General features: G+C 40.5%; 7 protein-coding genes across 8 annotated transcripts; 3 read left to right on the forward strand and 4 right to left on the reverse strand.

Moving 5' to 3' along the window:
• Positions 1 to 3,205: 3,205 nt before the first annotated feature.
• On the forward strand, positions 3,206 to 8,228 carry LOC134647076 (E3 ubiquitin-protein ligase RNF14-like). The gene is made up of 7 exons (XM_063501226.1): positions 3,206 to 3,529; positions 3,972 to 4,102; positions 4,224 to 5,159; positions 5,504 to 5,582; positions 5,723 to 5,932; positions 6,413 to 6,579; positions 6,669 to 8,228. Exons 1-7 carry the CDS (start codon positions 3,376 to 3,378, stop codon positions 6,801 to 6,803), a joined length of 1,812 nt encoding a protein of 603 aa, XP_063357296.1. The 5' UTR covers positions 3,206 to 3,375; the 3' UTR covers positions 6,804 to 8,228.
• A 1,483-nt stretch (positions 8,229 to 9,711) lies between these two features.
• zmat3 (zinc finger, matrin-type 3) lies at positions 9,712 to 32,494 on the reverse strand. The gene is made up of 6 exons (XM_063500520.1): positions 32,304 to 32,494; positions 24,958 to 25,700; positions 24,725 to 24,865; positions 23,945 to 24,111; positions 21,931 to 22,034; positions 9,712 to 18,877 (listed from the first exon to the last, which is right to left on the reverse strand). The coding sequence occupies exons 1-6, from the start codon at positions 32,425 to 32,427 to the stop codon at positions 18,669 to 18,671; spliced, it is 1,488 nt and encodes a 495-aa protein (XP_063356590.1). The 5' UTR covers positions 32,428 to 32,494; the 3' UTR covers positions 9,712 to 18,668.
• Positions 32,495 to 33,420: 926 nt separating this feature from the next.
• pik3ca (phosphatidylinositol-4,5-bisphosphate 3-kinase, catalytic subunit alpha) lies at positions 33,421 to 59,096 on the forward strand. Its single transcript, XM_063500736.1, has 26 exons — positions 33,421 to 33,771; positions 34,176 to 34,250; positions 40,705 to 40,811; positions 41,046 to 41,214; positions 41,502 to 41,628; positions 41,973 to 42,182; positions 42,552 to 42,646; positions 42,743 to 42,898; positions 43,841 to 44,086; positions 44,438 to 44,523; positions 45,095 to 45,200; positions 47,118 to 47,270; positions 47,404 to 47,538; positions 49,644 to 49,768; positions 50,393 to 50,474; positions 50,721 to 50,885; positions 51,163 to 51,266; positions 51,400 to 51,571; positions 51,717 to 51,823; positions 51,904 to 52,025; positions 52,421 to 52,499; positions 52,673 to 52,843; positions 53,018 to 53,135; positions 53,815 to 53,966; positions 54,074 to 54,236; positions 54,381 to 59,096. The coding sequence occupies exons 3-26, from the start codon at positions 40,756 to 40,758 to the stop codon at positions 54,486 to 54,488; spliced, it is 3,207 nt and encodes a 1,068-aa protein (XP_063356806.1). The 5' UTR covers positions 33,421 to 33,771; positions 34,176 to 34,250; positions 40,705 to 40,755; the 3' UTR covers positions 54,489 to 59,096.
• A 108-nt stretch (positions 59,097 to 59,204) lies between these two features.
• Positions 59,205 to 64,880, reverse strand: kng1 (kininogen 1). Of its 2 annotated transcripts, none has more exons than XM_063460204.1 (9): positions 64,711 to 64,880; positions 64,399 to 64,495; positions 63,321 to 63,467; positions 62,937 to 63,053; positions 62,745 to 62,820; positions 61,243 to 61,412; positions 61,028 to 61,138; positions 60,854 to 60,952; positions 59,205 to 59,877 (listed from the first exon to the last, which is right to left on the reverse strand). In XM_063460204.1, the coding sequence occupies exons 2-9, from the start codon at positions 64,462 to 64,464 to the stop codon at positions 59,548 to 59,550; spliced, it is 1,116 nt and encodes a 371-aa protein (XP_063316274.1). In that variant the 5' UTR covers positions 64,465 to 64,495; positions 64,711 to 64,880; the 3' UTR covers positions 59,205 to 59,547. The 2 variants fall into 2 exon arrangements, with proteins under 2 accessions (XP_063316274.1, XP_063316273.1); XM_063460203.1 differs by having other exon boundaries at positions 64,399 to 64,498.
• Positions 64,881 to 67,488: 2,608 nt separating this feature from the next.
• On the reverse strand, positions 67,489 to 72,362 carry LOC134647092 (E3 ubiquitin-protein ligase RNF14-like). Its single transcript, XM_063501245.1, has 7 exons — positions 71,865 to 72,362; positions 71,282 to 71,412; positions 70,225 to 71,160; positions 69,922 to 70,000; positions 69,567 to 69,758; positions 69,186 to 69,358; positions 67,489 to 69,079 (listed from the first exon to the last, which is right to left on the reverse strand). Exons 1-7 carry the CDS (start codon positions 72,016 to 72,018, stop codon positions 68,960 to 68,962), a joined length of 1,785 nt encoding a protein of 594 aa, XP_063357315.1. The 5' UTR covers positions 72,019 to 72,362; the 3' UTR covers positions 67,489 to 68,959.
• Positions 72,363 to 74,353: 1,991 nt separating this feature from the next.
• On the reverse strand, positions 74,354 to 84,387 carry stxbp3 (syntaxin binding protein 3). Its single transcript, XM_063501332.1, has 19 exons — positions 84,308 to 84,387; positions 82,834 to 82,883; positions 82,538 to 82,619; positions 82,348 to 82,424; positions 82,190 to 82,262; positions 81,987 to 82,087; positions 80,910 to 81,055; positions 80,354 to 80,447; positions 79,950 to 80,074; positions 79,729 to 79,827; positions 79,588 to 79,645; positions 79,399 to 79,464; positions 78,744 to 78,824; positions 78,453 to 78,588; positions 77,971 to 78,077; positions 77,787 to 77,885; positions 75,728 to 75,813; positions 75,287 to 75,435; positions 74,354 to 74,994 (listed from the first exon to the last, which is right to left on the reverse strand). The coding sequence occupies exons 1-19, from the start codon at positions 84,351 to 84,353 to the stop codon at positions 74,891 to 74,893; spliced, it is 1,779 nt and encodes a 592-aa protein (XP_063357402.1). The 5' UTR covers positions 84,354 to 84,387; the 3' UTR covers positions 74,354 to 74,890.
• A 191-nt stretch (positions 84,388 to 84,578) lies between these two features.
• Positions 84,579 to 94,716, forward strand: LOC134646699 (fibronectin type III domain-containing protein 7-like). Its single transcript, XM_063500556.1, has 13 exons — positions 84,579 to 84,636; positions 85,147 to 85,395; positions 86,381 to 86,641; positions 89,411 to 89,671; positions 90,143 to 90,406; positions 90,916 to 91,170; positions 91,254 to 91,511; positions 91,664 to 91,918; positions 92,205 to 92,459; positions 93,185 to 93,445; positions 93,649 to 93,678; positions 93,807 to 93,856; positions 94,624 to 94,716. Exons 1-12 carry the CDS (start codon positions 84,579 to 84,581, stop codon positions 93,836 to 93,838), a joined length of 2,439 nt encoding a protein of 812 aa, XP_063356626.1. The 3' UTR covers positions 93,839 to 93,856; positions 94,624 to 94,716.
• Positions 94,717 to 141,432: the final 46,716 nt, after the last annotated feature.

Genomic DNA, 141,432 nt, shown 5'->3' on the forward strand with positions numbered 1-141,432 from the left:
CACTATGCCGGCCACTTGGTTATGGCGTTCCATGTATGCCTTGCCTGCTAGCATCTTGCACCCTGCTGTTATGTGCTGGATTGTCTCTGGGGCATCTTTACACAGCCTGCACCTGGGGTCTTGCCTGGTGTGATAGACCCCAGCCTCTATGGATCTTGTACTCAGAGCTTGTTCTTGTGCTGCCATGATTAGTGCCTCTGTGCTGTCTTTCAGTCCAGCTTTGTCCAGCCACTGGTAGGATTTCTGGATATCAGCCACCTCCTCTATCTGCCGGTGGTACATACCGTGCAGGGGCCTGTCCTTCCATGATGGTTCCTCGCCTTCCTCCTCTTTCTGCTGCCTGAGGTATTCACTGAGCACGCTGTCAGTTGGGGCCATCTTCGTGATGTATTCATGGATGTTTCTTGTCTCATCCTGGACTGTGGTGCTGACACTCACCAGTCCCTGGCCTCCTTCCTTCCGCTTAGCGTACAGCCTCAGGGTGAAACCCTCCATGCATGGTCAGGAGCTTTCTTGTCTTTAACATCATCTAGCAGACCTTCTGAGGGTACTTCACGTAATCTTGGTAACCGGCTACGGGGGATCCAGGTTTCAAGCTTGGCCATGATCCTATCTTTCAGGTCAGTTCCTCTCGCACTCAACGATCCTTCTCCTATCGCACTTGGGGCTATGTACCCCATCTCGGGTGGGGGTGATGACATCGCCCACCTGACCTGGCGTCCTGACTCCTCCTTGCCGTAGCATTTATGTTGTACCTCGTCAATCTCTAGCTGTGAGAGCAGTCCTTTCTTTCGAATGTTGGAACACTCAGCTACTAGTTGTTTCGCCGTCATTGTGGATGTTGGGTATCGAAGAATCCATAGGTCCCTCATCCTATTCATGTAACCCCTTCCGCCAGGGTTACTTGCGTAGTAGCATTCCAACAACGCCCTGTTTTCGTCTCTTGCCCACCGATGCCTTCTTGTTCCAGTAGCCCACTTGTCGTCAGGTTGCCCTGGTTTCTCAACACCTGACGCGGACCTTGTTGATCCGGTCGACGTCCGAGCCAGCATGCCTTCATATTTATCTGTCTCGCTCATGTCTGCGGTAGGCTTGCTTAGCATAGGGGGTCTAGCCTTAGGACCCTTACTGGATACAGACGCCCCAGGTAGGAATCGAACTTGCGATCCTCTGCTCCAAAGGCGTGTAGTCTAACCACTACGCTATCCAGCTGCGATATATATATATATATATACTTTTTTTTTTTTTTTTTTTTTTACAAAGAATGAGGTCACTGTGATGTCAAAATAAATGTTCTTGCTTATGTTCTTCATTCCCATGATAATCTCTGGCTGAGTGTTTCATGAGAAAGGTAAAGTATGACAATTATGCCACATGTGGTCTATCAAAGTTCAGTCTATGAAGAGGAACAAGGGTATAGATGAGAGTTTAAAAAACAGCAAATAGACCTTAGGTTAAATTTTTATAGTTAACGTCATTCTGATTGTATACTGATTATGCAGGCATGCTCTGTGGAGGTTTTTAAAACTAAGTTGAAGACACATTTGTTCACCCTATCCTACATGTCTTAATTCTATGGCTTTTAGTTTTTAAATTCGTACTGTTTTTAACTTGTATTCTGTTTTTTACTTGTATTGCTGTGTATCGCTTTTATTAATTTATTTTTTTAGTTTCAAATAGTTGTACAGCACTGTTGAAATTGTTTGAAATTGCTTTATAAATAAATGTATTATTATTATTATTATTATTATTAATAATAATAATAATAATAATAATAATAATAATAGTAGTACCTACTGTTTTTCCCTTAGCGCAGTTCTTGTTACTTATACATTCATGAAGTATTAAAGGCTCGCCTTACTGTCAGTGAAAGTAGCATCACAAATAATTTGTGTCTCATTAGTATCTCATTAGATTTGTGTCTTTTCCTGGTTTCAAAATGGGGATCTTTCACATATTAGCCTGAAGTGTGAACCATGACACTATGAAGCAAGTTTCTAAAGAAAAAAATCAAACCCTGAATATTTCATTATAGTTAGCTTTTCTTTAGCACCTCCCTCAGGACAACTGTAATATATGCCTACTGACTGGGGAGTTAAACGTCAGGTCTTCCTCACTTTAGAGTCTGACTCAGTTTTATTTTTAGTGATTGAATGAGTCTTCTTCTTCTTTCAGATGGTTCCTTTAGGTGTTGCCATCACAAATCATCATGAGCCTGAGGGTCTCTCAAGACCATCCAGTGTGTCACGAATAGGACAGAAACTGTTACCCCTAAATCTGAGATCCAAGTAATGGACAGAGTCTTCAGCATCTGAAGATAGACCTTTACAGAGAGAGTGAAGAGTGTGACCCTCCTCTTTTTTTATAAAGGGAAACTACCACCCCATCTACCAGTCCACAAGCACTGTCACCAACTTACATGCAATGTTGCTGCAGCTCCGTACATCTGTCTCTGCAATGATGGTGCTGAGCATAACTCCACTTTCAATGCTGTTGGAGTTTTGTTTGAGGTGAAGGTTAAAGGTCTTGGCCGGACAGTCCCAGTGCAGCCTCACTGCATATTATACTACATAACTATTCAGCATCCTCCACCACCACCCTGATCCAACTCACCAGCAGGTGGTGATCAGTTGACAGCTCAGCTCCTCTTATTGTGATGATTCAGCTGTGACCTGTGGTTTCCTGATATCAAGTGCAGGTTTGGGCAAACGTAGTGTTTGTTATGGACAAACTGATTAGCACAAATGTCCAAAATGAGGACACTACCCTTGCCTTTCCTCTTAAACACGTCCCTCAGGTCTCAGTGTCATTGCCCACTTGAACAATGAACTCACAAAGGAGGACAGTGGAGCCACCAGATGCTTCCAACAGCCCACGCACCCCCAATGGCTACTCTGAAATACATGGCCAATGTTTCTGTATGATTTTCTGCCTGTGTGTGGGTTTTTTTTTTTAATTTTATGTCACATCTCAATCACAAAATAACTCTCCCTGTCGGTTATGTTGCATTTGATACATCAGATAAATAGACTCAAAAAATCATTTTGTAAAATTCCTGTTTGGATGCATCATTCAGACATTCCCAGTAACATCATAACACAGACTATTTGTGCAAAGAAAGGCTCATTATAGGCTCGTAATGGCACATGCTGAATGGCCTGTTAGACTGGTTTGCATTAGCAGCAGGTCTACAGTAGGCTGAGGTTGCTGCCTGTACTTTGTTTCTTACATCATACGCTGATGAGTCAGAGGGACGGACAAACAAGGACCAGGAACAGGCTGGTGTAACCCAGAGTCACCTCAGCCTCAGCAAGAAGCAGGAAAACATATTCAGAGAAGGAAGGCTTCTCACAAAACCAGACCGAGGAGAAAGAGATGACTGAGGACTTGGAGGAGCAGGAAGACGAGCTGCTTGCTCTCCAGAGTATCTTTGACACGGACAAGTTTGTTTGGGACGAGTCGAAGTCTGCCGGAGAAATCCGAGTATGTGTCGAGCTTCCTGTCGGCTTCAGCGTGGCTCTCAGAGAGGGTAAATCAGAGGCGCCGGGGTTGTCAAACACGCGACTGTTGGACCGAAAAGATCCGATCTGGATGTTTTTGGAAAATGTTGGTTTGGAATATTAGGCACTACCTTTACTGGTACAGCCCTAATCATCTACTTAAGATAAAAATGGGTTTTATGTAGCCAATGATGTAAAATGAGTTAAACTCATTAGGCTAGCCCGTAACAATGTAATGAGCATGTTTTTGTTGGCATTAAATGGAAAGTATGATGTATGAATTAAATCTATCTAGATCTTTGAACAGCTTAATGTCATCAAGCATCATTTATAGCTTTTGCTATTTGAGTTCATGTGACAGAATATATCAAATATTTTCTATTGAATACACCCAAATAATTTAAAAACAAATAAACAAACATTACAGAAAGAGAATAGTTCATCTGATGATCTCGTATTTTTCTTTCTAAGGTGAAAGTCTGCGTCAGTATGATATTTCCTTCCTTCCACCGCTGCTTTTGAACTTTGGACTTCCTGAGGACTACCCGTCCTCCTCCCCTCCCTCCTTCAGCCTCACCTGCAGCTGGCTGACTCACACACAGGTAATCAGCAGTCAAATAATTGTTGGTCACATGTTCAGCCTGCCAGTGTGTGAGAGGTTCACAGGACATTGTAGATGCTCAGTAAAGATGACAACAATATATTTTCCCTCTCCCTCCACAGTTGGCTGCACTGCGTGCCCATCTCGCTGATCTCTATGAGGCCACTGGGGGCGCTGTGGTGCTCTTCTCCTGGGTGCAGTTTCTCAGAGAAGACGCTCTGAGGTTCCTGAACATCCACAGTAAGCTGGATCTTCCTCCTGATGAACGCAGCACCCTGCATTATAACCAGGACCAACACGATGCTGAACTCTCAGAACCAAAGAACAATTCAGAGCCAGAGTTCTCTGTACCATCCTCGGAAGTTCAGGAGAATCCTTCTGACGGGAGCCGCACAGACTCTCAGGGAGCTTCGGCTTTAGACTCCTGCAAGCATGACCAGAATGATTTGAACTCTCACACGAGCCAGAGTGATGTAACTTCAGATTATCAAAGAGCTCTTTCTCCAGAGCTTGCACTCCAAAACCAAACTGCACACACTCCAGATGTGACAATCCTCCAAGCCTCAGAGTTTAAGGTTGGTCCCCAGGATGATCTTTCTTCATCTGCAGAGAAATCCAAGCATCATCAAAGTGTCCGGGAAGATTTCTTAAATGAAGGAGATGCTTCTCTCTCATCGCTGCTTCCCTCTGCCTCCTCAGGCACGTTAGATCCAAGTGAACTTGGAGCTGCTTCTCTGCCGGTCCACCCCACAGATTCTCCTCAGAGTGAAGAGCAAACCCTCTCTGGTGTCTTTTTAACTCCATCACAGACTCTGCTGTCCCACATTTTGATCTATGATGCGGCCCAGAAACACAAAGTGTTTGCCACCACCGTCTTTGACTGCGGGGTTTGTTTTATGTACCGGCTCGGGTCCGAGTGCGTGAAGCTGTCACCGTGTGGCCACGTCTTCTGCCGGGCCTGTCTCTGCGAGTTCTGCACGGTTCAGATCACAGAGGGGAACGTCCAGGGTGTCACCTGTCCTCAGGCAGACTGTGCTGGTGCCCCTACACCTGCACAGGTAGAAGCTACACGCAGTCTTCAACCTGCAGAATGGTTTCAACAACTGTAGTGTTTGGTCCTTTCATCTAATATCAAAACACATTTTAAAAGCTGTTAAAAAGAGCTACAATTGTAGTGATGTCAGTTAGAGCCTTCTTCTGCCCAGGTTGGTATATTTCAGCTGTGCTCCATACATTCTTTGTATTGGCTTTATGTTTCCTCTATAATGGCTCCTCCTCCTCTGAGCGTTTTCTCTCATCTGTCCTAAGAATGTGGTTTTTGAAACCTCTGTGTTTAAATTTTGATCAGCTGACCTCGGCCTCACTTTGTGTCTTTGCTCTTTCGTCTCTGTTGTGTTTGTAGGTGCAGAGTCTGGTAGGGGAGAAGCTGTTCAGCCGCTATGACCGTCTCCTGCTGCAGAACACTCTGGACAGCATGTCTGGTCCGTTTCTGTTGCTGTTAAACTGAGTGTGTCGTAAAGGTTTTCATACACTGATTGGAATGTATTTATTACATTTCTGTATTAGACCAGGCAGAAAGAACATCTTTAGCTCTTTTTCAATAAATGTTTTTGTCTCGCAGATGTGACGTACTGTCCTCGAACATCCTGTGGCTCTGCTGTGATTTTGGAGAAGTCCACCAAGGCAGCGCTTTGCTCTGAGTGCGGCTTTGCCTTCTGCGTCGCGTGCAAAAGGACCTACCATGGATTAGAAGAGTGTGAAACCAAGAAAAAACAAGCAAGAGATGCATTGCAAACCATTTTAAAAAGCCTAGACTTGCCACAGTCACAAGGTACACAAAGGCACACTATTTCAATGTCTATGTGGATATCTCTTATGTTTACTAAAAATCCAAGTATGTTTTTTAAACTGATAAATTTTTTGGTGTACTGGTTATTAATGTTAAAGTGGCAATATTCAGTCACAGGAAGAGTGGTGTGAATGTTGTCCTGTTTCAAAGAAAATCATAAAGTCAGTCATCGGCATTTCAAAGCAGGAAGTACAAGAGTCAACATAGAGATGTCCCAGTTGTGTCTCGTGTCAGTGCAGGACTCAACAGCATCAATCCAAGTGCAGCAGCCTCTGTAGAGGTGTAAGATTACTTTACAGCACTTACAAGTCACGAATGTGACTGCAAAAAAAAAAAAAAGTATTTATTTGATCCGATTCTAATGGTAGCACATTGTTTGATTAATCTTTAGCCCTACACTGAAGGCCTTTTGTGTGTTGATGCAAATGCTGTTTGGTGCTCTGTGCTATCTGTGTCTCTCAGAGGGGGTGAGTGCTCTCTTGAATGACTATAAACATGGCAGTAAGGAGAGGAAACGCCTGCTGGTGAACAGATATGGCGACATGCTGGTAACGCTGGAAAGTAATCTGAATGACACCTGGTTGGCCAACAACAGCAGATGCTGTCCTCACTGCTTCAGCAGAATCGAGGTATTTAGTCATGTGCGCACAGAGAGAGTTTCTGGCTGTTTTGAAGTCACGTGACTTTGCTTGCTCACATGTTGTGTTTCATGTTGCAGAAGAATGGAGGATGTAACCACATGTTATGCAGTCAGTGTGGACAGGACTTCAATTGGTGCTGTGCTGTCAGACTGACAACAAAAAATGGAAAAACGCACTTACAAGAATATGTCTGTGAGAACCACCGAAAATAGCCTCCCAGTGCTTCCGCTACTTTCACCAGCAGCCCATCAACAAGCCGTGTGCGTGTTTTGTCACATTAAAATCAGTTTTATTTAAAAAGATTAAAAGAGAAATTAGATCTGATTGAAACAAAAAACAGAAATTTACATCCTGTGAAGTGTTTTGACCCAGACATGTCATACTGTACCATGGTCAGCAGAGGGCGCTAAACAACAAGAATGACAAAGCAGTAACATGACAAGTTCCTTTTGGTAACTTTAGAAAAGCTAATACGTAAAAGAAAATCTGTTTGTTTGTTATTTTCAATAAATTGATACATGAATTTAGCAAATGGTGATACTGACTTATTTAACCTGGATGCTATAAAAAACACTTCAGGAAAATATCCTCTGTAAAACTATACAATAGCACACCTCTAAGGTATAATATCTCACATCTTGATGCATTCTCAATCATCTAGGGAAGTAAATCTCCAAAAAGTTGATTCTGTTCATCTGGACGTAACGTTTTGTGGGAGAAACGTTTCGTCACTCATCCAAGTGACTTCTTCAGTCTCAGCTGACTGCAGGTTTCCCCAATCTTACAAACAGTACATTTGCATAATGACTGAAACCAGTCCACTGAAGGAACAATGGGCTGGGAGGTCAGTTCCTTAATCTTAATTATGCAGATTCTCATGACCATTGATCAACAACCACTGACCAAAACCCACTGATCAAAGACCACTGATCAATGGCCATGAGTACCATTCACAGAGAGTTGGGGAATGGCTGCAATCACAGCATTGTAAGATGGCGAAAGATGTACCCTTAGGCCCCCTCCTCGATTCAGAGATGGTCTTTCCCTTTTCACGTAAATGGCCTCCTTGACTCCCCGTTCAAACCAGCGTTCCTCCCTGTCCAGGATGTGTACATCCTCATCATGGAAAAATCGTCCACCGGCCTGTAGGTGTAAATAGACTGCAGAGTCCTGGCCTGACGAGGTGGCTCTTCTGTGTTGTGCCATCCGCTTCGCCAGAGGTTGTTTGGTTTGGTTGTTTGGTATAATATCTTACACACATATTTCTATATGAAACGTTCTTGCAGCTGTTTCTTAGATTCTCTGAGATCTACAGTGTACATATTAATTAATAGTCTTACCTTTTACTCTTCTTTGACTTAACCTCAGATTTTATCAATGTTGCATATGTAAAATCACAGCATCAAGATCCTCACTATGTGCCTGTAAAACATGTTCTCCCTAGTTATAATTGTAGCTCATTGTTGTCTTCACTGTCAGTAAACCCACTGTTTGTTTTTTTTCAAGTAATGTATAAAGCGTGTGGTTGCAATTACTACCTATAGCCACATTTCCAGCAGTCTTATTTTGTCGAACCAAAAGTCTGGAAAAAGCCTCTTTTACTCCAAAAGATTAAGTTAAGATTCATTAAATAATTAAATAAATGTGTAATTCATTCATTAAAATGATAAATGAAATAAATATATGAATACACAATTAAATGTCAATTCATTTCATTTAAAAGATAATTGTTTATTTCAAATTTTAATAAATTAAAGACACTACTTTCTTTACTTACTTTTTGATTCATGTATTTGTTTAATTCACTTTGGCACATGTGGGTCTCCAGACTCATGCACACATTTTCTTTTATTATTAAATCATCCAGTTCATACCAGACCATTAGAATATTGTGTATGACACCTCCAATTTCTGTGTTCAGTAATATCAAGGCTACACTAATAGAGATTGGTTGATATGTGTTTACAATCATTACAGCGTGCCATGATGATCTGGTTTAATCTCTAATGGTGCCTTAGGACCAAACAGGTTGAGAACAGTATGAGTCTGTAAGCAGGTTAAAAGGCTCATAGTGGTCCTGTAATACTTCATTTCTGCAGAGGTCAGTCTGTGTAGCAGATAGTGGGGAAGAAGAGAAAAGCTTATAACCCTTGAACTGCTTGTCTCATTTCCCTTGCAGCAGCAGCCTACAGGTAGATCCTGAACATTTGGCTTCTTCACACTCACCAACTTCCTGTTTTGAAACGTCTCCCTCCATTCTAGCACTGTTCTGTCACAACACTGGAACAAAGACCACTGCTGCACGTCCCCAGGTTGCCTGAGGCACAACTGGAAATCTACAGATGTCTCGTATATGAGGCCAGCATGTTTGACTTTCTGTGTCTCTTCCAGGAAAATCCCGTTTCCACCCCAGGGGGAGGTCATCACTTCCTCATAAATGTCTAAACAACACTTTGCTTTTCTAAGGCAAACTGTTGCAGCAGGAGCCCTGGTGGCCTCGAACTCCTGCTGCACTTGTACTTGACAAGCCTCTTGGTGGTTCTTCTGAGAGAAAAACAGCAAATGAAGAGGCACTCAGAAAATAATCATGTCAAGGACTATAAAAGACAAGTTATATGTTTCTACTGAACTATAGAGAGCAGTCATTTAACAAAACAATCTCAAATAAAATGAGGAGAAGGACTGCATGGTGAGTAAATAATATAGAAATCTTCTTTCCTGGAACTGAACAGGTGAAAAAACAAAAACAGGTGAGGACAATGGAGGCAACACAGACCTCATAATTACACCCTGGACAGGTCACCAGCTAACACAAAGAGACAGACTAACCGCATGTCTGCATGAAGCCAGAGTACCCAGGGAGAACCCACACAAGCACAGGAGAACATGCAAATCCATACAAAAAGGCCCCGGTGAGATGGTGGAGTCTAACCCCTTCTTGCTGTGAGGCAACGGCTCATTTCATTTTTTAATCTTGTTCATATAGAACAATTAGCAGATGTTATAACTGACATGTATTACAATTCCGGGACAATGCGAGATCAAGGAAGAAGCTGCCAGTTGACTTTATGTATTTGCAAACAAAGAAGAAATTGTCACTGTGATAACTTTAACCCCTTGCATTGGGGATTTTATATATTATTTATTTATTTATAGTTTTATTATTACATAAAAATATAATATAAAGCATCATGAATTCATACCGACAATGACTCCTCTGTGTCTTTCGTAAACTTCATTAGTCCTGCCTGCATTCAGTTCCAGTAATTCTGCAGATACCTACCTTTAGTCGCACCAGATTTGTGTTACTTCCTTTATAATTACAGACCTTCTACTGTTATTCGTGCAGAAAAGGTAAAAAGGTAAAAAGAAATGCATATACAGTGCAGCACAAGTCTTGAGTCACGCCTCATTTCTTAATATTTTGCTAGAAATATGGGACACAGGTGCGCTGATTCATTAAAACACCTGCAAATATGTTGTGTATTTTAATCATGCTTCAATAATATTGAGGTCTGTCAACTGGTGAGGCCAGTTCATTGAATTTAATTACTGATGAGGCTTTCATGGATCATCTGCAGCCCCAGATATATCTCTCAGGTCTTTGCTGGATTTATTTTATGCTGTGGACATGACTTTCAGGTAATGATCATCTGCTGTAGACAGTTTTTAGGCTTCCTGCATCTTCTTTTGTCCTCCATTAGCCCAGTTTCCTCAATTTCTTTGAGAACACACTGCACACCATGCTGTGATTAGTCAGGTTTTCAGTAGTAGTAGTTTCAAAGTTGTCCAAAGGATAACTTTGAAAAAAAAAAAAAAAAAGCCTGGAGAACTGTTGCTGGAGACCACTTTAAAACTGACATGAAAGGCTGGCTCCTTGGAAGCAAAACATAAAAAAGAGGGGTTGCTAAAGACTTTTGCACAGTACTGCACGCACACATCAGAACCAAAGACCAATAACAGCCCTGAGTGATGGTTGTTGTTTCAGTCAGATTCATACTGATGTCTCACTGAGCTGACTGTCAGACGTGTGCTGAGCTGTCAGTTTGAAGCAAATCCCTCTTGAGTCTTCTAGGACCACTGATGCAATGATGTGAAGTAGCACTGCATAGCCTAGCATTTATCATAATGAATTGTAAATATCGCTGTTTTAATGCAGAGTAAAACTTTTTTTTAAAAAACGCTATTTTATAAAACATTATCACAGTTTAAAAAAAAGAAAAAACAAAAAGAACGAACAGATGAAAGAGCCATCCCATCCTTGATGAAAGCTAATGACTTGTGCTAACGGCCTGTGCACCACATTTCCGGCAATCTGCTCATACTTTTTTTGTGATATCCCGCTGACAGATAAACAATACCAGGGGCACAGAAACAGCTTTCCTGGCAGAAGTAATATCAAGAATAATGAGTAAGGCCTGGTTATCAGTGCAGTGGAAACTAGGCTATGGAGGAGCGTCTTCTCCCTGTGAGTCAATAACAGCATCAACTAACAGAACATTTATTTCCCCAGGAGCGGTAGGAGCTGGGTCGTGAAAGAGAAAGCTTGAGACACGAATTCACTGTAATAACTATTAGCTTAGATCCATTATAGTGATCGCCACATTTATTCAGAACTCTCCCCCACCCCCCCAACACACACACACACACACACACACACACACACACACACACACACACACACACACACACACACACACACAAGGTGTTCAGGCATCCATTTAGTCAGTCAGTCAGTCAGTGGTATATTGGCAACACTGTTCAGAGGCACTAAAAGTATGCTGAGGTTTTCAAGGAGATTACAGGAGCATTATGGGAGGTTTGGGGGACCCCACACTGTAAATGAAGGTGGGGGGGGGGGGTCCTGGATTTTGCCAGTGCATGAGACTGAATCAGTCAGGATACATAAACTTATGACTGAGGCAAGCCTAACCTATTTTAATTATTAAAAAACTAATATGGTAATGGAAGGGAACATACAAGACATCTGGGCAATGCTAGGATTTGGGGAAATATGATTTCTCGCTTTCTGGCTGAGAGTTTCATCAGAACATTTAAAAAACTCGCACATCTGAGTGACAGAATTGAAGCTGAGACCAGGAGCTTATCTTAAAGGGTTGAAAACACAGCCAAATGGTTATCCTGTCTCTAAAACCTCTAACATCTACCTAGCAGTAACTTTAAACTTTATTGGTTAACAGATGTCACCTTTTCTGGCAACTTCTAGAGTTTGGATATTGTCCCAGTGCTTAAACGTAAGTAAGCTGAGGTTTATTCTGTGGTAACAGATTGCTTGTGAAAAATCTGTGAAAGATCTTCTTTCACAGATTTTCCCCAAAGTTTTCCCCAAAGCTTATAACAGCTAAAGGTCAAGAAAGACCCTTAACTGTGTGTGGTTTCATTGGGAGTTATGGGCTGTAACCACAGTCTGGAACTGGTGTGTGGTCAGAGTGCTGTCAGCGTGAGCTGTTAGGCAGCTGTCAGTGCAGAGAGCTGCAGAAAACTGTGATTAAAAGTAGTTTGGCAAAAATGTAGTTCCACTACACAATCAGTCTAAAATCACAAAAAACATGAAGGAGACTGTGTGCACAGCAGCGTGTGTATGCAGTAATTAGTGAGTTTTAGAGGGTTGGGTTACAGAGCTTTGAACAGAGCCTGGGGAGCTGTTTGTATGTTGGGCTAATTTAATTACCTCTTGGATCTATAGCACAGACCCAAGAGTTGAATCAAAGTTTCAGAATGAAAGTTAAAAAAAAAAAAAAAAAAAAAAAAAAAGCACTCACAAAACTTTTACTTTCTCTGGAAATCCAGCTGTAAAAACAAGTAGAAATGTCTCTCATGTTTTGTGAAGAATCCTTATTATGTATTTGTTGCCCTCATTTGAAAAACAATGGCGTAGTACCACTGGTGAGCATGGCTAACTAATCCCGACTGTGTGCCTGTATGTGTAGCCTAACTGAAAAAGTGTTTCAGATAATGGTAAGCCAACGATTTGGATCTAGTTCTATCCAGACACCAGACACCGACCTGGCCTGACCTGAGCAAACCTTTTAGTGTTCTTGATGATATCCTTCACATTTTGTGCCCATTAACATGGTGTCTTTAAAATGAGACACTCCAGTTCACCTAATTCTGCAGTGGCATCAGTAAAAACAAAGAAAACACTATGGAAATAGAAAAAAACGCAGCAAAACCTTAACAAAAAAGGGGAATCAGTTTGAAGGGGTTTTGAGGAGACAATAACGTGATGGACCAACTGCAGAAGTGACGAGCTAACAATAAAAGCTAATAGCAAACATGCAGCTCAGTATTGTATGAGTCACTCAGTTCAAACGCACATTACCTTGGATCTTTTTCTCCCTCATAAGAATCCTTCACTTCTTTTAAACAGGTCTCAGTGCAGTCTTTCACATGTTTTTGATTTCTGCCACTTCTTCAGATCTTCGGTCAAGTTCTTGTCTTCCCAAAAACACTTCTGTTGTGAATTGTTACGTTTTTTTTTCTATTGGTGTTTTATTCAACATTTGTTGTGTTTTGTGTGCTTTTGCATCATTTTGTTTTCCTATTAGCCGGTGTTTTCCTAACTTGCAGGGCATTTGACCTTTATATGGGCCACCATATAATTCAGCATGAAAAGCAGAATTTGTGTCAAGGATTTTCTACCTAACCGCACAGTGTTGCCCATCTACCCTCAGTCCAACAGTCCAGTGTATGGATAAAACACACAGAAATGACAAATATCACACACATTTGCAACAGCTTCGGCTTCTCACCTCATAAATTTTAGCATAGGAGTTCATTAGAGGCAAATAATGACAACAAAGTCTTCACTTGAACTAAACAACATATGGTAGAACACATTTTCTAAATAAACATCAGTGTATTTTTATATTCAGTGCAAACGTGGGATTTTTTTCCAGTACCATTTTGCAGATTCGTCACAGCACACAGACATTTCCAAACAACCAGCTGTGTAAACTTCATTAAATACTCCTGAACAGCAGCCTTATAGTCTCAGCCTGTGGTAGAAAGATCTTAACAGTTATTAGGTATGACTGTACTCATGCACAAAATAAACCAGATACATTTTATATAGTGTGATACGTAACACACTCTGTCATTTACTGCGAAGCACTGAAGTTTAACTTATTAACCTGTGCTGCTGAAGTAGAGCCACAAATAGATAAGTGAAACCAATAATTATTAAGTATATTGTACGCACATTCTCTATAGTTTCTAACAAGTAAACATAGAATAAAAATGGATACAGTGTCCCAGATATTTGAACTGTTTCAGCACATTAACATACCAAATAATAACTAAACAGACCAATTTAAATCATTTGTACCAGTTAATGGACATATGTTGATGTAAATACATTTATTTCCCACAGTGCTTTTATTTATTTACGTTTTTGGCCTTTGACTGTGTGAAACATTTGTCCAATTAATAGAAATCCTCTGATGCAAAAAACCCCAAAAGACAAACAACAAAAAACAACATAAAAACGTTTCAGTGCTACAATATCCTTCCAAAAATAGTCTTGTGTAAAAGGAGCACTTAACTGGTGGGCTGCTGTGTTTCAGCTCATTAAGTGCAAATTGTGTTTGCCATGTTTTTTCAGGCTTAATCGTTTCTTTTCAGCTTGACCCTTCTGTTTCAGAGATTTTCCTGCTAAACAATAATTTTGCCATTTTTTAAGCTCTTGAAAAGAAAACAGACGTTTTAGAATCAAATGTTGATTACAAACACTTGTAAGTCCTTGTAAATCCTCTTGAGGCCCGACTCGTGTGACATATCAATCGGTGCGTGCACACTGACACAGATTGTTTCCTATTATTTCCTGTGCACGCTGCCCTTTGAACCAGAGGTTCAGGCCCTGGAGCTAACGCCAACCTTTCTACAACACTAGATAATTAGAATTCTAGATAATTAGCGTGGCATCACCTACGACGTGTGCTTATGCAAATTAGTCTGTTTCAATGCTCCTGGATGCAATTAGACCTGTAAACACTCAGAGCAACGTGTGGCGTCATGTTGAGGGAAAAATGTAAAGTGATTACAGCGTTCAGAGGGGTGAGTCACTGCATCAAACTCGCCCTGTATTTGATAACCGGCTGTAATTGGACTGGCACAGACAAGATCAGGTGGAAATCTATTTGAAAGTTGGGGGATGGCAGACGCATTCTACCAGAGCAAATTAAACATTAGCTCCAAGATTTAAATTCAATTTAGTTCAGTTTAGGTTTGTTTATATAGCGGCGAATCACAACTGTTGCGACATTTTATTTATCCCTTAGAAGCCTACCTGAAGCTCTTTCTGTCAAATTTCAGGATTGTTTATAGAACAAAATGACTGGGTGTGCATCAGAGGTTAGTGATGGTGGTCTCTGCCTGTGCAGCTACCTTTGGAAAAACCTGCAAACTGTTCTAATGGTCATCAACCACGTCTTTCCTGATGTACACTGAGGTGTCAAAACTCAACATGAAGGGAAGGGAAGGTCATCAAATGTCATCTTTGTGGGGGGAAAACGACAGAGATCTCGCACACGCTGGCAGGAATATGCAGTTTTCCACATGTTCACCTGCCACTGAGCCACGTGTGTCACGTATGCTGGCAGCCTACAGCCCACATGAAATTAACTTGATTGTGTGACCATGGGTTAATGTAAAGTTAATAATAAGATGAATAAGATGCAGAATAACAACAGTATGTGTAAGCATAATAGCGCCATGATACCGATCTCTACCCATCAAAGAATTCACCTCTACATCCCTGTGACAGTCACATGATTCACCCAGAAACAACCAGTACTTCACTTTGTGTTGGTTTTGACACAGACCAGGGATTTCTGGGGCATCTTGATGGCAGTGGATACTTTGCTGGTGTGTGGCACAAAGACAGGTTGCGTTTAATGTTTTTTAATGTCATCAAAAGGCTATGTGAGTTACAAATAATGCTGCCCATTTGCCATCTAAATTTATGGTAAATGGGCAGCATTTATACAGAAGTTACCCGACAAACTTACTATCAAACAAGAAAATATCAAATATCAGTGCCTCATGTTAAGTGGTAAAAAGCCACAAAACAGGTGGAATTATCACAGAAAGGGGTCCAAACGCTCCACTATGAACATTTCTGTCTGGATCTTTAGGCTTTATTTGTAGAAGCCCACTAGCTTCCTGTGATCTCCTCGTTTTCTTCGTTCCTCTGCAGCTTATCATTTCCTGCACTTGCAGAAGGTGTTCAATAGCTGCACTGGAGTGTGACTCTCATTTTGAGTCCAAGAGCCTGTCAGCGTAATAAAAGGTAATGCTCCCAGCGCTTTCATGTAAGACAAAGCGTGTTATTTCTAGGAGGAGGAGAGCTATTAACAGACTGCAACTCTGCCTCAACGCGCAAGACTAGCTCACCCACGGCTTTTTGTTCCTGTTTCATTAAACTGTGCGGCAAGGTGGGCTAATAAACAGGCGAGCACTTTATTTTGAACGCCTTCTGCTTGTGCGTCCCTCTAGCTCTGCCTTGCTGTTGTGTTTTAATCCCCCAAAATGCCACAGCGCTTTGTCCTCACAGTGCTATTCTCCCGAGCATCCTAGTGTGTGGTCAAGTGTGTGTATTTGTGCTCTGGAGACAAATATAAGATGTGAGCAGCTGCCTCTCCCTGCAGCAAACAAAGCCGAGCAAAGAGAAGGCCAGGATGCTGCTTTCAAGTCCGCTTTCCAGCTCATCTAATTATATGAACTGATCAGACTGATTTAATTACTGGGGAATTTTTTTTTTGTTTCCTCTGCATAAAAGGTCGCAAAAGCAGATTTAAAGGGAAGGTTTTTCTTCTCTTTTCAATAACAAATTATTGATTTTTGAACACTGAAAAAAACAGGTGTATGCTGATAATCTTTTCACTGTTACAATGGGAAAAAAACCCACTGTTCTATTTTAAAGGATTAAAGGATCAGCAGTGTGTAAGGAGAGCTTTGAATGACAAGCTTTTCTGTTTGAATATGTACATTTTGTGACCCCTTCACTATCATTGATATCTGTAGCGCAGATCAGTATAAAAGACTTTTATTTTATTATTACTTTTTTTTTTTTTTTTAGCAATTTTAAATGTGACTATAGACTTTGAATGCATTGTGACAACTTGCTGTGTTCAGCTCAGGACCATTAAACTGGAACAGTTAATCCAATTTAACTTCAATTATATAACTTTTTTTTTTTTTCCAGAATGGGCTAAACACAGGAACACAGCTGGATCTCCTCATATGTGGAAAAAACAACACAAACAGGCCAAAGCAAAGAAAAAAAACATTGCGGCACAATCCATGTTACTATTTAGCAGTCGTTGCACACACTGCAGTAAAACCTGCTTACATCCCCTCTGGGAATCAAGACTGGGAGCATTAAATGACATGTCTCACAAGCAGAAACATCCAGGAGCGCTGCAATTTGCGAGTCAATTAGAAGTTTAGAGTTAAGTGCGTTCGGTTTGAAAGCGTCTTGAGTGAATGAGTTTGCGCGTTTGAACTTTTTTCAAGAGGAAAATTTTGTCTTGTTCTCGTCATCAAAGCATGTTTCGCCCTTAGAGGCAGCCTCTGCTGGCACTCTGTTCTCCTTCCTTCCAAAGTAAAAATGATGAGACTAGCAGCTTTTTAACCAGAACTGACGGTACCAGAGTTACTTACAAAGGCGCCATCCAAAGTGGTACGGAGGGCCCACAGTGAAATCCACACACAAACATACAGTGCTCATAAAGAAGACATTCACTCAGTGCACACTTACAAGATTCCTGATAGTTGTTAAATAGATTATGAGAATTTACAAGAGATGGTGAGCTAACACTGATCAAATAATCAATAGGATTCATGTCTACTATAGTCTATTTACATCTATAATGCAATATTAAGAATATTTACATAACATTTGTGAATACAGAAAAATCCAATCAATGTGACAGATTGGTTTTTTACTATATTGCCAAAATGGCTAGCCAAAGCTTACTCTTTAGCCTAACTTCCTCCAAAGGCACCAGCAAGGCTTGCAAGAGCCTTCAGCCTGATACACACCTCAGGACAAGTAAGAAGTCAGCTAAGGCTCACAGTTTCATATAACACTGTTTCATTAGGTGAAGTTCATTGTGCTTTTTTTTTTAATTAGCAAGTAGTACTTTGGATTTTATTACATCTGTTTGGTTGTAAAGATGTTGAATTTGTGTCCCGTGTGGCTCTGTGGTTGTAAGTTTTCCCCTGCAGTCCCTGCTGCAGGGCCTATAAAAAATACCTGTAGGGCTAAATTACTCGTAAGAGTTTAAAAAAATCATCTCAAACTAAAACTCAGTAGTTGTTTTCCCAAGTTTATGTAACATAAAGTAATTGCCCCCTCACTCAACCTTGTCTGCATTTTTGTACTTTTCAAACTTTCTGCGTATCTTTGTCTTTGCTGAGGCTTCTTGAGCCTCCTCTCATGTCCACCTGACTTTCTGCCAAAAAAACAAAACCCTGATTTCCCCTCTTTCAGATTTCTTTGCATTTCTTTTGCGTTTACCGGTGCCCTGAGTCAGAATGTAACCCACTTAAAGCTTTGGAGGAACTGGAGCAAAAAGTATAAGAAAGGGTAATGGCTTAAAAATGTAGTCTGATTCTGCGGCTAGAAAACAGATTTCTTCTTTTTTGTTCAAAGTTTTAAGATTAAAAATCTACTATTTCCTCTGCATGTTATGAGCTGATTAAATACACACTTTCTAGAGCAATACAAGGATTAATGGAATCCAATTTTAGCCTCCTGTATCAGAGCAGATGTGACATGAAAAGCTATCAGGAAATAGGGATCAAACTGTCAACCCTGCACTTTGTGGACAATCTGATCTACCACCTGAGCCACAACCAGCCACCTCTATTTATATATTTCCTATCAAATTGAAAGATTATGTGTTTAATCCATACATCAAATTAAGTGCAAAGAGAAGTTGATGTAATCACTCCACTAAATATAATCTTCAAAAGTATGGCAGTATTTTCAGTTTCCTGCCCTGCGTTCTTGTACTCTTTACATGTTCTCTTCCCTTCCCCTCTTGTGTCTCTTAGCTGTAGCCGAGGTTCTCCATCTCATGGCGGTATCTTAGCTCCGACACTTTTGCTTTGTGCTGCTTGCTCTCCAAATGCTGCCTGAAGTCCGTCTCCTGTTCGGCTCCGCAGTTGCACATGGAGCAGTAGAACTGTCCGCTGGGAGTCACGCACATGGCCAAGTCCCGGGGGATGCGCTGCCTCGGTCTGGGGTTGTAGTACGGCCCTGAGGGAGAGAAAGAGAGATTGCAGAGATGAGATGGATGGCTGCTAACTGTTATTTTTAAGAGATGTTTGCCTTCTGTAGGCTCTCTCACTTAATCTAGTCTAAGCATTAGGAAGGAAGTCACAATACAGTGCCAAGGGTCCAACTTTAGGTTTCAACTAGTGCCTTATTCAGTGGCAAAATGAGATGAGAATCAACCTAGAACATCGTTAATGGCGGGAAAATAAAGCTCCCAGAAGAAACCCATCCTAGCACTAGAATAACATGGACAAAGGTGGTTTACATCTCGCTGGCATGCACCAGCATGGTAACTTATGCTTTCAGCCTAACCTGCTCCAGCGAAGGTTACAGTATGTTTCATACTAGAGCTCACTGGGTAAGAAACCACTGCGCACTTACAAATCAGTTCTCTGTAAGACAGCCTCATCATTCCTGGAACTAAAATGTTTTAATGTCTCTACATTACCCCGATGAGCAGTAATGAAAACACATTCTTAGATGCAACTTTTCCCATTGATGCAAACAATTTTGCGTTTTTATTTTGTAAGCAGTAACATATGACCCTGAAACAGGGCACCTATTTGTACCTGCACATAGACTAAGCCTACATTTGAATTCTGTTGATTATTTCTTTAATCAGATCCTCCTGTTTCTTAATGACAGGGCTGTGATATTAAAAGGTACACAGTAAGCATTTGTGTTGGTTTTCTCACCGGACTTCAGATAAGCTAAACTTTATTAATACTGTAGCTTTTCTCAGAGTATTGTTTCTTTGTAAAATATCTCCCTCTGTTGACAGTACACTTACCTATAATTGTGACTGGTTAGATGCACCACAATATAGTTTACATTTTTGATTCAGGTTAAAGGATGGACTGAACATAGGACATCTCACAATTCCTTCACTTTTTTTGTTTTGTTTTGCTCATTTCTAACCAAAAAACCCAGCAGAACTATTGGATTCCCATCCCTCATTATTAAGAAATGCTAGCATTTCTTGACTATGACTCTTATCTTTTTATAAAATGCTACTGGTAAGAGTAGATGCTGCCAGAAGTACAAATACTTTATTACTGTACTTCTGTAGAATTTTCAGGTATCCATACTTGAGTATTTATTTATAAGACCATTTTTTTCTTTTATGCCCTTTTTAAACAAATATCTGTACTTTCTGCTGCTTACATTTTCAAAACAGGCTCATTGCTCATTGCTGACAGATTTGGGTGGAGTTATTATATCACACTGCGGACCTTCAAACATCAAGCCGATTTGAGCCTAAACCGAAACACATGAAAGATAATCCTGTTCGTTCAACTTTTACTGGAGTATTTTTAACACTAATATCTGTACTTCTACTTAAGTGCAGAACATGTGTAGCTTTGCCACCTCTGGATGCTGCTATAATTATGCATTGAAAATATGAAATGGGCATAGGAAAACGCCAGCATTTTACTGTCTTAAATTTATCTGTTAAATCTTCGACTTTTAACTTCGTATAAAATGCTACTGATATTGTAGTTGAATGAATTCATCTGCAGTGTTTGTTTTTTTTCTGTTGTTCAGTGATAAAAATGCATCCCAGACCCATGTGTGTATGAGTGCTGTGTGTGTGATAAAGGTACACAAATGTGTACAGAAAGAAAAGCTGAAAGGTGTCTGTGATTACATGATGTGAGTGTTGCTTGTGTATGTGTGTGTTTTAACAACACAGAAAAAGGAGAAGAAAATAGAGAGATAGAGAGAGAGATAAAAAAGACAGAACGAGAGAGAGAAGCTATTTTAGGGATTGTCCATCAAGAAAACTGATTAAATCAGCAGATTTTTTTTTTTTTTTGCCTGTGGAAGAGTGTGTCAGCGGGAGACTAAGAGGGATTTGCTTTACTGTATGACTTATGATTTATCTTGTTTTATCTCGAGCTGAAGTGCAGGTGCTTATGTGTGTGGAAAGACAGAATAGGAAACAGACACGTGCAGAAAGAGATGGTAGCTTGACGTCAGCAGAAAGTCTGACATTACCTTACTCTGTATCTGTTTTCACACATGCACACGATGGTGAAAGCAGACACTCACACAAACACAAAGAAAAATACAGTTAAATAATAATTATAGAAGACCGTTCAGCCTTAAAAAAAGAAAGAAAACACCGGCCGGTAAAACATGTGTGACCATGTAAGGGTCATGCACTGGACATAAGTAGGTGGGTGCACCAAAAAGGGTAGAAAATCCAATGACATGAGAGAGCTTTAGGAGAATAACTCCTATCTGTGACATCATTTAGTTTTTTTTGACAGTTTCCACACTGACTCAGCAAACAGACACTGCCCTCAAAGGCTGCTGAAAATGACTACGGGTCATGAAAGCTGCTGTAACATGAATTATCAGTATATGGAACAGGTCTAGACCTAAGAAAAGGATTTTACAGCATTCGCTATATCTCTTTAGAAAGACTGTTGGGGTTTTTGCAAGTACAAAATCAGCTTTTAGAAGAGAAATTGGCATTTTGAACAGTGGCCTCTCGGGGTAGGTACCATACACAGACAAGATTATGTGTTTATCACATTTTATGCCGCATAAAAAGACCAATTTCAAAGGCTAGTGTGCATCAAATAGAGTTGTTTGAAGACACAACCAATAACTCCAATAAAAGAATATAAGATCATTAAAGAAACAGCCAAGTTTACTGCTGATTGGTCCTCAAACCTCAAACCACTGTGTATGAACAGGTGACATTTATTCTAGGACTGCTGAATATAGCTTGTTTGTAGTGACGTATTTTCCAACCACCGCTTAAGATAACACAGTAACAGACATGACCCTCAATAGCCAGACATATTATTGGTCAATTCATTAAATAACTTCAGAATTTGCTTTGCTAGTTTGCAGCCTTTGAATAGACGTGGAATAGGACAAAATCTCCATATCTTTGCATTTTACTGACCGAGATAGCTACAACAATGCCACTTAAATGTAGAGTTTATCAGATGACTTTTGATAGTTATCTTTAAATTATGCTGATGTCACTTTTTAATTAGCATTTAATTTTCTTATCTTACCTGGCATGGAAGCGGGTACTTGTGGGCTGCGACGGTTTTTCACTAGCCGGTACTCACTGCCATCTTTCCTGTTCCTTCTTGGAGTTGTCTCATTGCTGCTTTCCCTGTAACAGGCAAAGCTAGAGTCAACAATTGTTGGTCCCATATCACATGTAAAGTTAACATGGCTAGCTTGAAACATGGAATATTTTGCCAAAGCCCTGAGTCACCCCTCATTTCTCTAAGACTTTCATGTTATTTTCAAAGATGGTCTTGAGCAGTAGTTCTATAGCAGGGGTGTCAAACTCCAGTCCTCTAGGGCCAGCATCCTGCTTGTTTTTTAAATATCCCTGCCCTACCTGCTGCTGAATACCTGGATCAGGTGTGTTTTGCCAATAAGAAGCTACAAGGGCAGGTTAGTTGGAAAACTAGTAGGACAGCGGCCCTCGAGGCCTGGAGTTCCATACCTGAGTTCTACAGGCTTGGTCTTGCAAAGTTTTTCTTTGGACATAGACTGCTTTTTCACTCATTTTCAGTCCAATTCTTGTACCTGACCATTTCCAGAGGAATGATTTTTGTTTGTTTGTTTGGTAAGCGACTTAACACTGACCTATGAATCATTCAAGCATAAAAAGGGACCTAACTCTAGGGACAAACCAGTGTTATGTCCATAAATAACAACTTACCAAATTTGTCTTTGGTAAGTTATACCTTTAGGGACTTTGGTCTAGCTGCCTGTTGTAAAAACACATGATTTGTTCTTATCTCTTTGGTTGAATCTATTAAAACTGCCAAAGATAACACAGTTTGAAATAACAAAATAGTAATTTTGTAGCAACACAGTGATTCCAAAAGTGCGATCAGCAGAAAGCAGTTAAGGAAACTGAACAAGTGGAAGACTAAAAAAAAAATGCGCAGGCATAAAAAAGAGCTATCAACAGCAGATGAACAGTATGTCCTGTCCACAACAGAAAAAATATCCAGCAAACACTGACAGAGAACCTGAGAGATGCATTTGGTCCTTCAGTTGATCCATTTAGGCCTCATCTGAAATTATCTCAGTGGAAGGGTGGCTGAAGTTGTTTTAAAGAAGGGAAACAGGGAGAAAAGACTGAGGTATACCAAATTACACAAGAACTGGACTTAAAGTAATTATCAACAGGCCTGTTGGAGTTATGATTCCAGATGTGAAATGTTTGGTTCAAATGTTGATAATATCTACAGCCAAGGTGAGGAAAGAGGTACAACAACGAGTGTCTACATCCATCTGTAAAACACAGTGGAGGTTCTGTCATGTTTTGGGGCTGAAATTCAGCCAGTGGTGCAGGATCTTGTCAAAATGGATGTTTTCATCCATCAGTGTGATGACCACAGAAAAGTTTGGTCAGACTTTGATCCACCACACAGCCCCATTTGGAAAGCATCTGATTGGCACTGGCTTCATTTTTAAGCATGACAATGATCCCAAGCACACTGCTAATGCAGTAAAGGCACACCTTTGAAAAGAAACTCACAATGGAAGACTATCAATCATAGACTAGTTTACCCAGAGCCTCAACATTAGTGAACAGTGTGGGATGATGTTGACAGAGAGCAGACTAAAAGGCAGTCAACATCCAAAGAAGAGCTTTGAATGTCCTTTAAGAAGCCCAGAGAACTATTCCTGATGTTTGAGAGAAAGAGAGTTCAGACTGTGTTGCAAAATAAAGGTGGTCATACGAAATATTCAGCTGCATGCTTTTTTAAGATAATAGAAACTGCTTTTGCTTATATACTGTTTTATTATACTATTTTTCTAGCAAATTGTAAAGAAACGACGGATGGTTCAAGATATTTGCGCAATGCACTGTATATCTGATTGCAATTGCTACATTTCTTTTTCAGTTAATGCTGAACAAGGTATTGTCTGTAGTGGGCCTCCACTTGTGCAGTTAGAACATTTGCAAAACAAAATATACAGTATTATGCCTGCATAAAACACAGTGAGGATGAAATCTCTGTCCAATAAAGCAAACATGTCTTCACCAAAACCTACATGGTACTCGAGTTCTGTTGGGCCTCAGCCAGCCGTAGTTTCTTGGCATGGTTCTTGCCCTGGTAGTGGGCCTGCGCAACTGCTGGTGAACTGAAGGAAGCGTCGCACAATTTACAATAGTCATTCTCTGTGGCCAAGATGACCCGGGGCGCCCCCTTATACAGCGCCTGCAGAGACAGGACAAAGCAGCACAGTGTTTGTGGTGAGAGGAGATTTGGAGTAAACACTGTGAAAACAAGGAAAGAAATGTTCCATTTCAGCAGGAGGAAGAACTCATTGCCTTTAAGATGAAAGTAAAGCCTAATGGAAGCTATTAGTTAGTAAGAGGAATTAAACTCTACAATTGTCTGAATATTACATTGACATATTACAAAGATTTTGAAAACAGGAGATAAAGATGTTCCAGAGAGTAATATTATATTAAAGTAAATTAAAGATATAATATTTAATATGTAATATTAAAGGTGAAATATTTTGATGATGCTATTTTTGTCAGAAAGATTGTTATTTTATTAGCAAACATAATAAAACAAATATTTCACTGGTTACTTAGAATAAATAGACTTTTAAAAAGCAGGGATTGAGTGTACAGTGGTGAGTGTATGCTGTGAGTGTCTGCTGTTTAAATGAAACAGAGTGACTATGCAGTTCTCTACCACCTCCTCAGAGCAAGTGACCGCCATCATCCGAGAGGCCACTTCAGCAACAGCACACCCACTTCCTAAGCTAACACTGTAGCATTAAGGTAGGCTGGTGCTAGTTCTTAAATACGGGCCTTACCTGCCTGCCTGCGTCACTGTCGGTGGACCCTGAGCTCAGGGCTGTCTGGCCCACAGTCTCAAGGGCTTCTGGGATCCTGATGGCCGGTGGCTGCTGACTGCCAGCATAGAAATTTCGTAGCTTTTTACTGTGGTTCTTTCCCTTCAAAGAAAGATACAAGATGTAGATTTTATTTGATTCTTCACATGTTTTTCTGTGCTATTCTGCATGTCTGAATTTGGCTGTCAGCTGACCTGGTAGTGAGCCTGTGCCTGCTGAGCAGAGTTGAGGGTAACGTTGCAGAGTTTACAGTACAGCGGTTTACACAGTTCTTCTAGTCCCAGAGAGTCCTCCTGCTCCTCTGTCCCCAGCGAGGAGCCCTCATCCTGGGGCTGCTCACTGGTTGGGGCTGCCTGGCCTGGGAGTGGACCGCAGATGAGGCTGGACACTGGAGCTGGGATGAGGGCTGGTCCTAGGGGCCTTGGGGGCATCTGTGAAGGGTCAGGGCCGGGAGCAGGAGGTGAGGACAAGGGGCTGGGAGGGAGGGGAAATCGACCTGCTGTTGGTGCCACTACAGGTGGAGGCACCAGTGCTTGTGCAGGGTTCATATGTGGAGGCCCCAGCTGCTGTGTAAGGTCCATGGTTGGAGGCACTATTGCTTGTGTGTGATCTACTGGTGGGGGCCCCAGGGTGTGTGCCATTGGTGGAGGCCCCAATGACTGAGCTGGAGGCATTGGAGGGGGGCCTAAAGTGTGTGGCGGGGTAATGGGAGGAGGCCTTAATGTATGAGGTGCATTTATGGGAGGCGGGCCTAGACTCTGGCCATGAGCCATAGTTGGAGGTCCAATAGATTGAGCGGGGGCAATGGGTGGTGGACCAAGAGGGTGTGCAGGTGCCATTGGCGGAGGTCCCAACTGATGTAGAGAGTCCATGTGTTGGAAAGGCTGCTGGGGATGGCTGAAGAGACTCAGGGGAGGCTTCAACATGGTTTCTGGACCTGGGGACATTAGAAGCAATACACTCAGGTCTGCATTACACACATAAACACAGATATTAGAAAACAAAAACACCTCCTATAAGCAAATTCAGTGACCTTGATGAGGATATCAGCGATGACGAAGGCAGACATTAATGAAAAATATACAGTCACTTACACGCACTCTATATTTTATGCAATTTCTTTCCATTAATGTTTATTAGCCTTGTTGGCTTTTAGGCACTTGTCTGTTTTACTATATTCAAGCAGGAATTCAGATTTTTTTTTTAGTCATTCTGACTGACCATTGTGTTTGAGACTGAATGGATGACTCGTGTCTCCATATGTGATAGACTGGTGACTTGTCTCCGCTGTGCTCCGTCTCCGTGGGATTGGCTCTAGCCCCGAGACCCCAAGTTAGACAAGTTGTGATGGATGAATGGATGGATGGACTCTCATCACAACTTTCTATTCAGTTATCAGCTAACGTATCCCACTGACTGACTAATGGTAATTTGCTCTCTTTTCTTTGAGCAACACCATGACATTTTCTTGTGAGTAAAGCGTATGAAAAAACTACAAAAGGCTTTCCACAAAACTAGGTTCAGATAATCATGTTCCTCTTTGTGTGAACTGTAAACCAGTTTATGATTCTACTGGCTTTTTACCATTATTATATTGAGCTTTCTGTTTGTCCAGTTCTTTAGTTTATGACCAAATGCAGCTATAAACAAACACCGTAAACGCAGGGAAAACTGTACTTGCTATACATCCGCATTTTAACAATTCCATTGTGAGCATGTTGGCCTGCTGATGGTATCATTTTGCTCAAAAGGCTGCTGTGCCTTAGTACAGCCTCAAAGACCGACTGTGCTGGCTGTGATCTTGTTCTGCATCAAAATACACTCTGAAGAATGTTACTGCTTATATTTCAGAAAAGCATTTTGGGGTTTTTTTTTTTTCTGTCGCACGTGGTAAAAAGGAGACAGAATTTGCAGGAGCTGTAGTGGAAAGCTTTTACACCTGGTATGATCTCTTCTGGGAGTTCTACCGTGAAGCAGGAGATTTGGGAATACAGATTTTGATCTAGTTGTATAAAAAGAAAATTCTTTGTAAATGACAAAACATATGGAAAATCATCGAAACTTATTTGGAAATATGATCTCCATTTTATTTAAGTAAATGAATGTGGAAGAGTCATGATGCAGATTTAAGGAGATACTGTTGACTGACCGATCATCAAACATACACTGTGAGGGAACTCAGTGACTACAGTACATACGTCTAATAGCCCTAAGGCTGGAGAGAAATTATCAAACAGAAACACATTCTCGGACAGAAGAGCTTCACACTCCAGTGGGCACCAGAAAGATTAGTCTGAGTTGCAGTGCCTGCGGTCATGCAAACAGGACATTACATACACATCTGTTTGCACACACACAAACAGAGGCAGCGACAGTAAAATACAGTCTGAAGTGTGACTACTTGGATAAGCTGATACAGTGTGAGTGTGTGTGTGAAGGCTAGGCACAACTATGTGTGTGCTGCATGAAAAAAAATAATAAAAAAGGGATGATGTTAGTAATGGCGCTGCACTAATTTCAGTTTGTTCTCTTTTGATGCTCCAGTATCATAATATTAGTAATATAATATATCCGTGTGTGTTTGCATGTGTGTGTGTCAGTGCATTTCCCCATATTGTCAGGTCAGTAATAGGCCAACAGCTGTGTCAAAATTCACTGTGCTGGAAGCTTTCATCATCCAATCGGACGCCCGATAGAAGTGAATCATGCACCCAAAATAACATCCCTGGCTGTTTGTGTTTCCGACTGCTGCTCACTGTCAGTCTGTCTGTCCAATATGTCTAGCTGCCCATCTGTCACCTGGCCTGGCTGACCTCAGGAGAAAGGTATGCCAGACAAGTCACTGACCTTACTATAGTGCTGTCAACTGCAAGATGAGACTCTGGAAGAGCGAGCAGAACTGGGTGTTGTGCCCCACACATTAAGATGGAAACCTAGACCATGCAGTTTCTGGAAAAAGTGCGGTGGGACTGTTGGTGGGACTGGCCAAAAGATTTGAAGGGAGATGGCTCATGAGCACATTGGCAGCTACTTTAATAATTCAATTCAATTTAAATTTATTTATATAGCGCCAAATCACAACAACAGTCGCCTCAAGGCGCTTTATATTGTACAGTAGATCCTACAATAATAGATACAGAGAAAAACCCAACAATTATATGACCCCCTATCAGCAAGCACTTTGGCAACAGCGGGAAGGAAAAACTCCCTTTTAACAGGAAGAAACCTCCGGCACAACCAGGCTCAGGGAGGGGCGAGCCTGGTTCAGGTGCTGCAACCACCTGGCCATAAGTGTGTTGTACCTGTGATAGCAGCTAGTTTGTAACAGGTTTTTATATTCAAAACGCAGTCAGCCTGTTCAGGGACATTTAACTTGTTGCAGTAATGCTGTCCCTCTGCAATGTGGAATAATTTTGTAAACAGGAAAATGTTTACAGTTTTCCATCTGAGATTGTGAGGATTTGCTGTATTTGAACTCACCATCTTCACAATGCAAAGGAGAGGCGAGCAAGCTCGCAAGCAAAATGCCAGAGGACAGTAACATACAGTAAGTTCATTTTGCAGCTGTGTGTAATTAAGCTTTGTATACAGTCACAACATATTGACCATACATGTTTTCACCTCATGAAAGGTTCACGGTGCTGTTTTTGGAGCACCCTGCAGAGGTATTCCCAGGCATCCATTGAGACTATCAACATTAATTTATTTGTAGTAAACAGGAGTAGAGGTGGTTAACACAAATGTGAGTCAGTAAATAGACAGCTAACAGAACAATAATGCCTCACTGCCAGAAAAATCTAACTCATACTCAAAGTGCATTGCAAACATCAACACAGCAAATGGAGCCTTGAGAGCAAAGACGGAGAAATACAACAGGAAAATGTGTTATTAATGTTACAAGGATAATAAAATTTTAGCAATTAAAAGATTAAAAGTGGTCCCAAAACCCTTCACATAGAAAAACAAAAACATTCTTGATAGTTTATGCTTCAGATGACCATATTTTCACTGGTGATATTTGATGAGAGCAGTATAGTATATTAAACTACACGAAACACCAATGCTCAGCAATGTTCATTAATCGCACCAATTGCATATGACAGCATCGGCCTTGTTGGCAGCAGCCTCAAGAGAACCCCGGATCGCTGAGTGAAACAGCAGCAACTCAGAAACCCCCACCACAGGACGGCTGACCTTTTTTCTTGGGTCATTAAACAATTCAGGGAACACAGCGTGCCACCACACAGTAGTTTGAGCATTTAACCGCATGCTTTGCATTTACTGTATACCAGTTAAAAATATAAGATAAGCCTGAAGATGTTGCAGCTCTACCATCACTGCCTCCAAGAATGACACGATAACTTGCAAAATAACTTTACAAGGAGGTCAGCTTTTTAAGGAAAAACTGTTTTGGTCTCCTCTGTGGATCTCTGCAAATTATAACTATTTACTAAAGTTTTTTAATTAATATAATAACATGCACTAAAAGTTATTGTGCTAATTATATATTGGTACACATTTTTTTTTAAATGACCTCACTCTTATATGCTTCACAGTAATTTAGTCTACTGCCTATAATTCCCCGACTCCTTTATATTGCAAATAACTAAAACAAGCAAACAAGCAGTGTGAGAGACATTATACTTTATCTAAGTCATTCAGTAGAATAAACCATTTTTAGGGTTTTAACCAGATTGCACTGCAGGAGGTGTGCTCACAATTAAAATCATTAAAAGATCCCAAATTTTTAAAACAGTTTTCCGATGGTTTGGTCTGATATCTCATGCCCCCCCAAAGCGCACGCAAAGAAACTATTTTTGGCACGACAGTTTTGTGTAAGATCTCATTATGCGGCATATTCTTCTAGATTAATGTAACTGGGCTATGTGCTTGTTGGTGAATCTCTATCTGTTTGCTATAGAGCAGTGTCTAAACAGTCTTTTTACACCATCACCATAAGTGCAAGTCTTTTCTTTGTCTGCACTTCAGTCCCTCTGCTAGTCAGAGAGACCTTTAACACCTCTGTACATTTGTAACTTGAAGCCTCTCACTCCTCAGGCTCCATCATTAAAATCTTAAAACACGGTCACATTTCGAAGCCCTTACAGTCAATCTGTTCTTGAACTCGAGAAATAAAAACATCAAACAGCTTTATTTTTGTATTTTTTCCACACACTCCTTGCGCTTGTTGGCATTTTCAGCTCAATTAATGCGTCCTTCTCTGAAAGTACAGAGAACATAATGACCAACAGAGGCATCTACAACTGCTGTGTATGTCACACACTAACATTAAATCCATTTGTTCATATTTTGCCTTAATCTTTGTTGTTGTTGTTTTTTTTCGTTTTCGTTTTTGCTTGATCTCTTGTTTTTGTTCCAAAGTGTGAAGCCAAAATCAGCATCTACTTAGTTTAATGTCCTATTATGATCCTAGGCAGATGGACTGTAGGCAATGATTGATTGGTTTGAAGGAAACTGAGCACAGTTATGATGCTCAAGCAAGGAAGATGATCACACAAAGATGGCATAAAAAGCAACCTGCATTTCAAGTGTTGTTTTTTGCTCCTCATTTAGCACACATGAACAGAGTTATAAGGAAAAAAAACCAAAAACCCAAACATTGTCCAACTGTGCTTTTATTTTGGCTCTTTTGTCTTTCTGTAGTTTTCCTGTGAGCTAGATAGGTCAAGGTGAGCTTGCTTCTTTCCTTAGACCCAGATCTGCACCCACATAGTGCAGTCCTCAGAGCCGCGGACCATATTCAAACGTCTACAGCAGTGGACCTTGCTGCAAAGTCAAAAAACATTTGTGGTTTTGCATTTGAGGCTTTTTAGATGACACATTCAAAACCAAGCTTATATAGCATTACTCTAAAGGCCAAAATACAAGGTGAAAGTGCAGTAATCCTCACAATTTTCTAACAATGTTGTTCTCAAAGTCTGAAAAGTAATTTTCAAAAATTACTTAAAACTAAATCGGAAGTTACTCACTAATCAGTCACTTACGATTTTTTTTGAGCTCGACTCAAAAGTTCTTGGTTTAGAAGCAAGAAACAAAAAAATCTCCTGTCTTAGAGCCTGAGAATCTGATGGCCTCCACCGAGAATCTCTAAATAGGCCAAGTGTTCATTTTCTCTAGAGTTTCTCTTGTCGTTCTGTGATGTGTCACATCAATTATAGAGCAATGAGAAGCGCATGCCTCCTGCACTTATTCCATCTGCTTCACTGGGCACTGGACAAGCAAGAGTATATGCAGCAAAGACCAGATACGTCTTACTGTACTTTGCAATTTACCCACTGTACCATTACAATAAAGCCTCAGGTCCATTTTTATATATCAGCCGCAGTCACAATTTGAATATCATTCAGCTGTCACTACTACTAGAGAAGACTTTATGTTAATAGAATGATCCAGTGGTCCAATATCTAACATGTCAGTGCTATTTGCCTTTAAAGACTCCCTGTCACATGGCCAATCCATTAAGCTGCTACTACTATATTGATTAGTGTCCATTCTATCTCATAGAAGATAACTATCATAATTTCAAAACATCTTGCTGGGAAGTATGTGCATATTTCTGGCTGCAAGTGTTATTATTGGCTTTGGTAACTGATAAAACATTTAGTCAGCAACATAGAAACGTTGACAATAATAACAGTACCAAAGTTAAAAGTGGCAGCATTATTAAACTGAAAAACCATTCACAGAGAAAGGCACACAAAAGGTCTATCTCTTTATTTATTCTTATTTTTCATCACTTAGCGGGCTGATGCATGAAAATGGTACTTATTCTTCTTTTTTTTCTGTGGCTGTCCCATTGATGGGGTACTTTTACACCCCCAGATCCACCTACATTCATGCATTACTGCAACGTGAATTCACTGTGACATTTTCATCATGACTGAGAACCTTAACTGAATATGACAACTCACTGTTTGATGACACGGATATTACCAAGTGGGTTGATCATTCTCATGCGGTAATCTTCATCATCTATGACAGACACTGACCTCGAGTCCCCTAAAACCAGCCAGCAAAGCCCGCTATTACAGCGACTTTGCAGGTCCAGGGAAGAAACACTTTCCGTATAATTGCCACATGTCACCATCAGCTGTGCAGCGACTCAAGTAAAGGAGACCACAACGATTATTTCGCTTGTTCTCACAAACAGCGGTGCTCGAGATAGAAAACTAAGCATTACATTAAGGTTTCGCATATTTCAAACCTGGAGTGTTCGTGGATGAAGCGATTCGGAGCTCTCCTGTAGTGCGAGAGACTACAAGAGTATCGACAACCTCAGATTTTGCATCGCAGCATCCATGCTCTATAACCTGAACAGAATGGTGGCTCGTGTACCCCCTCCTCACACCCGCCGGCATGACATTAGGATGATGACAGCAGCACCAGGGCAACCGGCTTAAACATCCTCGCTATCATATGCAAATGTCTCCGATTAGATTTTTCTCCATCCTCGCACATATGCGCATGAGAACTGCTGACAGTCAGAGGGCAGGTCCTGTCTGGACCAGCCTCTCCTTACCTGGCAATCGTGCGAGATAATGGCTGCTGTCACCGTAGCTGACAGGCGGCGAAGTGTAGTTTCTGCAGTATTCTGCACTCTGGTAGTACGCGGCATCCCCGCTCTTAAGCTGCAGCGCCATCATCGCAGGAACATCCCTCTGCCAACTTCTCCTCTCCAAAAAACCGGGCAGCCAGGCAGGATGACAGTCCCTACCAACGCTCAGACGCCGCGGCTCTCACCGGAGGGGTGCCCTAGAGAGGAGAGTGGAAATTCAGAAGGCGACACCAAGCAAGAAAAAGTGCTAATCCTTGACTTACATGCCAGATGTGCGGGTGTTTTCACATTAAACATCAGCAACGATGTTCTTATTCTCTAAACTAGATTTTAATGACATAAACCCAGCCTGGATCCCCCTAACCTCCCCTCTCCTTCTTGGTACAGTCCATTTCCGATGCCACTGCTGCTTCTCTGCTCCTTAACATGGGTGGCAATCAAGACACATTGTATAACTATGTTACACCTCTGTGATACAATCAGATCACCCCTGCTGGCAGAGAAAACAGCCACACTAACTCTGGCATTAAAAATACGAATAAGATGAACAAATAAAACATAAAGAATCATTAGTTTTATTAATAATAACTATAATGGCAATAATAGTGTTTTGCTTGTTTGTTTTATGTCAACAATCATACTATCATCTCTCTCTCTCTCTCTCTCTCTCTCTCTCTCTCTCTCTCTCTATATATATATATATATATATAGTTTTGTTTTTAGATTTTTTTTCTAGCTGTTTTTCTTATAGCTATTTTTTTCTAGCTATTTTTCAGTGCTCTGACTTCCGCTCCCTGTAGACGAAAATTATGCCTATGGTCCACTTTGTAAAAACAAAACAAAAAAGTGTGAGGCATGCCCACAAACACACTAATGTGTCCTATTTTTGTAACTCACTGCGACAATGTAGTGCGATTCTCTAATAGGATCTGTTTTGCTGTTTGAAATGTAAGTGAGTCACACGCCTCATACCACAAATATATGACACCGATAAATCCCACGCAGTTTCACTCTCGGTGCGTGTTTGTGTGTATGCGTGTTTGTGTGTGTTTCATGGGAAGGGAGGAGGGCCCTAGACAGACAGCGTGGCTGCATTGTCGCAGCAGCAAGACAACTTGTCCAGTCGACCAGCAGTTTAGCTGGTCATAACATCCTCAGGTGGAGTCCCCCTGACCGGACAGGCAGGTCTGTCTTTATGTACTGTGTGGCTTATAATTCAAAACAAAAGCGAGCTGATTGTCAGTGCGCGGCTGCTGTCACGGATAGCTGGCGCAGAAGCTGACAGACGGATAACAGCCTGCTTTGACCGGCGCCGGGAGCCACCGTTGGGAACCGGAGGGGTTGGCTAGCAGGAAGGCTGGCTAACTGGTATTAGCCGGGGGAAGCCTTTTAGCGCACGAACACGTCGCTGTGTTGACACCAAGCTATATGGGTAGGTTCTTCCATTAAATTAGCTATATCTGCACCCCTCATTAGACACACGACCCGTTCTTTATATTGGGAATATATTTTTTCCCCAACACGGCTCACTATTAGCTATTAGCTAACGTTAGAAGAAGGGGGCTAACGTTAACCATTTCCAGTCTGGTGTACATTAGTCGAATGGTAATGTTTGTAGTTCCTCAGAGGCGGAATGGTTATAAACGCTGTTATCGAGACTGTGTAATTGTTTTATTTATAGCGTGAAACGTTGTAAAGTAGTTGTCATCTCTGAGCTGTCATTCCCAAACACCGTGTTAGCTAACCTGCTGCTAGGCAGTGTGAATCACTCGAATTGCTGCTGATGCAGGCTGTGTGTTGTTGTTTGTGTTATGATTTTCTCCTCAAACATTTCAGTGACAACGTGAAGATGGATTGAAACATGAAGGGTGGAACTGCCCCATCGTCCAAATAGGAGGGCGTTTTTCTAAGGTATGTTTCACATTCATCTCCCCGTGTCTCAGTCTTCTGTTCACTGTCCAGCAAAGACGCTTTATATGTAATATAGTCATGTCTCCGGTAACTGATAGTTGAATCGGTAAAGCTCACTCTGTAGACTGAGGAAACTAGATGTCAATCACTATTTACCAATAGCTTCCTTTGTTTTGCAGTGTGGTGCAACTGGCCAAACCTAGTGTTAACCACAGAGCTATTGAGCTGATTGTTGTAAAGACCGAGCATATGTTTGATCTTGCCAGCCTGCTGTGGCTAGCCCACACATCTATTGTATAGTTGTGACAGTATTCAAAGCAAGCTTGTGTCTAGGCCAATGTTTCCCCTTGCCCCACATCCTGTGTTGTGAAGAAGCTTCCTCTTTTGTCCTGAAGTGCTTAGCTGCATCCTGATCAGGGTTACAGATCGCAGAACTGCTCAATGGGTGGTTTGTTCTTACTGAGGGTTTTCTATTTTAGCTTGTTTTTGTACATATTCGTGGTGCAGTTCTTTGTAAACAGAGTTTGCCGTTTTCCTTTCTCGTAAACTAGCAGGCATTTTTTTCTCTCTGTCACAAACCTTAAGTTGGGCAGAGAACTTCGAGCAGCTGTAGCATTACTCCATTCAGGGGGTTTCCCCTGTTTCTACTCTTGCTCCTCTTATTTTATAACTTTGATCATTTCGTCCCTTGAATAAACTAGGGCAAAAGCCGACTGGGTGTTTGCAGTTAGGGCTTCTCAAGTGTCGAATTGCCTGCCTGTGGAACTCCAGCTTGCTTCATCAGTATAGTGTTGTTATAAATTTACTTGTATGTTTTCAGTTTTTAAGTTAATTAAAAAATTTGTTCTTAATAATTGAATCACACTGGAATTTATTTATTATACTGCATTTGGGACATGCATGGCTCTATTTTAAATTGATATGAGAATTATCTTGTCTTCCTCCACTCACCGGTCATGGCAGATGCCTGCCCCTGGTTCTGCTGGAGGTTTCTTCCTGTTATAAGGGAGTTTTTCCTTCCAACCATTGCCAATTGTCAATGTATTATTGTAGGATTCTTTATCTTACAAGACCCTGCAGTTTGAATTGAATTGAATTTAGTCATAGAATTTGGATTTTTTTTTTAATTTTATTGTGTGACTTATGTGTTTTGTTTTGTTTTTTTTTACAGCAGTGCTGGTTTGCAATAGGTGCAAAAACATTAACCTGCCATTTAGCTCTCCAAATTTCCAATTGGTATCATACATTGAAAAAGACAAGGGGGTAGGGGGTGAATGTGGCGATAAAGACCTCCCCAATTAAACTCTACCTGCATGTTATGGATATTTCCTGTGGTGTCCTCCCAACAAGTCAGACCCTCAGTACATTTCCAAAGTTGGGCACCAAAAGGCATCTTGCCAGATGCCTCACTCACTCACACCATGTGATCTAGACCCCAAGAGAAATGCTGCAGGCCCAGGCGCCTATTGGGTAGGGCAGTGGGATGTAATGGCAATATTGGTATTGTAAAATTAGATCAAAGTATTGCCTGATAACTCCAGTCTGATGCTCTTTGTAGCTATCACAGGCTCTATTAGCGTTTAGTGCCATCACATTCCTTAACTAACTGTTCTTTTAGAATAAAATGAGCAGTAACAGCTGCTACCTGCTTGACCAATATATATATTTTTTTCTCAGTGAAAAAATTTACTCTTACTACTTTTTCTAAACACTAACTTAACGTTTTAATAAAATCTTTTCATAAAATATAATTTTTTTTCCATGTAGATAGGTTTTTTTTATTTGGGTTTTTTTTTTACTCTCTTCTTCTACTTTCTTTCCTGGCTCAGAATGGCTCTGTCTATGCCTGATGTAGTATTTGTGTTGGCTGACGTAAGTGGTACTTGTCTACAGTTCACAATGGGTCTCATTCACTAATATGTGCATGGAAATGTTCTTACCCTGCACAAAAAATTAGGTGCATGCAAAATCACCATCAGATTCATGACACGTGTGCACCGCCAGCTTTGTTCTTAAAACTCTGTTTGTGTTAGTGAATCAGAGTCATTCCAAATCCACAGGCTTATGCTGCTGCCTGCAATTTGCATACTATCTACATGCTGCTGTATTTCTCTGTTTATATAGAATTAAGTTTACATTTAAGTGAAGTGGAGAGCAGTGGCAGGGGCAGTGTTGTGCAGTAATAGAGAAACCAAGAAAGGAGATGAAAATCTACTGGATATATATATATATATATATATATATATATATATATATATATATATATATATTAGAGCTGGGCCATATAAGATTTTTTCATATCACGATGTTTTTTTCATTTCAGGCGATAACGATATATATCACGATATAAGCCAAATAACTATATTTGTAAGATTTAAATGTGCCGTTGCTCACAAGTAACATGTGAAATAATCACCAGCTTGTCTTGATTTTAATATTTATTTCCCATAATAAGTTCAACAGGGTAGATGTACTTAAGGAACATGAGACTTTTTCAGATAAATAAAGGCAAATATTGCAAACTACACAAAAGGCAGCCACTAAAGCGTTTAAGTTTCAAAATAGAACAAACTAAACGGACTACTAAATTGTCAATTCCACTTAGAAACAAAATATTAATTCTAAAAATAAATCTTAGTTTGTTTTCAGAAGAACAGACAAAATTGACTAACTTTTGTCAATATCAAATAAACTGAGAACTAAAAGGAAATGTTCAATCTCTCCTTGTTGTATAGCTTTCTGAACTTTCTGAATCCTTTATCATCTGCAACTGAAAATAGTTGTGGCTCTCTTTCTCTCTCTCCCTCCCGCTCTGTTCCTGTGCTACTGCGAGTGTACCTACCGCCCCTCCCCCCTCTTCCCAGCGCAAAGCACAAGGCTCGCGTGCGGAGTGACGCGGAAAAAAAGTGCGGGTGAGAGAAAGAAAGAAAAAAAAACCCCACGGCTCGCTATAAGGAGCCGGCTCGCGACGTTTACGTCAAAGATTCGGCTCTAGAGCCATTTCGTTCGCCACCGACACGGGGGGCTGGCTGCTTCCCAAACAACTACACATCATGTGTTGCCAACTCAGTAAGGAAAATCGCTATTGGCTGTCCTAAAAGTCGCTAAATGACGTCATCGCCTAATTTGCATAATTGGTCAGTCTAATGTAATTGTAACGGAGAGAAAAATAACATCGTGGAAGAGACATAAAGTGAGTAAAAAAACATCCTAAATGCATTTAGAGTTTATTTACAAATACAAATTAAATTTCTTTTAGCAATTATTGTTTTTTTTTAATGTCACAATTCCAGTCCTGCTCCTTTACCCGGGCTTGGACCAGCAAAAGTGACCCGAAATAGGCACTCTGGTGGAGTTACTTTGTGTGTGTGTGTTTATTAGTAGTTTTAAACCTTGTGATCCACAAAACAGCATAAGAGTAAAAGAAGAACTGACTGCGTTACAGTGAGTGAGGGAGCAGCGGCTTCGCTCATGCGCGATTCATTTGCAGTTTGGACGCATAGGTGTGAACGTCTCCTGCCCTGATAGCAGTGGGGGGGAGGACTATCCTCCGCCCGTGAGCGCTTTGGCACGGGCGAGGTGCCCACGGCAGCACCGCTGCTTGTTGAGAGTAAGAGCGATACGCGCTTTCACATCAAAAAGTCGTCATAAATAAGTCTACAATAACACCAGAAAAAGTCGCCAGATTTGTCGCTAGTCGCTTTTTAGAAAAAAAGTCGCTAAATATAGCGACAAAGTCGCTAAGTTGGCAACACACATGTGCGGCTTGGCACTTGTGCTGTACGTAACAAGTCACGTGACGTGACGCTGCGGCTGTGATTGGTTCGGCTCTGCGTTACTTAATTTGGATTGGCTGTTCTTCTTTTCTTTTCTTTTTTTTAAGAGAGCAAGAGAGAGACGAGGTCTATTGCAATAGTTAAATTTTTCTATCGAGAAAAAGTTATTTCGCAATACATATCGTTATCGTTCTATCGCCCAGCTCTAATATATATATAATTTTTTTTTTTTAATGCCACACCCAGGGTGAACTAATAGGGATGCTGAATATCCTTTCCCTTGAGACACTCCCTGTGGCTCAGGAAATTAAGAAATGTTTGGACATCAGTGTTGATATTAGAAAAAATAAACTTAAAAAAAATAAGAAACTGATGTAGGACTTGAGTAGCTGATCCGTTGGCCCAAAATGAAAATCTCACTGCAATGCTTAAAATAAAAAATCCAGATTTCCCCGTGTCTGTGGGATGGTAAGAAGAAATTAGACTGTTAGTGGTGACACTCAGCAAATACAGTAATTTTGAATGAGTTGTTTGTAATTCTTAATTCTGATTTTTTGTAAAAGTGTGTAAATAATGCTATTTTTATCATTATTATTTTAAAGATGAGTTTTTACTTGTTCTAAGACAGCAGATCTTCTAATCAAAGTCTGGCGCAGTTCTATTTTTTTTTATTCTTTATGAATAAATTCAGGTATGAAAATATTGATGAATCTGCATGGATCAATTTGCATGAAACATTTATGCAGACAGTTTAGAATTAAAATTTGAACAGCATCCAACTTGTATCTGCCAAGGGAAGGAAGACCCTTTGCATAGAGGCGTCTCAAACACTGACAATGATGTCAAACTGTTTTTGGTAGCTTTAACTGAATCTGAATGAATAGGTCAGCACTGGGTCACCTGGCTTTCCTTAGCCATTGACTGAAGAAAACGAAGAGTTTTAAGCACAGATTGACCATTCTAATCTTAAGCTGACCATGGTGAATGTGTGTCTGAGTGGCTTGGGTGCAGTTACTATGCGGTCATCAGATTTCTGATCTTATAGCAAGTATTGATGTGGATGTGTTGAAATGCAGGGTATAGGCATCTTGTTACAGGGTGCTACAATTTGATGATTTGTGAAAGTGGGATAGAAGACATAGGCATTGTTATTTCTAGGGTTGTGGTGAAAGTCTTTGGCTGGATTTGATCTCTGCCTTAGAGAATCAAATAGACGCTCAACCTTCCTGGATTCCCAGAAGGATATGGTTGATTTTTGCCTAAAACATATTTTAGCAACTTCCAAAAAACCTAAAATCAGTCAGTCAGTATAATTTCAAGTGTGCTCTGGATTTGGAATGTTTTCACAGATTAAACATGCTCTCACACAGCAATTTCCCATGGTTCTTCATGTTTTAGAGTGTTAATTCAAATCTGAATAACTTTGTTAGAACAGGATAGTCAAACAAGAACTTAAAAAAACCCGAACTCATCAAGAAGGTTATATACCTTTTAAATATAATATAAATAACTTTTTGTCAATGAAGTCTGATGGCTTTGAAGAAGCTGTTATATTGTAACAGGTATCACAAAGGACTGGTAAGGTTATTGTTGCTGATCCCTTCCATAGTAGTACATTACTTGGTGTCTGTGCTTGTAGTTCTGTCTATTACGTACCCTTTATAGTCTTAATATACTGACTATAGGGGTATCTCATATAACTCCACTTCAAAACATCTCTACTAACCCTTTCAGGATAGCAAATGGTAACCCAGGCAGAAGTTTGACTTGCTAACAAATGGACTGGAAATTTTACAAGGTGATGCTCTAAATATAGGAGAGTGCAAGACTGGAACAGTGATCAGGAAATGTGACTGAATCCAAACAAAGGTTGTCTCCATGACATTGCTAAACCAAACAGACAGTAATTGAGTAAAAATGTATTTTCTTGTGAGGGCAGGGTGAAAAACCAATGTGACAGGAATGTTACTCCAAATTAGCTTCCTGTATAACAACATAGATGTTTAAAGCTGAATAATTTAATATTTTAGATTACTCTTGCTTTGGGTAAAGGCTATATAGAAATGCATTTTTGATAATATGCTTTATGGGTCTTTGTGATCAACTAGTAAACATTGGTCTATAGTAATGTTGTCTGTAAGGTAAATCTCTATTTTTAAAAAAACAACAAAAAAACAGTTATGCCGGTAATATACTCTCGACTGACAAACTCTTCCAGTTTTTGCACATGCTGTGTGTGCTGCGCTCACAGAACTAGTTTCAGCCCTGCTTTAATGTGGTTGATCGAACATGTTTGTTCTCTTTAACTCACTGAGCACAGCTGAGCCTAAACCACAGTGACTTGGAAGTAAAGCAGATTGAGCAAGCAGTGCTGGCAACCATTCAAGCAGATGTAGCTCCTGTTGGGCCATAACTCATCAAATTTCATGCATTAAGGTGCTTAATGGAGTGTTTAAAGTCACAATGAACGTGCCATGGGTTACCTTGTGTATGTTGCTTATACGCATTTGAACAAGATTTGCCAGTTGGTCATGTTTTTGACTTGATATATTTCATGAACAAATACATCATATAAACTGTATTGAAGCACTCTAGTTGTTTTGATTGGTGTCACCATTGCAACTTGAGCTGAACAGAATTTCCTGTTATTTGCACTAATGAGTGTTGCTCTTTTTCAGGTTGCGCTCTGCAGCTTATCTGTGTAACTGAGCTGGGAGACAGAGAGAAGGATGCCTCCCAGGCCATCCTCAGGGGAGCTATGGGGCATCCACCTGATGCCCCCCAGGTATGACATGCTGGATTGTTCTGTGAAAAGAAATGAAGTTGCTATCACTGTTGTGCACAGAAGGACTTTATTAGCTCTTTAATTTTCTTTATTGGAAATAAAAAAAAATTGTATTAGTATGTATTTCTTTTGTAAATGCCATATCCAATTCCCAAAGAAAGCGTAAGTTGCGCAAAGTAAATAGTACATGAACATTTTGTAATGATGATGTAATGATGATGGGCTCTTCTGCAGGATTCTGGTGGACTGTCTGCTGCCCAATGGGATGATTCTGACCCTGGAGTGTCTCCGTGAGGCCACGCTCATCACCATCAAACATGAGCTGTTTAAGGAGGCCCGAAAATATCCTCTCCATCACCTCTTACAGGAAGAGACATCCTACATCTTCGTCAGCGTTACACAGGTGAGAACTCTCACTCAGTTGAATATCTAAACTCTCTAAATCTGTGTTCCAGTTTTGTGAAAATTACAGGGGTAACCCACTTTGTTTTAATTGGATGGTTTTACAAAAAAAATAAACGTTCATCTTTGTTCAAGACCTTTAAACACATTTGTGCTTTTCTGAAACATCCATTTTACACCTATAGAGAGACTGCTGGCTACCACAACAGTTCATTGTTGGCTTTCATGAAAAACAATAAACGAAAATGGCATATTGAACGCAACCTCTTGTTTTTTCCGTTCCTACAGGAAGCAGAGCGGGAGGAGTTCTATGATGAAACCCGGAGGCTGTGCGACCTCCGACTCTTTCAGCCTTTCCTCAAGGTCATTGAACCAGTTGGCAACAGAGAGGAAAAGATCCTCAACAGAGAGATTGGTGAGAGTTTCATTTTATTCGTTAAGTAGTGACTGTGCTCCAACATTGTTATTAAAAAATAAATAAATAAATGATAAGTCAATTATATTATAATATAATATATCATATCATAGAATATCTTTATATGTGTCTGTTAAGTTAAAAGAAATCTAAGTGTAGCAAAACAGTCAATTTTAAGTGAGTATTTTTTTTCCATTTTACTACTGATTGTTGATAAACCAAAAAGAGTGTGAAGATGCAACAATCTGTGAATTACTCAGAATTTTGTTAGGAGGCAAGCTAAAAAGATTGTCTGATGACTTTTGCTAAAACTTTTAAGCCATTTCTTGTTTCTGTTCTGTTAGGTTTCGCGATTGGTATGCCTGTGTGTGAGTTTGACCTTGTGAAGGACTCTGAGGTTCAGGACTTCAGGAGAAACATCCTGAATGTTTGTAAAGACTCTGTGGAGCTGAGAGATGCCAGTGGGCCCCACAGCAGAGCGCTGTACGTTTACCCACCTAATGTAGAGTCAACACAGGAACTTCCCAAACACATCTATAGCAAACTGGACAAAGGTAGGCAAGAACTTGTGATCCATATTTTTTTCTTTTATTTTCTCTAGGGAAAAACATCTTGAAAATGCAGGGCTCATATGTGTTTTTTTTAAAGAACATTATACATAAAGAAAGCTTTTACATGTGAAATCAAAAAAACAGGAATCTAGTGAGCATTTTAATTTTCTTCATGGTTAATGTAAACTATCCAGTCTAATGATTTATCTATAGCAGTCATCAGGTTTATGTAAGTGGTGTAATGCTATTATATTAGTCATAGTACTCAGATGAATATCCTAACCCTTACGATAGTTAATTTTGTTTTGTTTTTTTTGTCAGTGCAATGGAAAGGTGTTTTATTGATCTATTTTTGTGTCTCTTTTTTGGTAGGTCAAATTATTGTTGTAATATGGGTGATTGTTTCTCCAAATAATGACAAACAAAAGTACACACTGAAGATCAACCACGACTGTGTGCCCGAACAGGTAAGATACCTGAGCGGTGTGTATACCAGCCATACATAAGTCCAGTAATAAATAATACTCACCACCTTTAATATCTGCATGTATGGTGCTCTGCAGGTGATTGCAGAGGCCATTCGTAAGAAGACACGAAGCATGCTGCTGTCCCCAGAGCAGCTAAAGATGTGTGTTCAGGAATATCAGGGTAAATACATCCTCAAAGTCTGCGGCTGTGACGAGTACCTGCTGGAAAAGTACCCCATCAGCCAGTACAAGGTAAAGAGGCATACTGCACAGATAAATTTGACACAACACTGAGGATCCCAGCTGTGCACACAAACAGCCATGCAATTACGTAATCATGAACAGCTGGACTTTCTGATATGTCCAATATTTTTTTTATCTTAACTCACTGTTTGCTGTGTCTCTCATAGCTATGTCCACAAAATACAGTTTATTGAACAGTTTCTGATGCAAAAACTGCACTTCTTTTTTTTCCTGCCCAAATCCTCAATCAGCAAACTTCTATGGGGGAAAAATCCTGGCTGATTGCAGCCACACACACCTAGAGGTGCAACCTGGGCTTTCAGTCAGTGAAATTTGCCCCTATAGGGATGCTGGCAACTTTATCCTGCAGCGATAACACTGTGTGGACTGTGATCGTTCGACAGTTTCTTGTAAACCTAGAGTAGTTTTTATCAAAAGTTTAATCATTTAGAAACATGCTACAAGTGAGTATTGATCTACTTGCATCGTAACTAAGCCACAATAGAATACAGTGATTGACAGACCCATACTGAAACCCTAACACTGAATCAGCCCTGCTGCCTTAAAGGAATAAAAGTCATTTTAATTAAAGAAAAAAAAGGTCACGCAGTCTTTTGGGTCAGTATTTATCAGTAAATCCATTAAAGATCTTTTTATTCTAAGTATTGTAGATATGTAAAATATGTCCATTACTTGTAAGAATTATATTTTATGTCATTTTGCGAGAACACTCTCATAAAAACATGTTTCAGAAACATTCCTTCAGAGAAAAGGTGAAAAATCCAGAAACGTGCCATTTTCTTTTTTCCTTTGCAGTTCCTGGAAAATGACCAGTTGACATCATAGGTTACACCTTGACACTGTGACACTCTATCTGCTCAGGAGCTCTGTGTAGACTTTCTACTAACTGTCCTTCTCTGCGTCATTCCCCGTCTCTGTCTCTCCCTCTAGTATATCCGTAGTTGCATCATGCTGGGCAGGATGCCTAACCTGATGCTAATGGCTAAGGACAGCCTGTACACCCAATTGCCTACAGATAACTTTGTCATGCCGTCATATTCCCGACGCATCTCCACGGCAACATCGTATATGAATGGGGAGGCAGCTGCCAAGTCTCTGTGGACCATCAACGGGACTCTACGAATACGAATCCTGTGTGCCACCTATGTTAACGTCAATATACGGGACATAGACAAGGTGGGGCCAGCTCAAGTGTGAGGGCTGACCTTTTTGTTACCAGACAAACCACCAAAGAACAGAAGTTACATTTTTGCAGTTGACTTAGCAATTGTTACATAAGTACATGAACTGAAACTAAGAATTGCTTTTGAGTAGTTTCTTATGACAGTTTGCAACATCTTACCATTACTTACATCCTGTTAGCAGTCATTGCTGAGATCTGGTGTGAACAGTGGTTCTCAATAAGGGGGAAAGCAGCTCTCATGTGGATTTGTGGAATCCCATTTGTGAATCTGTTTAAACTGCCAGATTATTTTTCTTCTTTAACTTTCCTCTTTGATGTATTTTGCTTTCCCTCTCTATTTATAGATATATGTGAGGACAGGCATTTACCATGGAGGTGAACAGATGTGTGACAATGTAAATACACAGAGGGTACCCTGCTCTAATCCCAGGTAATTGACCAGCCTCTCAGTTCACTATATTGAATGGAAAACCTCAGCAGTCGATGGTGACAGTCAATTTTTGTGCCAGATAAGGAAAATGAATCCTGCTTTAATTCACTTTTGTGTTTTACCGAAGTTTCCCTGTAGACAGTCTACACTACTCATTTACATTAAGCAGTTGGAGGCAGGAGGGTAAGTTAACAGTTTAGCGCAGGATAGTAACATTAAACTGCCAGATTATATTACTGTGAATGCTGTGTTGGTCCTCACTCGCTCTCAAAGTAAAGAAAATTATTTAGATGAATGTATATTGGAGCCTTTGTGTGTTAAAACAAAGACATCTGACATTTGTTTGTGTAATTACATTTTGTTGCTTAAAGTATACTGTGACCTCAGAGAGAGGTGTGCCATTGTAATGTGTGTGAGCATTCATTTTTCTCTGAGATAGAACCTGGAAATAGTTTGGTAGATCTTAGAGATTTTTTTTAAGAACCTTTTTGGAATATAGCTTAAGATGCACCTGAGACTTTATTGTTCTTATATATCTGGACTTTTCTAATTGCTTTCATTCTTGCTACAGGTGGAATGAGTGGCTTACGTATGATATGTACATCCCAGACATCCCCCGTGCTGCCAGACTCTGCCTTTCCATCTGCTCTGTCAAGGGCAGAAAGGGAGCCAAGGAGGTAGGAAAGAACTCCAAAGCTCTGCTTGAGTTCATCATTGAAAGGAAATTGGCTTGCAAAAATAGAAAGTGTCAGTTGGTTGTCATTGTTACGCCTTTTAGTTGGTATTGGTAAAACTGTAAAATTCGATTTTTTTGGGAAACATTAATAACCTGGGTAGTTTAAGGTATTTCTGATGATTACAAATGATTTAAAATAGACAGCGAATCTCTTGCAAGCCCCAAATAAAGGATTTGTGTATTCTTTTTATAATGGTAAATGTCAATAGGCACCTATGTAAATGTATTGGTGGCGTGTGTGTGTGTGTGTGTGTGTGTGTGTGTGTGTGTGTGTTCGTTCATATCTTTGTGGGGACCAAAAATTGGAAGTTTACTATATTTGTGGGGACCAAAGTCCCAGTCCCCACAAGTTTGAAGGCATTTTTGAGACTCAAAATTTGGTTTTACTGTCAGGGTTACAATATGGTTAGGGTAAGTGGCTAAAGAGAGCATTATGTCAATTAGATGTCCCCACAAGATATGAATACCCGACGTGTGTGTGCTTGTGCATTTGTGTGCTTGTGCATCATGAATGAACCTGCTGTGCCCTGTGTGTCAGTTTGTCTGAGTATATGTGTCCACAGTAAATGGAAGCTGTGGTATCATCTTTGGCTCTGTTTAATTACTAATCAGCCGTGGGCACTGTGGTGGCAAAAAACATCAACAGAAACACAATCGGCTGGAGGGACTTTTCCATTCATATAATAGGTGTAGGCATGTGGTGAAAAGTGCTAGTTATTCTCACATCACTCGCATCAGAGTAACATAATAACAGGAAGTGGTGGATTCCAAATTTGTTTTTTCAAATTTTTGTTCAGAAAATCATTTGTGGTGTTTTTCCAAGCTGCAGAATGACCTCTTCTTGATACTTGCAAAGTGGCATTAAAAGTGTTTGTACATGTTGTTTACACCACATGGTGTCTGTGTTTACCGTGTGGTGTAAAACTGGCATGGGTCTGTTTTTGTGCATGTGGCCAATATACCATACTTGCTGATTTTTCTTTCATCTTTCCATCTCCTTCTGATGGAAAAATTGAGGGAAGAGATAGATGTGTGTATGAGTGTTTTTGAAGTGTGTCCCAATGGTGGATAATGTAACACACGCCTGGGGTGAGTCCCGTCTCTTGTTGTGCCAAGTTAAGTTGGGGTCAGGTTAGCGGATGCTTTTTCATGCCCCACCTGAATTAAAGATAAACACTCCTTTTACAGCAGCCCATTGTTCCACAGCTTACTATAAATAGGTGCATTTTGACTGGCTGTTTGCATGTTGTAACTCTATCTGTCACTCTCTCTGTCATCTGGCTCAAATGCTGCCCTGTAGTGAAAATTCACTGTGAAGATCAAGATGTTATCAGAAACGTTTTACTAGCCTTTGTCAGGCATTTAAAAGGCAGCTTTGATGGGAATGATATGGTTAAATACATTGTTACTGAATAACAAAGATAATTTAACCACAGTTGCATTAAAATAAGTATCAACCACATTCACTTACATGTACTTAACCTTTCAGAGTTAGCAACTGTGGCCATTATTTCATTATAGTTATGAAGGCAATTTAAGAGCATCCACCAAAGAGCATCACTTTTGTCTCTCTAACCAAGAATGAAACCTAACCTTTGGTCTGGGTGCCAAGGAGCCCGCCCAGCCCGTACAGAGTTTCAGCAGCATGGATGATAAATTACCAGTTTTAAGGCTCACTGGACCAAGTGTCTTAGTATCCTGTCTCTTGTCTGAACCCCTTTAAGGGCCAAGTTTTCTCACTGTATCATAATTGTATTTAGTTTTATGTGACGTAAACTTTAGTCAGAGTTGTCGTGTGTTAAATATCTCTGTGATTTGAAATAATATACATGCTATTTGTGTTTGTCTTGTTCCCCAGGAGCATTGTCCACTAGCATGGGGTAATGTCAACTTGTTTGATTATACCCACACGCTGGTGGCCAACAAGATGGCTCTGAATCTCTGGCCTGTCCCCCATGGTCTTGAAGACCTCCTGAACCCCATCGGAGTCACTGGGTCGAACCCAAATAAGGTATTTGCATATAACATCTTGTCAATAAATGTAACAAACGAAATAAATAACCAAACTGTAACCACAAAATGAGGAATACGAAAGTATTTCGTTTTATAAAAAAATTTTTTTTTTTAAATCTTTATTTTTCCAGGAAACACCATGTCTAGAGCTGGAGTTTGACCACTTTAGTAGTCCTGTCAAATACCCAGACATGAATGCAGTGGAAGATCACGCAAACTGGACCATCTCAAGGGAACTAGGGTTCAACTACAACCTCTCAGGGCAGGTAATATAAGACTGTAAAAAATGTGTTTAGCTAACTTTAAGCCAACACACTTGGTTGCACATAGGAGCCTTTATATAAGAAAATGTCTTCCAAACTTATCTCTGTGACCAGCATGAGTCTTGCAGGTGTGAACTCTGTAAAGCAGGTCAGGAATATAAGAACTATTAACCCCATTGTACTGGTTAATGGCAGTTGTGAGTTTGCAAAGCAGACATATACTTTAGTTACATGAATATTAAATACAATAAAATATTCACTTTCAGATACACACTGGCAAAACATTTATTTTGCAGTTGGCAGAGTTCAAATATTTGCTTTCTTTTCATATGGCTTATACATAATACTTGTATGTAGATTGAGATATTGAGTCATTTGTTTAAAAGGTCAAAGGTGTGTGCTTTATTGTACTGAGATCGAATTTCTCAGGCCACATTTGGAGGTTGGCTGGGCCACAAATGACTGCAGTGTTGTAGCACAGTATATCCAAATGTGTCTTAGGTTAAAATGGAGTGACGCCCGCTCAGCAGACCAGGCATGGATAGACCAAAGCTGCCTCATACAGGCCTGACTTTAGCATGTGCCTTTTAAATGTTCAAGTCAAAATTTTGAAATGAGATCCAATAACATGGATGTGGACATTTTTTCTAATACTGGGTGTGAATTGACGCTCCAGGAGGTGTCTGTTTCTGATTGGCTCTCCAAAGATCCCTGTTAATTCCAGGTATGAACAGAGCCTTTGTTGTGATCACATGATCCTCACACCATGTAGTATGAGTTGAGCATTCCTCACATTTGATACACACATCATGAATAACTTAGCACATCACCTCACACTATTCACTTCTGCTCACATGCCACAGTGCAAGCACAGATATGTGCGTTGTGCAAGGTCAGCTCTAAATATAGCTGGGCGTTATTCATGTCTATGTTATGTTGGTGTGCAAAAATGCAGTTTAGCTCCACAAAATAGTGCTGCCTTTAGCAAAACATTTGCATGCATTTAACATTATTGGCAGCACAGACACAATTAGGACAAATTATTTTGACGTCAGTTAGGGTTTTCCACTGTGTGAGGGGTTGGTCATGTCGAGCTGTGCTGTGAACAGCTGTAGTCACAAAGTGCTAATGAAGCCCCACTAAACTGTAAACCCACTGAACTCCAAACACACACAGAAACATGCGACAAAAAACCCACAGTCCCCTCCCCCCCTTCAGTTTATTTTGGACATTTATGGAAAAAATATCACTGCTGACTAGATTAAACTTAATTAATTCAGTTATTTCCAATACTTTGCAAGGCGCAGTGTAAGTTAATGTCTTTATTTATTATGACGGTGAACATGATGGCTTGTCTTATTTGATTTCTATGTGAGAGAAAACCATGACTGATGTGTTAAAGTGACAGGTTATTGGAGTTACTGTGCCATGTGAGAGGATGTGAACAGTGTGAGCTCATGTTTTATTCATGATATGCGTGTCAAGTGTAATAGCGCCCGTCTTGTGCTATGTGATGTGACGTTAATATCGCTCATCCAGAAAAAGAATGAGTTGTCTGCAGTATTTATTAAGGATATTTGTTGATGACTGGACGAAGGGCAAAGCCAGTTTCCAACAGATTTTATGCTTGTCTTATGAATGTGATGAAGGAACGAAGGGAAAGCTTTAATTCAGGATTAGAGTTCATTGTTGGGGTCGTATAAAAGTCTGAGTCTCAAGATGAATTTACACTGTATGTGGTTGTGCTGTGTTCCAGCTGCACTCCAGCTCTGTCTCAGTGTTTAGTAGAAACATTTCACAACTAATCTGTCATTTTGCAGCTGTGCCTCTAAAATATTCTGTTACTTTTCAGACTTTTTCTTGTTTTACAAGCATAAAAACACAATCAGTTCATTTACACATGGAGCCACAGTGAATATGATACATTTTTGTTGCTTTCTAAATTTTATGTGATGACTCATTTTAAATCTCAAAGCTTTATCGTGTTTGCTGGTGTTGTAGTGAAGGTATTTTATAACTGCGTTAATAGCTTGTTAATTGCTGCTACCGTGTTGAGTCTAATGTAAAAATGTAGTGTTTGAATGTGTTTTATTTCTGGTATGTTTTAGAGCAATCGAGTGGCCAGAGATCACGCCCTCACAGAGAGTGACACCGAGCAGTTGAGACAGCTGAGTAACAGAGACCCTCTGTCAGAAATCACTGAGCAGGAGAAGGACTTTCTCTGGAGACACAGGTACCCTCTCAACCAGCAAATATGGCATTACGCTGTGTTACTGCATACTTTATTTAGGGCCAATGCATCCATTGCTACAATTAAATGTAGAGTACTCTAAAACCCCAACTGGGATCGACTCACCATGGTTTGCCACAATTTTTATGGATTTTCCATTAGGTCAGTTGGTACCAGGTACTAAAATGTGTTGTCATCACACTGCATGCAACCAATTAGCTGGTCAGTGGTGTCACTCGATGAGTCATGAGAGTGTCTCATTCATGAAAATCAAAACGGTCATTTTTGAAACCCAGCAACGAGGGAAATGGCTACAAAAAACAACGCTGTGGTCCCCGAGTCTGAGAAAAAACCACAGACCAAGCAGCAGGTATATTTTTGCCTCGATGTCCACCTTTGTTGTAGCATTCGTCACAGGACTCTCTTCCATGTTGCTATAACGACAACCACACACATTAGGTGGTACTCAATTGTATTGGAAAACAAGTTGATCCAAGGCGAGTTGTCGCAGCCATGGTGAGTTGTTCTGAGCAGGTTCTAATGGAAAAGGGGCTTAAATGGAAAACAAAGCTGGTTATGAATGAAACTCCAGTCCAATGCACAATGTCAATCCTTTTTTTTAAACAGGCACTACTGCATGAACATCCCAGAGATCCTTCCCAAGATCCTTCTCGCGGTCAAGTGGAACTCCAGAGATGAAGTAGCACAGGTAATTTCCTGCCACTTTCTCCTGCCACATAATTGTCTATTTCATCTCAGACAAAGAATATTCAAGGATGTTTAGTTTATGTACACAGTTAGACTGAAACTGCTTTTGAAAATTGTCAGTTACTTTGTACAAAGCATTTCTTTGCATAATCACCAACTTGTAAAAAAAAAAAAAAAAAGCTTTTCACTTAAGTAAGTGTGTTACTAATGAACACAGCTTCATCATTCTTGGTTTGCCTGTCTCCAGATGTACTGCCTGTTGAAGGAGTGGCCGTCTATCCGTCCTGAGCAGGCCATGGAGTTGCTGGACTGTAACTATCCAGACCCCATGGTCAGGCACTTTGCTGTACGTTGCCTTGACAAATACCTGACTGATGACAAATTGTCCCAGTACTTGATCCAGCTTGTGCAGGTAGGTCCAGTCAAGTGTTGGATCTGTTGAATTTTAAGAACTGATAAATGGAAAAACTGGGGTAAAAAGGAAGACACCAAGTATGTCTGGAATCTCATTACTGGAGTTCCTCCTTTCAGCCTGTGTATTTTTTATTCGTCCTGTTCTTCTTTGCTAAAGACTTTCTGGTCTGTAATGCCTCGGGTTGTATTTGGTGTTCAGTGTACAGAGACCCCGTGGTGGGAATGCATCAAGGACTGCTTCTTATTCTTTTCTTTCAATCTTTCCTCTCTTCTAGGTCTTAAAATACGAGCAGTATCTTGACAATCCCCTAGCTCGTTTTCTCCTCAAAAAGGCCCTGACCAATCAGAGAATAGGACATTTCTTCTTCTGGCATCTCAAGTGAGTCAGCATTCAGACTACTGTTTGTTTTTGTTACATGTACCTTCCTTTCACTGTATCCCTCCAGAAGGCTTAAAAACTTATCTTTCCTCTCTGCTTCTCTCTCATTTTTCTCGATGTGGCTTTGTTGCAGGTCAGAAATGCACAATAAAACAGTGAGCCAGAGGTTTGGGCTGCTGTTAGAGGCTTACTGCCGTGCTTGTGGCATGTACCTAAAACACCTCAGCAGGCAAGTAGAGGCCATGGAGAAGCTCATAAACCTCACCGACATCCTCAAACAGGAGAAGAAGGATGAGACGCAGAAGGTAATGATTAGGACAACACATGGATACTTGTTTTCTTTTACATGTCAGAACTGCTGCTTACAGTATAAGGAACATGCTGTGGAACTGGTTCCTCATCTGTGTACATTTTGGCTTTTTTGTGGTTGTGCATGTGTCTCTCATGCAGGTCCAGATGCGGTTTCTTGTGGAACAGATGAAGAGGCCAGACTACATGGATGCCCTGCAGAACTTTACGTCTCCTCTAAACCCCGCGCATCAACTTGGAAACTTGAGGTCAGAAGCAAGAGATTATTTTGTGTGTGTCTGTGTGTGTGTCTGTTCAGTAACTTGAATCTTTTTGAATTTGTTTACAGGTTAGATGAATGCAGGATTATGTCGTCAGCAAAGAGGCCTTTGTGGCTGAACTGGGAAAATCCCGACATCATGTCTGAGATGCTCTTTCAGAACAATGAAATCATCTTCAAAAATGGAGATGGTAATGCTAACACACAGAAAAAGTCATTTACACTGACGACACTTTGAGCAACACTACCAAATTTCCATTAATATATTTTGAGAAAATTAGTGGAAAGTTTTTAACGACTGCCTACATTTTTAGCTGTCTCTCGGTCCTCCTCCTTTTGTGATAGCTTTGTGAGAACTGCTCACACTTTCTGGTTTGTTATATGAAGGCTGCAGCATGTTTGGATAACCCTGTCCTTAATGTTGCTGATTAGAGCATGCAGAGTTTCTTGGCGAGCTTTGTCTATTATAATTGGAATAATTGATCCTTATATTGTGTACTTGTTTCATTTGTAGGTATCCAAGGATGCAATTAATTGTCTCTATTGGGTGTGTGTGTGTGCGCGCGTGTGTGCATGTGTATTGTAGACTTGCGCCAGGACATGCTGACATTGCAGATTATTAAGATCATGGAGAACATTTGGCAGAATCAGGGACTGGACCTACGGTACTACTTTATTTCTCTCCTGTTATTGCTTTGTGTGTGTGTGTGTGTGTGTGTGTGTGTGTGTGTGTGTGTGTGTGTGTGTGTGTGTGTGTGTGTGTGTGTGTGTGTGTGTGTGTGTGTGTTATCCTTGTGACCGTGCATTTGGCTAAGAAGAAAATGTGTTTTGTCTTCAGGATGTTGCCCTATGGCTGCTTGTCATTAGGAGATTGCGTGGGTCTCATTGAGGTGGTTCGTAACTCCCACACCATCATGCAGATTCAGTGTAAAGGAGGCTTGAAAGGGGCACTGCAGTTCAACTCGAATACTCTGCATCAATGGCTCAAGGACAAGAACAAGGGCGAGATGTGAGTTTTGTCCTGATACTTTGTGCAATGTCTCCATTTGGCACTAGTGAGCAGTGTCCGATAGAGAACTTTTAGTTTGTGGATAGACATTATTTGATTTGATTTTAGCCATGTACTCATTTGTAATTTCTCTTTAAAAATCCAAGTTAATTGTGTGTTTGTGTGCTTTTGCAGGTATGACATGGCTGTAGATCTGTTCACAAGGTCTTGTGCTGGCTACTGTGTAGCTACATTTATCCTTGGGATAGGAGACAGGCACAACAGCAACATTATGGTCAAAGATGATGGACAGGTGACTTGAATTTGCACACATACGCAGCAGGGCTGGACGAAATATTTTAATATATATGTCAAGAGAGACAAATATGTCAGGAAAGGCATCCCTGTACGTTTTAATATCCATATTAAGCGGGTCTTGTCTAGCATTCCTTGTCTGGAGGGGAAGAGAGACGTGGTTTTAATGTTATTTGAACTAGGTCTTTCTTTCCTTTTCTGGGACACAATATTTGGTATAAGTGTTAAATCTTAGGCCTATTGGGACACTTTAAGTCTGATTTCAGTAACTTGGCATCCGTTTTAACAGTGGCTGCAGCTTTGTGCAGCTGCTGTGTGGCTCTGTGTGATGGCAACTCTCACAAACTCAACAAAGAGTTCCTCATTTTCCAGAACAGGGGCTGGCATGGCCACTTTCCTTAATGCTAGAGTTACACTGGAGACAAACAGTTGTTGGAAACAGTGGAACAATCAGAGTTATTGGTCTGTGAGCAATGAACTTGCCACTGTCAGTCAAAGCGACTTTGGTGCATCAAGCTGGTCATAAACCAGCAATATGATGGTATCAGACCATTAACAGTTAATACAGCCTGTGATAAATCGTAAAAATCGTTAACTTGGTGCTGGATTTGACCTCAGAGGAAGTTTACTTGTTAATTACTGACTTTCTCTGTTGGTCTTTATTTGTTCTTCTTCAGTTATTTCATATAGATTTTGGCCATTTCCTGGATCATAAGAAAAAGAAGTTTGGCTACAAAAGAGAGCGAGTGCCCTTTGTTCTGACGCAAGACTTTCTCATCGTCATCAGCAAAGGATCCCAGGAGTGCGCAAAGACCAAAGAGTTTGAAAGGTACTCCAGTAATGTGTTTGTGTGTTTGTTGTCTGGTCACTTCCTCAATACCATACGAATGTATAAGAAGATTCACTTTTGTTAATCAAAGTCTACAATCACTTTAGGTTTCAGGAGATGTGTTATAAAGCCTACCTAGCCATCAGGCAGCACGCCAACCTCTTCATCAACCTGTTCTCCATGATGCTCGGCTCTGGCATGCCTGAGCTGCAGTCATTTGACGACATTGCCTACATTAGAAAGACGCTGGCACTGGAGAAAACCGAGCAGGTAAACGTGGCCATTCTCTAACCATGTTTTGTTCTTTTAAAATCTTTTCAGCCCCACATTTGGCTTTCTTAAACTTCTGAATATGTGTTTTGGATGGTTTATTTTCTAATCTTTTATCTTGTATTGTTTTTTTTCACGCTGCAGGAGGCGCTGGACTATTTCATGAAGCAGATGAATGATGCTCACCATGGAGGGTGGACCACCAAGATGGACTGGATATTCCACACAATTAGACAGCATGCACTAAACTGATGCTGCAGACAAACCCAATCCACCAGTCCCAGCATGGAGTACTTCACTCAGACGCAGCAGAGTCTTTCTAGGCTCTTCTCGTTTACAGCAGACATCACAAATGGCTCCCCGAGGATGGATGCTTGCAGCTTGATCTGTTTTTTCTTTTTCTAAACGAGGTTCTTGTGTTTCTGTGTTTTTTGGGTTTTTGTTTTTTGTTTGGTCTTGATGATGCCGTCCGAGTATCCGCTGCCTGTTTCAGGGTCTACATGGGAGCATTTTCCTGTTGCTGTGGAGGTGTACCCACCATGGCTATTATGCTTCCTCTGTATTTTTTTTGAAACCACAACAGGAACAAACTGGGCAACCAAGGAAAGTCTTATCCTTTTACTCCATTGCTCAGTGATAAAAAACAAAACCCGGAAAACTCAGTGTAAAGATGACATTTTTGCCAAGGTATAAATGTAGCCACACAGTTCAACCTGCTGCCCCCTCTGCTGTATTAGTGCTGCACACTCTTCACCTAGAATGGAGGTTGTTTTTTTAAATCTTGTCACCCCTGAGGAGCTAGTTGGCACAAGAAATAGTCTAAATTAGCTGCGGTTTGTTGTACAGTACGGGATAACTGGTGCACGGGAGCCTTTATGATGTCTTCCCCCATCTTTGTGGTGAAGTCGCCCCTTCGCAGATGATTTGGAGTTGTCTCTCCTTCCTTTGAACTCCTTGTGTGGAAATGTCAAGGTTGCAAATCTGCAGGAGAGTCTTTGAGTTGTTTTGCACGGATCTGCGGGCCTCCACCCTCCACCCCAAACAGCCTCATTGAGTCAGCACTTCACCCCAGAGATGGTGGTGCAGCTTTAGACTCTTGCATAAACTTCAGGGTGATGATGCCTCTCCATCAAAAAAACAGCACTTAGAGAATAATATACAGATTTATTATGACTTTTTAAATTTATTTATGTATCTAGTTTCTTTCAGTTTCAGCAAAAGGCAAAACCTGAACTTGACTCTTCAGAAACACGGTATTTTTTTTTTCCATTGTGCGTGTGTGTGTGTGGCCGTGTGTGTGTAAATATAATTGAGGTTGAAGCATCTGTGTTACATGTTTGCAGCTTCACACTACCACCAGTGCTACCGCTTACCTCTGTTACTTTACCCCTCAATTTTCAATTTTGTTATATTCACAAAGTAAGACTGATGTTGTTGTTTTGGGGGGGGGTTAAGCTTTTTTTCCTTATATTTAACATCTAATTTGGCCTTACCCATTTCGTTGTGGCTAGTTTACAGCCCTACTTGGGATAATTTGTTAAATGATGCAAAATGGAAAGCGTTAAAGTGCCAATCTCACATTTGAATAATGGGACCTCTGGCTGTTTTTTTTTTTTTTTTTTTTTTTGGCAAGCAGAGGCCCTGGGGAATGTCAAGTCTTCCTCTTGATTAAATGCCTTGGCATCACAGCACAACACTGCACACTGTTGAGCCCTACAAACTCTGCCTAAGCAAACCCTGACAGCACTAAGTCAAAAAGCATGGCAGGCTTAGAGAATGATTTGACCGCGGTCCTTTTGACCTTGTTAGACTGGCGGGTCTTGACACATCTCTCATTAGAAAGTTGCTAAAATGTTGAAGTATATTTTAAATTGTGCTTTTGAAACGTTTGATTCGAGGCTTGCAGTCTTTTGCCAAGTGGAGACACTGAATTATGTTGGTTTTGTGTTTTTGTTTTTTGGTTGTTTGGGTTTTTTTTTTATTTTTTTACATTTGAAAATCACATTGAAATAGTAGCATGAGCCTCTCGAGGGGGAAGTTAGTTATGAGATGAAGTCCTCAGAAATTCAGCTGGAAGCCTCTGAAAGTGGGCGCTGGCTCAGCAGATATCGGATCGACTCCTTCAGTTGTGTCGTTTATCCAGGTGGCAGAAAATGTATTGAAAGATGAAAAATTTAAACAGATTGTTTGCACTTTGGGGCAGCTTGGGGTCATGTGATTGGCACAATGAATATTCATATTAATGCTCAGTTTGTGTGTACAACCCAAGACGTGAAAAAAAGGTATAAAACCGTTTTGGGTTGGGGGTTTTTTTTGGGTGGGGGGCCTATGAGATAAGAAGAAGAAGTGTTAGCAGTGTTACGTGAAGCAGCTTGGAAACTCTTGTTCCGTAGTGTCTTTTGGGCAGGCCGTAGTTGGTGGAACTCACGGTGTGCTCTGCTAAGGAGAGAATGTATTATTTTACAAGAAATGGAGCCTCTCACGGTGCATGTAGGAAAGACACTTGGACACTACAGTATGAGACCCGGCGTGTCCGTGGGGAAACAGTCTGCACTTTGCCGCTTCAACTGCTGATTGTATAGAAAAGCCAAAGTTGTGTTCTGTCGCGATGCGGCGCGCGCACGTGCGTCACATCATTGCAGCATTAATGGCTAGAATGTATTCAGTCGCTAACATTGATGACTCATCTTTTTGCATCAGTAACGTGTTTCTATCCCTACACAGCAGGTGATCAGCACAGAACGCATTCCTTTGTTTTCTCTACGTGCCAAATCAGACAGCATCGCTGATGTCTGCAAAAGCTAATGCTTGAACAGCGTCATGCAGTGAGGCATATTACAGACTTTTACAATTTAAAAAAGCAAACAAACAAAAAAAAAAGACAAAAAAATTGGGGTATGCACTTAAAGAAAAACTCTAGTTCTCAATGCCTTTTTGTCCAGAAGGACTCTATACGAAGAAAGTTAGCCTAGTATGCATGCAGCATAACCAGTATGTATGTATGTAAGATGTACATTTTGAAGCAGCATTAAGCAGTATGTATGTACAGTTACAGTCTAGCCTTTTTTCTATGGTAGGCTTCATGTGTAGTGTTCTCTTTAATATCCATGTACTCTCCAAACAAAGTGTGCGAGCGTGTGCGTGCTCCGTTCTGTACAGGTTGCAGAGCTTCATTGGCGGGCTCCAATGAAAACCCTACACACTGTATGTATGTACATGTTCCGTGTGTCTGTGTGTGATGACACTAGCAGCGAAGGTGTCTTTAAATGTTTTATAAATCATTTTCTCTCTCCTGGCTGGTTGGTGCCAGAGAAGAAAAACAAACAGACACACACAAAATGCTGTTTTTTGCATCGTTTGCAAGGAAACATAAATGAGGGTAAACTTAGGAGCTTTTTTTTTTCTTTTTCATAAATCAGTCGTTTTACTTGAAGCACCATGAATCGAAACCACAGCTGTATTTTGTCAGTTTAGATTTGAGGTGTAGGGGTCTGTGTGTGTTGTACCGATGGCTGAAGCATTGTGTACAGGTTGCCTGTTTGACACCCTCAGTAAATGTTAGTGATGCCGCAGAAATGCATTTTCAGCTAATGAAGAACTAAAGCTGCGCTTGAGTTCAACTTTTCTGAGATCAGGTGGCAGCTTTGACGTCACAGGGGAAAATGTAGGAGGAAATGTGGGCGTCTCCTTTAGACCATGCTCGTTTAAAACGTCTTCTAATCCTTCAGCTTTGGTGCTGAAGTGGTGCAGTACCTCTGCAGTAACTGTTGCACTACCATTTTCTCCCTGAACCGATTTTTTTTTTCTTTCCTTTTAACCATCACATGGCTCAGCACAGGTTCAGATTTACAAATCATGCCATCACAGGATCTGATTTCTCTCCATTTGTTGCAGTTTAACTGTATGATTGGGTAATCTGCAGGGGACAGAGTATCACAAAGATACATCGCTGTTGTTTTGCAATCTTGCCCAATCAGCTGACGTCAGAGATGACTGTTGGTTGTCTTTAAACCCCCTATGTGTCCAAAGAACCGAGAGCGGAGGGAAAATGGTTCACTGTGGCCATAACAACACAAACACCAAGCAAATGTAAAAGTCTGCAGCCTCTGTGAAGACTATAGTGTACTGCTTCTAATCTGAGGTGTCTCTGTTACTGTTCCTATTTGTTTACTTGGTGTTCATGTTATTGTGTCCACCATCTCTATAAATGTATGGATCCCGATATTTAGAAATGAAGCAACGGCGGTCCCTCTCTCTCTCAGTGAATTGAACAGATGTGGAGGAGTTTGAACCCTTAGACTTGCAGGGAATAAAAATATGGACAAAATATGTGAAATATTGATCATTTATATTCAATTTGGAGGTTCAGAAGTGTCTCAGACTCTCACACATATTGGTTACATGCTCTGTGGTTTCATGTTAATACTTTTTTCTTTGTTTTTTGGTATGCAGTACTAATATATTTCCATAACATACCATGTTGTCAGAACTCTAGCCTATACTATGAATGAATGTACGCTGGGCCAATGTATTGTTACTCACAGCCTACCTGCATGATATTGGGTGAAGCTGAATACTCTTCCTGCTGCATTTTTTTTCCTTTTTTTTATATTGTAGTCTAATAGGCAGCCATACAGACATTTATAAATGAATGCCTTAAGTTTGCTAGTTTCTAGGACAAGTTTTCCCTCACAGTAACCTGCGTTTTTATTTATAAATGTATGTTGTGTTTTGTTTTTGGGTCACTGGTCAAAGAGTAAAGGTTTGTACCCCGACTGACTGACTTACTGACTGACCGACTGACTGACTCATCATCTGAGTGTTCTGTGAAGATGTACAAATAAATTTGTTAAAGATCGACCCAGCTGTTTTTGCTCTCACACTACAAATCTTGCAAAACATGAAAATTTTCCACCAAACTTTAATTTTATTTTAAGCTTCAATGTGTAAGCATTTTATATTCACACATAAACCAGCACACAAACTGCTCTATCCTTTGATGAACTCAACTCTTTGATTCCAAACAGACATCACTTTCTTGAGAGCTGTAAAATTAGAGTTCTGTCTTAATTTCAGTTTCTTTTCCTCTTTCCTCAGTTTTCTTAAGACTTACAAGACCTTAAAAAAATATTAACTGAACCCATCTGTTGTATCATTTGAAACCTGGCATCTTACAAGACGATCATCATCTCCCAAAACTCCCTGCAGCAACTAGAGAACTAGTCTGCAACAAAAACACAAAACAATCTGCTGGAAGAGCGCAACAAGTGGAAATTTTCTGTTATGAATCTGGCTCCCTTGAGGAAAGAAATTATGACAGCAGGTCTTTATCGATGAAGGTTCCCTCTGCTGGGGGCTGTGGAGAAGCCGCTTCTACGGTAGCCTTGGTAGGAGCTGCAGAGTGGTGAGGCTTCAAAGCTTTCCAGGGCTTGGATGGGCAGTGGAAGAGGTGGTCTTTCGCAGCTGCGTCACGCGAAACTGACGGTGTGGCAGATGTGGTGTCCTCCTCAGATGATTCTTCTTTGGTTTTAGCTGTGGTGGGGGGTTGTGAGGGTGAAGATGTAGCTGTGGCTTGGGGTTTTACTTCATACAGGAAGTGCCTGAGAGGAGACCAACCAGGAGGACGACGCCTGGTGAATGTCTGAAGAAAAAGCAAAGGATTTATAAGAAGATGGACTCGCTAATGGACCTTCCTGATCAGTGACCTCTGTGCAGAAGTCTCAAGCCATACCTCATTTGTTTATCATTTAATTCCAAGTATCCTAAATTTCTTGTAAATTGTCGAAATGCTCTTGAACTGCAAGTATTTCTCCAGGCTTTCTTAAGGTCAAATATTTACTTTGGACACTGGCTGCTTTTTCACTCATATTCAGTCCAGTCCTTCTACCTGATCATTTCAGAAAAATATTTTTTCATTTGTTAAGCCACTTCACACTAACCTAACATAAAAAGGGATGAGCGAGTGTTAACACATAACAAAGAACTTAGCAAAGAACCCATTTTAAATTCTATCCTGGCTTTAAAGACTGAGTTCTCAAAGTAAGAGCCACAAATCTTCACCATTTCCATCCACGAAACCAAGATGATTTTCTTCATTTATCCGTACTTTGCAATAATTTGGGATCAACTGTAATGTGACAAAAAATTCTGTTTTCTTTTTAAAAATTATTTATTTTCTGTACGTTGACAGTGATTTCTGCAGAGTGATTAAAACAGAGCGTCTAATACGACAACCGAATGAAACGAGAATTCTGAACCTGGTTAAACTTTTCCATTAAAGAAATGTGCTCACATTTCTTTTCATGCAAATTGGTGCGTTTCTTTTAGATGGATAACACTTAATTTTCATAATTAGAAAATGAATTTCCGATAACTTAGATGAAAGACTAAGATGGAATAATTTGAGGTGCACGAATTGGAAGGTTGGTGGTTAGATTCCCAGCCCTTCCAGTTCAAAATATCCCAAAGCAACCCAGATTGTAAGTCCGCTGGTACATCCAGTGGAGTGGGAGAGTGAATATTAGCCAGTGCAGTTACTATGTGAATGGTTTTCATTTATTTCCTGCATTCTTGTCTACTCGCTCATGTTTGATCATCCTGTGAAAAGAGGGACTTACAGTGTGTGGCAATGGACCCGGTGCACACTCTATGTGGGCCTGTGGTGGCTCAAGTCTCCAAGGTGCTACATCCACTGTAGAGTTGCAGTTGGCAAATTCCTGCAGATGCACAGAACACACAGTGAGAAGCACATCATCGTGGATGGGGTGATTTGTGCATTAGTTTTGGTTTACCAGATTCTTTTCATCTGGGATGCATATCTCCTTCAGGTCTGTGTGTTCAGCCTTGGAACAGATGGTCTTCTTCATGTCAAAAATCAGCTTGAATCTGAAGCCGGCAACCACCTACAGAAATACACGGAATGCGTAAAGACAAAAAAGGAAAGAAAAAGAGATCTTTCTAGCCTGTCCTCCCCATTTTCCCTTCACTTCCATGCCACCTGCTGTACCTGTCTGGTGGCGTGGCCAATATTGTGCAGACTGAACAGGTGAGTAGAGTCAGACATGGAGTTGTACTTGGAGATGGAGACAGAAAGGGGAACCTTAAGGTCCTCTGAGTCTTCAGTGATGAGCTCTGGGCAGCCCAAGCAAGTTGCTTTCTCGGGAACGATGTGCCCTTCTACAGTGGAGAAAAATCAGAGTCATGGAAAAGCATAAGCTCATATTCCAATAACTGCTCAAGGTTCAGGCAAACAGAGTTGGTTAAAGCTTTTCAAAAAGTGTCTAATGTTATTTATTTATGATGTTTTTAATCTAGTTAATTATTTAAAGAAAGCCCCGGATTCAGGCTCCCTCTGGATGTGTTTAGATCAACACGACATGATCTCAGTGTGTATGATGGAACACAAAACAGTCCCAAATAGTCTGTAATACAAACAGGCCAGTGAGAGAAAATATACTTTTTGTTTGTTTTTGGAATCTGGCGGTCATGGTGCATTCGGAGGAAAGCAAAGCCTCTAGAAAGCAACCCAGCTGCCTAATGGTTAAGACACCAGTGGGTATCTCCTAAAACCCAGTCCTGAGATCCCTTCCCAGGTGCTTTATCCCCCATACACACCTTGACACATGTGACCTTATACTTCACATAATGGTGGGTGGGGCAGTGCCTCACAAAGGATCTGTGACAGAAATGACCGCATGCCTTGATTCACACCTCGGTTCATATGACCTTCATTGACTCACATCAGCACCAGGTGGGTCAACAATGATTAGGACCACCTCCAAGGAGACACTCCCACCAGGGGTTAAATACCAGGGACTGTCCTTGGGTGATTAAACTGAAGAAGAACTGAATCAAAAAGAAGTCCACCAGCCTTCATTTCAAGCCCTTCTCATTTATCATTAAAAACTAGTAAATGTGCTGATGCCACCTATTTATTTAACCTAGCTTACTTTATTTCTTTACAGCCAAATCGCACATGAAACAATCAAATGCTACTTTAATGTACAAATACAGTTTGCAAGCTGAGCCTTAAAAACCTGCAAAATATCCTGTGAGTGGGACAGAGAAACACAGGATCGATATACCGAACGCCTATATTTGACTGATTAAAGTCTAGACTGCGTCACTGCCTTTTATGGTGTTATAAGTTAATATTGTGCTTGCAGATAGTGTTGGTATGTTACCCAATCAGCCCCCTTCTGTTTCCCCAGCAGCCCGCCAGTGCCCATTTCCCTCAGTGACTCACTGTTAGGTGGCTGTACTCTGGTAAACACATTCATGGTGTAAGAATTGTGGATATTTTTGGTTTCGATAATGATTTAAGTTCCTTATGTGGGAATTTTGTCTCTAAAAGCAACTGGTTTTGTGTTAAAATGAGGTCCCAGTCAGAATGGATTCAATAGACCATGTTCTGCAGCAAGACAACAAAAAAACCCAAAGAAAAAAATAAGCTTTGAAAGGACTGTTAAAAACTTTAATCTGATGCTGAGGTTATCCACCCTCACTCACCAATCTGGCAGTCCACCTGCTTTGTCTCAGCCTCTGTCTCTGACATGAGGACCGTGGCGTTGCAAGAAATCGGCCCCTGGAGGGACACGACAGACCGTGTGATGGCTTTGTTTTTACTAAAGCATTTAACAAGAACTTTAATATTTTCATACCACGAGTTGTTAAATGGGAGGAGGAGCTGATTATTGTTACCTTGCTTCCAGACTGCAAATAGTCACAGTCTGTCCAGGGTTTGCTGCTGTCAGCTGTGCACTCGCTCTTCCAGGTAGTGAACTTCAGTGAGTACACTGAGTCTGAGCCATTCTCTGACTGGACACACACACACACAAATATATGTAATCAGTGTGCACCAGAAGTCAAAGTGTCACAGCATGTTTTCTTTGAATTTCTTGGTAATCGTCCCAGAGCATTGAATCCTCTTGTTTTTTAGCTTTGTAAGGAAAAACAGCCACAAGCTCAGTTTTAGTTGAATCCAACAAACTTGATTCCCACTTATGTAACTTATGTAACAAAAAAGCTCATAAAATCTCACAGTATTGTTCTTCATGGTAACACATGTGTCTGCAGTCACTGTACCTTGCTGGCTTTCAGTATCTGAAAGAGGGCCAGCTTATGGCCGGTGCTCAGCCTCTCGTTGAATTTGTCCACAGCGCTGTGGACAGCCTTCTCCACAGACGGGTCATCACAAAAGATCAGGACACCAGACTGGACCTCCGCTGCCTCCTGGATGAAAAGAAGGAAGATGATGCACAGAATGTTTCTTTTAGAATAAATCTCAAATACCAATAGGCTCATTTCTTTTAAAATTGACAACAATTCAGTGTTTACCAAAAGTGCTGTGATTTGTCTGATTTATTTTTAGCTTCTTTTTTTCTGTTTCTACGTTTTTCTGCAATTTACTCAGAAGTAAATAAGGCTGTAAAACTTCATGTGTTCAGCTTTCAAAAACTTTGAGGTGACTTACTTTCCTTATTTGCGTATATTTGCAAGTTATCCTTTAACTAATACTCTGCATGCAGGACTTTTCAGGTCAATACCCCGATATCAGAAAACAGCAGTGCGCTTAAAAAGGTGCTGCACCACATCTGAAAGGCTTCTAAATTGTGGCATTGCGCTGCAGCTTGTGCTAAAGTAAAAGATGTGAATGTCTCTTCATCCTCAGATTATCTGCAAAATTAAATTGCGTCATTTCAAAGGGTCACAAGGACTGAAATAAAGTACAATACAAACAAGGCAAAGTCAGTGACCCTGCAGGTTTGTACTGTAGTGGATTTGCACTCCAGGATCGGAATAAGGGAGTAAGAGTTGATCGTTATTTGATTTTTGTGGTTTTAAGACATCCTACTTATGAACTGAGTGTCCAGATTACCAAACTAGTAAGGGAATCTACCAGAAACTATAAAAATATGAAGCACATATCCTCCAATTCCCAAAGGAAGTGACACTCTTGCTTTGACATGAGGCATTCGACAAACTTAGCAGTTCTGTTTTTAATACTTTTAGCTTATATTTATTAAAAGTACTTAAAGATTTTAATGTCGTGTGGTGTTTAAAAATATCCTCTTTTATTTGACAAAATGATCTGATCACCCCCGAGCAGCCTTATTCATATATTCTAGGTTTAAGAGCCGGAAATCTGGTGTTCCCTCCTTACCTGCCCAAAAACTGAGCACAGCAGGCCCAGCAGGCCCAGCACACACAGCCCCACTCCACTCCTCATCTTCAGATCCTGCTGGATGTTTGACTCTGTTCTGCTATGAGACACAGAAGAGACAAATATAACACACCACCAAACACTGTAAGCCTCAGGTAACCACAGCGAGGCTGAAATGACCTCCAAATAACCTCCGAACACTGATAACTTTCACCGGATCAATCTAAAAATGCACCATTGGTAGATGAGAAATGCAGTCCTGTGCACAATTTGCTCACTTCAAATTATTTGCTATAAAAAATGTCCTCTTACAGTTTCTGAAATTGTAGGCCTGCTGTCGATCCCGCTGAGCTCGTAGAGGAAAAATTCCACTCCTCTCCACACTGGGATGGACGGCTGAGTGAAGTTCTCCTGAAACTGTGGGTGGGAATCTTCAGAAAGACATTGACACACACATGGACACATGCACAGGGGACAGGAGGGCACAGCGGACAGGAGGGACACACACACACACACACACACACACACACACACACACACACACACACGCACGCACACACACACACACACACACAGAATAATGCTCAGAAAGCTCAGTCAGTAAAAGGAAAGTAAATGTTTGCTCATTTGTTTGCCCTCCTACCTATCGAGCAAATGTAACAGTCACTGTCTGAGAGATAAAGGCAGAAAGAAAACTGATGATATAACTCCTCACATTAGGCTTAGTGACTGTGACATTGCAACCATTAACACACATTAAGCCACATAAAGTAGAAGGGACTGGCACTGACTGTGGGGAGATGGAAATTTTAGTGTTTAGGGACCCCTTTGTGTGCGGTCAGTACTTTGTGAGTGTGTGTGTGTTGTGTGTGTTTTTAACTGGTACTTTGCCCCCGTCGACCTTTATCCTCAGCCGCACCGATTTCCCCACTGCTCATCTGTGAAACAGGCTGAGATGTGTGCACTCTGTATCCTACAGTCAGTGTTTCATTTCTCTTTGGGAGATTTGCAGGGGCATAATAAGTTCACCAAGTGCATTAAGAATCAGCTTACCTGACGACAGATGACAGCATCCGAGAGTTCATGTCCTCTCTCCGGCTGCTCATCTGCTCTGCATGAACCACTCATGTAAGGATACCAAGTAACATATTATAGTGTCACAGATTTTAAAGACTGCTAAAAACATGGAAATTAATTAATAGTGTAAAAGTGTACAGCAGATTTATAAGAGCGCAAACCTGCCCTCTTGTGGTTATGAGTCAAAATTGCAGCTGCACGCATCCTGGAGACAGAATATCAAAGTACTTAGAAAATAGCCTGACCACAAGGTGTCTTAGCTTAGTAGCCACATAAAATCAGGGGGAAATACTACATAGACTGTACATTAAAGATGACACATGGTTGAGGCCCTCTGTCTGTGGACTTTGCAAGACACGCACACACCTGCTAATTAGTGCTAAGCTATAACAGCTATTAGAACTGAAAATGATGCTTCTTGGATGGTCTGTGCCATCATGTGATGGGTTTAGTAGACTGGCCTAATCACCATAAGCAAGGCCTACCAAATAATTGGCAACACATCCCTGTGTTTGTGCATCTGTCAATTAAAGTGACCAGATCTTAGAAAATACATCACTTAAAAAAATGAAACAAGCATTAACAGCTGAGTTATAAATAAATTAAGCAGATATCCAGCTGTCTTACAAATAAAAGACTGGCTACAGAGAGTAACATTTTTTGTAAATGTTAAGTTTGTTTGTTTTGCTTTGGGGTTTTGTTTTTTTTAAGTTGGACATTTTTAATGTCAGTGTCTGTGAGGACCAGTGTTGGTCAAGTTACTTGAAAAAAGTAATCAGTAACTAATTACTGATTACTTCCCCCAAAAAGTAATCCCGTTACTTTACTGATTACTTATTTTCAAAAGTAATTAATTACTTAGTTACTTAGTTACTTTTTAAAAACACGATTTACAACCTGAATATGTAACAAAGTGATAGATCTTTCAGCCCACTTATACTTTTTCTGCATAATCCATCATACAAAATGTAATCAAATGGAAAAGTCTCTTTTTAAAACTTCTTTTATTAGTTTTAATCTTTTAACTTTATGCATCAAGCAAAAATTTAATTATATGCAACATTCTCTGACTGGAAGAAATTTGCCCTGGTGCAGGTGTGCTGCAGCGGTCAGTTGAAGAATCCGCGAGTTTCTCTGTGAATTTCCCATTACGTCGTAGCGCACTGGGTGCTTGCTTGGAAGTTTAGGGGTTTTTTTCACTATAAAAAGAAGTTTTCTTCCCACGCAGTGAGCAGCGGACACTAATGTTTTTGTCACTTTTTATGGAATCAAACTTAAAGTAAGGTCAATACTTCCACGCTTTAAACGCTGCACGGCCATACTCTCTCCCGCACTCAATATATTATCCATTGTTGATCTGCACACAGCTGTTGCCACGAACGTCGCACTCGCTTACGTCATTGTGAGCCATGAGACATTCTCGCAAAAAAATCACGGTTTTAGTAACGCAGTAACGCAGCGTTCTTACGGGAAAGTAACGGTAATCTATTACCGTTTTTGCAAGAGTAATCCCTTACTTTACTCGTTACTTGAAAAAAGTAATCGGATTACAGTAACGCATTACAAGGCCCATCTCTGGTGAGGACTGACTCGCTTTTGGGACCAGCCTCAAGTGATCATTAGAGGAACTGCAGTTTTTGCCTTTTCATAGGTTACCACCTGGTCCACTGTTGCGATCTACTTTCTAAAGGTCACCCTGAAACACTTATGAAATTAAATATCTGGTTTGTTTAATTGTGAATGTGTTTGTGAAATACACAATCAAGTGATTGTGTATTTCACATTTTAGGTACCAAGCAAAGCAAATCTGTGCAAGCCTTGAGAGCAAAGTAAAAAATCTGTGTTTTTGACTTGAGAACCAGTATAAAGGAAAGGTTTTGCCAACAAAACCTGCCAACACCTTTAGAAAATGCATTGCAGGTGTTTTCTTCAGTCAAATCTTGCAGTGAAAACCTATAAAAAATATATTAAGTATAGCCAAGAAGTCAGTTTGACGGTTATCACTACCATTATCAGTTGCTTTAGTTTTCTGTGAATTCATGCTTCTTTATCTAAGATTTCCTTCCAATACACACTGTATGTGTCAGTATAAATTTTCTAGAAATTTCAAACTGATTTCCAATTTACTCAGTTTTATTTATGTGGTGCCAAACCCCTGCAACAGTCACTTCAAAGTATATTATACCATAAGTTAAAGATCCTACAGAGAATATCCCAACAATCAGATGAACGCCCATGAGCATGCACTTGGCAACAGTGGGAAGGAAGAACTCCCTTTTGACAGGAAGAATCCTCCAGCAGAACCAAGTTCGGAAGAATAAGTCATCTGCTGTGACCAGTTGGGGTTGAGGGGGAGGTGATGGAGCCATGTTTCAAGGTGTTCTAACTAAAGGATGAGCCTGCATTTTTGGAGCTACAGTGGTTCCAGTCTGGAGAGTTAGTAAATGTGTCTTTTTTTAATGAAGCATGTATTTTGTTTGTGCTAGCAGGAAAAATAAAGGTGTAACTGATACAATTAAAAACTATTCTTGCATTGTGCAGTCTCCTTCAGTGGGTTATAAAGGCAAACTGCTGTTTAGACATTTATGAGGAAGTGATGAGGAAGTAGGATTTTTCCTGGACAGACAGGAAAATCAAACATGCTGGCATCTTTGTTCCACTGTCATCACAGGGCAGCGGAGGAAGGGGAAAGAAGCCAAATGTTCAGGATCTACCTGTAGGCTGCTGCTGGAATTGAAATGAAACATGCACGTCAAGGTCAGAAGCTTTACCTGTAGTTGTTGCAGCTGCATATATCTGTGGCAGTGTGAACCTGTCTTTTCCCTCAGAGTTCAAACGTTACAGTGATAATGACTGCACAGAGCATTTTTGTGCCATAGCAGTACTTAACAGCAGCACACATCTAAAAGCAGAGGAATTCATCAGTTTGGGAAATACTTGCTCAGTTAATTTGGTTCATCAGTAGAAAAAGAAACTTGTGTTTTTGAACTGCTGGTTTAAAAAAACAGGGTTCTGGAAAATGTGTCTGTTTTCTGACCACATACTTTGTCCATTAACTGAAAGAATAACTGATCAGTATGTTGACAGTAAAGGCCACAAATTATAATGAGTTAGAACATACACCTTTGGTATAAATGCTTCATTGCGGCCTAAGGCAAATAAAACAGCCAAAGAGGGCAATCTCTGTGTTTTCTAAGGAACCAAAAGTTTGGTTTTTGTGCCTGTTTTTAGTGCCCCCTGCTGACTATGAGACAGTATGACATACGGTATCATTTGGGAATGACTTTTAAGGCAAGAGTAGAAACCCGTGGTAACAGGATGTAAAATATCAATTTTTCCATTTTCTGACAAAGAAAAACATTTTAAAATAACTGCTGTCTTGTGTGCTTTTATACAGGTTTTCTTTAAAGATGTAGACAGTAAATATTTAAAAATGCAAAAAAAAAAACAACATTCAAGTAGCTGATAGCAGGGGAGGTTAGAATTAGGAAGAACATTGACCCCCATAAAAGTGTTCGGTTTCTGGAGTCAGTCTGGTGAGGCAGTTCCAGCAGAAAATCTTCTTACAGCGAGTGCACATCATCCGGTCACACCCTCCATCCTTCTGTAACGTAAAGCACAACACACATATGAGCAAATTCAATCAGAAACTCTCTCTGAACTGCTCTGTGCTCTCAAGTTTGTACGAATGTGCTCAGGTGAGTGCAAACCTCTATTCTAGTGAAGCATTCAGGACAACTCTTGCTATTGTTGGCAATCCAGTTGTCACTTAGGCTTTTTTCCATAATGGACACCAGTAAATTGCGGCCATATCTGTTTTCCAGCAGGCGCTTCCTCTCCCTGCTGCCACTGACATAGTCCTCCCAGAGAGCCTTCATCCCCTCTAAGAGACACATACAGGACACCAGCATATACATTTAGACTAAACACACATCTGCATCGACTCAAAGCAATCATCCAGTTACCTCCTGTACTCTCAAACCACCTATCTCATTTGTGAAGCAGTTTTATATTTACTGTGACTGGATGTTGTCATTTTCATTATTCTTTGAAACTTTTTTCTTGTGGTCACACAGCATATATCTGTGTACCTTGTGACTGTGGCAGGTCTATTATATATCTTTCAGCATATTTTTTCTTGGTCTCACACTTCCCCGTTCCATGGTAGGTTTTTCTGCATATGACGCAGAAGGCAAAGCCGCACTCAGAGCAAAGCGCTGCCTTGCTGGACTTCTCCAAAATCACAGCAGAGCCACAGGATGTTCGAGGACAGTACGTCACATCTGCGAGACAAAAAGATGCCAAAAGAAATGAGATATTTATGAAAAAGAGCTAAAGATGTTCTTTTTACCAGGTCTAACCCAGAAATGTAAAAAATAGATTCTGATCAGTCTATGAAAGCCTTCATCACACAATCAGTATAACAGCAACAGAAAGAAAACAGACCAGACATGCTGTCCAGAGTCTTCTGCAGCAGGAGACGGTCATAGCGGTCAAACAGCTTCTCCCCTACCAGACTCTGCACCTACAAACACAACAGAGACGAAAGAGCAAAGACACAAAGTGAGGCCGAGGTCAGCTGATCAAAATTCAAACACAGAGGTTTCATTTGACAAGAAAGGCCAGTCATCAGTCCTCCTCGTCTCCTCTGTCCTTGATCCTTCTGCCTGTAGCTCTTTTTAACAGCTTTTAAAATGTGTTGCGTTATTAGATAAATTTGGCAGGTTGAAGACTGCGTGTAGCTTCTACCTGTGCAGGTGTAGGGGCACCAGCGCAGTCTGCCTGAGGACAGGTGACACCCTGGACGTTCCCCTCTGTGATCTGAACCGTACAGAACTCGCAGAGACAGGCCCGGCAGAAGACGTGGCCACACGGTGACAGCTTCACGCACTCGGACCCAAGTCGGCCCATAAAACAAACCCCGCAGTCAAAGACGGTGGTGGCAAACACTTTGTGTTTCTGGGCCGCATCACAGATCAAAATGTGGGACAGCAGAGTCTGTGATGGAGTTAAAAAGAGACCAGAGAGGGTTTGCTCTTCACTCTGAGGAGAATCTGTGGGGTGGACCGGCAGAGAAGCAGCTCCAAGTTCACTTGGCTCTAACGTGCCTGAGGAGGTAGAGGGAAGCAGCGATGAGAGAGAAGCATCTCCTTCATTTAAGAAATCTTCCCGGCCACTTTGATGATGCTTGGATTTCTCTGCAGATGAAGAAAGATCATCCTGGGGATCAACCTTAAACTCTGAGGCTTGGAGGATTGTCACATCTGGAGTGTGTGTGGTTTGGTTTTGGAGTGCAGGCTCTGGAGAAAGAGCTCTTTGATAATCTGAAGTTACATCACTCTGGCTCGTGTGAGAGTTCAAATCATTCTGGTCATGCTTGCAGGAGTCTAAAGCCGAAGCTCCCTGAGAGTCTGTGCGGCTCCCGTCTGAAGGATTCTCCTGAATTTCCGAGGATGGTGCAGAGAACTCTGCCTCTGAATTGTTCTTTGGTTCTGAGAGTTCAGCATCGTGTTGGTCCTGGTTATAATGCAGGGTGCTGCGTTCATCAGGAGGAAGATCCAGCTTACTGTGGATGTTCAGGAACCTCAGAGCGTCTTCTCTGAGAAACTGCACCCAGGAGAAGAGCACCACAGCGCCCCCAGTGGCCTCATAGAGATCCGCGAGATGGGCGCGCAGTGCAGCCAACTGTGGAGGGAGAGGGAAAATATATTGTTGTCATCTTTACTGAGCATCTACAATGTCCTGTGAACCTCTCACACACTGGCAGGCTGAACATGTGACCAACAATTATTTGACTGCTGATTACCTGTGTGTGAGTCAGCCAGCTGCAGGTGAGGCTGAAGGAGGGAGGGGAGGAGGAGGGGTAGTCCTCAGGAAGTCCAAAGTTCAAAAGCAGCGGTGGAAGGAAGGAAATATCATACTGACGCAGACTTTCACCTTAGAAAGAAAAATACGAGATCATCAGATGAACTATTCTCTTTCTGTAATGTTTGTTTATTTGTTTTTAAATTATTTGGGTGTATTCAATAGAAAATATTTGATATATTCTGTCACATGAGCTCAAATAGCAAAAGCTATAAATGATGCTTGATGACATTAAGCTGTTCAAAGATCTAGATAGATTTAATTCATACATCATACATTCCATGTACTGCCAACTAAAAACATGCTCATTACATTGTTACGGGCTAGCCTAATGTAGAACAAGTTTTTAGCTTATTTTACATCATTGGCTACATAAAACCCATTTTTATCTTAAGTAGATGATTAGGGCTGTACCAGTAAAGGTAGTGCCTAATATTCCAAACCAACATTTTCCAAAAACATCCAGATTGGACCTTTACGGTCCAACAGTCGCGTGTTTGACAACCCCGGCGCCTCTGATTTACCCTCTCTGAGAGCCACGCTGAAGCCGACAGGAAGCTCGACACATACTCGGATTTCTCCGGCAGACTTCGACTCGTCCCAAACAAACTCGTCCGCATCAAAGATACTCTGGAGAGCGAGCAGCTCGTCTTCCTGCTCCTCCAAGTCCTCAGTCATCCCTCCACTTCCTCCTCGGTCTGGTTTTGTGAGAAGCCTTCCTTCTCTGAATATGTTTTCCTGCTTCTTGCTGAGGCTGAGGTGACTCTGGGTTACACCAGCCTGTTCCTGGTCCTTGTTTGTCCGTCCCTCTGACTCATCAGCGTATGATGTAAGAAACAAAGTACAGGCAGCAACCTCAGCCTACTGTAGACCTGCTGCTAATGCAAACCAGTCTAACAGGCCAATCAGCAAGTTTTTTGTTTGTTTTTTTAGTACTAATACTCCTTAATAGTCCATTTTGCACTTTTATTTGCAATCCAGGTCTCTAAGAACCCAACAATACAGTACACTATTAAACTCCTCTCTCCTTTACTTTAAGTTACTGGAACACATTACAGAAAAATACTCCCTGCTGCTCTGTGAACATTTCTCCTTTAAGTTACTCACAAAGCTTTACACAGACATGAAGAATTACAGTATATTATTGTGGGGTCTTTACCTTACAATATAAAGCACTTTGGGGCAGCTGTTGTTGTGATTTGGCACTATATTTATCTGGAACGCTACATCCAGATGAACAGAATAGACTAATTTTTTCTAAGTATGGACAGGAAAAGCAGAATAATAAAGTCTCAATTTTTTAATGAAGGCCACAAAATGCAATGAAAGCTCCGAAAAGGACAAGATAATAATTTTTCATAATTTACATTTCTCACACAGTCAGCTGAGGAATATCATAGGAATGTGAAAAAATAATAACAGACTGTTATGTTTTCTGATACTATAATCTGACAGCTATAAATATGAGAATATATTATGGCACGAATGCTGCCACCACCATTCAACCACATACAGTGATCTAAGAGTGCTTTGTTAAATTATGTAGTCAATATTAGACATAATGAAACAGAAATTGTAATATCCATCAGTTGTTGCTGTAATTTTCCATCACATTGACTTGGCTTTGGCTCTAGAACTTTTTCTCTGCCTTGCTCAACAACTTTAGGTCTCTTTGGGATTTGAACTGGACACTCTGGGGGCTGTTTTGAATTTCAAGACGGCAGACAAAGCCCTGGGACTTCTTTGACACATCACTTTTCTGGGCACTTTCAACAGATGCTGGAAAGAAAGAAATACAGTATTTACATGCTCTATTCATCTAAAACTAAATCAGCATTTCACAAATTCTCTGTATCATCAATTGTTCTCTAAACATCATTTTATTATTCAGATAAGTGATTCATATATTCAAAGCACTTGTGACAAACGGTCATCAAATATTTTAAGGCTGCTGAAGTTTGGCTCCAACTGTTGGGAGGAGAGGCTCTGACTCCCACCTGACACCCGGACGCACTCTTTCTTGCCAGGAGTTGAGCTTGCAGGTCCTGGAGCAGTAGAAGACCTTGTTGCAGCGCCTGCCCGGGGTCAGATTCACAGACACGGACCGACCGCAGTGAAAGAAGAACTTTAACACTGGTTTCATGAGAACAGGTTTACACATAAAGAAAGAAGTTCCTGAAAGCTGTGTTTAGATTAGGTAACAGAGAGCAGAAAAATAGGAACTAGAGCAGCACCTTACTGCAGATAAACGTGAGTGTCTGCGTACCTGTGGTCTCCTGCTTCCTCTGGGAGGCTTTTACTTTTGGGAGGGACACACACACAAACACACTTATAATTTAAAGCCATTTTCAATAATGAAAACAAGTGTTAGCAGTAGTCCTTAGCAGTAACATACAGTAATGTGCTAAAGTCTTGCACCACTCCTCATTTCCGGCCCTGTAGATGTTGATCCATCCTCAGCAAAAATGGTCTCAGTGACTGTCAAGGAAGGGAAACAGGGAGAAAAGTCTGGGGTTTGCCAAATTACACAAGAACTATACAAAAAATCAGTGGCAACAGGTCTGAGTAATGACTCTAAAAATGACATTTTTGGTTTGAATTGGTATGTACGGAGGAGGTCAGGAGAGAAGTACAACAGTGAGTGTCTACAGCCATCTGTAAAACAGGGTGGAGGCTCTGTGATGGTTTGGGTTTGCATTTTAGCCAGTGGCGTTGGAGATCTTGTCAAAACAGATGGAGTTACGAATGCAGAAAAGCACTGTCAGATTTTGATCCACCATACAGTTCCATACCTGTAAGTGGTTGCGTATGTGGGATCAGTGAAGCAGGACTTTCCTGTGAGTGTTTATATGTCACCCTGATGCAAAGACCTGTTAATGCTGTTTACCCAGCTTAGCCAGGAATTTAGGAAATCTGTGTTTGTTTTTGTCTTGTGGACATTTACTGGCTATTCTGATCGTTTTAGCTCCATGCGCAGTCTACAAATAAGGCAAAATGTACTCTTAAGACTTGAACCACTTCATCCATTTATTAGTCAGCTGTTCAAGGAAAACGTAAATACTTAATGTTAAAAACAGTCTTCAAAAGTCATTAAAGTGTTTATGAACAGAGGTGAAAAAGTCAAAATGGCATAGCAGGGACTCAGTGCTTACATACATATATACATCAGTGACTTTGCACCATCTTTCTGTTTCTCAAGGTTTCTCTTAGAAGCCTTTCAACTTGTAACATTATCATATTTTTTTAAGACAAACAAACAGACGGGTTAGAGTAGGATGAGATGAGTTAGTTATTAAATACTATCCAAATGTTCAAATCACAATGTCATAATCGCACCATGTTCTTAGCTCTTCATGTGGAAAATCTGCGTCTCATACCTAGCACTATGAACATGGGCTTGGATTGAAAAGCTATTTAAATGACTGTAAGGAAATTCCCTTCACAATTCCACTGAGGAAGTTGAGCTAAGTGTGCTGTGCTGAGTGATAAGGGATGTAGAGAAACAAGCGGGGTGGGGGTCTAGAGAGACGTTAGGTGGAGGCCGAACTTCTCAAGGTTTGCTCTCGACCTCTAGTGAGAAGCTTTCCATGGGTCCTTTGCTCAGGGCCTTGATCTCATCCAGGAGAACGGTGGGGGTCAAAATGTGGGAAGACCCTGTATAGGGTAAAGATAAATAAATTGCATTAAAAAAAACAAACAAACAAACAAACAAAAGAAAAGTCCTGTCATAATTCCACTCTGCTCCAGTAGGGGGTGTAAAACACCAGGAAATAACAACGCATAATAAGTGTAATCTTAAAATTCAGTGGAACCTTCCCGATAATCATCACAATCATAGCTATCCTTAGTTCATCTGCTGCAAGCTAATATTTCCCAGCATTCTGACTTTCTGCGCGCCTGTTTGGTATGAAGCATTGTCCAGCTGTTTCCTTGCATTGAAGCTTACCAATGATGACCTCGCAGGATTTCATTGCCCTGGTGACCTCGTAGGCGCAGCGCATCTCAGAGAAGCTGATCCCTCCTATAACAAAGATGATGAGACGCGAGCCAGTCCGGCGGTCATCCTGAGTGCTGGCTCTGTGCTTCTGCCGTGCGCTGTGGAGAAGATAGAGGGGCATCGGAAATATTAACTGACAGAGCCTTAAGGAAGAAAAAGCAGACGCTGCTTCTTACTGTTGAAACTGGAAAATCGACTTCATTCACCTCAATTGACCCTCTAAGAAACAGAAAGTGGATGTGGAGAGATAAATCACACAGACTGACTGTATAAGCATAACTAAGTGACACAACAACACAAAACTGTAGGGTTGTTAAACTATATATTCTTCAGTTAGAAAGAAACCAAAACAGCAGCCCAGTTCCAGCCTGGTCACTCACAAAAACCCACCTGACAGCCCCGGAGCCATTCCAGGCAGCAGGACACTCGGACTGGTGCGGCCACTCTTTGGTGTCCAGTTTGTTCTCCACGACATCCTGAAAGTAACGCATGTTTTAGAGATTATGTGACATGGAGAGCAAATCTGTTTTGCAAGCCAGTAACAATTTTAAAGTATAGTAGCCTTCACTCGCTGAGGGGTCTAACCTACATTTAATTTATATGCACATGGTCCAGTGGTCATCTTCTAAATGTTATGCAACGTGTAGCTCTTTGACCATCATGCACATACTTCAGTTTTCTTTATATTTGGAACACAAGTTTCAGTCACTCTGTAAAACGATTTATTTTGTGGGTGACGTCACAACTTAAAAGCAGAAGTCGTGCCATTAACAGAGCTAATTAACACAAGAACACATGATGAGTAATTTTGGTGCCAAGAGAAGGTGTGATAATAACGTAACTACATGATGCATTAGTAGATGTCAAAACACACGCTACTGCTTGACAAACAATCTGTTTTCCTCAAACTAAAAGTCTCACTGTTTTTTGCATCATGCATCTTTGTGCTTATAAATACTTGAGACCTGTAGATGAGCTTTAAGTTATCTGCAGCAGATATTCAGCTCCCACACATCAAATCAATTTGTCTTCTGCTGCAAGAGGAAACATTTTAACCGCATTTGACAGGAAACCAGGTGCTCAGGTGAAGACTACTGATCTTTTTCTTTCTTTTTCTTTTTCACATAATAACAGGAAATGCAAGTGAAGATGAGAAGAAACGAGCTCATGTTACAGATCCTTTTACTTGGAGTTAGAGTCTAATCTAATGTAAACTGTTATTTTCACAGTAACCTGTAAGATGATTACTAAAAGGCTCCTCTCAGTTTTGTTTGCTATTAAGAGCCTCCTCTTCATTGGATACACTCCATCTGATTGGCAACATGGATTTACAGAACTGAGACTGAGTGGAGAGAAGAGTTTGGGGGAAAACTGCAAACGGGGGTATTTCCACACCCATTTCAGAGAAACGGCTTTGGCAGCTGAGTTTTAAGAGCAAATATATATTTTCCTTTCATGATTTGTGGTTGACAGGTCACATGACTTACCAAAGTGAAAACAAAGCACAGTGAAAAGGTACATTTAGAAAAGAAAACCAAAAACTGGCAGCACAGCGAATTTCACACAAACAAAGGACAAAGACTTTCACCCAACTATAGCCTTTCATATCAACATACTTATAAGACAATAAAAACACTAGTTCTGAGACAGAAACAGAAGGACCATCCTCTGAAGAAAAACAACAAAAACAACAACAACTAATGCCTTATTGTGGTTTACACTTGCTAGGATGCAGAAAACGGTACAGAACAACACAAACTTGTGTGACACAGCTTATCAGATGACCCGAATCTGATAACCTCCTTTTGTTCTGCTTCCATAGTTGTGCTCATGAATGCCCCTTAGACGAGGACTGGGGTAGCACAATGAAACAGATAAAGTTACATGTTCAGTTTGGCAAGATGCAAGCATCAACTACTCTAATGACCGCTCAAGGCTGGGTCCACAACAGAGTCAGCTCACACATGTTAAAATGCCCCAAATCAGCAATGAAACGAACAGCGTTTTACAGCCTGATATAAAAACTGCTTTGGCAATGGATAAATTCATCCTTTATAACAACTGTGCGCCAGGGTAACTTTTTATTTATAACTCACACATTTCTACTTGCAGAGGCTCAAAGCTTTGATTGACAGGTGTCGAAAAAGTTCATTCCACCAACTGAACTGAAACATCTACACCCCGTCTGTGTGTTGGTGCCTTGTGGAGCAGTTTTACTTTCACTGTCTAAAGCATAATAACGACTCAAGTGAGCAACAACAAAGCCCACAAGTTTTTACTTTAATTTCATTGAATTTAGTTTTAGATAGATTAATAAAATCCATCACTTAGCAATCATTAGCAGCTATCTGAATCTGTGAATCGCAAAGGTACAGTTTATGGATGCTTACTAATGTAGAGATAATGGGTGCAAAGACAAGCCAGGATGCCACATGATGATCTCACTGACCTCCATCACATCTTTTATCGTAGGGATCCATCTCGAAAGGTTGTATGTCTCCTCTTGGGAACGCTCTCGTCGGTTGGGTTTACGAGAGAAGAAACTGGGCTGGAAAGAAAAATACATCAATGAAAATTAAAAAAAAATAGATAAATCAAAACACTGAAACAACGTTTTTCTTTTCTCAACCTACCGTTGTGATGATGGGCACACCCAGCTCTTTCCAGTTCAGGATATACTCCGGTTCTCCCTCGATCTTTACATGCTCAATAAGTTTGTTTAAGTTTTCCTCAGTTGTCCCTGTTTACAAACACCAAACAACCAAAAAGCAAAAAAGACCAATGGACAAATTAGCACCTCTACTTTTTAATCAAAAAAAAGAAAGTTTATTCTAGTGCTGTCAGCGTTAATCTCGTTAAAATGACGTTAACGCCATAACCGCATTAACGCGGCAAATCTCTGCTAGCGAGTTAGCACGGATCGCACCGTGCGAGGGGATGCATGGCGCTACTGCCTTAACGAGCTAACCGCGCTGACGCCGTGCAGTCCTCGCACGGGGCGATCCAGGCTAACTCGCTAACAGAGATTTGCCGCGTTAATGCGTTATAGCGTTAACGTCATTTTAACGAGATTAACGCTGACAGCACTACTTTATTCACGAGAAGGCTGATGTACCGTTCAGGCTGAAGATGTAGAGCAGCACAGCTCTGATCTTGTCATGTTTACTGTATGGGTTCAGCAGCACAGGCAGCAGAGTCCTCATGGGATCTTTCACCTTTAACCCATCCACATCGGCGCCTACTGCAAGGTCCTGCTCAGAAACATACAGCATATTACACATAGTACACATGACACACTTCCCTAAAGCTTTGATTAGAAGGTCACACTCGGCTGCATACATTAACGGTACTCTGCAGGTCAAGAAGAGTGTGACTGCTAGATCTTGATAACAGAGCATAAACAGACCTGTTCAGCTTTGCAGAGTTTCTCCACATTGTTTTTGAAATGTTTCATGCAGTCCTCAGCCAGCTGCAGATGAATCGTTTTCTAGAATCCAGACAGAAAACTGTTAAAAACATCAGGTCAACCCTATAATGGATTGCATTTATATAGCGCTTTTCTAGGCACCCAAAGCGCTTTACAATTCCACTATTCATTCACTCTCACATTCACACACTGGTGCAGGCAGACCACAGTTGTAGCCACAGCTGCCCTGGGGCAGACTGACAGAAGCGAGGCTGCCATATCGCGCCATCGGCCCTTCTGGCCAACACCAGTAGGCGGTAGGGTAAAGTTGCCCAAGGACACAACGACCAGGACAGAGAGAGCTAGGGGATCGAACTGGCAACCTTTCGGTTACAGATGAGCTTCCCAACCACCTGAACCACGGTCGCCCCTGGTCGCCCCCTATGTAATAACAGGCTGCAGAGGCGCCACACCCAACCACAATATAATGACTGCACAGTCCTTACAATAAGGAGTTGGGCTTGTTGTAAGAGTTGTATCTGTCTTAAAACCAACAAAAAGACCCTGGAGAAAATTCTGCTTTAATCTCACATTTCAGATGAACACATAACTTCGAAGTAAGTTCAGTTATCCCGACATAAGTTTTACTGCATACCTCTGTCATCTGTTTACGGAACGCAGGCATCTTCTTCATCATTTGAGACAAATTGCTAATTGTGATCTGGGCAAACAAAAAACATACATATATATTTACATATATATATATATGAACACATTAAATGTTTGCTCAAGATACGCTTTTCAAAACGAAACGATCCCACAAGCAGAAACCACTGCACTGTACCTTCCCATCTGGCTGTTTCTTGCTAGCAGATATCTCCTTCACCATCTTGGGAATTTGCCTGTTGTAGGGAAAACAAAAATATTAAGATGAGTGTTCTGACAAGAAGAAGATATTGCCATACTTCTGGTTTCACACACTTACGCTGAAACCTCTGCGATGTGCTGGTGCCTCAGCTTCACCCAGAGCATGTCATCCTCGTTCAGCAGGGCCTGCTTCTCTAAGCCGTCTCTAGCCTTGTACCTGGACACAAAATGACCCAGAATATCAGTATCTAGTTTCTCATGAGCACAAAAGTATGAAACAGTAAACATATTGTACACATATATCTCTCTATATAAAATACAGGAAGTAGACTGTATTACTTATAGGTATCGTTTTCTATTTCAATGAGATCGTAGGCCATGGCCTGGTAGGTCAGCTCGTGCAGGATGGGGGTCACAGGATCAAAGCCTCTGTCAACTATCAGCAACTGGGCTTGGGTCTTCTCCTGGTGATGTAGGGGGAAACAAAAAACTTATATATTATTAAATTATATATAAAAACAGTGATAATTCACTGCCACGAAGCAAGCTGTCCAAACTTTTGCCTTTTCAAATTTATAGTAAAGGGAACTGTTTAATGTGCTTGAGGCAAAGGAGGGATTATTTTATTCTTTCATGTGATACTTAGTTGGGATAAACAATACAGTATTTTCAAATTCCCATTTACTCCCAGGGCTACGACCTTGTTTATCCTGAAACCATCCTTTGTTCAGCAGGCCTCTCACCTTTTTCTTGCCACTGTCATCCAGCTGGTAGTGTGTAGCCAGCTTCCGGTCCACCAGCTCTGCAAGGAGTTTGGCATTCTCCATGTTGCCGTCTCTAGTTATGATATAAATTTTGTTTCCGTGAGTCAAGTGAACGTTGAGGTCAAGGTTAATCCAGTAGTTATAAAACACAAAACTGTATTTTCTGTAAATAACAGCTACACTCTGCTCTTTACATATCTTTACACTCTTACTTTCATCAGGCTGAACAGGATCAGCGCTGCTGTGAGCGAGTAAACTCACTTGCTCAGCTGCCAACTGATTCTTTCTACACAAAGCTATTTCTTTGAACAGTGAACGTTATAAGATATATCTCTACTATATTCACTCGGAACAAACACATTCTAACACCAGTCTGTTCAAAGAAACAAGTGATACCAACGTTTTGTTTTCAGAGCCCAGCCTTATTCCTGCCATTAATACGGAACCTATTCTGACTTTTTCTCGTAAAAAGTTTCACTCTGCTTGGGGGCTCGGGTGTATTGTAACCTAAGACACTACATGTTGTCTGACTTACTTCTTGTATCGGATCCCTGGGTACTCGTCTAATGTGGCACAGAGTGTAACGAGCTGGTCTGCCAGTGTCTCCAGTGTCTTCATTTTGTCCTGACTCTTGGGGCTGTAGATGCTTCGGAAAGCCCCGGGATTATCGCAGGTGAAAACCTTCAAAGTATTTAATACCACAGTGTAAACCACAGCTGTCATCATTAAAGATCCAGAAGATACAAACTGAGCACAAGGATCATTTTTAATTTCTCATCGTTTCCCGAACTCAAGGCTATAATACATTAAGCACCTGCTTGTGTGTTTCTTTGTCTGCTCACATCTCCTAGATAATCAGCAGATGAGCAATCAAACCTGGTACACAGGTATATCTTAGACCCCTAAAGGTTCTCATCTATATCAGAAATTATGACATCATTGTGTTTCCTAACATGCGCCTAGTAACAGGCTAAAGTGACCCATTTTCAGAATATATGCACATATACCACCTTTTACTTCAATGACAACATCTAATTTCTAATTCACATCAACATATGATGAATTACACATGATATGACGGCAGCATGTTGCCTGCCAAACACGAAGCAAGCGGCTAATAAACAAACAAACCCCGTTTTAAGCCTTTGTGAACCTACAACACCTGATGAAAACACCCTTTTGTTTTAATTTCATGACAGTAACAACTCATATCTGCAAAAGTTGAATTCACCAGTGTTTTCTTTCGCTCATTGCAGCAAGACAATGCCAGTAAGGCGTATACAACAGTAGTTTTCTGTTTCTGCAACTATCCCACCTGCAGTCAAAAACCATTGAAAACACACAGTGAATTATAAATGGGAAAGGTTGACAACCTAGCCGTTGAAATGCTATATCAAGGAAAAATGTGAAGCTACAGGATTTACTCTCTTTAGGACTTCAAGAAACACCCTACACGAGGCAAATTCCCCTCCTTCAATAACAGGCAAGTGCACAGGCAAGTGCACAGCCTGCGTGCGTGCCTGTCAACTGAGGGAAATTTTGACAAAAAGAGGAAATGGACTATTACAAAATAAACTAAAAAAGCACACTTGGCTAAATTGTAAACACTTACTTGTGCTTCCTGAGGCATGAAAGAGATGTTTATTTCCTTGCAGACCCTTATGTGCTTTCCACAGGCTTGCCTCATTTTGTTGAACAGGTCATCAGGGCAGTCTGCGGATCAAAAAAGCTTTCAGTGCCCACTTTGATCGTAAAAGGTATATCTGCTATTTGGCTGATGAAGCAGATTTAAGCACCAACACAGGAGTTACCTACAGTCAGTGAAATAGACGTACGCAGCTTTGTATTTGGGTTTGGGCTTGAAATCCTTTATAAAGGCATCCACACACTATGAAAATAAATTAGATGTAAGAACTCACAACAGAGTTTGGCAGTGATATGTTTAAAAAAATGAAAAAGTTTTAACAGCAAACCTTAGCAGTAGGTGTCATAAAGTAAATGGCCTTCATTTCGGGAACAGGCTCTCTGCTTTTGAACAGGTCCTCCACAACTAGAAACAGAATACTAGTAGTCAATAGTAGCTAAAGACATACACGCACAAATTATCTTTAATCAAATAGCTTCATGATGTAAAAATAAATATAAGGACATCATTCCACCTACTTGTTATCTTCTCTGACATCAGATCGGACATTTTGCAGCATGATGAGAGGAGCTTGGTGGTGAAGGGATCCAGAATCAATATCTGTGAAGAAGACAACGTGAAAATGCTCCTTTAATTATGCATTAAACAGTAATATGCTCCCATGCTATGCAGCACCACATAAAAATTTCTCTATATCGAGACAAAGCGTATGAGTGAGAATCAATCATATCAAAGCTGAATCTGTAACTCGGAGCTTGTCCATTTATCCAAGTACAATCCTGGGACTGTAATGAGCACATGGTGGGTTTCTTACCTTCCATACTTCAGAGTTTCTGCAGTCTGTAACAATTGTGTCCTGTATTCCTGTAAGGAGCACATAACATGACAACATGAAAAACACGACAATAATCTGAAAACAAATTATCGTTCATGATGTCACTGTTAAAGCTACCTCTTAGTTCAAGTGTGCAAAACAGAAAGTGATGTAATCAGAACTGCAAATATCCATTATCTCGCTACTTATGCATCAAATTAAAACATATAAATGATGCATAAGCCTAATGTATAAACGTTATGCAGTTGTGTTTCGTAATATTTCAGAATCTTGGTACAATTGTACAATTGATTTTTGATATCTGTTTGGGTCATATCACATGAGCCCATCAAATGCCTCCCACTTGACCATCTAAGAAAAAACGAAAGGGTGTGGCACTAGTAGTTTTCTAGATAATGGCATTTTAAAACAGCTCCTCAAAATAAAAAATAAAAAAGTGCCAAAAAAACTCAGATCCCGTCACTTTTTATTTTGTTGTGAGGAAACAGTGAAGTCCTGGAGTTTTACATATTTTCTCTTAAGCAGTAAACTTAAACTTAGTATTTTTTCCGGCGATTTTTGTAAAAAAATTAATAATTGAGAAGGAAAGATCTTTGAACTAACTGAAGTATTTACGTACTGCCAAGGTTATTTCAGCTTTCATGAGTGGAGTATTAAAAACAACGGCTGTTTCTGTCTAACTCTGTTACTTGACTATTAGCCTGTTATTGGGTAAACCTGAGTGATAGCACTCTCATTAATTTAGGGAAATCTCTTCAGCGACGTTATGGTCATTTTGTAGCCTGTAGTGCGTAAACTTGAATCATCCGTACATTTTCGGCCGATTATCCAATTCATAATCGCTTGAAGGAGTCTATCCCAGCTGTCACAGGGCGAAAGGTGGGGTACAGGTCACCAGTTTGACGAAGTTCTAAAAACACATGTCAGCAGCAGCAAAACTTCATTACCCCTGTTCTACTGGGCTGCATCAGTTTTAGCTGCTTGTTTGACCCCCATTTTAACGGCAACCCAAACCAGCCTTCTTGGTGACATAACCTAACCACAGCCAACAAGAGGAAGGCAAGACATCAGGATAAGGATACAAATCATACGCCAGGCTTGTAGCAATCCCGCTGCATAAACGAGGTGCGGTTGCAGACGTACAGTGACCTCACCCATGGCTACTCCTACAAACAAGTAGCCTAAAATCGTTATGTTCTGACCGGGCCAAGTGTTAAGTCAAGTTGCGTCTGCGGCTGTTTCCTCTATTGTATCTACTGCGTTTGGTAAATTTGTAATTTTCCGCTCAAGGGGAACAGCTGAATGAAAATGTTCGCTGTTATTCCAAAAGCTAAAGTCGCGCAGGAAGAGGTTAGCTAAAACAGCTCACAGTTCACGGCCTGTCACGTGCTAAACAAACGCAGTTGTGCTATTTTCAAGAACAAGAAATACTCTCCTGTTGGAGTAAACTTACTTTTCCAAACTATTCTTTTCAGCCCGTGATCTGAGCCCGCTGCCATCTTGTTTTTTTTTCCCCACTGCGCCTCTTCCCGTCGAGAAATTCACGAACACAAACTCTGACGTCATTCGCGTCACCAAGTGTGCGACAGTGAGTTGTAGTTTTTTTTAATGATGTAGCGCACAAGACATCTATCTATCTATCTATCTATCTATCTATCTATCTATCTAACGGGCTATCTCTGTTACTGTCAAAGGGGTGGCTCTGAGGCCTCCAGACAGTAATTATGTCCATGTCACATTTAGTGGATATATCCTTGAGTGCAGAAGATGATGCTTTCAAAGGTAGGTTGTTTTCATGGCATTCAACCTACACCGGCCCCATCTCACTGCTTCAATATAAAAAGACATTTACCCCCCCCCCCCCCCCCCAGTGGGAGGGGCTTGCTGCAGGTATTTCAGCTGGTAGATGTTTAAGAAAAGATCAAACCACTAGAGAGAAGTGTTTTTAAGAATCAAAGAGACGCTATCAAGAGAAGGAGAGAAGACACAAACCAGAAAAACTGGTGCTATGAAGTGGCTGGAGATTTTTGTATTACTGGGCATGTGCTCACAGGTATTGTAATAAATAGTGAGGAGATAATTGTTATAGGAAATTGATCAGAACACTTAATACATATATTTTATCTTAATTTGCAGGCTGCAGCCCAATCAGGTACTGTATGTTGTCTTTTACTATATTCAACTGTTGGCGCTTTATCACAGAACAAGAAAAAAAACTTGACTTGTCTGAAAGAATCTTTTTCTCAGGGTGCCAGATGTGTCTTATAATGATTTTTGCTCTACCCTCATTAGATTTTAAAGTGTCTGTGTTCTCTGCAACATCAAAGACTGTGACTCTCAGATGGACCAGGTACTCTGGAGCCACTTCATACCAGATCACTGTAAAATCACAGAGCAAACCTGTCGCTTTTGCATCATTTGGTCCAAACACAGTGATGGGCTCTGTTACCTCGCTGCCTCCAAACGTCATGTATAACTTCGTAGTTGTTGCAATGAGTGGTTCCCAAGTACTCAGCACTGTATCAGTTGAATCATCAACAGGTGAGACTTCATGCACTTCGGTCCATGCTCATGCTGTTTAAGATATGAAGTATACAGTCTTGTGTTGTCCTTCACTATTTATTTCTAAAACAAACAGTTTTTAAATAAATTTTATTGAACATGACTTTGTCCTAATAAGTTGTTCATTTCTAGAGGGTCCAGGTTGTGTAGCTGTTGCATAGAAAGTTTGGAGAACACGCTACAGCAGCTGATGAACCCACTGTACACCACAATGAAATCCTAAAGTATTTGTAGCAAGCTTCATTTCTGTTGCATCACATAAGAGTGTTAAGATTGTAGCTTATAATTTGAATGGAAAAGATAGAACTGATTCATTATGAAAAGGATGTCATTTAGGAAGTAAACTTTCCAGTGTTTCTTAAGTTTTTCAAACTTCCCACTGGACTGGTAATACCTATTATTAAACTTTTATTACACAGTGTCTTTAAGTGTCTGTTCTCCATAGAGTTCAAGGTTGTTAATTCTGAACTTACAGTTTCCCAATTAATTTTATTTGAGTTGTAAATTTCAAAGAATAGCCTGTAAAGCTCGATGGGCTAGAATGTTTGTAAAGCTGCCATGTTTAGGCACACTGATCACTGATCTAAATAAAATTATGTACGGCAAAAAAGCTATGCCAGAACTATGAAAATAAGTAATTTTGCAATGCAAATCTAGCTATCTAGATCTGTTGGCAGTTTTACTACTGGTATTACTGCCATTTTTCAGGCTAGCATCACTAGTATCACTTGAGGCATCACTAGTAATAAACATGTGATTTATTCTATAGTTATGTTCAGTAAATGTACCAGGGGAGATTCACAGTCGATAAAGTTTGGGGTTGTTTTGGTTGTTTTTTTAATTAAAAAACCACTTAATTAAACCACTTAAATCTAAAGTTCAGCCCGCAGACACATACAGGAAAAATGAACTTAAGAGTGGACTTAATACCATCCCAGTTGTGAACTGTTTGTGCCTCTTTCAGCCCCTGATATGATGGAGCCCATTCTGACAGTGAAGTCACTGGATAGCACAACCTTGACTGTGGAGTTTAACTTGAGAAACGGGGCGTCTCATTACATCATACGTGTCGAGAACAGCAACGGCTTCTTCAGAGAGGTTGCAGCGTCCTCCTCTCCAGCTGAGATTGAGTCCCTCGTGCCGTACACTGAGTACTCGCTCAGCATCATGGCTGTGAACACCGCAGGCCGCAGCCAGCCCTCAATTCCTGTAACTGGAAAGACAGGTGGGATTTTCAAATTACTCATGTGAAATGGGTCTCACACCCCATGCCCTGCAGAAGTCACTTGATCTGTTTTATTGTCTAAACAGCACAACCACTATATTCAATTGTTCAAGTGAAAGGTACAGTATACACACTCATCTTCAACCCTACGGGCCTCCCTGGCATCGGTGGTAACCATACCTGACCCCTCTATGTCAAACATAAAGAGCTGAACTCATCCTGACTAAAGGGTTACCAGCTCTAATCTCATCTTTACGGGGGGCAACATTCGATTCTCAGGAACATGAAACATGAACTCGCAGCTGTAGCCTCTCAGTGGTGCAATGAGTTTACTGATCTTGCACCAGTCAACAGGTCTTGTTTAAAAATCTCTTAAGATTGTACCTGTTCAACTAATCCCGTCACTCTGTGTCGGGCTAATTCTCCCATATTCTGTCTGTCTGTCAAATTTCAGATAGGATGCAATCATTTTTTAATAATTCAGAGAAATGTCCTCTAAACTTTTTCATTTATGCAAACTTGATTAACTTGAAACAAAAATGAAGACAAAGTTATGTGACTATTACCAAAGTAATACAAAGTTTATCTATTAATAATACTGATTACTTAACTTAACTTAACTTAATATATTAGTAACAGTTTTCATTGATAACATACAATTACTTGAACCTTTCACGCTTTAATTCTAAGCAACTTTCAAACTGTGTAACGTCAACTTAACCCACTATTAAGCTGACGTTACACACTGACTTCCTTCACATAGTCTTGGATTAAACTTTTTTAATCTTTTTTTTTTAAACTTCTTTAGCCATCAGAATTGTTGTCTTAAGGCCAAGAGAGATGCCAAGCGGATTTACTTTACCAAGTGGATCATCATGGCCTTGCCATATTGGTCCATTTGATTGACCTTTATTATAATTATGTATTTATTTTATTTTCGGTTGTTACAGTCGGGACAGACATGACTGGGGGATAGGACAGGGAGAAAGAATGAAAGAAAGAGAGGGAGAGAAAGAAAAATAGAGGGGAGAAGAGATGGTGAGAAAGGGGAGACGAAAGAAAGAGAAAACAAACAAAACACCTGGATCACCTGTATGGAGAAAAAAAAACAGAAGAGAAAACAAACAAACAAAAAACAGCAACATAATAAATACAGCACCATCACAATAAACTAGCTAGCAGTAGATAACAGTAGATACTAAATATTAAATGTTATTGTGCAGCACGCAAGATAGACAGCGCACAATGTGCTTTGAGGTAGCAGCCAAGAAAGGTGTAGTTTGTGTCTGTGAACACCCGTGTGTACACCTGTGTGGATAAGCATGCTTGTATTCCGAAGGTTTCTCCATGTAACGATCTGCTAGGGAGTGTGGGGAGCCATAGCCCCGTCCCCCAGGGCATGAAGCAGGTATGGAGGAGATCCAGGCCCCAGACATCCAGAGGCCCCAGAGTACAAGGACCCAAGGAGGACCACCAAAGGGGGGGAACCGTGCCACCCTCCTGGGAAGAGCTGAGTAGAGCCCCAAACGAGAGGTCACCCAACAGCCACAGAGCAGAGGCCAGAGGGGGTTGCAGTGGCGTGCCCGCGGGCTCTGCCGGCAGCCAGCTGCGCCAGAGAGGACCGAGCTTCAGGCACAGAGGCCAGAGGCCTGAGGACACCCCACCCCCCGGAAGGGGTCCAGCCGGGCCACAGGCACCAGGCCCCGCCAATCGGCCACCAGGAGTGAGCCGGTACATACATGAGTGCCCAGCCCCAGCCGACAAGAACCACCAGCACACCAACGTCTGAGGGCATCAGCCACCGGCAGGGAGTGTGGTGAGGGGAGATAGGCCTCCGTACTTTGGAGGGCCTGAGATGTTCCCAGAGAGGTGGAGTCTAAGACCCAACCTGACATATAGACACAGACGAACAGGCGCATGCAGACTCAAACGTGCATCCCCACCCCCATATACACAACCAAATACTCGGCACTTACCCAACATGTAGACAGACACAAATAGACACTGCACAGACATTCACACTCCCCAAACATACTCTATATCCCAGGTCCAGGTACCCCCGCCCCCAGAGGGGCAAGCCGCACCTAGACCCAGGAGGTGTAACCCTTCTCTCTGGGGTGGAGGCAAGCGGACCGCCTCCTTATCTGCAGTAGCAGGGAGGCCCCGCATCGCAGACCCCAATCTGACGGCCAGCACCTCCTCCCAGCCCCCCAGCCCTGACGGCTAACAGAACCGGGGTGAGTGAAGACCCCAAATCTCCCACCACCCGCTCATATGTAGTGTTGCTGTGTGCTGTTCTAAAGTGCATTTAAAACACAGGAGGGCATGGTGCTTCCTGCCAGAGAGCAGCACGGCTCCTCCCGAAAACCCTCAGTGTCTATATGCATTAAAATTGAGGGTAGGGCACCAGCGCCAGAGGTGGGTTGGAATACACCGACCATCCTCTGGATGCTGTAAAACGTGCCAACCCCCAAGGCCCTATATGTATGTGTTATGTGAGAGTGTGAGTAATGTGGATGTCTAGGTTGCAGAATAAAATTGAGGCACAGGTGGCCAGAAGGGGACAGAGGGGGGGGGTGCCTCCCCTGCACCCTGGTGACATATCTGCACCCCAAGCCCTGCGTGTGTGGGTGGGTGTGGTAGAGCGGGAAGAGGGAGGTAGCCGAGGATGGGGAGGGAAGAAACTTTTGAACTTTCAATAATGTGCTACAGTATTCATCCCCCACACCAGTTACTACATATAAAACAGTCTAATCTTGTCTTTCACAGTTTTGGCTCCTCCTCAGCTTTCGCCCTCCTCTACGAGCAACAGCAGCATCGTTGTATCCTGGGATCCAGTTGCTCATGCCGTCCAATACACCCTGTCCATATGCAAGCTTGATTCAAACACAAGCATGGGCGTGTACAACACCTCCAACACCAGTTTGACCTTCTCCGGCTTGGATGCTGGCTCACTCTACGTCATAACTTGTTTTGCTTGGGATCTCGAAGGTCGAAAGGGAGACAGCTCGAACATTAAACAGGCTACACGTAAGCAGGCACTGAGACACTTGTCTGTTTGTGACTGTACACTTTGTGTTTACTCTAGCATACAGAGTGTTATTCGGTAAGAGCCCTGGACAGCATGAAGAATGCTTAACCATGATCTAGGGTCAATGCTACAAAGCAGTAAAGCCACCAAAAACTCACACAGTATTATAATTCAGAGGAGTCTTATTGTGGGAAATTATCCATAAGGTTTAATGAACATGCTGCTTGACAAATATAGGAACACAACAAGGATGAAATACTTGTTTTCTAAACTTAGAACCTTGAAAACTTCCTGTTTTAGTAGACATTTGAAAAAAACAATGAAGTAAAAAAGCAAAATTTTCCACTTAATTACAACAAATAAAAGCATGCATTCAAAAATAACCAAATGCAGTTATATCACACTGGTTCTGGTGTCTACTCCAGTTTAGTCCTTCGCTGGTTTTGTTTTTATTTTTTGTCATTTAACAGGACCTCGGACCCCAGCGTCTGTCAATGTGTCTGTGGTGATGAATGGCAGTGTGGCTGGACTCTTGGTGTCTTGGGAGCTAGACCAGGAGGTCTATGGACCCATTGAGTACAATGTGATGAGTGACCTGAGCTTAATGTGTAAGACCACATCCAGCTTCTGCACCCTCTCAGTAGTGGGGTGTGGAGAGGTACACACCATCCAAGTCACTGCCTCAAATGAGGCTGGGCCCAGCTATCCATCTAGCCCTGCAGTCTTCATCACCTGTGAGTAGCAGAGATATGAATGTGTCATCCACATAATGTTTATAAAAATACTGGAATTACCTTCCGGGTATGAAGCCGAATGCAGAAACTTGTTTTGTTTCTAATGCATTGATTTAAATTAAGATTTATATTCCATATGACATGAAAAACACCCAAATTTAATTCCACATTACAAAAGTTGAATGTATCCTGTGAAATTAATGACCACTAAGGGTAACTATGGACCAATGGTAGCAATACTTTGACCTCTGAACTCTGACCCTTTATAACCACAACATTTTAAAACTCATAAGCAGATAAAACAATTTCAACATTTTTTTTTATATCACACTGTTTATATATCTTAAAGAAAACAATTTATTCATTAAAAATCTTCAAACTTTTAATAACTACAATGCAAAACATGCTATAAAATATGGCACACAAGTTTTTTGTGCTCTACACCAAACCCCTACCTGACACTATGAGTGTGTAACTGTGACTAAATTTCCTGCTGCCTTGTGCTGCAGTCCCCTGCCCACCTGAGTCTTTGGAATTAGTGGAGTCTTCAGAAGGCAACTGCACTCTAACGTGGAAAACCGTGGCTCATGCTGACAGCCACATGGCTCTTATCGAGACAGCTGGCAGCAGTGTGGAAACCTGCAACACCACCAGCAACAACTGTACCTTTCACTGCCCGTGTGGGCAAACATACCTCCTGTCTGTGCTGGCCTTCAACCACGCTGGCAGCAGTCCTCAAGGACAAGTTCTCAACTACACCACTTGTAAGTAGCAGCAGAAATTGCACTTTTTAGTCACAATGAGATGCATTTTCTTCACTCTCTGATCATTCATAAACTTCTTTTAGTGGTGTGTTGCCCAGAGGATGTGTCAGTGTCAGCAGTGAGCACTGACACTCTGGAGATCAGTTGGATGCCCTTACGGGGGGCAGTGCTGTATGAGACCCGGGCTGCACACAGTTCAGAGGTCATCCTCTGTAATGACACCGCACCGGTGTGCGTCCTCTCTGACCTCAGCTGTGACACTGCCTACAGTGTGGTGGTGATTCCCTGCAGTGATATGAGCGGTTGCAACCGTGCTTGTAAAGCTCACACCAAAGACACAGGTAGAAAACCTATGTATATAAATAAGGGTATAAAGACATATCCAAAGAGAAAAAGTCCACAATATCTAAAAAAAAGATGTCTCCTCATAATTTTGAGGGGTCCTTAAACAACGTGGACACCATTAACTCAGCCGTCTCTCCATTCTCATTAGCTCCCTGCATGCCAAACAATGTGATGCTCAATCCAAAGAACTCCTCCTGCGTCACTGTCAGCTGGATAGCAAATAACAGGGCCGCTAATTACACTGTAAGCGCAAATGGAGATGATGACAAACACATCTGTAGTACCAATGAAAGCAGCTGTGACATCACCCACCTTTCCTGTGGCGCCACCTATGAAGTGAGCGTCGAAGCAACCAGCACAGCTGGTCGGAGTTTACCCAGCTACTCTGAGTTTCTAGAAACAGGTGAGCAGTCAAATGCTGTCACTCACGAACAGTCAGTGCTGCTTCCTGACCTTTCTTGCTTAACTTTACAACTTTGCATAACTTCATATGTGACTTTATTCCAGGTAATTATATGGGACCTAAAAGAGTTTATGTTCAGTTAAACACTGCCCATCTTTACGTCAATTTTTCTAGTTTACAAGACTCATATTTAGACACTTTTGCCTAGCTGCAATATAAAAATATACTGAACTGTACATCAATTGATATGTTATAACTGTTTCCCACACCTCATCTTCTATCGCAGAACCGTGTTGCCCAGTGAATCTGACGGTGGATCAGGTGACCCAGGCAATCACCAACGTGTCGTGGTCTCTCGCCAAAGGGGCACGCTTGTTCATCGCCACTCTGACGTCATCACACGGTCATGCCCGCTGCCATACCCAGGACTCCCATTGCCTCATGGGATGCATCACCTGCAGCACCAACTACACTGTCACCATGGAGGCAATCAGCCATAACGGACGCAGGTCCAACTGCACCTATCAGGGTTTCTCATCAAGTGAGTGGTCTTCTAATAAACTGTGACAATAAGTAACAAAGAGTGGTCAGTGAAAGATAAAAGAAAACATAAAACAGAAGAAGTATGGACAAATTTAAAGGCTAAAATGATCTGTCAGAGCTCTGACAAGTTTAGTTAAACATGCAGTAAACTATTATGGTTTTACTTTGGTTACTCGTTTCAAATATGTACATAGTTTTAAATAATCATGGCAATTTATGTGCCATCCAATGACCCAAAATGGCTTTGGTCACAACCCCCAGCCACCTGCTGATCAAAGCTTCTGTTTGCCAAGGACAGCCAATCAAAAGAAGGCAGGCTTACAAAGAGGGTTGCATTTAAAGGGGGAAAGTTAAAAGAACTCTTTTAGAGAGAGGATGAACTGAGGAGCTCTGGCAATCAGGTGAATCATGCAAAACTACAAAAACAGAGTATAAAACTAAAAATATGGAGGTGGAAAGGAGTGTAGTAAGTCACTTAAAAAAAACTAATATATGACTTAAAGGCCTTTATTTTATGTATTGAAGTAAAAACTTACTAGGAATTGTGGAATTTTTTTAGAAGTATCAAGATAAGTGTATACAAACAGAAGATATGCCTACAGATGAAACAGCAAAACCAAAGCTGTTACAGTCATAGTAATCTGTTTTTCTTCAGCCTTTAATTACAAAGTAGTATTCTAGTCACAAGACATGCATCACTTCATTAGCATGTCTTTGTTGCAGGTCCCTGCTGTCCGTCTGGTGTCAAATTATACAGCACGACCAGTAATTCTCTGCGGGTTTACTGGCGCAGCACTGGGAGCAACCACAGCTCCATCGCAGAGATGGTGGGGAGCAACAGCAACTACAACTGCACCGCAGCTCCTGGAGACAACAGCTGTGACTTCGGCAGCGTCCAGTGCGGGGACGTCTACATTGTAGTGGTCGCTCCACTCACACAAGAGGGCAGCAAAGTCCAATTCTGCCCGGAGAGACTGTACTCGGGTAATTCAATGTGAAATTTTATAAAATTAGACTTTGTGTTTATTTTATTTTCCATTGATTATATTATTATAGCGATCCCTTTCACACATTGTTCTCATTATTTCCATGTTTCATCAAGGTAAAGTTTTATATAAACATGAACCAGTAACTGTGATTAGAACAAAAGTACCTCAGATTTAGACTTTTCTGTTTCTGCTCTTTAGTCAACTGTTTAGGAGACAACATTGGCACAGGTAAGTTTGCCATCTTTCTACATTTTTTTAATTTGGATTCAAAAAATGTTATTTTGGATTGCATTAGATTGTAAAAAAAAAAATGCATGCATTTTTTTCTAAATATGCTTCAACCTCTTCTCCATCAGTTATTTACAGAGGGAAGAGAAGCGTGGACTAGCATGTTTAGCAACAAATGGTAAGCAGCTGGCTAAAGAGAGAGCATATAAGCTATAGCAGTGGTGTCAAAAATAAAGCCTGAGGGCTCGAATCAGTAAAGACTTCAATCTGGTGCACTGGACAGCTTTGGAAAATTTGAAGGAGGAATTTTTAGCTTTTCCTGGTGATAAAGATCCCTGATACCCACAGACATTTATACTACACTAAAGTCTACCTGTTATAGATCAACATATGGTTAAAAAAAATAAAATAAAAAAAGGACATTTTCTGTGAATTAACGAAAATTTAATGTTTGAGTTACCAGAACCTTTTCTGTAATTTTACACATGTATCATGCAGAGAAAAAACTACACGAAAGGTATGAAATATAAAAAGATGGAAATCATTAAGATAAGATTCAAAAGTCTTCCATCTGAAACTTTGCTAATGTTTAGTTCTAGTCAGCGCCATTCCTTTTTTAAAAAAATGTACCATAAATGTCACATACAAGAATCAGAGTTCACTTTCTGTTTTTATGGTGCTAAACTGTGGAACGGTCTATGTCTTGAATTTATGATAACATTTTTAATGACAGTTAAAATAATTGACCATCTTTTGTCTCTACCGTCTTTTCTATGAATCCTGCTTGTGTATATTAATGTCTATCTTCTGGCTACAAAAAACACAGCGACACTTGACATTGTTGTCATCAGATTTGAGCACATTAAACCAATGAGCGAAATTAAAAGTACAAATATTGCAGGCCAGTATTCAGTTTTCATGGGTTTTGATCTTTTTCCTCTACAGAAAACATGTTCATCCTCCTCTTCCTCATCCATCACCCCCATCCTCACCGGAATGATCCCAGCCTCATAAATATATAGAGAAACAACCACAAATGTTTAGCCATGCAACATGTTGGTATAATATTGTTACATGATTTTGATGTGGCATAGGAAAGCAAACCCACAGTCTGCTCCAACATTTAAGATTCAAATCTGTGATCTGTGAAAATCATAGATTAAAGTTAAAGTAACTAAAGTTATGTTAAGTTGGGGAAATTCTAAATTAATTTTAACCACAAATTACTGGATTTAATAGGAAAAAGATTTTTTTTAAACTGGTAAAAATTGCAATTGATAGTTGAAAGTAAAACATTTACTATGCTTGAATAGCTAATTCAAACTACATATGATGGATTTTTCTTCTTCAGTTCAAGAAATTTGTCATAGAGATGACTGAAGTACAATAAATGTGTAGCTCATGCCCCAATTAGGAGTCCTCCTGACAATCAAGGAACACGAACTGATATATTCACCTTTAAATACATGATTTTTTCCTTTTAAAACAACTAGTCAGTTCTCTGTTTCATATTGTTAGGATGTAATGAACTGCTTTCAGTACGTGTCATTGTCTCAAAGTGATGGACATTCCTGGTAATAAAGAACTCCCAGCATCATCATCATATAGTGTTTTGTTTTGGATGTAGATATGTGATCTGTAAATCAGGATGTTGATAATGCTTTGTTAGTTAAATCTGTTTAACAGTCACATGGCAGCGGTTACTATATTCAGTCTGTCCTGCTGACATTCAAACTACGCGTTAGAATGGGCAAGAAAGCTTGTTTAAGTGAATTTCAATACATCACACTGATGATGTAGAAGTCTCAAACACTCATAACCTCATGTATCAACGATACATTTGGCTTTAAATGGTTAATTATGTTAGAAGCTGTTTTGTTGTGTCTGAAACTTTCCCTTCTTCAAGATCAGCTGTATTTTCTTCAAACTGATTACACATCAGTGAACACTTGGCTCTCTGATGAGAATGTTACATTTGGTAAGACAAACAGCATCATCTTCATCTTTGTGTTACATTTGAAATTTAATCAAATCTGATCAAGTTGGGTGACAATGTTTGACGTCTGGACTTACATGCAGGTAATATGTTAGACTGGACTAAAATGTTACAAGTTATAGATATCAATACATTTATAAAGTTCTGACACTGTAAGTAAACCAGTAAATCGGATAACCAAGTTGCAGAGAAAGCAATTTAAGAAGAGATCCCAGAGCTCTGTGCCACTGCCTCCAGCTCTCCCGTAAACAGAGGTCTCTAAAATCAGAAATTTGGCCTGCAACCATCTTTTGGTTTTCACACTCCCCCATCTCCAGAGTGTCAAACATAAATGGACAATCATACATAACATACAGTACCTGTAAATATAGGGATTTTTTTTTAACTTCAGAGTATAAAAGACATTCATCAGAATGTTCTTGTGATGTAGGAGTTTGTGGTCTTTCTTTTTTTGCAACCAGCCTCAAGTGGCAACTAGACAACTACAGTTTGTGTCACTCCCACATTGGCTTCATTTTTCAGCTCTGCCAGTTGCCACCTGTTTCAAATGCCAAACCTTGAGGTTTTTTATTAGGTCAAGCTCAATAATACCGGGAAAGATACACTGGTTTTATATAATGCATTGAAAAAAGTTTTCAAAGTCTCAAATTACAAAAATAGTTCCCAAACACCAGACATTATTCCTGCTGAAAAACTGCTGCCACGTTTTACATTGAAAACAGAGAAAACTTCCCTCCATCCCTCTTTTTGTTGATTCAGGGCATCTCTGGTTGCCTGGGGCTGTTGGAGGGGCAGCCTGCCCCCATTTAAGGAATACTGATTGGTTCTCAGGTAGAGTGGACTAAAGCTTAAAAGAATCCAGCAAACGTTTTGTATGTGACTCCCTCGTATTGTAAACTAATTTTAATCCCGCTCTCATTGTTAAAGATGGGGTTGTTGGGAGCCATAGGCTTTTCTTTAGCTTTGGTAACTCTAACTCAGGTAAATACAACTTTTGAACTTGTTGAAATCTATCAAATGATCAATATTTATCGATAACAAAAGAAAAATAATGTTCTATTGTTTTTATTTGCAGAGACATGAAGGTGCAGAAGGTAAGAAAATGAAAAAAATGTCATTTAAATAATCTATCCATTTTTTTTAAATACAAAGGCATGATTGTGAATAAAAAAGCACTACAGATAGATTCAAATAATAACAAACTTTTTTTTGTGTGTGTAGCTGGATTATTTGCTCCTGTACAACCTTTAATAACAAAGCTTACTGCATGTGCTTCCATTTCTTCCAGGATGCAAAATCTTGTCAGCAAGTGCCTCAAACGCATCATCAATTCTAGTAAAATGGGAAAAGCATGCTGGAGCGACCAGTTATATTTTGGACCTTCGAGAGAAAAACTCTCCACAGTCTGCACCGATTACAGCGCCCATATTCGGACACCAGACTGAAAGGAACGTCTATGGTCTAAAACCAGGAACTGAGTATAATGTGACTGTCAAAGCTTTTGTCTTCTTCAGTGTGGCGTGTGTGAATTCAACCCTGGCTTCCACAGGTAAGTTCAACATTTTTATCAGGGGTCAGTGCCCACATGCATAAATTCACGTAAAACTGCAATATTTATAAACACATTTAAATACATACAGACTTAATACAGATCAACACTACTTAGCACCCTTAAGGGAAATTATTAAAATCACGCTTTAATAGCATTATGGTATTATTTTCTAAATCACTTCACTCTTCTCCTCCCCAGTGATTTAAAGAAGAGAAAAGCACATGGTAAGTGAATGTATTATATCTGACATGTAGCTTTGTGCTTGAATAAACAGAAAAAAAACCCATTTGGTGAAGACAGAGACTGTAATTCCTTTGTGCTTTTTTAAATTTAAGTTTTAAAAATATGGCAAATAATTTTAGCTAGTATCTGCAAATGTTCTGCTATGTTTTATTTTGTAATTTTCTTTGCACAATGATGAAAAGATACAAACTACATACAATACATTGCAACACAGTTTGTAATTGTGTGTTGGCCACACTGACATGTGTACCTATATGTGCACATGAGTGACTTACAATAAAGAAACAAAAACTAAAAATACTGCAAACTGAATACAATGTTGATGTGTCTTGATGTTTTGCTTCCACAGAAGATATTACACAGCATATTCATCATATGCTACTACACCACAGGAAGAAAGTCGTGCTCCTAAAGGAACAAATGTCAACCAGGAATCAGTCGTGGAGCGAGAAAATGAGAAATGGTTTTGTTAAATGATTTTCATGTGTCGAATGAAAAACCAAGCAGAGATCGTAGTGTAACAGCAGTTCTTTCTGTGTGTTCTGCTCAAAATATGTCAGAAAGGGCATGTGGTGGAAAAATCTGCCTAACCACACAGGTGTAGCTACCTGCTGTAGCAACTGCTTGTGAACATGGGAGAGACCTCTTCACTGTATGAAGTAACCATTAAAATACAATTTTTTAAAGTTTAAACCCAGGCAGGAGGCATGTTGGTGATGAAGTGGTAATGAAGACACCGCTCTGTGAATCTTTTCCTGATCTGCCTGTTTGCTTTAAATTCTCTTTGTGCTATTTATAATTATGAGAATTAAATTTTAACTTTGTGCAGCATGTGTGCAAAAATGAGCCTACTGCAGGTAGGTGGTTTCCAGCATCAATTTGCAGTGACAACATGTTTTCTATTTATTCCATGTCAATAGTGAATCTAGTTCTAATAAAACTGAATTAAACTTCTTTAACAAAACTGCTATTCATGCTGTTGGTTATCAATGCAAAACACCTTTACTCAGAACCATATTCACTCAAACTGGAAGCCAAAATGATTACCTCTCATTTGTTAATACACATCATTCCTTCTTTCTACCAAATACCAATGATTGGAAAATTATTCATTATTAGAACATCTCTTACTTCTGTTAAAGATTTTTGTTTCCAGCAGAGATGCAATTACCTGAAATGTAAAGCTGAACGTCATCAGTATGCAGACTGACTTTTACAATTAAATATATTTAATGTTAAATCCACAACTATAGTGAGTTAGAAGAAATTCATTGCTGCAGTTCCATATTATGGTGTTAATATATTTTTTTTAACCAGTATCGCAGAAGAACACACAGAGAAGAGAGCTCAGATTAATTAAACATCCTATAACGTGCCTTTACATAAGACAGCTGCACCTCTGCAGCTTTGCACGGCGCTCCTCCCAGAAACATTGGTTGCCATGGACTTTTTCGTAGCGCAAGTTTCACTTGGCTGAAGTTTTTGAAATCACAAATGGCTCTGGTATTATGTTCATCGTACTGTGAACAGTGCTGGTTATTAGTGAGGAAACTGTAACTCTCTGTAGTGAATAGTTGGCATTGAATGGTAAAACATGAGCCATGACTCTGGCAAAAGGCATTTTGTCGAGACACCTAGATCTTAGCAGCTTATGTAACGAACACCAAATTGAGATTATTATAGGATATTTGTTGTATCTCAAACCTGTTTAGTCTCAACCTAGGCTAACTTCATGCCATGATGGTGACCATTAAACTATATTTTGTCACAGTATAACATTTTATCAGATCATGTCTCCAGAGGTTAAAGAGACATTTAGTAGTCAGGGGAACCTCGAGTTCCAGTGTAGCAGGGCTGCAGACGGGAAATTACTCAGGAATAATTCAAGTAATCGTTACATTTGTGAGCTCCCGTAGATTTTTCTTCGTTTACAGGCGTTGCTCAGCTGCCGTGTGCTGCTTCTGCAGCTTTTGTGGATTTAACAAGCTGTATTCCACGATGTATGGAAGCAGTTGTTACATGAGCCACCATGGCAGTATAAAGCTAGAACTTGGAAACTGTTGCTAAAGACCATCTTCACTTTCAATTCTGCTCGACTGCAACCAAAGTCTTTCTAGAAACAAATTCTGCCACGTAGCAACCTTCTTAAAAAGCATCCCAGAGCCTATTTAGGAACTTCTTTTATTTTTTAAGTATGGATGTACTTAACATTTGAGTTTACTCTGTCAGTAAAGTAAAAGTGGTGTCAATGATTGCAACAATGTTTCATCTTTCACAAATGTAGTTCTTCCACATCAGAAAGAACTACATTTTCATCTGGAAAAGGATCCCTCTCTCTTCTTGATTGTTCATTAAAGTATGCCTTTGTGTCTTACATTGTGCCAATAGTGTGCCATTTCCTGTATTATGTGCAGTGTAATTAAACTGTGGATGAATACCTGGAGAAAGTTCACCTTCATCACTGTAGGGCAGTGGTTCTATAGCTTCTTCTGCTATGTCCCCGCCATTGTGCAATTTACAAATTATTATATTTGATACCCACAGGTTGTATTTATCAAGTTTATTTCTTTTCATTCAATACAAAATGTCAACAGGTTTCATCACTTATTTTGCAGAAAATACTTAAACTGTATTAGAATGATTTTCAAATCCTTCAGTGATGAGAACTTTAAATGGATTTTTCTTCTTTCAATTCTCAGTATTTCTTTAGTATTATTATCTGCACATAGTTATGGTTAATTTCTTGACAACATGTTCTTATGTTCTTGCTTTAGACAATATTTTTGACAAAAATGTAGAGAAATGTGATTATTATTTAAACATGAGTTGGTTAAGGTGAGGGGATGACATGTTAACACCTAGCAGTGAGCATAAGGACCTGACGTGAAAGAAAAATGAACTGTTATTGATTAACATAATAATTCATTATTATTATTATTGTTATCACCATCATTCAGAGATAACACAATAAATTATGAAAAAGTGCAATTACGCACTAACTGAACACAAGCAGTGTATATTTTTATATATATTTTTATTTTAGTATGTGCATAACATAACTAATTTAACCACTATTATATTGTCTAGGTACACTGTATGTTATACTGAATAAATGATTATGATAACTACCTTAAACGCTAATATTACTTGATTAAAAGCAACATTTCCTTTAACACCATCTGTATCATTTTCACTAATGCTTGTATCAACAAAGCAATGTCTCATTTTAATATGACTCGCTTCACCAGATAGGCGCCTGCTTATTTGTGTAACCATAATAAGTAAGGTTGGAAAACTGCAAAGCGCTCCTTTAAACCATTACATTCACAGTATAGCTACAGTGTTTTATACACTACTGCTCAATAAAGTGTTTTATATTGTAAAGAGATACTGAAGAGGCAGACGCCAGATGCTAATTCTGACAGAAGGCCTTTATATTTGTAGAAACAGAGAAAATAAAATGTCTGTCTGAAAAAAAGATTTCTTTTTTTCACATAATGTGTGCAGTATTCAATCTTTTAAAAATGTTAGCTGAACTGCAATAAAATGTTGGGGTACATTTCTAGAGAGGTAAGTCTTAAATTAGCATGTTGAATAACTCTAAATTCATTTGCTGATATCATTTTTCTTGATGATATCAAACGTAAACCTTAAAACTCTGTTGTGCTGACCCTCGCATTCACTTTCTTCTTCTGCAAATTAAACTTATACATTCCATTTGGTAAAACATGGCCTTAAATTATTTTTTCTTGTTTATAACTAGTGCCAACATCTGTACACCTGACTTCATTTCACTGCATGTTTTTCATGTTTTTACTCTGGTCATTCACCCTCCCCTGCAGGAGACCTATGCCCACCAAAAGAGCAAGCACCTAACTTTGAGAAGCCCTGCAGTAGGGAAATCAGAGATTGAATATATGTGTCTGAGCAAGCAGCCTTCATGCATAATAGTGTCGCTGATTTGAATGTAGCCGTCATTAATTCACCTCTAGGTTCCTTACAGTGTAAAGCCAACTTTATATAAAGATGAGCGTAGCTGTTGTGATGACAGAAGTTGCATCAGGCTGTAAACATGTTTATTTCTGTTCTAAAGTTGTGCATTTTAACATGGGCGTGAATTAGCATTGACTTGCTTTTAAACTCAAGTGGCCATTCAAGGATCTGCAGTTTTTGTTATCTGGTCAATGGATTCATTTTTAACCACTGGAGATTACTGCTTGGTGAGAAGCCAGAAACAACCCGGCCTTTCTGTGTTGCAATGTCATTTTTATGGAGGCTGATTTTTGGGAAGTTGCAACACAGGATCCTTAACACCGACCTGTAATATTGTCTACCTCAGGACAATATCACAGCTAAAATATCAAGATGTTCACATCATTTGTTCATAATTGCTCTTTTGCCTAAGCACAGCTAAAGTTTCCTCACAGTATTCTAGCCCATATCCATTTTCACACTGACTTCCTTTTTTGTAATACACGATGAGGAACCATAGGCCTTTATTCAAGTGTGACAAAGATCTTTTTCAGCCCAGCATGTAGCCTACATAATGTCAGCTCTGGGATTAAGATATCTAGGAAGAAATCAGCTTCACTTTTTGTTTGTACTAAACACCTGCAAAAATTCAGTTTATGAATTACTCAAGTTAGTAAAAGCTCTATGCATTAGGAATTTCATCCCATCTAGATGAAGTCCCAGTTCACAAGTTTACATTCCTGACTTTAGTTTCAGGTGCATTTCTTTTCTTTGCTTAAGCAGCTCCTCCCAAGTTCAGGTCATTTACCACGCTCTCATGTATTGTTTCTTGAAGAAAAAGAAACCACTAAATGAATAAAGATGTGTAAACATTCAGTTACTTCGCCAGAAAAGAAAAACAACAACTGAACAAATGAATCAATCATGCTTGGGTTACTGAGCAGTAAGGCTTAATAGGTCCGTAACATTATGTCGTAAACTACGGCTCCAAATATTAGGTACGACAAGGCTGTGTTAACATGTGACATATGACTTATGTGGATGAATTATTATTTTTTCTCTTGTGATTTAATACACATGGCTGAACTGAGAGATCCTAAAACTAATGTTTTGTTTTTAGTAGTTTAAAAAACAGAAGACTTGCCACAATGTCATACAATAAATGAATTCTTATCAATGATTTTGAACAACAAAAAGACTGTTTGATATTGCAAATAATAAACACAAAATAATAGATACTACAAATAGACAGCAAGGAAAATGCCTGGATCGAGGTTATGGCTGCTGATAGACTGAGCTACAGGGAAAAAAGAGAGAGGGAGTGAGAGAGGGTGATGACCTTCCTGTCATCCTCATTTCAGGTAAACTCTCATCCATTCATCCATCCCACCCTCCATCCCTCCCTCATGCTGCGTTCCCAGGGCAGCTTATGCTGCCTGGGGCTGTTGGAGGGACAGCCTGCCCTCTATTTGGGGAATACTGATTGGTTCTCAGGCATACTGAGTTAAAGCTCAAAAGAATCCAGCACACCTTTTGCGTTTGACTCCCTTGTATAGTAAAGTAATTTTAATCCCGCTCTCATTGTCAAAGATGGGATTGTTGGGAGCCATATGCTTGTCTTTAGCTTTGGTAAGTCTAACTCGGCTAAATATAACTTTTTATGTTAAAATCTATAAAACTGAAACAGTTGTATGATTTTTCATTGTTTTTATTTACAGATACTTCACATTGCAGAAGGTAAGAAAATGGAGAAATTTGCGTGACTATGCAGGTCTAAAGAGCTATGTATTAGCATAATTTAGTCATTTTTAAACTTATGACCATGATAATGACTAGACTATAATAGAATAGAAAATATCATTAAAGCTCAAGATGTCACACTGGCTTCTGTTCAGTGTGACATATATGTGGCTGTATTATTTGTTGCTGTGTAACCTTTAATGTCAAAGTTTACTGCAGTGCATTTCCATTTCTTTCAGGATGCAACATCGTGTCAGCAAGTCCATCAGGTGCCTCATCAATTTTGGTAAAATGGAAGGAATATCCTGGAACAACAAGCTATGTGTTGGACCTTCGGGAGAAAAACTCTCCACAGTCTGCACCAGTTATAGCGTCCACGTCCGGATACCAGACTGAGAAGAACATCTTTGGTCTAAAACCAGGAACTGAGTATAATGTGACTGTTAAAGCTTTTGTCTTTTTCAGTGTGGCATGTGTTAATTCCACTCTGGCTTCCACAGGTAAGTCCAACATTTTTATAACAACACTGATTGATCGGGATTGAGAATACTGTCATTTTTTATGTGGACTCTGCAGACTTCCTTTAGCAGGTTATGTGAAATAGTCTCGCCTGCTCTTTCCCACCAGTCCCTGACACATCACAGATAGTTGAAGGGCGAGCACTATCAAGTACTTCAATCAAAGTAACATGGACAACAGTGCCTTCAGCACAGAAATACAATCTAGAGGTGTACTCTCAGACCACTGGAACCACGATGAACTTTACATACACCAACACCACAGCTGTGGTAACAAAACTGCAGCATTCCTCCAACTATGACTGCTATGTCTACACAGTTAACCAGGCAGGCCTGGGAAACAGAAGCAAAGTGAAGACCATCACAACCTGTAAGTGACCAACTTCAATTAGAATGTAGAAGTGTTTTAGGGTGGATGGGTATTTTATAGTCGCTCTCTGAAAAACAGGCAACTCTTGCAAATGTTTGGTAAATTTAAAAAAGAGAACGTTCAAAGAAATCTCATGACTTTTTCAGGGGGACAGGAGCAGATATTCCAAAATAAATGCATAGAAAGTGAAAACTTACATTAAAGCTATGCACCTTTCTTTAAGTGAATTAGAAAACACATGAACTGATCCTTTAAACGTGGCTGTATGCATTTATAAATGGTAGCTTGACCCTTTTTAATCAAAGGTCTCTAAGAATTAGAAACTTGTGTAGAAAAAGTATTTCACTGATTTGTGTCAACTATTTGAGAGTATTCATATCTGAATAAATCCCACTCTCTTTCAGTGGTGCAGCCTCCAGTGGGTATTACTGCAACACAAACTAACCAGGTTACGGCAAGAATAACATGGGAGCCGGTGAATACAGTCCTTTTATACCATGTCAGGATTCGCAACCTAGATGATCCCAGCAGCCAACCCTCTTCATACAATGTCTCAGACACCAAGCTGGATGTTCAAGGCATCCACCCATGCTCCACCTATCTGATATCAGTGTCCTCATACAGCAGGTTCTTGGTGCCAAGCGAGCCCACGGACTACACATACACCACCAACAGTGAGTCTGCAGAGCCACACAATATCAATAACTTGGTGATTAGGATCTAGGTCAGCCATTCTCTCTGAAGCGTCCCTTTCAGACACTTAGAATATGATCCTCAAGGACAATTCGGATGTTCCGAAAACCTATTTGTTAGGTTAGGTTGAGTCTGATGGGAAAAGAGACATGTGAGACGATTATTTGGGTTTTATAGCACTCTACTATTAGATATGAGGTTTCCCTTCAAATACAGATTAGAGGCAATGTACCATCAAACATCAGTGAAAAGATATAATTTTCTGAAATAAAATTATATCAATGCGTTGCTTGCAGAGCTGACACCTGTTTCATCGGTATCAGTGGACTACAGCTGTACCACTAACTCTGCCACCGTGTCTTGGCCGGCTGTTTCGGGGGCCACGTCCTACAGGGCCGTGGCAGTTGGCAGCAATGGCACACAGCTGGAATGCACCAGCCAAAGCACCAACTGTCCGATTAAAGGACTGAGCTGTGGCCAGGAATACAAGGTGTATGTAACGCCCATGTCAGACAACTGCAAGAACTTAATCAACAACACCTCAGCCACTTTTAATACTGGTGAGACCGAATAAACACACACACACAAAGAAAATAAAGCAATGTGGTTCCCTTTAAAGTCTGTTTTTATCAGGGTTTCTGTGAAGTGTGTAAGTAGCATACCCAACCAGCTGAGCCTTTGTTCACAGCGGGATTGTTTCCTTCTTCAGCTGTAAAAGCTGAAATAATCCATCTTGTTTTAAATGAGGAAGAATCTGAGAGCTGATATTCCGAATACACGTATAGGTTTGGTATTGAAAAATCTGGTATTTTACTTTTAAGTTTTAGAATAAAGAAACCAATCTGAAGAGGGGCTAAAAATAATGAAGAAGAAATATAAAAGAGTTTGTTTTAACAAAGAAATGTAAAGCAGTGATTCTACATTGATGTCCCACAAATTAGTTATAATGGTCTACAAATCAAGCATAAGGGGCAGCAAGGCGCTCACTGCCTAGTAAGTGGTCACGTATTTCAAGCTTCTACCTTGTAAGGGAACTTCTGTTATAAATGTCAGACTTTCAGAAAGCTGCTCTTGAACTACTGGAGACAATATGCAACTCTTTTCATAAGTTCAGCAGCAAGCCTTAAAGTGTTACACAGGCATGTGTAAAATGTTTGTAATGCTCCTTTAGATTAGACGTTGAAACACTGAACATCTTTATCTGGAGAGACGATTCATAACTAGAAGTATTTTTTACCTATTGCATAATTTCTATTGGTAAATATTTTCCACATAGGAAGTAATTCGGCCCTCCAGCAACAGTCAACTATTGCAGTACTTTATTGTCTATTTTGGGCAGGCAGTTAATCTTCTCGTCTCACATATCCCTCCATTCAGTCGGGGATCTCGGGGCTGAGAGTGCGTGTTCAGCCCCACCCAATGGGTCACATTGTGCTTGGCTAAGTTGTCGTGACTTGGATGCTGCTGAATATGATTTCATGACAAGTAGCTCTAACATGTCAACCATGCAGGTATTTAATACGGGACAATGAATCCTTAAGTCAATCAAGTGATATAACACCTTTTTAAAAAGCACAAATCCCTGGAAAGGGCAAAGAAAAACTCTATTTTTTATAGTAACAATAACAATCTCCACCAATCAGCTACAAATTAATTTTAAGACAAGGATTGATGTCAAATTTAAGAAGAGGGCTTTTTCCAAGTATATTACACCCACTTGTTTTTACCTCAGGATAGCGATTACTGGTGTCACATTAGTCTTGCGCCTAATGGGAATACTTGTTTACAAGTTTTTCATTCCAAGTTCACACACTTGTTTTAGTGATCACTAGGCGTCTCCTTTGAAAACTGGGTCTCCTTTTGAGATTTGCTGTCTATATCATATTGTGTTGTGTTCAGCCAGTTAAGAATGAGCCTGTGTTTAAGTGAAACCTGAAACATTATACAGTGAAAAGCAACACTGGAGCGCAATCTTTAGTATCAGGGCGTTTTAACCTGAACAGAGATTTGAGAAGTTCACCTTTGATGAGGATATTTAATCCAACTAGTTTTGTTTGTTTGTTTTTATCTCTCCTGCTATCTATCCATAGATAGCTCTACCATCCATCCTTTATATACAGCATATATGTCATGTCTATGATGTGTAATTTTTAAAATGACTCTGTGTCTTCCCATCAAGCCCCTTGTCCTCCAGCCAACCCGATGTTGTTGCGGGATTGCAACAGTGATGTCATCATTTTTTTGTGGAATCAGACAAACAAAGTAGACCACTACTTGGCCAGGGCAGTCGACTCCAAGGTATTATATTTTAGATTTACAATGGGTTATTTTTGTCAAATAATAATTGCACAACCTTTTTTCAGCCAATAAAAACATCTTGCTGTGAACTGAATGAGAAGATTTATTTATTAAGCTTTAGAAATTCTGGTAGGCAGATTTCATGCAGAACTAGAACATTTCCAGCCTGTTTCTTAAACTAGCTCCTTAATTTTTGCTTGTTTAACACTGTTGTTCTGAGGTCTTCAAATTCCCAAGTCTTTATCTACCTAAGTAGAAAACAGAATCATTGAAGTTGGATTTCAAAACGAAAGTTTTTAAGAGTCTTGACATACACATTACCTTAAAGTGGTCAGATCAACAGAAACCTAAAAATCTTTCCTCAAATGTAAACCTTTGTGATAAACTAGAACATGTAAATTAGCACCGGCTAAATATTATTAAATATTCTTCTTTGCATCCAGGGAATGGTCAAAACATGCATGACTCAAGAAAACAATTGTTATTTCACAAATACATTCTGTGGACGGTACTACTCCTTCACAGTTCAATCTGTGTCGGGGAGTTGCTCAAGCAACTACAGCTCTACTGTTGGCGTTCGCACAGGTATGATTTCAATAAATCTGCAACATAATTTTGGGTTGGAATGATGTGACAAATTTATCTCACTGGGACTAACTATTTAAATAGCCTTTGATCTGCAAATGATTACAGTTTTTACATTCCAAATTGTAGCAGTTTTTGAACAGCAAATTTAAAGTATTCCTGGTTCTGAGAGAAACTGAAGTGAGTTCTCATATAAGCTCTCTGTGATGAATGTGATGAATCCATTTTACAATTGTATATCAGTTGTGTTCAGCTTCTCGTTTATAAATGAAAACATTTTAGTACATTTATGCAATTCTTTATTTCCACTCTTTCCAGCGCCCTGCATTCCGCAGAATCTGCAAACAGCAGCCGACTGCAGCGTTGACAGTTTGCTCAGCAAGTGGGACAATGCTGAGGGGGCACTGTACTACACCGTGGAAGCTGTGGGCAACTACAGAAACAGCAGCTACAACTGCAGCTCAGAGTCCAACAGCTGTGTTATGGAGGGCGTCAAGTGTGGAAACGCTCTGACTGTCACCATCAGATCTTTTGACAATGACTGTCCCAGTCCAACAATGCTGGGGTTACCGGCTGAGACAGGTGAGGAACGCATGTTAGAGCCTCAGACATCTGTATGTGCATTCACTCCATTAACCCAAAAGAGCACAGACCCATTTTTACTGCCAGGAAAACTATAATAGAGCCCATGTTAAAACTTTAACATGACTTTCCTCAGTGTGTAAAGGGGCAGTGACACAGGTTCTTATGGGTTAATTAGTTTATACAAATCTTAATGATAACTAAGATTTTATCAGTAAAACATATTTAGTATGCCAACCAAACCAATCTCAGTGTTATATTTACATATTTTGCATATTTTGATTAATTAAATGTTTATTTTTTAATAGCATTGGATTAATTAAGCCAATATTTTATATGCAACAGGATAATCTGTATTGTATCTACATTACTCTAAGTTGCATTACTGTAAATTCTGCTGTTTACATATTAAAGTATGATGATAATAATAAAAAAGGATGGCTCACAATTTACTTACTAAAGAATCAGTGTGTAGTATTTAGTGGTATCTTGCGTTAAGGTTGCAGATTGCAGCTAACTGAATACCTGAACCTTACCAAGCATGTAAGAGAACCTATGGTGGTAGTAACGTTTACACAGGTGGTTCAATCTAGGCTCAGTGTTTGGTTATAGTAAAACATGGCAGCACAACATGATGCAGTCTATGGTGGATGACCCATTCCTACACAGCTATGCAAGATTCACTCTAAGCTTGACAAATGATTAACTGCAAGTGAAAACATTATTATGAATATTATATTAGATGTCTTTGTTACATTTTGCCACTGGATATATATAGAATATAGCCAATAAACAAGCAAGTACTAATTCTATTTCCTAAGAACAATGTTTTTTAATGTCTTGCTGTATAATTTAATTGATTACCTTAAAAGTTGGTTTGACTGTTGGTTTGTTAAAAAAAAACTGTAAAAGACATGACCTGAAACTGTAGGAAATTTTGACTAGAATTTTCAAGGCTTTTTTAAAGTTGAAGAGTAATTAAAAGAAATCCGTAGATGTATTTGCAATAAAAAAATAAATAAATAAAAATAGATCAGTTACTTAATTCTAGTACTGTGAAAGTGTTCCAGGTTGGTATTATTATTAACTTGCTTTCTATGTCAGTTCCATGCACTCCCCAGATCATCTCAGCAGTGAGAAATTGTGCAAATGACTCCATCTCTGTGAGCTGGGGGATGAGCAACGCAGCACTCTTCTATGTTGCAATGGCAAAGGACAGCAATGGGGTCATTCATAGCTGCAACTCCATGGAAATGTTCTGTACAATCAGTGGCTTGAAGTGCAGCACCAGCTACAAAGTCTATGTTATTGCCTCCAACTTCATGTGCAACAGCTCTGAGAGTGACATGTTTACCATAGAATCAGGTAACCTCCAGTGAAGATGCTCATTTAGTTACTTCATGTAAAAGTTGCTTGAAATTCTTTTAAAATTAAGTCAAGATGTGCAGCTTTTTCTGAGTGAGCATTAATGACTAAAATGTCACAGTCATATTTGCACATTTCTGTTATTTTATTCAAAGTTAAATACTGTTTTGTTTCTTTCTGATTGATAATGGCCCACTTTGTGTCATTTCAGCTGCCTGCCCACCAAATAACCTCACTGCCACCCTGGACTGTGCAGCCAATGAGGCTCTGATTTCGTGGCATGGAACGTTCAGTAACAGTTCCTACACTGCTACCATTATAGATTCAAATCAGCGACTTTTAAGCTGCAGTTCCACTGCAACCAACTGCAAAATACGTAACCTGAAATGTGGTGAGCTCTACACTGTGACTGTCAGCCAGCATGATGGCAACTGCTCCAGCATGCCCTCTAAGTCCATCTACATGGAGTCTGGTAGGAAAAATTTTAAAATACATTAAAAACTGACCTCATGTCAATTTGTCAGATCTAGCATAGTACTGATGCTGATAGTCTGAAAAGGCCTAAAATGCTTTTTGTACACAGAAAAAACAGTTTTGATTTATTGTAACAAAAAGGTGTGTTCCCTCGGACTATCCTGAGACCACAAGAGTCATTTTGCTCCACCAGCACCTAACCAGTAATCACTAACCAGGGGCTACATCCATCTATGAAGTCTAGAGCTTAGCAGTTTGGAGTCAGCTGTTTTTGACACTAGACAGAGACTAACTGAGAAACTGAGGGACACTGCACACTTGTACAGTAGACTGTCAATCGCATGGTAGACCTGCCAAATTTAGCTTCTTAACTCTAATGAATGACATTAATTAAAGTGATCAACATGTTATATTCACTAATGCTACAACACTGAGCCCTATACTAGGAATACTATGAAAGTATTTACAGAGGTCATAGATCTTGAAGAGTCACCACCTGCTGGCCACTAGAAAGAATGTAGGTTAAAGGCGCTTTAGCGTTGGCTTAGTTTTCACACCCAGATACAAATGATCTCTTTTCTACTAAGACAGACAGTGAGGCTCTAATATAGTGGATCTTTGCCTTTCCATTTCCCTAAACATACTTTCGATATTAAGTTTGACAGAAGGATTAGTTTTGAATATAAAATTAAATGAAAGTTATTAATTCACCGATTCATTTCTTAGCTGCCTGCCTTCACCCACCCTTCTTCTCTTTTGTTCAGTTCCTTGTGGGCCAGCCAACGTACGTGCCAGGGTGGACTGTGCATCAGGCAATGTGACAATAAGCTGGAACGCATCCCAAAATGCAGAACGTTATATCGTCAAAATCTCAAACAGCACCATGCCATTGACGTATAACACCACACAGACAAACCTGACAGTCCACACACTGGAGTGTGGCCAGGAGTACACAGTGAATTTGATGTCCTTCAATGGCAGCTGCGTCAGTCGTCCTTCAGAGTTATATTTCAGGGAAGGTAAGAGAAGTTAACTCTATAAAGTTTTTTTTATTTCATTGACATCAGTGGTTCTACTTTGCTACCTACTAAGATAGTTTCTTCATTAAATAACAGCTGAGCTAATCAGAAAATTTCACTCCCAGTTCCATGTGTACCCACTAACGTCGAAAAAAGGAGAAGCTGCAGCCAGAATTTTGTGGACGTCATGTGGCAAGCAAGTCGGGGTGCCATAAACTACACTGCTACTGCTCTGGATGCAGATGGCAGTTACTTAAAGTGTACATCCAATGAGACATCGTGCAGGCTGGTCGATGTAATGTGTGGACATGTGTATAATATCAGTGTGGTTGCTGTGGATAACACGTGCACCAGCATGAAGAGCCGCACATTGCAACTACAGATAGGTACACACTGGCTAAAATATAAGTTAACACTGCTTATGTGCAATCATTGTCAAACTTACACCATGCATGTGTTCTGTGTCGTTCCTCTGCAGAGCCCTGCCCACCCTCTCAGCTCACCGTCTCAGTGAACTGTAGCAGTAACTCTGCCAAGTTAGCCTGGCAGAGCAGCCCCAACGCAGTGTCTTATACTGGCAAAGCCATAACCGCAGATGGTCACAATGTGACCTGTTCCACAACGACAGAACTCAGTTGTAATTTGGAGGGTCTGCAGTGTGGAAAGATGTATAACTTCACTGTGTCAGCCTCAGATTATTACTGTCAGAGTCCAGACAGCAAGCCAGTCATCCATACAACTGGTAAGAAGCAGTAGCACCTCTGCTTTTATTCTACGTCTTAATAACCCTCTCTTACTTATTGAATCCCAAACAGCAGTTGAGATATTGCAGACGAGTAAGTCTAACTGTTTTTCTGTCATCTCAGCCCCATGTACTGTGCAGAATATGCTGACCACTCTTAACTGTACCACCAACATACTGACCATCAGCTGGGCACTGGGATCCATGCCAGTGAACTACAGCACCACAGCGGTGACGACAAATGGCACTACACTTCGCTGTGTCACGCAGAGTTCTAGCTGTACAATGCCTGAGTTACAGTGTGGACAGCAGTACAGTGTGAGAGTCAAGCCCATCAGCAGCACATGTGAAGGACCCAGCAGTGTCCCGGAGATTGTAAATTCAGGTATTTTAGTTGACTTGTTAAAGTTTATGACTCTACGAGCCATGATCTCACTCGACATTAAAATGTTTTTTTGCGTCTTCCTTTTCCTCTTTGTCACCATCATTTCTCTCACAGTTCCCTGTGTTCCTTTGAACATCCAAACCCTGGTGGAATGTTCCACTAACAGAGTGTGGGGATCCTGGGATGCAGCTCCTGGGGCAATGTACTACATCTCCACACTGAAAGGAGCAGGAGGTTTCTCTACATCCTGTCAAACAGCTAACCAAAGATGCCTCTTCTCTGGTCTGCAATGTGCTCAGACATACATGTTCAGTGCGATGGCCTCCAACAACAGGTGTAACAGCTCAAAGAGCGCCATGGACACAGCAACAACTGGTAAAATATGGACTAAAATATTTTTTGTAGGGTGTGAAAGCACAGCTTACAAATTAGATTTGCTAACAAGTGATTCTTCAAGTTGGGCAAAAGAAAATTATCTCAGCGTTCATTTTCTCTACTTTGACTTCCAGCACCCTGTGACCCTACAAACGTGTCTGCTTCTCTGAACTGCCTCTCTGATGTGGTGACGGTAACTTGGAGGGCCAGCGCCGGCGCAAATTATTACACAATCCTGGCTGAGGCCAGTGGACATGTCGACTCCTGTAATTCCACTGGTACTTCCTGTGAGCTAACCAAGATGCAGTGTGGGAATGACTACACTGTGACTGTTCTGGCAGGGGACACAAAGTGCAACAGCTCCATATTTGCTAAAACCAACATTACAACAGGTACTTTCAGTTTTGCTCGTCGGCACAAAGAATGACTTCAGGATAAACTGAGTAGCTCAAATTATCCTCATGCAAAAAAGAATGAAATCTTAAACTTCCTAAAACTGCCTACAATTATAGATTACTTAACCAGAAAGATTCCTTTAATCAGCACATCTGTAATGTATTTTGTGTCCAGCTCCCTGTGCTCCAGTAATCCAAGACCACTCACTCAACTGTAGCTCCAACCAAGCTTTGGTCACCTGGGTTAAGGATGAGGATGCCATGACTGTCATGGTCAATGCAACCTCCAGTATGGGATACTTGCAGTCGTGCAGCTCATCCTCCAACAACAGCTGTGTCCTGGATCTGCTGTGTGGAAACACTTACACTGTAAAGGCTGTCGCAAAAGGACCTCAGTGTCAGAGCAAACCCAGCTCTGCTTTTCAGATTGTTACAGGTAAAGAATATAAGAAAAAAATTTGACTTAACAATTGCTGTTTCTTTTTTATGTCTTTCTCTAATTTTCTTTTGAAAAAATTTCAATAGTGGTGGTTTTTATACAGTACAGTTTTTATAGCAACAGAACTATTGGGTCCTATACATAAAGACAAAAATTAGTTTTGTTTAAAAAAAAAATAAATCTGGTAGCCCATTGCCCATATCGTCTTTTTTGTTAATTCACAGAACATGTCCTTTTTCACCATAGACCCATTGTAAAAAAAACACACACACACACACACTCAGAAAATTTTCTAGTAAATCTTGGGGAAAAAAACAGATAATAGTACTTTCTATCATTTATCTATTACTGAATTACTTTGATGTAGTTTAAAAGACCTTGACAGAGGTCTTTATTAGCAGGAAAAGTGTAAAACATCTGAAAATACAGTTAAAAGTCCAAGTCCAACCAGCTGGCCAGATTAGAGTCTTTGCTGGGCCAATTCTGGTCCCCAGACCTAATGTTTAACAACCCTATAATAAAGTTTAGGGATGGGTTAAAAAAAAGGTTGAAGTTAATGTAAGGTATTCAGGAACTGAACCTGTCTTCTCTCACACAGCACCCTGTACCCCTGCAAACGTGGAGTACCAATACTCCTGTGACACTGGCATTGCTTTTGTGAGTTGGGATGAGACCTTGGGCAGGAAGAGATTCTATGTGCATGCCCAGTCTGGAAATTTCACGGCCTCCTGCAGCACCAGCCAGACTGACTGCTCCCTGCCCACGCTGCTTTGTAGTCTCACATACAGTGTAAAAGTAGTAGCTCTGGCTGACTCCTGCAACAGCAGCGTGCCCGGTGTAACGACTATACAGACAGGTAAGACGGAGAGGATGTAGATGCAGGTGATGGACGGGGCACCTGTATATACAGCTGGGAAAGTCTGTGAGAAATTCAAAAATACTATTTCTGATTGCCATGAATACATTTTCCAATTTCCCCATGTTCCCTTTTCTACTATTGCAAGTATCCAAGTGTAGTAAACTCTATATAATACGGTAAATTATGTATTTCTTTTAAAACACTTAGTTGTAATGCCGAGTAATGCATTGGATTAAAAATTATTTAACACATTTATTTAAAAAAAATATATATAAACATAACTGTTAGCAAATACATGGCTTACGATAGCAGTCCCCAACCCCCGGGCCACGGACTGCTACTGGTTCGTGAGACGTTTGGTACCAGTACTGGTTTTATTTTGTTGTATTTATCCGCGACACCTTAAAGGCCGGTCCATGAAAATATTGTCGACATAAACCGGTCTGTGGCGCAAAAAAGGTTGGGGACTGCTGGCTTAAGAGATACCAGGTGTAACTTCCTAAAAAATGAAAATGAGGGTTAATTAGGTGGTGTTTGTACTCTCCTTTAAAGACTCAGTGGTTTTTCCTTTTGTTTTCCTGTCAGCCCCTTGTGCTCCAGTGAACGTCAGTGCTTCCCTGCTGTGTGACAACAACACTGCAGCAGTGAGCTGGCAACACAGTCCTAGTGCAGTGTCCTACAGTGTGAAGGCAGTTGGCAGAGACGGCGACCTCAAAAAGTGTGCCACAAACAGCACAAGTTGTCTGCTACCCAACATGCACTGCTCTCAAACCTACATTATCACCGTCACTCCCTTCTCTATGAGCTGCGAAGGCAGAGAGAGTTTCCCATACACCTACAATGCAGGTGAGATAATGTCAAATTAAAAAATAAACTGGATAAACTTGGCTTTAATCAACTTTATGCATTCTTTAAAATAACCACTATCAATATTTATTTAATAATTATTATATCTATCTTTTATTAATTCAAAACAAAGATTTCGCTTTTAATATTTTTAATTATATTTAAATTTATAACCTGATAGGTTTGTGCTACAAACCTATTCGCTGGAACGTTCAAGACAATTCAACTACACAGCAAAAAGCACCAAGCAGGCAAAGTTCTTTGTGTTACTCATATATGAGGGAGAGGACTGGACGAGCGCCGTTCCTTCGCTTGACCCCAGTTGCTCTCGTCTGCTCCCTCGTAACACCGCTCTTTTATTGAGGTTACATGAATATGCATAGGCTCATTAACACATGATGTCTTACATAGGTATACATGTGAACAAAGAGTACCGTCTGTGTGTATGTTAAGGTATGTGTGTGTGTGTGGGGGGGGGGGGGGTCAGAATGTGACCCCATAAACGACTTCCCTAAACCTGCTGGTCTGGAAGTCCAGCAGTTCATCTGAACAAAGGCACTTAGACTAAAACAGATATAGATGTGTTTGCCATACCATATATCAGCAAAAGAGAAGATACGACCTCTTCCCATGACCCTAAGATCTGAGTGTGTATGCCAGAACCCTCTGGAATGCACACAAAGTTTTTGCAGACTACCAAGGATCACACATCCTATCACTACACAATCGATTATACACCTCTAAGCATATATGGTTAAATATTTCTAAGCATAAATGACAATCCAACAATATAAATCTAACATAACCTGTCCAACTTTATCTCACCATCTTTTTCACAGGTTCCTGCCCTCCCACCAACGTCTACATGTCTCTGCAGTGCGATGGAAATGTGGGCCGTGTGACCTGGGACCCTGCCCTTCGAGCAGATCTCTACTTGGCCACAACCGCACCTTCTCTCACGGACAAACACATCCACAACTGCTCATCCAATGGAACAAGCTGCTCCCTTACAGACCTCCACTGCGGAGAAACAGTCATTGTCACTGTTGTCACCATAGAGAGAGGCTGCAGGAGCCAACCCAGCGTACCATTCACCTTACAAACAGGTCAGAGAATTGAACCATCCATCCATCCATCCATCCATCCATCCATCCATCCATCCAACTTTTGTAGTGTTCAAAAAATACAGCTACCATAGAACTAAATGTCAGATACAATGTACAAATCTGTTTGCCTGGTACTTTTGTGCATCAACATTTTATTAATATGTTATAATGGCTCACATCTGCCACGTTTCAGTTCACCATAACACAGAGTAGAAAGTGAACTTATTTTAAAAAAGATCTAACAAAAGTCGACAAAGGGTAAGGTTACTAAATTCAAAGGGTACAAAACCTATACCTAAACCAAAACCTAAACAATGCAACAGAACTAGGAACTAAAGAACTTGCAAGAAAGAACCAGAAAAAATGATAAACAATCATATAGACAGAAGATTACAGAAGATTACTGCAAATATAACCAACTTTCAGGAAATAAAATAGAACTAACGCAGATTTTGTCTTACTCATCCATCCATTCTCTTTCGCTTATCCTTGTCAAGGGGCAAAACCCTATGATAGGCTGGGATATGCTCTTGCCCCTATAGGGCAAGAGGCAGGGTACACCCTGGACAGGTCACCAGGGCTAACACAGAGAGGCAGACAACCATTCACACTCACAGGCATAAAAAATTGCTTGTTAACACATAAGATAAGAAAGACAGTTGAACACACAGTGATCTTAACACTAATTAATGCCATACCAATAAGATGATTCTGTTCATCTGGACGTAAAGTTTCCAGTGGGAGACTAATTAGGGAAGTTTTTCAGGTAAAATCAAATCCAAAGAAAGGATCTGTTGTTGCTCATATTCTATTTCTAAAATAGTGTTAAAAAAATCACTGGGACACTAATTATCAAATTGTTTCTCTATCTGTCTCTCCCCCTTCTTAGTCATCTGCCCACCCACTGGTGTGACTGGAGTGACCAACTGCAGAAACAATGACATCACAGTAAGCTGGGACCCAAGTCCAGAAAGCGGAGTGACCTACTTCATCTACTCCCAAGGAAACAGTGGGATCGCTTATAACTACTCCACAACTCAGACTTTCTATGTGATGAATGGGCTGCAGTGTGGACAAGCATATATGCTCTCAGTGGCTGCCCAGGACTCTGACTGCACCAGTGTCTTGAGCAAGCAGATAGAAACTGAGACAGGTTAATATCTGGATATTTCTGGGTTTGTTCACCAACAAAGTACTGGTTTGACATCCTTTGCAAATAATTAACCCCAGTTTGGTCTTCTTTTTTTTTTTGCAGATGATTTTGTTCATTTCTCACATAATGACTTGTTGTTAATCTCCTTACTTCCAGTTCCATGTCCTCCAACCAACCTGACTGTCAAAACTGAATGTGCCACCAACTTGGCAATTCTGAAGTGGGCACCGAGTACACATGCCATCTCTTACACAGCCACATTAACTGGTACCCACGGCCACTTAGTTTCCTGTCGTACCAACAAAACAACCTGCTCATTGAAGGTGGATTGTGCAAAGCAGTACTCAGCTTTTGTGGTTGCTTCCAGTGCAACATGCAACAGCAGTAAATCAGATAATCTAACTTTTGTCTCAGGTACATGACATCTGCTTTTAGGGTTTGATTTTCTTTTAAATCTCAAAACTATTAAACAGCCAACAGAAAATCTTCCCTTCTTTTCTCTTCCAAAAGCCCCTTGTCTGCCTGACAGAGTACAAGCAGAGCTGGACTGCAATGCTAACACCTTTGCAGTGGAGTGGAGGGGAAGCCTTGGGGACATTGATTACACTGCAATCGCCATCGGCAGAGACAAGACAAGGAGAACTTGCAACTCTAGTAGCACCAACTGCGTCATCCAGAACCTAACTTGTGGCCTCATTTACAGCATTGTCGTCACTACCTCGTCAATCGACTGCGGCTTCATTGAAGGCTCCAACTATGAGATACAGTCAGGTAGCAAATATTCTTTGACCAACATTAAAATTAGGGTTGATAGCAAATGTTTTGAAGTTACTGAACAAATTCCATAACAACGTTATAAAACATATTACAATTCACACATTTTGAGAAGGAGCAAGATTCCTGAACGTCCTGAGTCATTTAATATTTATTTAAAATAAATGTACTTTAGGTTTTGTGCAGCAACATTCATACAGTATACTTCTATACTTCAAATGTTTCATTATAACATTTATCTAACCTACTTTCATCCCTTTTGATAACTTTTAAAACCACCCACATCTGCTAGTTAATCTTCCTTGCTTTGTCTCCAGCCCCCTGTAAGCCAAACAGCGTGATGGTGAATTTGCAGTGCAGAACAAACATGGCGACTGTCAGCTGGACAAACTCAGGCCCAGACCAAATGCAGGTGGTGTCAGCGAGGGACAGCAGAGGAACAGTCACCACCTGCAACTCCACCAGCTCCAACTGCACCTTCAGTCAACTTAAGTGCGGGGAGATATATGGCATCAGTGTGGTTGGTCTCACAAACAACTGCAGCAGTGAATTGGCTTTTGCCCAAAGGCTCAACACGGGTAATTTAGCAAATAATAATGAACAGATTGATGCACTGTATCACTGTGTCAATTCATCAAGCTCGTTTATAACAAATGCAATAGGTTGTTTAGACTCAGTCACATTTAGAAGCACAAGACATAATGGTCTGTGTCATGGCATAATTGAAACCTCTATTAAGTTACAGCACAGCAGAATAATAATAACACAGATTTCTGTAATGTATTATGTTTAAAAATAAAAAAAATAACTTTCAATTTTCTAAATTAATTTGCTTAGAAGAGCCATTATTTGTGATCTGCATGCAAGCTGTTGTGAATGACTGTTAGAATAAAGGCAGAAAATATAGCCAATCATACCCAAACACTCCCCAGTATTGACATCATTATCAAGGCTATATGAAAGAATAAATACCCCAAAACCCGACAATGTAATGTAAATTTTTTTTTTAAAATGTAAAAATGTTTCTATAAAACTACTAAAGAAAAACATTCATTTAGTGTAATATACATGCACTTTGTGTGTTACAGTATATTAGTGCCAAATCACAACAACACTCCCCTCAAAGTGCTTTTACATATACAAGATATGATCCCAGATTTATAACTATAAATGTTATTAAAAAGGCAAGCACTAAGCTCAGTCTTAAATGTAGAGAGGGTGTCTGCCTCCTGAATCCAAACTAGAAGCTGGTTCCACTGAAGAATATTTATAAGTGCATTATTTTTTTTTACTTTTGCAATGAAGCTGTAGAAGCATTTTGAAATTGTATTAGATTTAGGTGAAGCTAGTTTGACTTCTGACATCATAATCATCCATCACTGAACCTGAACAAGTGCATGCCATTAGTGTAGAATATTACAAGCCTGAGCACTGCAGGAATAAACTATATCACACTGATCCATACACTTACCTGTTTCTGTCCTCCATCAGCTCCATGCATTCCCACACACGTCACAGCAAGGGTGGACTGCAACACCGGCATCACTGCGGTCACATGGGATGCTGCGCTGGGTGCCACATCTTACACTGTCTATGCTTGGGGCAGTCTGGGCTACAATGCTCAGTGTAACAACACCGACACCAACTGTGACTTCCTTAACCTGGCCTGTGGACAAGACTACAACATCACAGTGGTGGCTCGCCATAACACCTGTGTCAGCATGGCCAGCGAGAGTGTCAAGGCCACCACAGGTAATAAAATACAACCTGTCATACCCACACAACAAGCTGCTCACTAAAAGTAAATTGTGCACAGCTGTAATGTTGCTAATGCAGCATTAAAAAAAACAGTGCATCAATTTTTCACACCTACTTTTAGTGTTTCTTTGTGTTTACGTTACTTTTAATTTACTTTAATGAACATAGCATTAGCTTTTTTATTATTAGCGGCTAAGCTAAATGTTAATGTTATAAAAAAAAAACAGCAATTAAATAACCCCCCCCCCCCAAAAAAAAGATCAGCTGAACATCTTTTTTGAAGATTAAATACATAAATTGTGTTAATAACATCTGCTACATGTTAAAAGTATTAACTTTTCAAAGTTACATCTGTGTCCCTAGTTAGCGGCTAACCTGCAGTTATCCTAACCCTAACATGAAAACCATATACTATGTCAGAGCTTTTAAAGTTAAAGAACATTTCTATAGAAATAACTCCTATTCCTGTAAAAATGAATCCCTGAAACTCAAAATGTAAAAAAAAAAGAAAAAAAGAAAAAAAATATTTTAAAAAACTACACCTGCTGTTCTTTTTCTTCTTCCCTGTCTGTTAGGTCCTTGTCCCCACAGTGGTCTGAGAACATCCCTGGACTGCAACACCAACAGAGCTGTGGTATCTTGGACTACAGGAATTGGCATCCTCTACTACAATGCCACAGCTGAAGCCTTCGGCTCCATAGACAAGCAGACCTGCTCTACAAACACCTCCTCCTGTAATATCAGTTCTCTGCAGTGTGGGGAAAGCTACAAAGTGAGCGTCAGTGGGCAGGGACTATACTGCACCAGTCCTGCTCAGGACTGGCAGAGAGTGAACACAGGTGGGGTCAATTACATCCTTACAAAACAAGCTGACACCTAACTGGAAGATAATGGATAAAATGTTCTGTGCACATTTGCATACACTATCTAAAATGTTTTGCTGCTTATCTGCTAATTGTTCTCTTTATCTGTTTTAACATACTATGGAAACGATTTCTGCCCAAGCATCTCACTAACTAGTGTTAATATTAGTTATAACATGTAACTGTATGAAATGCAAATACAAATTATTCCTGATTCATTCTGACATATTTTTTAAATCTCAGGATCTAGCTCTAAACAGAAACCTCTATTAATGAACCGTGAAAAATAATCTCACTCACTGCTTGTTTTTCCTCCAGCTCCCTGCCCTCCCACCCAGCTGATGGTGAACTCTTCATGCAAATCAAACAACATCTCAGTGTCCTGGCAGGCCTCTCAAGGCTCAGTCTCCTACATGGCAGTGGCTGAAAATGAACAGGGCCGCCGGTGGTCGTGTAACACCAGCAGCACCAGCTGCCAAATATCTGGTCTGCTCTGTGGGCAACAGTACAATGTCTACGTCGTCGGTATTGATGACAAGTGCACTGGAGCCAAGAGTGACACGAAAAAGATTCGCACTGGTAATTTGTCTATTGTTATTCAAAGCTTTGCACTATATTCACTGATTTATTCATCAGTTTCAGAAAAAGGGATTTCACATTTACTTTGTATCCTTTAACAATTGTTTGCCGCCACTGAGCACTAGCAAAAACAGAAACAGACAGCTGCCACACACTTTATCTTACTCCATTTATGACATATGAATCATTTAAATGTGGCTGTAAAGACATGAAAAATCCCATTAATCTTCCAATACCTTGGATGGTGTAATTGTGACATTGGTTAACACTTATAAACATTCAATTGAATTTATGAGCTAAATTCATATGTCTAAGGTGTTTTTTGTGTTTGTTGTTATTTGTTGTAGCAACCATACCCTTAAATTAGACAAAAAATATTCTTAATAAACATAAAAAATTAGCAGTTCTGTGTCTCCATTAATGATTTCTGTTACCATACAGAAAGTATTGTGTTTGCTTTGTTTCCAGCTCCGTGTGTGCCACAGAACATACAGAACCATCTGGACTGCCTGTCTGGTGTCCTGAACATTACCTGGCAGTCGACAGGTTACTTTTTGAACTTCCGCGCCTCCGTGGTGAACAGCAAAGGTCAAATGAGCGTTTGCACAACTCCTACGCATTACTGCGTTGTACAGAACATGCAGTGTGGGCAGACCTACAACGTTACAGTGGTGGCCCAAGATGAAGCTTGCAACAGTTCCCATAGCCCCACAGAGCAGGTCTCTACAGGTAGGTGCAGCTCCTGCTGGTAGTTCTAGTGCACCTGCTCTAATATTCAGCGTTCAGCTATTCAGATCTGATATCAGCACCTCTTATCTATATCTAATTATCTTTTAATAGCTGTTTTCTTGTCTTTGTTGAAAGTGATTTTTTTGGTTCGTACATCACATAATAAAGTTTTACCTTCTTGTTATTTACCTTCAGTATTTACCTCAACTTCTCCTCTTTCTCTGCCGTTCCACTCAGCTCCCTGCCCTCCCTCCTCCTTCCTTTCTAATGTGAACTGTGGCACTGGCGTTGTATCTGTCACCTGGAACAATAGTGTGGCAGGGGTGATGTATACAGTGTCTGCTGCAGATGCCAAAGGTGCCAGACACAACTGCAGTAGCACAAACAACGGCTGTAATCTCAGCACACTGGCGTGCGGGATGCAGTACAATGTCACAATCACACCATCCAGGAATGAATGTGTGGGCAAAGACAGCCAAACTAAAATGGTCAAAACAGGCAAGTATCAGCTGTTCTTCTGTTTTTAATCGTATATTCCTCACTTCCATCCCATATCATCCTCTCACTTGTACAGGCTGTTGTTATAAACCCTATTCACTGCTTATTTCTGGTAAGCCTGTGGTCTTTAGAGGCCATTTGATGCTTGTTAATGCCTCTTTTGGGATGCCAGTTTTATTATCTTGCAAGTTGGCTTTAATTCTTCTCTTGTAGAAAATCCAAACAAAGCGCAAAAGATGGCTTTGTGCTTTTAAGGTTAACCAAAAAATCTGTCATAATTTTAGATCACAGTTCTAACTCATGTATAGCGATAGTGACGACAGAAACACACCAGATACTTGGTAGCCATTTTTTAACAGTCATTAGTTTAACAGACTTGTTACAAAAATGCACAGATAATAAAATATTACGACATATTTCAGCAGCTGAGATAATTTCTGGACTGCAGATTTGAGCATCTGTTGATGATATCTACAGAATATAATTGTAAATCCGGTGGTCTGTGTAATCTATGAACATGAATACTGTAAGCACCTAATTCTGTCCCTGGTTGCCTCCAGTTCCTTGCGTACCCCAGCTGTCAGACGTGGAGATCGACTGCTTGACGAACTCAGCGTGGGTGATGTATAATGAGTCTGCCGGGGCCAAAGAATATGTTGTGGTGGCAACAGACACCAGGGGTGCTGTTCAGACATTTGATTGTAACTCCACATCAGATGGGATGTGTTCTCTGCCACCGCTTACATGCAGCCAGAATCTCACCATTACCCTGAAGGCCAAGGACCAGCAGTGCACCAGTGCACCCAGCAACTCTGTCAAAACCGAGACAGGTAAAGGAAAATTATAACGAACGTAAAAGCAAACACCGAAACTGTAAAACCAGGATAAAAGGGAAGTCACTTTAACTAGAATATCACCAGTGCTCTGATGCACTGTGGATTTAAATAGACTTAAACTGATAATATCAATTATATCATAATATATGTTAAAATGATTAAAAAGAAACCATTTAAAAGGCCAGTAATATGAGGCATGAAAATGGTTCTGCTCCTCTGAACCTTTGGTTTTTGGCTCATACAGCTGTCCATCCATTGCTCTGTCCGCAATTTAAAGGATGTGTGAAATGCACTCAGTGATCACCTAATGGGGGGGACAAATTGTGCTCGAGGTCAGCGGCACATTTGTCATTTTACAAGCAGTAAGCGGTAAATGAGCTACTACATAACTGATGTTCTGGTTTTGTTATAAACTGCTGCTTCTTCCTCTTTTTTGTTTGGCTGCTTCCATCTCATCCTATCACATCCACCCTCTGCATGTCCATCTTCCCCACATCTGTGAGGTGAAAATTGATAATCTGAATACAGCTTCACAGACTTGAAATATTTACAGTTAAAATACTCTTTGCATAAAACAGCTGAAAGTCACTGTTTTATGGGTTAAATATGTCTAACTTGACTCTGAGTGTGAATGTTATGAGTTAATTTTCTTGGAAATGTAGCCCACGCTGGGTTTTTCATGTGAAATGTGTTGTTGTGTTGTGTAATCTCAATAATATTCAAGAAAGGACAGAAACAGAAGTTCAAGTCTGTACCTCAGAGTATTCCTCTTTCTACAGCTCCCTGCCCTCCTAATGGCGTAAAGGAATTAGTGAACTGCAACAACGGAACAGTCACGATTACCTGGTCGACTGTCTCAGGTGCTTTAACGTACACGGCCACGCTGGAAGACGTGTACGGAGACAGTACCACGTGTTGCACTACATCAAACACTAGCTGTGATGTCACACATCTGCCATGCGGCGAAATTTACATCGTGCACGTCATGGCCGAGGGACGAACCTGCAACAGCTCAGAGAGCGAACAACTCGTGTTTAGGACAGGTACAGTGTACACAGTAAATTACATAAAATATTCATTAACATAACTGGGGGAAACAAAGAAAGCAGACATATATTTCTGTCCCACTCAGTGCCATGCGTTCCTGAGAATCTCAAAGCCAGCCTGAGCTGCAGCAACAATGTGGCTTCCATGTCATGGAGCTCTATAAAGGAAGGACAGCTTTTCAGTGTAAAGGCAGTGGGTACTGACGGGCATGTGGACGAGTGCAGGGTTCCTGACAAGCAGTGTGAACTGACCAATCTGCACTGTGGACAGTACTACACAGCCACTGTGTCTGCAGAGGACATGACGTGCAAGAGCAAACCGAGTGAGAATGTGACGATCAAGACAGGTATGCACTCTGACTGCTGAACCGTTTTATTGCTGTGGTTTTATTTTGACAGGAACACCAGTTACCCAGTGATTTTGAAACTGTCATTGAAAGTTTAGAACTGTGCATCTACTTACGGTACATTAAATTCATTGTGAGCTGCTGTTACAGGGTGTTTTAGAAATCTACTTGTTTTTAAAATGGTGATGCCAGTTTATCTTTCTCAAAGAATTTATTTTTTTTCATGCAGAAGAGGTAATTATACATTCACCTACTGGTCACTTTATTAGGTACACCTTACTTGTACCAGTTTGGGCTTCCTTTTATCTTCCTGGCTTAGATTCAACAAGGTGCTGAAACATTTCTGAGATCTGGTGTCTGTGGAGGCTTTTTAAGTACAGTTAATTTAAAGAGATGATTTGACTTTGTGACATGGTGCAGGATCCTGTTGTAAGCAAGCATCAGAAGATGACTACACTGTGGTCATAAAGGGATGGACAACAGCAATATTTGAATAGGCTATAGTGTGTAAGTGTAAGCGTGCCACGAAAATATCGAACACACCATTACATCACCATCAGCCTGAACAGTTGAAACAAAACAGGATGGATCCATGCTTTCATGTTGTTTCTGCCAAATCCTGATACTACCTTCTGATTATTGCTGGAGAAATTCAGACTCATCACACCAGGCAACATTTTTTCAAATCTTTCTGTGATATTAATCACGGACTTTCAGGCATTACAGCTCTGCTCTAACATTGACAATTGTCTCTTCTCATCAGTGCCGTGCACTCCAGCAAACGTCTCCTCTGTGGTTGACTGTCAGGCCAATTCTCTCATCGTTTCCTGGTCGAAAAGCTCAGGAGCCGATTCCTACATCGCCACACTGCACGACAGCACCAATCAGGGCACAACATGCCAGGCCACAACAGAGGGCTCCTGCAATGTGACAGGACTCGGCTGTGGACAGATCTACCATGTTTCCGTAGTGTCTTCTGATGGGTACTGCAACAGCCCGCCCACTCCTGTTGTTGACACACCGTCAGGTAGGACAGAGACGGAATTCAATGCATTTTAATTATAGAGATTTAAAACAAATATAGACAGTAAAATGCAATTATCTGCGGTACAACATGAAAAACACGTCACATGTGTAAACTGAGAAAATGTACCATTTTAATAAAAACATTGCCGTGACTTTTGGGAGAGTCCCGTTCTTGTCTGATACAGGATTCTTGCTGCTAACTAACCCAATTAGTTGGAAAATGTTCCTCATTATTCCTGGAAACTTTTTCACCCTTTTGTTCCCGCTACTTAACTTATTTGAGAAGTATTGCTGCCATAAAATTCAAAATGAGCTCATATTTTTCTTAAAAATTAACATTTTCTCATTTCAAACATTTTATAGGCTGTCTTTCTGTGTTCTATTGTGAATAAAATATGAGTTTGTGAGGTCTACAAATGATTTTACCCACCATAAAACTGCTTGAGTTGTAGTTTTTTGTAGTTAAAATGTGCTTTTCTTTTTCATATTTGTCAGTTGCGATACAATGATGGATGATGTTCATTTTTACATTTTAGTAAAATGCTCTGTCCCTGGCTTTTACATTTTTACTATTCATATAAAGTTTCCTGTCTTATCTGTCTTTCCCTCAGTGCCCTGTAATGCAATAAATATCAGGGCATATATGGACTGTGAGATTAAGACAGCTGTGGTTTCATGGTGGCCGAGTGATGGAGCCTTGTCATACATCGCGATGGCCTCTACAAAGTCAGGTCACAACGTCACCTGTGAGACCAACATGACCTACTGTGACCTGACAGAGCTGCTCTGTGGACAGAGCTACTCCGTGTCTGTCAAAGCTATAGGAAAGACCTGCAGCAGCATCGCTAAAATGACAGGACAGCTGGTCACTGGTGAGCAGCACCACAGAGGCTTCACGAACCTATATGAACCTATATAGCACATCTTTCATCTTGCCGAGTTTTTCCACCTTTAAAAAAAGTGAAACAAACTGCTAATTTATTGAAATTGTATAATTATGTTGAACTTTCCCACTTAAAACCAACCAAAGTATCAGTAAAAGTGATAAAACACAATTAACCAAAATGACCCTAAATGCACTAAAATTCTTGAAACAATAAAGTTTCTGCTTTTTTCTAACATTATTTAAACTTTACTACAGTGGACCAAATCTACGCTACCTTCTTGCATTTAATTTGAAGCTGCGGTTTGCACACAAAAAGCTACATTTTTGTCTCAGTTTTCCTCCATCCTCTCTTTTAGAGCCTTGCATCCCTATCCAAATCACCACCCAGTACAGCGTGACAATCGGCCAGGTGCAGTGGGACATGACCAAGGGTGCTAATTACTACACAGTCACGGGGCAAACAGACCAGGGACTCACCACCTCCTGTGTTACCAATGACACTTACTGTGCATTGTACAACATGAACTGTGGCCAAATGTACAGCATTGTTGTCACAGCAAACAACTTTGTGTGCCAAAATGTGTCTGCCTCTACTGAACAAGTTTTAATTGTGACAGGTGAGAACACGTGCTAAACAATTTTTTGTTCCCTGATTTATTTTGGTGTCAAAATAGCCACATGTTTTCCTCCATGACTACTGATGGGCTCTTTAAATTTGCAGAACCCCACTGATAGTTTATTAAGTCACTTTGGGCAGCCTTTAGCGTCAACAATTGGACAGAATATATATCAACATCCACACTAAATCATTCCATGTGTTGTGTCTCTCTTTCCGCACTCAGAGCCGTGCCCACCCAATAACGTGCAGACAAACGTTAACTGTCAGAATAACCAGGGGATGGTCTCCTGGGAGACAAGTTTTGGTGCAGTGGGTTACGAGGCTCGCTTCGCTGGCCGTGACGGACACTCGCTGTCCTGCCATACTAATGCCACTTCCTGCAGCGTGGAAGGACTTCACTGCGGAGTCATCTACCACACTAATGTCATTGCTATTGGGGAGAAACTCAACAGCAGCAGGTCCAACACTGTCCTGCTGTATTCAGGTACCCTACTGACATTGTATGCTGAGACCCCCTTCTCTCTTTCCCAAACTTTATAACTGCAGTTTTCACTTATAGCTGAACGGTTTTAAGATGTGTTTTAATAAAAATAATGTAAACTGCGAGAACTTGATTGAAAGAAAGCTACAATGATAGAAGAAATGAACTAAAAGTAAGACACACGTAATAAACAGAAAATATCATGTGCCATCTCTTGGTCTGAAGACAGTCAACCCCCTTAAAGTTTTCTTTTGCTTCTTTGAAGCTCATTTAAGTGTTTACCTTTATAACAGCATCATAGCATGCAGCCTAAGCAACAAACAGCGTCTTACTTGCTGTTTTAAAAAATCAGGGACATATTTTATTTTTAAAAAAGGGCATAAAAATCTGGTATTTTGAGCTACATCAACTACATGCCCATGCAGAGAACCTGTGCTTCTCAGTGAATGTGTACTCGTCTGCCAAATTGTATAACATATATTTTCTGAAGTGGAAACTTGAATAATAAATATGATTTGGAGCCGTGCATTCATGGAGATCATTGCAGCTTTAAAGTTGATGTCCTGCATGGCAGTGCTGATGTTGTTGTTTTTTTGCCAATAGCTCCCTGCGCAGTTGGAAAGTGCACAGCTAACCTGGACTGCTACAATGACACAGCCACAGTCTCCTGGAGTCCAGTCAGTGGAGCAAACTCCTACATGGTGACTGCTGTTTCAGCAGATGGTTCCCTCGCTTCCTGTGAGAGTACTGAACATCAGTGTAATCTGACAGAGCTGGAGTGTGGACAGGTGTACAACGTCACTCTCGTAACCATCAGCGACCACTGCCAGACTGAGAAAAGCACTAATATCTCCTTTAGCACACGTGAGTTGAGCCGTGTCTCATTCAAGAGAAGTTAAAATCACGATCTTAAATTTATTCTACAGTCTAAAATAAAATCATTAAAACTATTTTCACTCTTTGAATTACGACCTAGGCCCCTGTAAGCCGTCACGTGTGGGAGTGGATCTACAGTGTGGGACAAGTACAGCCAACATGTATTGGGAGGAAAGCGCGGGAGTGGAGCTCTACATGGCTACTGCAACCAACATGGGAACAACACTGAAGTGCAACTCCACCAATTCCACCTGTCAGTTCTCTAACTTGACCTGTGGGGACACCTATAAACTCTCTGTCATTGCATACGGCAACAGGTGCTACAGTGAAATCAGTAGCACTGTGGAGATTCAGACAGGTACAGTAACTCGTTAGTACTGATTGACTGAATGAGTGATTTGTACTTTAATGTTTGAATTAATAACATGCTTTATTTCCTATTAACTGGCCTAACCTTTAACTATTCTGTACATAAAGATAGGTAGGGAATTTTCATCCACAAAGACTGTCTAGATTTACTCTATTAATCAATTAATTACTATTAATTTCCCTAAATTTAACAGTTGCTAGACTGACAGCAACATCCCTCAGAATACCAATGTGACTCTTCTTTTGCCAGAACCCTGTAAGCCAGATGGTTTGAGGGTCCATGGGTCATGTAACAATGAGACGGTGCTGCTGTACTGGTTTAAGGCTAAAGGAGCATCGGCATATATTGTGACAGCAGACGGAAACCTGGGATACAGCACGTCTTTACAAACTAATAACACAATGATAGAGACCAACCTGCCCTGTGGACAGCTGTTCACATTCACTGTAATAGCTCAAGATGACTGGTGTGACAGTCCTACAAGCCGGCCTGAAAAATACATGACAAGTATGTGTCTCATTTAGATTTTTTTCACACATGATAACATGCATAATGCGTGATGATTAAACTGTTAACCTTCTCGTCAGCCCCCTGCGTCCCGGCACACGTACAGAGCTTTACACGCTGTGAGAAGAGCCTGGGCTCAGTCAGCTGGGCCGCGAGCGATGGCGCAGAGTCTTACATGGCCATTGCAACAGGACAGGATCGCCACGTCCACACGTGCACCACAAACACCACCATCTGCACCTGGAATGATCTACACTGTGGCGAAAAGTACACAGTTTATGTCGTTGCCATGAACTACATATGCACCAGCATGCCGAGCAACAGCACTTCAATTCGGATGGGTAAACAAGCTTTTAAACAGCAGTAATATTTCTGGAATTGTTTTAATGGGGATTTTTTTTAGAGCACATGAAAATGAACGCACTGCATGCAGAACAGTAGCAGTACAGAGCTGACTATCTGTTAGTTTTAAATTGCTGACATTTTATACCATTTCCTAGCACTTTCATTTTGTCACTCTAGACAAATCAATACAATTAAATAAAGAAATAATAATCAAATTAATCAACACTAATAACTGTCTAAACTTATGTCTTCTCTTTTTAGCACCATGCATACCTCAGAATCTGACATCATCTCTTAATTGCACTACAAAGGTGAATATTATTTATCTGGATTTTCTTTTAACTGTTTAAAAAGGTTTCTGCTCAGTAAATTAAAGACATACCCAGTTCACCTGGGTAAAGATTTAAACTAATAGATCTTACTCCCTGGTTGATTGCTTATATAGCTTGAACTCTCTTAAGCATACTCGTGTGATTTTGTTAAATAGTCTTCAGGAAAAGTGTCAAACCTTCTTGAAGGACATTCAAAGTAAGAATGCTATCTTGATTGAATTGTATGATTGAATTGTACTGTAATATTTTCTAAGGTGGGATCACTGGCCTGGAATGCCAGTGAAACTGCAGAGTTTTACATCGTGACTGCAGAGAACAACAGTGGCCACAAAGTGCAGCTCAGTACCAATGATACCTGGACTTATATTTCTGAGTTCCACTGTGGTCAGGAATACTTCCTTTCCGTTCAGGCAGCAGATTCAGTGTGCACAAGCCGCCCCAGCCCACCTTTAAATCTTACATCAGGTAAAATCCAGTTTATACTTGGAAAAATGTGTTTTCAAGCCAGTAAGTAAAAGGGCAATGCACATATTATATTTCTTTGCAAAAATGCACAATAACTGTAAAAACAATTGTACATAAAGGATTTTATGTTGTAAAATGCATCATTTCTAACATATACTAAGGAACTGTAATTGACAACAAGTGGTAAAACAACTTTTATTGAAGATCAGTTAAACGTGATTTTTAGAGGCAGACAGGAGTCATTGAAATATGTGCTGTTAAAATGGAACTGTGCACCATACTTGAGACCCTTTTTTTTTATAATCCAGTCTTTTCTTCTTTCTTCCCAAAGAGCCCTGTTCACCCACCGGTATCTCCAGCTTCATGAACTGCATCTCCAACATTGCTGTGGTGTCGTGGACTGGCTCGGCTGGTGCAGAGTACTACATTGCCAAAGTTAGGACGGAAGATGGACAGTCCTCGAGCTGCTGGTCTGACAGCGAACAATGTGCCATGCCCAATGTCCTCTGTGGACAGAACTACACAGTGACTGTGGTGGCCTCAAACAGGAAGTGTAACTCTGATCCCAGTAAAGGTGACCCACTGCGATCAGGTGAGGACAAATCAGTATTTTTGCTACGCTGTTGTTATTTTTGCTCTGAAAATAGAAGGTGTGTAAATAATTCAAAGACAGATCTAATTTAAGTCTTTTTTTAAATGTAGTTCTGTGTTCATTTAAAATGTATACTTAAATGAGTTTCAATTTCCTATTCTTCACACTTTTATCTAGTTCCTTGTGTTCCGACTAATGTGGAAGTGAAGATGGTTTGCTCCAAAAATCAGGCTGTTGTGTCCTGGAGTGCTAGCAATGGGGCTCTTTCTTACAAAGTGACAGCACAGAGCACACTGGGGTCCATGTCCATCTGCCAGACTGCAGGCCTAAGGTGCACTTTGACCAATCTGACGTGCGGACATGACTATTCTGTCCAGGTGGTGGCAGAGGATGAAACCTGCTCAAGTCTGCCCAGCCCAGCTATAACTTTCCACTCAGGTAAAACAGTGAGATTTTAAATGAATCTCCTTTGGACTGTGTGATGTTCATGATGTCAGTGTGTCATAGATTTATTGCTCTTAACATGTGCATGTACTCAAAGTGTTACTCCCTTCTTTTGTCAGTTCCCTGCACACCCAGCATTGGCACAGTGATTCTGGACTGCTTCACCAACTCGGCCCTCTTGGACTGGGCCTACGCTGAGGGTGCCTTGTATTACAATGCAACAGCACAGTCATCCAGTGGCCATGTTTCCACCTGCAGCTCCAACATCACCAACTGTGAGCTGCCAGGCTTACAGTGTGGTCAGATCTATGACGTGATCACTGTGGCCTCAAATTATGAGTGCAGCAGCCCTCCCAGCTCCACACTCCAGGTGGAATCAGGTAAAAAAAAATCTATATGCAATAAAAATAAGTTAAAATTATGAGGCAATGATTTGCTGTAGTGTACCACTTATTTGGTAGTTTCACAGTAATTTCACACTGGTGGAAAATATAATTTTTTTGGCATATTTCAACTTCTAGGGGGGCATAAACAAATGCAAACCTCAGTATTGCGGGAGTTTAGTTGGGTCGCTTACTAGTGCAAACTAGTTACATGTCATTTTTTAGGGACCTGAAAATGTAATTAAGTTTTCCATTATAAAATTATTAAGTTTTTAGGTATGAAAGCCTTGATAAAGCTTAAGGAGCTGTTATGTTATCTGAGTCAGAAGTGTAAGCACCTAGAAATGGAGCTAGGGTTGCAGCTAGCCACTATGATTACACTTACTACCTCCTCAGTGAGCTATTTCACTTTGTCCTTCAACCACCAGTGCCTTGTCCTCCCGAGGATGTTGTGCATGTACTGGATTGCTCTACTAACACAGCTGTGGTGGAATGGCAGGCCAGCAGAGGGGCGGACTACTACATTGTCCAAGCCGTCGGCGTGGAAGAAGATGAAACGAGTTGCGAGACAATGTCACAGTCCTGCATCCTCGCAGACCTCTTATGTGGCTTCACCTACAACATCAGCGTGATTGCTGTTAATGATGTGTGCAATGTGTCAAAGAGTGACACAGAGCAGATGCAAGCAGGTACAATAGGGAATGTTCACGTCTGACAGCCAGTTACGACATGCAAGTCCATAATTTTCTTAAATAGGAAAATAAAAATGGATATTTTTTGTGATTGTTTAAATATACTACTGAACAATCTAATATTTACACACAGATGTTGTTACTACTAGTTATTATCATTGAAAAGGTCTGTATGTGATCATTGCATCTGTACTAATCGTTCTTTCCCTGTGTTTTTGCAGTGCCCTGCATACCTCAGCTAGTGGAGGCCGGGGTTGTTTGTGAGTCTGGTGCTGTGGCAGTGTCTTGGGAGCCAAGTAAAGGAGCATTATCCTACACGGTAGTTGCCCAGGGCCGCGGTGGCTACGCTTCAGTTTGCAACAGCAACAGCTCAACCTGCCTGCTCAGTGACTTGTTGTGCGGCCTCAACTACTCGATCACTGTTACTGCTTCAGATGACACGTGTTACAGCACTAAAAGTTCTGCTGTGGAGATCAACACGGGTTAGAAGATTTCATTTTTCAAAATATGATGGATTTTTAAAAAAAAAAAATCATGAATATATAGTATATTAGAATGCAATTAATATTCTTCTGTATTCACATTTGTCTTTAGTGCCATGTGTGCCTCAGAAAGTAAGAGCTGAGATGGTGTGCAGGAATGACACAGGAGTGGTATCATGGGAAGAAGGGGAGGGTGTGTCCATCTACAAGGTCCAGGCTTTTGGACCTGATGGTCACAAGTCAGAGTGCGACACAACTAAAAGCAGTTGCAAGCTACCCAACATGCATTGTGGCCAGCTCTACAACCTGACAGTTACAGCTCAGGATGGACGCTGTGATAACAGCCAAGCCCACCTCAGCCTGCAGTCAGGTAGGTGGGAACTACTGTGTGTGTGTGTGTGTGTGTGTGTGTGTGTGTGTCATCTGTGTTTTAAGATGTCTTTAAAGCTTATAAAGCCAATGATAGTAATGATGAAAAAAATGATTGTATGTTGTTGACACGTCAGTTGTCTTACTGCTCATATCATACCTCATACCTCAGCAATGCTTCAGTTCCTCTTTTTCTTTCACAGTGCCCTGTAAGCCAACCAGCGTGAAAGCTTCTCTACGATGCCACTCAAACTCTGCTGCAGTGACATGGGAGGGGGCCAGCGGAGCTCTCCTGTATACTGCAGTGGGTGTTACAGCAGATGGCCGTTACAGGGCTAAGTGTAACAACACTATGACCTTCTGTGATCTGAGTGAGCTGCAGTGTGGGCAGACCTACAATGTTAGCGTGTTCAGCCAGGATGAGTCCTGTTCCAGTTTGGAGGGCAACAAAGCTTACGTACGAACAGGTATCAAAAGCAGAGGAGGCTCAGATATGAACTCAGTGTAACAGCTTGTGACTTTATACAATCTGCATACAGATGGCAGGCTTAATAATTTATCTGAGTAGTTTAAAAATACTCAAACAACTTGTGTCTCTGCCACCCTCAGCGCCTTGTCCACCACAGAATGTGGTTGTTGGTGCACAATGCGGAGCAGGTTCCATGGTTGTGTCCTGGTCCCTCAACCCTGATGCCCAGTACTTCCACGTGGCTGCAGTGAGCAACACTGGGGCGAGACTCTACTGTAACTCTACTGGAAATAGCTGCACTATAAATAATCTACCCTGTGGACAGAGCTACAACATCACTGTGCTGTCTATAAGAGATGGTTGCCAGAGCAAACCGAGCGCTGTGGTGGAGACTTCTTCAGGTAAACTTTTGTTATAAATACAAAATGTACTGGTACTGATGTGCTGGAGACGTCATGTACTTTCTTCATGTCTTTGTGGCTATAAAGAGTTTAATGGAATCCCTTCCTAAAGGTTAAAATCACTGTTCAAGTTTAGGTCTGCACATCCATAAATAAGACCCCAAATATGAGACGGTGTATTAATCTGAAAAGTTCCAAAGATGACCTGCACTTACTCAAGTCTCCATCAAAACATCTGCAACATCACTCTGATAATAAATAGTTGTTAGTTTATGTCATCTTTAAAATCAAGGCTTAAGATCTGAATTATCACAGCAGCTGCACCATCAGGTGCAAAAGCCAGCAAACCATGTATGTAATGTATTTCTTTAGAGATGGTGTTATAGAGAGAGTTTCCAGATGTGGGAAGTGGGAGGAGCCCCGGCACATAACTGCAGTTCAACATGTTGAAATAAGAAGCTGCAGATCTAACCTTTTTTCTTAGCCAATTGTGGTGTTGACAACATGTGTGTAAGAATGTTTCAATATTTTTTTTTGTAAGTTCATCTCAAAAACTAAATCATTTGCATTTCATTTGTTGTTTCCTGGGATTTAGTTAGAGGGGGTGGACTTTTTCAACAAGCAAAGCAAAAATCAGATGAGACTGATAAAAAATGTTCATGATTAAAAAAAATATGTTTAAGATATTTTATCGGTGGGGATAAGAAATAATTTAGCATAGGCGGAGACATGTATACCCACCTCCAAGCAAAGCACACGCTAATTTCTAATGCAAACATAAGATTTTGAAGTGAAAATCTGAGCATATGGTGTCAGTAAACATCTGTAGATGATGAAATTTATGTTACATGTACCAGTGCGCATTAATGTTTTTGCCTGATCTTCAGCTTATGCCACAGATTTTCCACAGGATGTAAACCGGTGCTGCATGCAGTCTAGAAATAGATATGCTTTCCATCTTTTATTCTTTTATGTTGAATTAAATGTGGATCTCCTCTGGATCAACTCGCTCATTATGTTGCCTTTCACGTTTAATAGCTCCGTGCATACCCAGGAACATTAAGGGTAGTCTGGACTGCATATCAAACAGTGCCTGGGTGACGTGGGACGACTCGATGGGAGCAACCAGTTACTTTGTGCTGGCCCGAGCAGCCAATGGTCACAACTCCAGCTGCACTACCACCTCATCTCCCTGTAAAGTCCAGGATTTGAACTGTGGGACACTTTACACCTTTAAGCTCAAGGCTATCAACAAGCACTGCAGCAGTATTGACAACGCCACCTTTGAGCTCGAGACAGGTATTTAGCAGGAATCTCTGCACTCTGGATGCCCTCTCCGTTAAGTGTGTGGTGTTTTGTGTGTTTTTGTGAGGTTTCTACAAAGTATTTTGACTACTGACATCTCTGGGTGAGGCCTGCTATCTATATCTTTTCAGCTTGTTTTCAGCTGTTTTATCATTTGTGACAGACTAGACATCTGGAAAGGATTTTTCCTTTTTCTAATTATTATTATGGTTTAAATTCTTTTCTGTAGGTCCTTGCGCTCTAACATCCATCAGTGCAATGAGCCAATGCAACAGTGACACCATCCTAGTTGAATGGAAGCTGACTGCAGGGACGCCAGTCTATGTGGTCACAGCTGAAGGTGATGACAACTCTGTTGTTACCTGTAACAGTACGTCCACTTCATGTGTACTCCAGAATGTTCGCTGCGGCATGCACTACAGCGTCATAGTAGCAACTTCCTCTGATAAGTGCAGCAGTCTCAGAAGCCCGCCAAAGAAGATCCAAACAGGTATTCTTCTGCTTTCCAGATTTGTCTGATAAACTACAGTAGAGTTTCAGTACAAACACCCACAGAGATTTGAATCAGATAATTTTGTCTTCTTTAGCACCTTGCATCCCAGCCAATGTGACAGTGGTGCCATCGTGCAAAGACGCTGGGGCCAAAGTGAGATGGGCGCACTCTCTGGTGCCCACATCATACCAGCTGATAGCCACAGCTCGAGATGGACACGTGGCAACCTGCAACACCTCAGTGAACAACTGCTCTTTGGTTGATCTTCACTGTGGTCAGCTGTACAATTTAAGCATCACTGCCAGAGGGGAGAACTGCACCAGCTATCCCAGCAGTTCATCCTTTAAAACAGGTACAAATAACTGATCAGTTATTTTCTGTCATCTTATTGAGCTTTACTTCTTCAACTCTTTAGATTAGTTTGTGTTACCGAAAAGGGTATCCTTTTTTTTAGATTCAAAATTTCTTAAAAACTGCGTTTAGAAATTGGGCTGCATGCTACGTTCCCCTAACAGGAATCCTCTCTCTCTCCTTCCTATCAGTGCCCTGTGCGCCCTCTGATATCGCAGTGGATATTGACTGTCAGACCAACTCGGCTGCCATGTCGTGGAACAAAAGCACGGGTGCTGTGGAGTATTTTAGCTTTGCACAATCCACGAATGGAGTCGCCCTCTTCTGTAACAGCAGCAATCCCTCCTGCACCTTCAAAGGGCTGGAGTGCGGTGGCGTTTACAATTTCTCTGTGACAGCCTCTAACAGCATCTGCAACAGCTCGTTCAGCTCACCTCTGCAGGCCGGAGCAGGTAATTCAAACATTTATATTTAACCACAAGTTTGGGGAAAAAACGAATTTTTTTAAATGTGTTTCTACTCCTACATTTATGGTCAATTTGCAGTGTTATTGATAAAATGCTTCATCCTTCTTCTTCAGTCCCGTGCCCTCCTTCTCGTGTGAATGTCCGTATGCAGAGGATAGACAGGTTATACTGGGCCATGATATCATGGAACAATGTTACATGTCCTGATGTTGATTATTTGGCGGAAATCAGCGGTCAGATCGAAAACAACCCACAAGCCTTGATGACTGTCTCTTCTTATTGGCTTCCCAGGCCATACTTTGAATTTCCAGTGCCTTGTAGCACTGCTTTTAACATCACAGTGCGTGCCAAGAACTCAGCTGGTATCGGCAAGCCATCGAGTCCCATTACTGCAGTAACAGGTAACTTTCTGTTCTCATTTGTACACTTTAAATGGAACAGGATGTGTTTTTGCATGGATGTTTATGTGTTCACAGCAGATGGCTGCAGTTCCCTGGTTCCCTGTTGCCAAAGTGCATGTTCATAGGGGGATTGTTTGATTGTTGGGGGGTTTTCTGTGTTATTGTAAGGTCTTTACAATATAATGCACTTTGAGGCAATTTTTTGTGACTTGGCGCTATATAAATTAAATTTAACTGATTTATTTTGAATTAAACTAAACTTATACCATAATGTCAGCTTCCAGTTATAGCAATTTATACATCAAATGCATTAAAAACAAAAGCCTGACATTACAGTATAGATAAAATTTTAACTATAGCATTGTCCTTTCCTTCAGTTAACAGCATTTTCACTGTTTCCTTCCCAGCCCCGTGTGCTCCACAGAGTGTGATGTACACTGGCACCAGGCAGTCTGCTGTCCTGTTCTGGAATGCTTCAGTGTTTGCTACGAGTTACACGGTCTACAACGTATCAAGAGGAACCCGTGTAAAACTATGCAACACCACCGGACTTTCCTGCCAGCTGACCAACTTTGATCCTAATGCCACTATAGTGACGGCTAGCAATGCTGTAGGGGAGAGCAATCCCAGCCAAAACATTACAGGTCAGACAGACAGCAGTGGTCTGCAGCCTGCACGCAACTTAGGAAAACAGATTTAAATGTTTCTACACTCCTTTGTGTTTTATGTAATTCTTTATAACTTTGTATAATGCCACTAAAAATTAAATCTGGTTGGTTCTTTTTCTATATATTGCTATTTAACACAATCCTCTTTGAGACATTTTCTTACGAGTGCTTTCCGCATCTTCCTCAGGTCCAGTGACAACTCGCAGCAGAAGAGACCTGGAATTTGTTCAGTTCTATGCCAGTTTAGAAGAGGGTTAGTGTGTTTGTATTGGTGTAAAACAGCATGAAGATAGTGTTGCTCATGTAATCAATCAGCTGTCACTCACTTCCCTCTGTCTCTGTTAGATCTTGAAATCCCAGAGGTGCTGACATTAACAGTAAGTGGAGTTTCTTTGCATGTGAGTTGGACGACGGTGACGGGTGCCACCGAGTACACACTTATCATTGAGGAGGAGCAGATAGAGGGAAAAGCCAGCAAGCCGGCGAGAGTTCGAAGAGTGGAAGGTGACTCTTACACAGAGACTGATCTCAAACCCCAGACCACCTACTGCGTCAGGGTGGCAGCCAAAAATGCCATCAACCAAAGCAGCTACTCCCAATCCAAGTGCAGAAACACTGATGCTCTAGTGGGCTCTTAGTGACACACACACACATGCACGCATACACACAAATTCACTTAAATAGACACCGGACTAAAGAGAAATACTATCATATGCCACTTTGTAGTATCCATAACACAACTCATGCTGGTTTGATCGTACACATACTTTAGGAAGATAATTGTAAAAAGGAAGTAATCACGCATACAAAGTCATGATAAATTTATGTTTCTTAAATGTCACAAAGAGATGATGATCAAACCTAACAAGCACTTATAGATTTAAATGCTTCTGAATTTTCTGTGGGAATAGTTTGTATATTTGCATAAATGTAGCGCTGCTGAAATTATACAGTATTTATCAAAAACATGCTCATATTTTTGGGATAGGTTATTCGATTCTCTGCATGATTGATGAAAAATGTAGTGTAAACAAATAAAATGGTAATTTATAAAGCAATATTTGTAAAGCCGTGCAGTATCTGATCTTTTTGATGTACTATGTGACTTCTCAGATTGTAAACACGCCGACAGATGCTTTTGAACAATCCCAGAAATTAAGGAATAAAAAAAAAGATGAAAACACACAAAACAAATCTAACCTGGAGTTTCATTTTTTCCAACTTGGAAAGCACACCATCTTTTAACTCTGAAGCTTTACATATCAGGACAATAAAGCATCATCTGGGCCTGTGCAGGTCTGAAAATTATTTTAGAACAACTTCAGATAAACAACAGAAGACATTACATTATGTCACTATTTATTCAAAAAATGCTAATCCAAAATACAGAAGTAATGTGTATTTTCTCATACTCAAAATCAGAGGCCTTCACTGGGATTTATGCACTGACAGGCAGATACATGGATAGCTTTAACACTTAGAACAGCCAGGAGGGTCATTTTGACCTTAAGTAGAATTTGATTTGGGCCCCCCGCCAGCACCAGTCCCACCCACCTCAGCACCACTAGTATTATCTATATTTTGTTCATGCTTTATCATTTGTGCGTTAAACATCAAACACAACTATTATCATAACTTACTAGTGTGCTGGAAGGAAATCAAGACAATGTATGATTCCTGTTCATGTGCCTCACAGCTGTTCTGTATTTCCCAAATGTGGTAGAGCGCAGTGATATACTGTGAAAGGAAATGATGCATACAACTGAAGCCTGGCAGCATCTGGTATATAAGAAGCTTTGGTCATTTGGATAAACTGGCCCAGAGGGACAGACCACTGTGTATTATGTAAAGCCCCACAGCACAATGAGCACATAATAAACCTCACAAGTCTATTTTTGGGTTTCAAAACTTTCAAAATTAAATATTCTGAATGCTGTGATAAAACAGTTTCTGTTTAAATAAATTATTTCAGTGTAAAACTGGGACTGTGTGACGCCTCAGTTGTCTGAGGTGATCCTGACGGATCAGAACTAACTGATAATTAAGGACAGTCAAGTTTTATCATATGAACAACAGTATGTTACCTGAAAGTATTCAAACACTGTATTACGAGTTCTTGTCTCTGTGGGAAAGTTGCATTCACTATATCACTATATGTGTTTAGGGATTTTCGTGGCTGCAGTGAGTGATGCTGCAAGCAGTGTTTTAAGAGAAAGATGGAAATAAAATGGTCGTCTTTGGATTTTGCAAGTCCACAAGACCTCAAGTCAGTAAGAGGAAAGCACCCTCTGCAGTACAGCCCATGCAGCAGTCCATTGTCCATAGCACAATCCATTTTCACACAGGAATACACCACAACACAAATATTTTTTATACACATGCTGTATGTCTCTTACTGGATATTTAAGTATCTTTTTGTTTTTTAATGGGCATATGGAAGCATGGTTATTTTCATATTTCCATAAAATGTTAACCTCTCTGATAGTTTTTTTTTTTTTTTTTTACATTGAATACTGAAAATTCTTGATAATACATCTGTCTCTGCCTGGCATGTCCCCCCCCCCCCCCCATAATATTGGTATATGTTTAACACACACAAAATATACATTAATCAAACTGGTTTGTGTGACATTTCAAGTGCTCTTTGGGGCCCCCTTCTGGTGTTGGAGTCCCATTTGCAATTCATTTGCTCGGATTAATAAGGTGCTCCACACTCTTCACTCTGCAACCCATTTGGTTCTCCACCCGTTCCACCACACACTGCTCTGCTCAGCTATGGCTCAATGCGACCCTGCAGTATTTATTAACATTTTATCATTATATATTTAACTGGAGTTTTGCAAAAGGTTGTCAACAGCCAAAGAAGAGCTTTGAATTTCCTTTGATAAGCCTGGAGAACTGTTAATGACAACAGCTTATAGAAATCACAAAACAAGACTGCCTAAGAGAGTTCAGGCAGAATAAAAGTGGTCATATCCATCCAAATATTGTCATTCTGGCTTATTAGACTTGTACAAACTCAATTTATGCCTTATACTGTATTAGCATGTATGTGTGTATGTTTTTTCTATTTTCCATAGCAAAATGTAAAGAAATGCAGGTTGGCTCAAGGCTTTTGCGCAATACTGGATATATTTGTGGTGGAAAATGGACATTTGTATTACTACATAATTGCTTTGCTTATATTATGTGG

Source organism: Pelmatolapia mariae, linkage group LG17, assembly GCF_036321145.2.
Source record: "Pelmatolapia mariae isolate MD_Pm_ZW linkage group LG17, Pm_UMD_F_2, whole genome shotgun sequence".
Lineage (NCBI taxonomy): Eukaryota > Metazoa > Chordata > Actinopteri > Cichliformes > Cichlidae > Pelmatolapia > Pelmatolapia mariae.

Bases quoted from the DNA above. Each gene is read 5' to 3' on its own strand.
- kng1 (XM_063460204.1), bottom strand. From the start codon at position 64,464: ATGAGGAGTGGAGTGGGGCTGTGTGTGCTGGGCCTGCTGGGCCTGCTG. The intron at 61,413-62,744 runs GTGAGTGAGGGT...TCTCCACTGTAG, and splicing joins GCAGGTGGACTGCCAGATTG to AAGGGCACATCGTTCCCGAG. The intron at 60,953-61,027 runs GTAAACCAAAAC...GTGCATCTGCAG, and splicing joins TCCCAGATGAAAAGAATCTG to GAATTTGCCAACTGCAACTC.
- LOC134647076 (XM_063501226.1), top strand. From the start codon at position 3,376: ATGACTGAGGACTTGGAGGAGCAGGAAGACGAGCTGCTTGCTCTCCAG. The intron at 4,103-4,223 runs GTAATCAGCAGT...CTCCCTCCACAG, and splicing joins GCTGGCTGACTCACACACAG to TTGGCTGCACTGCGTGCCCA. The intron at 5,933-6,412 runs GTACACAAAGGC...TGTGTCTCTCAG, and splicing joins AGACTTGCCACAGTCACAAG to AGGGGGTGAGTGCTCTCTTG.
- LOC134647092 (XM_063501245.1), bottom strand. From the start codon at position 72,018: ATGACTGAGGACTTGGAGGAGCAGGAAGACGAGCTGCTCGCTCTCCAG. The intron at 71,161-71,281 runs GTAATCAGCAGT...CTCCCTCCACAG, and splicing joins GCTGGCTGACTCACACACAG to TTGGCTGCACTGCGCGCCCA. The intron at 70,001-70,224 runs GTAGAAGCTACA...TTGTGTTTGTAG, and splicing joins GTGCCCCTACACCTGCACAG to GTGCAGAGTCTGGTAGGGGA.
- pik3ca (XM_063500736.1), top strand. From the start codon at position 40,756: ATGCCTCCCAGGCCATCCTCAGGGGAGCTATGGGGCATCCACCTGATG. The intron at 42,183-42,551 runs GTAGGCAAGAAC...CTTTTTTGGTAG, and splicing joins CTATAGCAAACTGGACAAAG to GTCAAATTATTGTTGTAATA. The intron at 52,500-52,672 runs GTACTACTTTAT...TTTTGTCTTCAG, and splicing joins AATCAGGGACTGGACCTACG to GATGTTGCCCTATGGCTGCT.
- zmat3 (XM_063500520.1), bottom strand. From the start codon at position 32,427: ATGATGGCGCTGCAGCTTAAGAGCGGGGATGCCGCGTACTACCAGAGT. The intron at 24,112-24,724 runs GTAAGGCCCGTA...CTGTCTCTGCAG, and splicing joins ACAGTGACGCAGGCAGGCAG to GCGCTGTATAAGGGGGCGCC. The intron at 22,035-23,944 runs GTAGGTTTTGGT...TGCCTGTTACAG, and splicing joins CAACAGAACTCGAGTACCAT to GGAAAGCAGCAATGAGACAA.
- stxbp3 (XM_063501332.1), bottom strand. From the start codon at position 84,353: ATGGCAGCGGGCTCAGATCACGGGCTGAAAAGAATAGTTTGGAAAA. The intron at 82,263-82,347 runs GTTTGCTGTTAA...TTATTTTCATAG, and splicing joins TTATGACACCTACTGCTAAG to TGTGTGGATGCCTTTATAAA. The intron at 75,814-77,786 runs GTCAGTGAGATC...CGTTACTTTCAG, and splicing joins CGATAAAAGATGTGATGGAG to GATGTCGTGGAGAACAAACT.
- LOC134646699 (XM_063500556.1), top strand. From the start codon at position 84,579: ATGTCCATGTCACATTTAGTGGATATATCCTTGAGTGCAGAAGATGAT. The intron at 85,396-86,380 runs GTGAGACTTCAT...TGCCTCTTTCAG, and splicing joins ATCAGTTGAATCATCAACAG to CCCCTGATATGATGGAGCCC. The intron at 92,460-93,184 runs GTGAGTGGTCTT...TCTTTGTTGCAG, and splicing joins CTATCAGGGTTTCTCATCAA to GTCCCTGCTGTCCGTCTGGT.